This window comes from Tachyglossus aculeatus, chromosome 12 (genome assembly GCF_015852505.1).
Source record: "Tachyglossus aculeatus isolate mTacAcu1 chromosome 12, mTacAcu1.pri, whole genome shotgun sequence".
Taxonomy (NCBI): Eukaryota; Metazoa; Chordata; class Mammalia; order Monotremata; family Tachyglossidae; genus Tachyglossus; species Tachyglossus aculeatus.
Window position 1 is genome coordinate 37,623,547 of NC_052077.1, and position 144,179 is coordinate 37,767,725.

Sequence of the window (144,179 nt, forward strand, 5' to 3'; positions counted from 1 at the left end):
AATAAAATTACAAATATGTACACAAGTGCTGTGGGGCTGGGACAGGGATGAAAAAAGGGAGCAAGTAAGGCGGCGCAAAAGGGAGAGGGAGAAGAGGAAAGGAGGGCTCAGTCAGGGAAGGCCTCTGGGAGGAGAAGTGTCATCCATTTCTGTTTTACCTTTTTCTGGCCAAGAATTCCATCTGATGAGTTCTGACTGCTGTTCATTTCTGCTCTACATACCCTGGCCGTTTCATTCTTTTCTGGCCGTTGGATGATCATGGAATGTCGGCAGTCACACGCGGTGTAGGAACACTCAGACACACAGTCGCACCTCTGCCCCTTCTGCCGCAAACACTGGTACAGACTGTGAATTTATGAGCTGTCTGCCCACCCCATGTATCAGGCATAGAGCCAGAGGCAGTGAGCAGATGTGCGGTGGATTTGAGCAGTAAATGAAACTTTTGTTGGCTGCAAGAGCAACTCTGGCCCAAGGACATGTGGTTTGTCCCACTAGAATGTAAGCTTCCTGAGGGCAGGGATCATATCTACCAACTCTTTTGTATCTTACTTTTCCAAGGTGCTCCTCACAAAAATCAGTGCTCAAAAAATACCTTCAATTGACTGATCTATGGGTCTGGCTCTGCAAGTGGGTAATGTTGGACAATCCCACATGGGACTCCTTTCAATTTAAATTGCCTTTCCTGCTGTGCGTACCAGTGGGATCTTAAACTACTTCCCTCCTTCAAGGCCCTACTGAAATCTCACCTCCTCCAGGAGGCCTTCCCAGACTGTGCCCCGCTTTTCCTCTGCTCCTCCTCCCCTCCCCATCTCCCCGACTCCCTCCCTCTGCTCTACCCCCCTCCCTGCCCCACAGCACTTCTGTATATATGCACATTTTCATTATTCTACTTATTTAATTAATGATGCGTCTATATCTATAATTCTATGTATTTATATTGAGGCTATTGATGCCTGTCTACTAGCTTTGTTTCGTTTTGTTGTCTGTCTCCCCCTTCTAGATAAGAGCCCGTTGTTGGGTGGGGATTGTCACTATCTGTTGCCAAATTGTACTCTCCAAGCACTTAGTACAGTGCTTTGCACACAGTAAGCACTTGATAAATATGATTGAATGAATGAATGAATGAAAATGGGAAAGTCTGGATTGGGCCAACTTCCCTAGTCCCATTCATTTTGGGGTCCTCAAGGGTGGGAGTCAGGAGGCCTGGATTCTAATCCTGGCTTCACATCTTGCCAGATGTGTGACCTTGGGCAAGTCCCCTAACTTTGCTACACCACGATTTCCTCACCTATAAAAATGGGGATAAGAGACCTGTTCCCTCTCCCTCTTAGATTCTGAGCCCTATGGGAGACAGGGACTATATCCAATTAGCCTGTCTTGTATCTACCCTAGCACTTTGTACAGTACTTGGCACGTAGTAAGTGCTTAACAAATGCCATGATTATTACTATTATTATTGAATGATAATGATCTGGGAAACCATTATCTTTAATTACTCTGTCTAATCCTCAGAAAGACAAGATGTGATATTACTGTGCTTTAATCTTCAGCATAATCAATCAATCGTATTTATTGAGTGCTTACTATGTGCAGAGCACTGTACTAAGAGTTTCAGCATAAAGATACATTGTTATGGTTTAATTGAAGATTTGGGAGTTGAAGATTTGGGAGGCAGACAGGTCCTCCGGATAAAGTGTAGGCTCTAAGAGGTCAGGGATTGCATCTTTCACTTCCTCTGAACTCTCCCAAGGGCTTAGTACAATGCTCTGCACACCGCAGGTGCTCATTAAAAGCCATCTACTAAATGACTAAATGCATAACATGATTTATTTATTTATTTATATAAATGACTCTCATCCTCTCTATACTATAAGTGCCTTGTGGGTGGGGAATATGTCTACCCAAACTGTTGCACTGTGCTCCCCCAAGCATTGAGTACAGTGCTCTGCACAAAGTGCTCAATAAACACCATTGATTGATTGGCGAAAACACACGCATAAATACCTCAATATGGTCGCTTACACTACAAAATCTCCTTGGAACCCAGATGATGTTTTGGAAGAGATTTTAGTACTTGATGTGAAAAGTTCCCTATGCTTCATGCACACACACACATACACACACATACACACACAATACCCTTACAAAATGGTGCATGTTTTTGGTAGATCATTCTATAAATAATAATTCTTTTAAAAGACTGGACTCAAATGAGTGAAAATCCTCAATAGGATCATGCATTTTTTTCCCCAAGGCTATTTAAAATGATCTGGGAAAACATTATCTTTAATTACTCTGTCTAATCCTCAAAAAGACAAGATGTGATATTACCGCGCTTTAATCTTCAGCATAAAGATACATTTTTATGGTTTAGTTCATATGCACGGTGCCTCTAGCAATCCGGCTTGCATTTCCCAGCAGCTGCATTTAGCTTTTGGTTATCCAACTGCAAAAAACAACCTCAGAATAAGGAAAATTGAAAGAGAGGAGCTGTTCAGTGGTACTGTTCGACTCACCCACCATAAAAACAAGAAAAACACTTTTCGGGGTGAGGTCTTGCACTTCATTAGATGGTGAAAGATGTACCCAACATTAAAAACTCTTCAGTTACCTAAGAATTGTTTGTAGTGCAGCTATTGGTTGAAAGGCCTTCAGAGAGGTACCTGATGTGACTCATTCTTATTTGGAAAAAAAACCAAACAAGAAATCTTCCATTGGAATGGCAGTTCCAGCTCCTCATTTGACAGTGTGAGGCCCAAAAGGAAAATAATTTCACTAGCTTTGCTCTGAAAAAAATAGCTCCTCTTACCTATTAACTCAACCCTCCTAGGGTAAGAGTTTGTCCCTACTGACAATTTGGAAGCTGGATTCTTTTGCCCACTGGCTCACTTCTGCAGCTGGGAAACAATAATAGAAGCAATTCACTCGAGACAGAAACTTGATGATCAAGTCCAAAACTCCGTCCCTGACAGCAGCTTTTAGAACTGTGATGATTGTCCTTCTTCATCCATCTTGATAGTTAAAGATGCACCATCTAACTTTCCCATTGTCTCCTTTATTATCCATGAGTCTATCTAACTTCCGCAGCTTTTCCCTCCAATAGCCAATCATGGACCTTTCATCTAATATTTCAAATCTGAAACTTCTCAGTGGAAAAGTCACTCACCCAAATAACTTGTGTTTCCAGGAGGGTAGGGAGTGAGGAAACCCATTTGAAAATTATCAAGCGAAAATTCTCCCCTTAGGCTTTTGGGTCAAATTTTTGATTAGTTCCGCAGCAAAAATCAATGCTAATAAAGAAACATGCTACAACTATTTAATTTCAACTACTGGGTAAGGAAACCAGACTCTATTTTAAATGATCATCTAGGTTTTTTGTGGGGGTACAACATGACAAATTCAAATCAATCAGGGTCACTCCATTTCTCTCTTATTAAGATGAAATGTTAAACAGAGTTAGATGAGGAAAATTAAGCATCCGGTAAAAAGATTTTTAAAAATTGCTCTCAGTTTGAAATTTTATCAAAGGGTCTTTTGGGGGATGAATAAAAAATACATTAAATACATTAAAAACAGCAATGCATTCCCCCTATAATTCCCTGAAACTGTGGAGTTGGCTGCAATGGATGAACATCCTATTCAGAGCATCAGATCTCCTGGGCCATTTGTGAGATGTTTCAAAGGAGTTGGCCTGTTTATGAAGTCATTGCTTCTTTAAATGCTGATGAGGGTCATTACAAAACACACTGATCTTAATCTTTAAGAAAACGGGTGAAACCATCGATTTGACACTGCCAGCTAAGCTTAAAACAAAAATGGATACTTGAAAACTTGGTCTTTGTTTCCCTATGGGATTCACCTTAGACGATTTCACCTTTGATAGAAAATACAATGGATTTTTTTTTAAATCATAAGGAACTCCGAAGAGTACTGCCCATTTATATATACCATCATTTAAGAATATTTACTATAGAAACACATTGGCAGTAAAGCTCAAGTATAGAGTGGTATGATTTACTATGAAAAAATCGGTCACATTTAGTACGGAATCGAAAGTTCACAGTAGCCGATAACTGTTGTCTTCGTGAAAGATCGTCTTCACTAGTCCGGGTATGACTTCGCACAGCAAGTCAAAATATAACCTCATTTCCCCTTATGCCGTTGAACATTTCTACATTCTTCACTCCCCATCCCCACCTCAAACACATGAATGTGCTTCTGGAGCCTTAATCCTACTACTGATGAATACCCTCGTGTCTAAGGATCTTGTAGATGATCCAGTAAAAAATATTGAAAATCAAGAAGGCCATGGGGAAGCAGGCCCTGGACACGGTGTCAATCTTTTTGGCTCGGTCGATAAATACCTTCCTCATTTCATCGGGGCTCCTGGGGACAGCCTGGGCCGGATTGTTCGAGGTCCCAGCATCCTTTGCTTGCAGACATGGCCCCATGCCGTAGGCTGTGAAACTGAACCGGCTTTCTCTTACCTCGTCGTCCTGTCCCAAGAAACACAAACGAAGAACGACCTTCAGCGGGAGGATAAGTTCCAGGAAGAAGCCACTTGTGGACATGATATGGCTTCCCGAATGAAGCACACATGTTGCTTTTACCCACGCTTGGCACTTACGTAGGTGTGAATCTGCCATGGTTCATTCCATCATTTATCCTCTTATTTCATCCTGGCATGATGGCTCTGCTACCTAACTCATTTATCTTCTTCCTACAGCTGTGATTAATAGCAGTCGATAATTTTGAATGTCTACCTCCCCCATTAGACTGTGAGCTCCTCATGGGCAGGGATTTATCTTTGGTTCCTGTTGCCTTCTTCCAGTAAAGTGCTCTGTACTCTATAGGTGCTCAGTAAGGACAGTTACTATTTTATTTTTAGCAGTTACAGGACACAGATACTCATTATAAGGTTTAATTGCGGTCATCAATAATCAGAATCCTGAGACCCTCTAATTAATAATCAGAATCCTGAGACCCTCTAATGACCTGATAATTCACATGTCAAAAATCAAACACAAATAAAAATGTCAGCATGAGACAGAAATGCGAAAGAAGACTCTTGGATGAATGTTTATGTTACATTTGATCAAAGCTTTAATGATTTACATATTAAGAATGGGGTTTTGCCATTGTCTGTGGATGAAGGACACTATTTTAACAGATTTGAAATCAATCATTTCCTTTCAATCCTTCCTCCTAAATTCCTATTTGCCATTTGGGGTGAAGAAAGGAGTTAATAAAAATATTGCCAGTTTTATCTTTGTTGTTAAAAACACTCAAAACTATTTATTAAGCCTATTGGATTTGGCGAAGCCAAAATACATTTTCTGAGGAGTTTAATCCATGTTTAAAAGAAGTGACATATCAGAATGAAGGTTTTGGAGTAACAGTAAGGATATAACTGCCAACTTAATCAATCAGCTTGGCCTAGTGGATAAAGCATGGTCCTGAGAGTCAGAAAGTATCTGAGTTCTAATCCTGGCTTTGCCACATGTCTGCTGTGAGACCTTGGGTAAGTCACTTGAGTTCTCTGTGACTCAATGACCTCATCTCTAAAATGGGGATTAATACTGTGAGCTCTATGTGGGACAGGGACTGTGTCCAACCTGATTAACCTTTATCTACCGCAGTGCTAAGTACAGTGCCTGGCACATAGTACGTGCTTAACAAGTACCAAAAAACCAACAGTATTTATTGAGCACCTATTGTGGGCAGAGAGCTATACAAAACACCTGAGCCTCGTGTGTGCTTTTGAGAAGCTAAAATAGCTTATTTCTCTGAAAAATAGTCACTTTGGTATAGTTAGCAGTGCCAAACTGATAAACCTCAAAATACAAATGGAGAGATCGCAAGCTCCTTGAGGGAAGGAAATGTGTTTCTGGTTACTGCGGACTGTAAGCTCGTGAGGGCAGGGAATGTGCCTGTTTTTTGTTATATTTACTCTCCCGAGCACTTAGTACTTTGCACAAATTAAGTGCTCATTAAATACGGTTGACTGGCTGACTCCTGTTAGACACTGTCATTAGCCCTACAGCACTAATGTACTTATCTGTAATTTAATTTAATGTCTGTCTCCCCCTCTAGACTGTAACTTCTTTGTGGGCAGGGAATGTGACTGCCAACTTTGTTGTATTGTATTCTCCCAAGTCATTAATACAGCACTCTGTACACAGAAAGCACTAAATTAATGCCATCGATTGATTGATTGATATGTTTCATACAGTGCATTGGCTTCAGTAGCTGCTCAGTAAATACTACTGATTAGTTGAAAAGATGACAGAAAATTCTAATACAGCTTCTAAATTTTCTCCCCGGCCCCTCTTAAATTCTTATGTTAGTTTTTCATCTCTAATTCCTGGAATCACTCACTGGTCACAAAACACACTTGATTTTTGAAAGGACTAAGTATACCTAAACCAAAAGACAATACTGATAAACTTTGTGACAGATGGATCCAATGGGAGAGAATTGCAACAGTGAAGGGGCTAAGACTGTGGAAGTAGACATTAGACCATGCATTAATAACAGATTCTGAGTGGAAACTTCAGAAGGTTACACCAGGGATGTATATCTCCTTTCAAATCAGGAACATAAAAGAAAAGGAACACTGAATCAGTGCTAATGAGCTAAGTCAGTGAAGCAGAATAGCATAACAATAAAGTAGTAATAACGAAGGAATGAGTGGGAAACCTGACTGTGAAAAATGCTCAGGAAACGATCAGCCAATATGGAGAAGGATAGTCAAACACGAAGTCGCATAGTACAATTAATGAAACTATTTTCCTAAATTAGAACCCTCAAAACCCTGGAAAATAGCTCGACAGAAAAGAGGACGAATTGCAGGATGCTTGCCCAGAAGAGTAGAGCACATCTTCGATATGAAAAATGAATCAATTAGCCAAGAGAATCTCCTTTGGGTATTACTGCCCCTGACTTCTCAATAGCTGAATAACAATCATCTACGTCCAGATCTCCTGTACAGTCTGCCTATCTCATTTCCATAGAAACAGTTAATTTCCCTGTTTCTCTCTGCTTGGAATTACCATAATAATAATAATAATAATAATAATGGTATTTGTTAAGCACTTACTATGTGCAAAGCACTGTTCTAAGCGCTGGCGCACTATTCTAAGCACTGGGCACTGTTCTAAGCGCTGGATACAGCCTGTACTGTGAGTGCACAAATGAAGTCCTGGAAGAATTCTGCTTTTCTGCGAGTGGAGTAATTCCTAATTTCAAGGTTGACCCCTCCTTTTCCGGTGCTATGCAGTTGCGGATCTATATTTATTCAGCTTCCAAATGCAGTTAACACCCACAGAGGAAGCTTGATATCATGGTGGCCAGAAGGCCCATGATACACTGTCCTCTGTGACTCTTGCTCCCTTGACTGAGGAGAAGTTCCCAGTAGTCAGCCATGGTCAGCTTAAATCCCATTTGCCCCCATTTCCTAAGCCAGCTTTACAAGTCGCTGGAACTGGGAAAAAAAAAGGCAAGCTATAATGGGTTTCCCAAGCATCTATGACAATGTGTGATCTGTCCTTCGTTATTTTATATCTACTGGAAGAATCAAGCAGCGAGTCCTAGTGGATAGAACACAGGGCTGGAAGTTAAAAGGACCTGGGTTCTAATTCTGACTCTGCCTCTTGTCTGCTGTGTGACCTTGGTCAAGTTACTTCATGTTTCTGGGCCTCAGTTACCTCATCTGTAAAATGGAGATTAAGACTGTGAGGCCCATGTGGGACAGGGACTGTGTCCAACCTGATGACCTCAAATGTTCTCCAGCGCTCAGTACAGTGCCTGGCACATAGTAAGCGATTGACAAATACGACAATTTATAATTATTTAGGTAAGACACTGGAAGACCCAAGTTCTAGGAAGTGAACATTCCTTAATACAAAGGTCCTGAAGAGCATAGCCCCCACATTATAGGAGAACTAGTTGTATTTTCAAAAGCAAAATAAAATATAAGCTAGCAATAGAAGAGGTGTTTACAAGTACGCACATGCATGGATCACCATATGTCTGTCTATACAGTAGCAGATTTTCTAGGGGCCCAGTTTTAAAATTCTAGTCCTGGTGCAACTGGATCAATAACTATTACACTGCTCAGCAGACCGTGAAGAAATAACTTGCCTCTTTCTCTTCTAGTTATACCCCTTTGACTGTATAATGCCAGTAACCTGTAATTTGCATTTAAGAAATTGAAATGTCAACCCCGTGGCCATTTACCTATTACATACGTTTCCACAACACATTTCAAACATATCTACAAATAGCACCGAATTTAGGAAGCTATTAAATATCAATAGGACAACTGGATGTAGATATTATCCGTGCAAAGCTATTCGGTTGCATAAAGGTCATTCTGTTTGAAAAAGAAAAAGAGAGTGGTAGAATTTTCAATTGCAGTGCTGAAACCTTTAACTTAAATGGATGATGCCTCTGGAACCCCTGAGAAATTTCATGAAACTTCTGCACACGGAAAACTTTATTGCCATTCCTCTTGGCATTGTAATCTCCAGCATTCATTTAATAACTTAATATGGCATAATGAAGTAACAGTGTAACATGCTCAATTGCAGGCATTTTTTAACCATGGCAGATTCTGTCATGACTCAGAATAAATCCAGCCAACCTAATCTAATGTTATTACTGTCAGAGGATATGTATTTTTCATAAGGAAACACAGCCAAAGATAACTAAGATGAGTATGCTTCAATGACTGTTCCTGCCTAGGAAAAACCCTTAAAACTCAGAGGCAGAGAATAGTTCACCTCATTTAGCAATTCCACGAGATTGTAAGCTGCTTGAGGGCAGAGAATCATGACTTTGACCCCTGGTGAACTCTCCCGAGGCTTAGTCCTGTGTTCTGCACCGAACAGCTGCTTCGTAAACATTACCGATTGATTGACAAAACAATTACTATGACTTGGCTGGAAAAACCATCATCACCACTGCTTTATCATCCAGTAGTAACGTTGCAAAATGGATGTACGAAAACATCACGTCTTCCCTCTCCAGGATCTTGAAGGGTTATGGTACTATATGGTCTGGTTGAGCCCCTCCGAAGGAAGTCCAATCTACCCATCTCTCAAGTGGCTTCCGGGGTGTGCTCAGAGTCATTTTAGCATTTCTTTTTAACCTCGCCAGACACATAGAACAACATCATTCATGGGCGTGACAACTTCCATCCCGAATCATTTTGCAGACATAGGACGCTACGTGTGTACCCACACTCCACACACACACACACCCACACACCCACCCACCCACCCACCCACACAGAGCACTTGAGGATGAAGGTACACAAGGAGGTGTATAGCCAGCACACAGCACTCTACCACAGTGTGGGGTGGGGAAATCTGGGTCAGGGAAATGGGGCTGATAGCTGATCATAAGAAAAGGGATAGAAGCTGGGTATTGCTTTGACCAAAGAGAAGGTTGTTGGGATAAAACAGATTTGCACATTTGGCCCTGAGAGTTTGGTGAATCAAAGAGCTTTTCAAAGTCTTGCCATCGTAGTCGCGCTCCTCCTCTAGACTGTAAGCTCTTTGTGGGCAGGGAATGTGTCTGTTTATTGTTGTAGTGTACTCTCGCCAGCGCTGAACACATTAAGTGCTCAATAAATACAACTGACTGACTGATTGTCTGAGATATATATGGGACTTCAGTGCCCAATTCAAGAAAAAATACAACTGACTGGCTGATTGTCCTGAGATATATATGGGACTTCAGTGCCCCATTCAAGAAAAAAACCACTTCACAGTAGGAACATCCTAGCTCCCCTGATTTTATGCACGTCATCACTGGAAATAGGGTGGGATAAAGGATAAAAATTCAAGCAGGGTTAATATTTAGACCTGCATGTTGCAGGGGCTCCTGAGATTGTGGTTCTGAAGGTCAGTCATCTCCCTCTCCCCTTGCTCCAACCGATTTTTTCAATGCTATTTGTTAATCATTTAATCTGTGCCAAGCAACACATTAGGTACTGGGTAGATACAAGCTATTCAGGTTGGACAAAGTCCAATTCCCAGGTGGGGCTCACAGTCATAATCCCCATTTTATAGATGAGGTAACTGAGGCCCAGAGAAATGAACTGACTTGCCAAAGGTCACAAAGCAGACAAGTGGTGGAGCTGGGATGAGAACCCAGGTCCTCTGGCTCCCAGACTCAGCCTCTTTCCACTAGGCTATGATTTTTCTGTGAGATGCAAGTGTCCCATATGGGGATCGAACCCGCAACCGTGGTAATGTTAGTACCCTGCTCTAACCAACTGAGATATACAGCTAATGACACAGGCTGTTTCTCCAAACAACTGGTCAATGGGAATGGATTTTGCTAGGTTCAGGGTGGTCTAGTGGATAGAGCACAGGCTTGGGAATCAGAAGGACCTGGGAGTACAGTGCTCTGCACATAGTAAGCGCTCAATAAATACGATTGATGATGATCTGATCCGGGATCCGCCACTTGTCCGCTGGGTGACTTTGGGTGAGTCACGTCACTTCTCTGTGTCTGTTACATCATCTGTAAAATGCAGCTTAAGACTTTGAGCCCCATGTGGGACAGGGTCTGTACCAACCCAATTTGCTGGTATCCACCCTGGCTCTTAGTACAGTGCCTGGTCCATAGTAAGCACTTAACAAATGCCACAAGTATTATATTTATTATTATTCAGGACTAGGCTGGGATAATTGTAAATTTTTCTCAGGGGGTTCTCACTTATAGCCTTCCAAACATTCCTGGTTTCCTTGTCTTCAGAGCATAAGGCCAACCCATCTTTGTGGTTTCAATATGTGTTAGCAGTTAATCCTTTGGCCATTTCCCTGAGGGGAATTTTCAAGCCAAAGGCAATGAACACATTTTCTGGAAACCCAATTGATCACCAAATGGTAGGATCAGGTTTTGGGTAGAATATGTGAAACTATCATATTGTTGGTTACTTGTTTTCTAGAGGGTAAGAGGGGAGAGGAAGTTGGACAAAATGATTCTACAATGCTTTAGGTGTATGTGTACATCTGCCTATCTGGTGGAGAAAACCAAGCAGTCCTTATGACATATCATCAATCGTATTTATTAAGCATTTACTGTGTGCAGAGCACTGTACTGGGCAGGTGACCTCATTGTGAATACATTATCACCATCATCAGTAAACTTTCACAGAGTATCTGCATAGATGCCCTTAGAATATTATTTTAATGGTATTTGCTAAGTGCTAACTATGTGCCAGGCTAAGTGCTGGAGTAGATACAAGTTAATCAGACTGGACCCAATCCCTGTCTCAAATGGGGCTCACAATCTTAATCCCCATTTTACAGATGAGGTAACTGAGGCACAGAGAAGTGACTTTCCTAAGGACACACAACAGGCAAGCAGAGGATCTGGGATTGGAACCCAGGTCCTTCTGATTCCCAGGCCAGTGCTCTATCCGCTATGCTGTGCTGCTTTTCTTTTTTCTCCCTTTCAGAAGGACTCATTGACTTTATTATCACATTCAGTAGAACCCATTACATTTGTGACTGGGCCGTTTATTGATGAGATCACCAAAGTAATTACTGCACAGTATACATGGGAAATGATCACAGCTAGCCCACCAAAGAATAAATCAGCCAGACAACTGCCAAATCTGTGCATGCAAAGGCCAAGCAATTACCCAGTCAAACAGTTCAATTCAGAGAGTGTCTCCTCTCTGTGGAACTTGTGAAAAATTGACAAGAAGATGGAAATATGGAGGGAAATAGCCAGCAGGTTGGGAGAATGCCCGCATTGCTCGTGGAAAGTTAAAATTAGCATCTTGCTAGACTGTAAGCTTGTTGTGGGCAGGGGATGTGTCTGTTTATTGTTACATTGCACTCTCCCAAACATTTAGTACAGTGCTCTGCACATGGTAAGTGCTCAATAAATACGATTGATGGACTGATTGACATGCTACATAGGAAACTCCAAAAGGATTACAAAATCCCTTTGATTTTTCCACTAGTACTGAAATATATTCTGAGTTGGAGTTCTGCTGAAGGACCTTGTGAGCTGCTGTCATTTGCTGACAGGAAATCAATAATCTAGCACTTAGACCAGTGCTTCGCACATAGTAAGCATTTAACAAGTACCATAATTATTATTATCATTATTAAATTAAATAGGCAGTGGCACCCCAAACTAATTTCAACATTCTTTGATCCTGTTGATTTTCTTTGCCTTATTACTGACCTCCTTCTCAGTCAAACAATAAACGAGATCCCAGTTGTCAAGATTTGACAGTTTTCTTTCTGTCTAACTGGGGAGGCAAATTCACTCTTTGGGTTTGTTTTCTGCAGTGTAACCAGGGAAGCAACATGGTCTAGTAGAAAGAGCCCGGGCCTGGGGGGGTCATAGGATCTAGGTTCTAGTCCCAACTCTGACACTCTTGGGCAAATCACTTGACTTCTCTGTGATTTAGTTTTTTTCAGTTATAAAATGGTGATTAAATAATTTTTCTCCTTAGATTGAGTCTCATATGCGGCAAAGATTATGTCTGATGTAATTCTCTTGTGTCTACCCAGAGCTTAGTACCATACTTGACACTTAGTACTTAACAGATACCAAAATAATAATAATTATCATTATTATTATTATTATCACTCCACACTTGGACGTTCCCTGTTCTCAACGCATGAGCCGCAGAGCATCTTAGATGAAAGATTGTGCATGAGAAGGATTCAGAATGAATGTGGAATCCTAGAATACATTTTTTCCTAATGAAGCAAGATGTGTTTTGACATGAGTTTATTTTTTCTCGTCAGAACGGGTTGTACTGGGGCTAGCTCTCTGATGTGCACCAGCTTTAAGGAAAGGGAAATGTTCATCTCTGCTTTGAGACGATGCTTAATTCGGCCAAAATGTGTCATGGCTGCATTTGGATCATTAGAGAAAAGATGAGTTGCTGTTTCCCTCTGAAGGATGTTTATAAAATCAGCTCACCCTTTCAGAGGGGTCAGAAAAGCCTGACTTTTGAAGAGGAGGAGGTTGATGTAGAACATTTGGAGGAGGGTTTCTCCAGGCTAGACTATTTTTTGTGAAAATAGCGAATAATGCCAATGGCTTGTTTTGTCCTTAAAGGCGAGAGGGGGTGTGTTTCCCCACCAGACACTGTCTGTTTACAGAAATGATGCTGTCTGCTTTTCATGTATGACCACAAGCCAAGCCTCTATTTGAAGTTGAAATAAGTGGATTTACCGTGTCTGAGAAACGGTAAAACTTCTCCAAGGCAAAAGCTTCAGTCTGTGGGAAGGTAAAGTGAACCAACATGGATTGAGAACATCAGAGGCAGATCATGCACAATTCAGTCGAGTTGCACAATTTGTTTCCATCTCATACAGGCATCACAACATTCTCAGGTATCAACATAGTAATCAATTGGTTGATTGACGCTATATCTGGAGCAGTTACCGTGTACAGAGCGCTGTACTAAGTGCTTGGGGGAGTACAATATGATAGAGTTCGTAGACACCAGCTAGACTGTAAGCTCGTTGAGGGCAGGGAATGTGTCTGGCTATTGTTATATTGTACTTTCCCAAGCACTAAGTACCGTGCTCTGCACACAGCAAGTGCTCAGTGAATATGAACGAATGAATAGACACAATTCCTCTCCACGAGGAGCTTTACAGTCTAGAGGGAGAATGAGATTTTGTCAAGCTTATTGAAGGCAGGGCTCATATCTACTGCATATCATACTCTATTGCATGGCACTCTCTCCCAAGCACTTAGTACAGTACTTTTCACACCATAAGTACTCAGTAAACACCACTGATTGATTGGAATTGCAAAAGCTTTTTTTTTTAACTGCATCAAAATTGCTGGCATTCTACTTCCTTCAACCACGGATAATTATAACTCCACACAAGAATAACCCACAAAATTTATCCAATGTATTTCTTCCAAGAAGCACCAGTCTCACCCTGGAGATTATTGTCCAGTCCTCCTGGTGTTTCAGGTGTGTGGACCAGGGGCCAGCCTGTATCATAATCACACTCACACATGAGGAAGAGAGGTCAAAGGGCACTCACCTCAATTTACTCCAGTAAGTAGGTACTAAGTGAAAGAAGCAAATATCGTTTTTGTTTTTTTTTTGAGCGGGGCTGGCAAGCTATCATTTACGCAGTATGTTCAGGGGTGAGCAAAGGCCAGTGGGAGAGAGAGAAGAGGGAGGAGGGAAAAGATGTAAACTCACTGGAACTGGAAACCGGACACTCTCTTCAGAAGTCTGAAACCGGCTGGGATGGGAGGTGCAGGATTCCTGAAACAATCTCTTTCTCCTAGGCCACCGACTAGGCCACTAGGCCACCACCAATACCCCTTAGTTTATGTCAACTAGCTCACCTCCCTACGGATGGTCAAATGGAAGAGACTGAGCAGGATGGGTGGTTTTGGTGGTGAACCACACTAGAAGTGACCCTTATGCTGCAAGATGGGAAGTCAAACCAGCCAGAAAACTTCAAATAAGGAGCAGAGTGCTACAGTGTGCACTCTTTTGGGACTACCACTGGTGGAAAAATCCAGTGAATTTTACAGATTGCATAAGAGCTACAATGACTCTCCCCAGCTTCAAAGCCTTATCGAAGACACATCTCCTCCAACAGACCTTCTCTGACTAAGCTGTCCTTTCCTCTTTTCTCACTGCTTTCTGCGTCACCCTGATTTGCTCCCTTTATTCATCCCCTGCCCTCCAGTCCCAGAACACTTACATACATTTCGGTCATTTATTTATTTATTTATATTAATATATGTCTCCCCTTCTAGAAGGTAAGCTCACTGTGGGCAGAGAATATGTTCATTTATTGTGATATTGTACTCTCTCAAGTGCTTAGTGCTGTGCTCTGCACACAGTAAGTGCTCCATAAATATAATGAATGAATGGAAGATTTCAATCTTGGCCACCCCTACTGCATTAGATTATACTGCAGCTTTCCAATATCTCACAGAATGCTTATCACAGTGCTCTGCCCAGAGTTAGCGCTTAATAATTTGTTCTGACGATTTTGACACCTGTCTACATGTTTTGTTTTGTTGTCTGTCTCCCACTTCTAGACTGTGAGCCCGTTGTTGGGTAGGGACCATCTCTATATGTTGCCGACTTGTACTTCCCAAATGCTTAGTACAGTGCTCTGCACACGGTAAGCGCTCAATAAATATGATCGAATGAATGAATAATAATTATTGGCCCTACTAGATGTGACTGCATTGACCTTTCTATGTCTCCTGATACATTCCCTAGCCTTTTCTGGAGGGAATGTGTCCAAATAAACTACACCAGACTTCCTCCTAAGGCTCACTGTCTAGACAAAGAGATAATCTGAGCCAGATAAGGAAAGGAGAGGAGGGAGATGAAGAGCTCAAGAGAGTGGAGGGAGAAAGTTTGGATCTGAGAAATTAGAGGTATAGACAAAAGGAGGATGGAGGATTAACTGTTCTTTGAATGGTTTTAGAGTTCCATCTGATGCAAGGAAAAAGAGAAGAAAAGGAAAGGAGAACACCTTCCCTCTTCATATTCAGTCATTCATTTAATTGTATTTATTGAGCTCTTACTGTGTTCAGAGCACTGTACTAAGCCCTTGGAAAGTACAATTCAGCAATAGAGACATTCCCTGCCCACACCGGGCTTACAGTCTAGAAGGGGGAAGACAGAAATCAAAACAAGTAAACATGTATCAATATAAATGTATAGAATTGTAGATATATACTCAACAAAACAGACAATTATTCTCCCCACCTTCAAAGCCTCATTGAAGGCACATATCCTCCAAGTGGCCTTCCCTGGCTAAGCCCTCATTTCCTTTTCTCCCATTCCCTTCTGTGTCACCCTGATTTGCTCCATTTATTCACATCCCCCTCATCCGCACAGTACTCATGCACATAGCCATAATTTGTTTATCATTATTAATGTCCGTCACCCCCTCTAGACTGTAAGACAATATGGCTGTTATATTTTTACACTGTATTCTCCCAAGTGCTTAGCACAGTGCTCTGCACACAGCAAGTGGTCAATAAATATGATTAATTTATAGGAGGAAAAAGAGGAATGATACATCAGAAGAGAGAGAAGAAGGGAGGAAGGGGAAGAGAAAGTTGGCTGCGATGGTAAATTCTCTCCTTTTACAATTTTTTTTTCAGTACTGCAGCCATTTTGGAGACATGGAATACTAGTGTTCAGTGCTTAATACAGTGTTCTGCACGTAGTAAGCACTTAGTATATGCTACTAGTTGCTAATATTGCTTTCTCTTTAAAACAGTGAGCACAACCCTTCCTAGGCCTCTGCCCCTGAGGTAAATTAAGTCACTTGCAGAATCTGGGTAAAGGATCTAAGAAAAAAGGACTTGTAAGAAGCAAGGTCTAAGACTTTCCGTCACTCACTGTTTGATGCTTTGGTACATTTAGGACCACTGAAAATCATTTTGGAAAAGGGATTTCCAGGGATTCCTCTTCCTCTTCTCTATCCAATTTAGATGACGAGAAATGTCTGATTGGTAAACCTTACTTGGAGAAGAAAATGGAAACTTCTTCCTGATGCTGTGCACTACTGTACTCCCCTCCCAAGCACTTATCTCAGTGCTCTACACAGAGTAAGTGCTCAAGAAACACCCCTGACCGACAGATTAATGGATCAACTCAGTTTTCCCTCAGAGAGCCAAGGTCAATGAAAGAAACAGAATGAGAGAAAGAGAGAGGGAGAAATGAAGAGAACAAGACAGAAGGTGATAGAGCTAGGGAAGGAGGGAGGGAAGGATAGAAAGTGAAAGGGGGAGAGGTGAAGAAAGGAAGACCAGAAGACCAAAGGAGACAGGGATAAAGGAAGAAAGAGGGAAAGAAGGAGAAAAAGAGGAAGACAGAGAGCAGGAAAGAGGGAGAGCTAGGGAAGGTGAGAGAAGGGAGAGAGAGAGGGAGAAAGAGGAAGAGAGGAAGAGAGCAGGAGGGAGAGGAGGGAAGGAAAGAGGGAGGGGAGAGAGAAAGGGATAGAGTAGAGTTGGGGTGGCAGGAGACAAGTCTTTCTTGAGAAAGGGGGATCCAGCAGCAATTTCAGATTGCACCAGATGGGGAGAAAATAAAACCAACTTCGTTGTGTCCTCCCACATTAGCAGGGCTCACCAAAATTTTCTCCCTGCCCCTGGGGTGGTTTCATCTACTCACCCACCCTGAACCTCTCCATTCGCCTGGGAGAACCGTTCCTAGAGAAACACCTCCATACCAATAGGGACAGATTTCCCTTTTGATAAAGGCATCCTTGCCTCATGATGTGGGAGGAAAAGACTCAAGAATATTTACATTTCTTTCTTGCCAACACTGTAATGAATAAACAATCTTTAAAGTGAGTAGAGCTAAAAACCCATTAAAACCCCCACAACCTCTATCATCTGATGGATATGGGTCAAATCTCACTTCAAGAGTTTCCCCTGGACAGTGCAGAAGTGCTAAAATATGTAATGGCTTTTACTAATTTGTGTATAAAGGAATCCATCAGAGAGTAATCCGATAAAGCTTTCATCACTTTCAAATTGCTAAAACAGCTGCCTGTGACCCTTCTACCTAGAGATTATAGAGACAAAATGAAATATGCTATCTCATCTATCCCCTGACATGGCTTCATTCCCTTTTATGAAGTACGTTCTGGTTACGAGAACTAAAGCAAATTTGTTTTCCTGTTAAAATGAATATGTCACTCAGCTGTTAGTCTTTGGACAGCCTACCTTGCTCTTCTTTCGCTTCCTGCGGAATCTCAGGAGTTCCTTGTGCTGCCGTGAAACAAAATTCACAGCAGCGTACTCCAGAAGTGCTGAAAACACAAAGACGAGGCACACTGCCATCCAGATGTCAATCGCTTTGACATATGACACCTATGGACGGAAGAACAAGTGTCTGTGTCATCTGAGTTATTCCGAGTGGGGACAGGGGAAAAAGGAACCAGTTTGTTCCTTGCTGAATTCTGACTCACGAAAGGCAGTTTTGAACTCACGAGAAAGAACCAAGTGCAAACTTTAAAAATTGATCATCTTCATCATCATCATCATCGTTATCATCATTAGCTTTCATTCAGAGTCTACTGTGTTCAGAGCACTGTATTAGGCAGTTGGGAGAGTAGCAAAGAGTTGAAGACTTCATCGCCCAGTCCAGCCCGGAAGACAAGGAAAAACAGTGTTCTTTTGCGCACAATGTTTCTAGGATTGCAGATCCTGAAGCAGACTTTCAGCCACAAACACACTCATAGGTGAATTTCACTGTCACTGTTGTTTTCTTCCAATACAAAGGACAATAATATATAGTCCATTTATTTCCATTTTCAATGAGAGAATGGTTCATTCATTCATTCATTCATTCAATTGTATTTATCCCCCCACCTTACCTCCTTCCCCTCCCCACAGCACCTGTATATATGTACATATGTTTGACCTATTTATTACTCTGTTTTATTTGTACAAATTTACTCTATTTATTTTATTTTGTTAATATGTTTTGTTTTGTTGTCTGTCTCCCCCTTCTAGACTGTGCGCCTGCTGTTGGGTAGGGACCGTCTCTATATGTTGCCAACTTGTACTTCCCAAGCACTTAGTACAGTGCTCTGCACACAGTAAGTGCTCAATAAATATGATTGAATGAATGAATGAATGCAGAGCACTGTACTAAGCACTTGGGAAGTACAAGTCGGAAACATATAGAGATTGTCCCTACCCAACAATGGGCTCAGAGTCTCCATATTTTTTCTATATACTTGGGGGTTTCGTTCTGTTTTTCATGCTTAGGAAATTTCACCTCAAATTTCAGCTGGTTAGGAGAAAGAGGGGTTGGGCCTGCTTTCAGGCACTTCATTTAGGCCTAAGCAGAGGTCCCCACAAAAGTGAGAGCTTTCTAAATTACAGCATTTGAGTGAGAGTAAAGCAGTGTGGCTCAGTGGAAATAGCACGGGCTTTGAAGTCAGAGGTCATGGGCTCAAATCCCGGTTCTGCCAATTGTCAGCTGTGTGACTTTGGGTAAGTCACTTAACTTCTCTGGGCCTCAATTACCTCATCTGTAAAAATGGGGATGAAGACTGTGAGCTCCCTGTGGGACAACCTGATTGCCTTGTAGCCTCCCCAGCACTTAGAACACTGCTCTGCACATAGTAAGTGCTTAATAAATGTCATTATTATTGTTAGTATTATTATTATTATTATTATTAAATAACTCATTGACAGGGTGGGAGGTTAGACATATTCATTCATTCAATCAAATTTATTGAGCGCTTACTGTGTGCAGAGCACTGTACTCAGACACAGGAAGAGTATACCATGTAGAGAAGCAACGTGGCTCAGTGGAAAGAGCCTGGGCTTTGGAGTCAGAGGCCATGGGTTCAAATCCTGGCTCTGCCAATTGTCAGCTATGTGACTTTGGGCAAATCACTTCACTTCTCTGTGCCTCAGTTCCCTCATCTGTAAAATAGGGATTAAGACTGTGAGCCCCATGTGGGACAACCTGATCACCTTGTAACCTCCCCAGCACTTAGAACAGTGCTTTGCACCTAGTAAACGCCTAATAAATGCCATTAAAAAAATGCCAATTTTGGGTGCAGGAACCTATTTTTCTGGAGGTGTTTAACTGTAGGGCTCCCATTTTTGGTTGGGATATTGTAGGTGGATTTGTATTCAGGCAGAAATCTCTACGGGTCCCAGAATGACTGGGGGCCCCAGAATGTCCTGAGGGTCCCATAATGTGGGTCTCAAGGTTCCACCAATCATGCTGTTGCTCTTCACTGGGATTTAGTGTGGCCATGGGAGGTGCAATAACTATTGATGCCCTCAAGGAACTTACAATCTCATCAGGAAGACAAGCAGATGCAGACGGTCAAATACTCATTAGCTAAGATGAATAATATTTATTGGGTGCCTACTGTGTGAAACACTAGGCACTTGGAAAAGCCTCCCACTAAGCAGCAAGCGTCCTGTGGGAGGGATAGTCTCCACAACTTTATTGTACACTCCCACATGCTTCATACAGTGCTCTCCATAAACTCTTCAACTAATACCACTGATTGAACGATTAGTACCAGAGATTTAAAAGACACGATCCTTCCCCTCAAGGAGTTTACAATCTAGAATAATAGCAGAGATCAATCAATCGTTTGTATTTACTGAATGCTGTGTGCAGAGCACAGTACTGCAAAAGATAAAAGCAAAACCGCATAAAGGAATAATAAATAAATGGCTATGCTCATATATGCTGAGGTAGCTATTTATGAGAAGCAATGTGGCCTGGTGGAGAAAGCATGGGGCTGGGCCTCAGAGAATTTGGGTTCTAATCTTAGCTCTGCCACTTGTCCTGCTATTCATTCATTCATTCATTCAATCATATTTATTGAGCACTTACTGTGTGCAGAGCACTGAACTAAGTGCTTGATGAGTACAAGTTAGCAACATATAGAGACAGTCCCTACCCAACAGCGGGCTCACAGTCTAGAAGAGGAAGACAGGCAACAAAACATATTAAGAAAATAAAATGAATAGCATAGTAAATATTTAACTTCTCAACAAATACCATAAAAAAGTACCATAATTACCATAATAACCTGAAGGTGGGAGTTAATCAGGGAAGGCCTCTTGGAAGACAATGCTTCTCCGGATGATTTTAAAGACAGGATGGGGTTTGACCAGTTGAGTGAGGGTGGCATTTCATGTAGGGGGAAAGGTGAGTGATTTGTCAGGAAAGGTGGGAGTCAGAGCTAGAGTACAGTGCTCTGCACACAGTAAGTGCTCAAGAAATATGATTGAATGGATGAACGAGAGAGGAATGAACGCAAGCTAGCTGGGGTGGTAGAAGGATGCTGAAAACCCTGTGGGCTGGCTTCAGATGACAGCAGGGACATCGGTAGTGCAGAAGAGAGGAGGGCTTTTTCTCCTACCTTGGGGAGGGAGGCCCGCGAGCCCGAACTTTGCGTGGTCATGGTCAGCACCGTTGTTATTCCCAAGGCCACCCGGGCGGGAGCGGCATCCATATTGATCCAAAATGAGACCCAAGACAGAATGACAATCAGGAGGCTGGGAATATACATCTGGATCAGATAGTATCCCATCTGCCGTTCCAGGTGAAATCGAACTTCTATGCAGGTAAATTTTCCTGGGTTTGATTGGAAAAAGAAAGAAAAAAGATGGCCTTTAGTGAAAAGAGAATTTCTAAATCCAGCAAAGAGCTTTCTCTTGGACCATAAGGGAGATAATCAATCATTCAATCAATTGTATTTATTGAGCACTTACTGTGTGCAGGACACCGTACTAAGTGCTTGGAAGAGGACATTACAAGAGAGTTGGGGAGCCGATCCCTGTCCACAAGGAGCCTATGGTCTAGAGAAAGCACTTTTTTCCAAGAGTTATACTAATATAATGATGGTATTTGTTAAGTGCTAACTATTCATTCATTCATTCAATCGTATTTATTGAGCGCTTACTGTGTGCAGAGCACTGCACTAAGTGCTTGGGAAGTACAAATTGGCAACATATAGAGATGGTCCATACCCAACAGTGGGCTACTATGTGCAAAGCACTGTTCTAGCCCCTGGGGGAGAATACAAGGTGATCAGGTTGTCCCATGTGGGGCTCACGGTCTTAATCCCCCTTTTACAGATGAGGTAACTGAGGCACAGAGAAGTTAAGTGACTAGCCCAAAGTCACACAGCTGGGATTAAAACCCATGACCTCTGACTCCCAAGCCTGTGCTCTTTCCACTGAGCCACCACCCATGGAGCAGTGTGACCTGGTGGATAGAACATGGGCCTGAGAGTTGGAAAGACCTGGGTTTTAATCCCAGTTCTGCCACTCACCTGCTGTGTGACCTTCGGTAAGTCACTTCACTGGGCCTCAGTTCCCTCATCTGTAAAATGGGAAGAAAAACTGTGAGCCCCATGTGGGATCTGGATTGTTTCATACCGGAATACTCTGAATAGAGAAGAAGTGTAGCTCAGTGGAAAGAGCATGGGCTTGGGAGCCAGAGGACACAGGTTCTAATCCTAGCTCTGCCACCTGTCTGCTCTGTGACTTTGGGCAAGTCACTTAACTTCTCTGTGCCTCAGTTACCTCATCTGCCAAATGGGGATTAAAACAGTGAGCCCCACATGAGACAACGTGATTACCTTGTATCTATCCCAGGACTAGAAAAGTGCTTGGCACATAGTAAGCACTTAACAAATATCATAAATACTAATTCATTCATTCATTCATTCAATCGTATTTATTGAGTGCTTAGTGTGTGCAGAGCACTGTACTAGGCGCTTGGGAAGTACAAGTTGACAACATAACTTGTTCCACCCCAGTGCTTAATACAGTGCCTGGCATATAGTCAGCCTTTAACAAATATCATAAAAAAATGATCATCTGGTGCTTGTACATTTCTTATGTTACTTTGCTCTCCCAGCTTCAGTGGGAGGTAAGCAAAGGTAGATATCATCATGCTCACTTTATATGTGAGGAAACTGAGGCCCTGGAAGTTTTGCTGTCTTCTAAATTGCACTGCAGGTGAATGGCAGAGGTGGGAATAAACCCAGGTCTCCTGCTCACAGACCCATAATAATAATAATAATAATAATGGCATTTGTTAAGCGCTAACTATGTGCAGCACACTGTTCTAAGCGCTGGGGGGGGAATACAAGGTGACCAGGTTGTCCCACATGGGGCTCACAGTCTTAATCCCCATTTTACAGATGAGGTCACTGAGGCTCAGAGAAGTTAAGTGACTTGCCCAAGGTCATACAACAGACATGTGGCAGAGTCGGGACCCATGTCCTGGCCACTGTAGAAATGTATTTTTAAGAGAAACCTTTGATGTAACTCTGGCAGACAGGAGCTGGGTGGCTTGGGAGTCAGAGGTCATGGGTTCCAATTCCGACTCCAGCACTTGTCAGCTGTGTGACTTTGGGCAAGTCACTTCACTTCTCTGGGCCTCACTTACTTCCTCTGTATAATGGGGATTAAGACTGTGAGCCCCACGTTGGAAAACCTGATCACCTTATGTCTACCCCATTGAATAGAACAGTGCTTGGCACATAGTAAGTGCTTAACAAATACTATTATTATTATTATTATTATTATTATTATTATTATTATTATTATTATTATTTAAATCTCCAGTGGTAAATTGGAGAGCAACAACTTGTTTTCATTTATGAGTCTGGGGATCATCCAGATATTTTAATCTGTGGATTCTCCCTCCAATTCCTCTGATGAAATGCACTCAAGTCTCTGCTAATCAACACATCAAATGGCTGCACTAATAGCTAATGGACTGGACAGTGTTATTTCGGCAACAAACTTAAAAAGTTGCAGTTTCTCTGTGAACAGGGGGGCTGTAGACAGTGCCCATAAGGAAATGTTCTTCTGAGCTGTGGCTCATAACTTGGACTGGCCATTTCCTCATTTAGTGTTCAATACATCCAAAGGAGAATCCCATTCAAGCAATCAACCAAAGGACAAATTCCAGGTAAATGCTTAGAATGGGAAAAGTTAATCAGGAGAGGAAGTTGAGGTTCTAAGTGTTGCCCTGATACCTGCAGAGCATGGTTTAAACTTCTACAATAATAATGATGACCAGAGCTATTGCTAAGGGCTTACTACAGTGCTCAGTACATAGTAAGCGCTAAATAAATACCATTGGTTAGGTGTAATCTATTTGAAAAAACACTGTTCTTAGTAGGTTTTTGTGGTGTTTACTGTATTTCAAGCACTGTTCTAAGCACTAGGGTAGATACAAGATAATCAGGTTGGACACAATCCATGTCCCATGTGGGGCTCAGTCTTGGAGAAGCAGCGTGGCTCAGTGGAAAGAGCACGTGCTTTGGACTTAGAGGTCATGGGTTCAAATCCTGGCTCCGCCAACTGTCAGCCGTGTGACTTTGGGCAAGCCACTTAACTTCTTTGTGCCTCAGTTACCTCATCCGTAAACTGGGTATTAAAACTAGGAGCCCCCTGTGGGACAACCTGATCACCTTGTAACCTCCCCAGTGCTTAAAACAGTGCTTTGTACATAGTAAGTGCTGAACAAATACCATTATTATCATTATTATTATTAAATCCCCATTTGATAGATGAGGTAAGTGAGGCATAGAGAAGTTAATTGACGTGCCCAACGTGGCCCAGTAGACAAGTGGCAGAGTAGATTCAAGATAATGAGATCCATTATCCTGACCCATTTGAGGCGCACAAACTAAAAGGCAGATATCTTATCCTCCCATTTTTAAGACGAGGAAACTGAGGAAGGGAGAGGCTAAGAGACTTTATCAAGGTCACTCAGCAGTCCAGTGACAGAACACACTGACTAAAATACACGTCTCCTGGTTCTCGATCTCTCACAAGCTCTTTCCGGTAGGCCACACTGCCTACCTGCCCATGGCTAGGACTTAAACAGAGAGTGATGGTTTCTTCGTATTTGGGGAAGAAAAGAAGAGGCTCAATCCTGAGACTGCAGGACTCAGAATCTGTGAGGACGAACTGATTGTAGTAATGGAGGTTTAACAAGCCCCCTCAGTCAGTCATATTTATGAGCGCTTACTGGGTGCAGAGCACTGTATTAAGCACTTGGTAGAGTACAATATAACAATAAACAGACACGCTCCCTGTCCACAGTGAGCTTACAGTTTAGAGGGGGAGACAGACATTAATACAAATAAATAAATTTCAGATATGTCCATAATTGCTGTGGGTCTGGGAAGGGGGATGAACAAAAGGAGCAACTCATGGCACCGCAGAAAGGCGTGGGAGAAGAGGAAAGGAGGGTTGTCAGGAAAAATCTCTTGGAGGAGATGGCTTTGAAGTAGGGGGGGAGTAATTGTCTGTTGGATATGAGGAAGGAGGGCATTGCAGGACATGGGCGAGAGGTCAGCAGTGAGATAGACGAGATCGAGGTTTGGAAAGAGAAGTGAATGGGCTAGGTTACAGTAGGAGAGGGGCAGGGTGATTGAGTTCTTTAAAACAGATTGTGGGGAGGATCTGTTTGATAGGGAATGGAAGGGCAACCACTGGAGTGCCCCTCACACTCTCTCACCTCCTACTTGTCGGTTTCTGCTGGAGAATGGAGAGAGGGCACGGCACGTTGCCAACAGCACAAGGAGTGTTTCACGTGCAAGACCGATTTATGGCTGAAAGGACCACAGCCTGTTGCCAGGGCTATGCTTTAGTCCTGGGACCCAATAAATGGTTGCTTAATGGATGCTGCATCTCTGCTGCTCATGCTAATGCTGCTCATGAGAAGCAGCGTGGCTCAGTAGAAAGAGCACGGGCTTTGGAGTCAGAGGTCATGGGTTCGAATCCTGACGCCGCCACATGTCTGCTGTGTGACCTTGGGCAAGTCACTTAACTTCTCTGAGCCTCAGTTACCTCATCTGTAAAATGGGGATTAAGACTGTGAACCCCACATGGGGCAACCTGATCACTTTGTATCCCCCCCAGTGCTTAGAACAGTGCTTTGCACATAGTAAGCGGTTAACAAATGCCAACATTCTTATTTTTATTTTAGAGAAGCAGTGTGGCTCAGTGGAAAAGAGCACGGGCTTTGGAGTCAGAGGTTATGGGTTCAAATCCCGGCTCCGCCAAATGTCGGCTGTGTGACTTTGGGCAAGTCACTTCACTTCTCTGGGCCTCAGTTACCTCAACTGGAAAATGGGGATTAAGACTGTGAGCCCCCCCGTCGGACAACCTGATCACCTTGTAACCTCCCCAGCACTTAGAACAGTGCTTTGCACATAGTAAGTGCTTAATAAATGCCATCCATCATCATGCTAACCAATGAGACTTGTCATAGTTTGCTGGGCCTTTGATTTTGTGGAATACCCTAGGCAGTTCTTCTGTCATAAACCTTCTCCTCTCTGATGACTCAATCAATCAGTCGGCTGTCCCCTCCTTGTAGAGCGAGGAAAAAGAACCCAGGTCTCTTGATTTCCGGCACTGTGTTCTTTCCCCTAGACTCACAGCTGGTCCCTCTACAGCTCTAGCGATGCTTTTACCTTGTCACTCCACTCTAACATTAGAAATTGGGGTAATGAAAATTCTTGTTTCTATGGATACTAGGCAGAGTTAAAGTGTTAAAAGCATGGACGTGAGAAAGCAAGACTGAGAAAGAATTCCCTAAATAAAAGAAAAAGGCAAAAATAGAAACAAAAAAATCCAGTTCCCAAGGTTTCTGAAGGGACAGTGAGTTCAGGACCTATGGCAGAGTAGAAACAATAATGATTGTAGTATGGTATAAGCAGCATGGTATATGGATGGCGCAAGGGCTTGCGAGCCAGAAGGTCAGGAGTTCTAATCCTGGCTCTGCCACTTATCTGCTGTGTGACCTTGGGTAAGTCACTTTACTCCTCTGGGCCTCAGTTACCTCATCTGTAAAATGGGGTTTGAGACTGAGAGCTCCACATGGGACAGGGGCAGTTTCCAACCTGATTTGCTGGTATCCAGCCCAGCGCTTAGTACAGTGTCTTGCACATAGTAAGTGCTGAACAAATACCGCAATTATTATTATTATTATCTGCCAACCACTTGCTATGGACCAAAATCTGTACTAAACCCTGGGCTGATATAGAATAATTAGGGCAGACACAATTCCTGTACTACATGGGACTCAAAGTCTAGGTAGGAAGAAAAGCAGTCTCTAGACTAGAAACTGGCCTCTAGACTGTAAATTCATTATAAGCAGGGAACATGACTGCTGATTCTTTTATGGCACTCTCCCAAGTGCTTACTACAGTGCTCTGCACATGGTAAGGGCTCAATAAATCCCACTGACTGATCAATTGATAGATATGGAATCCCCATTTTACAAATGAGAAAACCTAGGCTCAGAGAAGTTAAGTGACCGGCCTAAGGTCAAAAAGAGCTTGATTCTTCCAGGGTCCAAGTTTACTCTGCTGGAATTGGTGAGGCAGTTTGGAAGGAGAAATAACTCCGGCAGATCCATAGAGGAATGGGTAGTGTATAGCCAGAACATATGCCCAATGGATGTCACACTAAATAAATGGTCCCAAGGAGATCTAAAAGCATTAATTTTTTTTAGTTGAGAAGCTGCATGACTTAGTGGATAGAACATGGTCCTGGAAAGTCAGAAGGCCCTGGGTTCTAATCCCTGCTCTGCCACTTGGCTGCTGTGTGACCTTGGGCGAGTCACTTAACTGCTCTGTGCTTCAGTTCCCTCATCTGTAAAATGGGGATTATTCATTCATTCATTCATTCATATTTATTGAGCACTTACTGTGTGCAGAGCACTGTACTAAGTGCTTAATTAAGATTAAGACTGTGAGCCCCATTTTGGGCAGGGATTGTGCCCAGCCTGATTAACTTGTATCTACCCCAGCATGTAGAACAGTGCTTAGCACATAAGTAAGCACTTAACAAGTACCAAACTTGGGCCCTAGGCTAATTGGATTTACTGTGGGCCCTTTCTTGGTGAAGTCTGATCCATCATCATCATCATCATCAATAATATCTTGCACATATTTACTATTCGACTTTTTTTGTTAATGATGTGTATCTAGCTTTATTTTTATTTATTCTGGTGACTTGACACCTGTCCACATGTTTTGTTTTGTTGTCTGTCTCCCCCTTCTAGACTGTGAGCCCATTGTTGGGGAGGGACCATCTCTATATGTTGCCAACTTGTACTTCCCAAGCGCTTAGTACAGTCCTCAGCACACAGTAATTGCTCAATAAATATGATTGAATGAATAAATGAATGAATATTTATTAAGCGCTTACTCTGTGCAGAACTCTGAACTAAGCAAATGGGAAAGTACACTATAACAGAATTTGTAGACATAGTCCCTGCCCACAGATAGCTTACAGTCTAGATTGGGAGACAGACATTGAAATAAATAGGTATATTCATTCAATCGTATTTATTGAGCACTTACTGAGTGCAGAGCACTGTACTAAGCACTTGGGAAGTACAAGTTGGCAACATATATTATAATCTCTGGTTTATAGATATAGTCAGAAGTGCTGTGGGGCCGAAAGTGGGGCAAATATCAAATGCCCAAATGTCACAGATCCAAGTGACCTCTATAGGATTCCATTTCTCTAGTGGAAAGAGCCTGGGCTTGGGAGTCGAGGTCAAGGGTTCTAATCCTGGCTCCACCACTTGTCTGCTGTGTGACTTTGGGGGAGACACTTAACTTCTCTGTGCCTCAGTTACCTCATCAGTAAAATGGGGATTAAGACTGTGAGCCCCATGTGGGACAACCTGATTACCTTGTATCTACCCCAGTGCTTAGAACTGTGCTTGGCACATAGTAAGTGCTTAACTCTTATTATTATTATCATTATTATTATTATTATTATTATTATTATTATTATTATTATTATTATCCTTCTCAACCCACCCGAAGAGTTACGGCAATCAAAGTAAAAGACAGGTAAGGAATAGAGTAGAAACTCTTTGAGGGTCGGATTGAGTCTACTTGCTCTAAATACTCTTAGTACTGGTTTAGCTCATCTCTAGACTGTAAGCTCATTGTGGGCAGGGAATGTGGCTGTTATACTGTTATATCGTACTCTCCCAAGCATTTAGTACAGTGTTCGGTACAAAGAAAGTACTCAGTAAATGTGACCGACTGACCTACTACTCTTCTAAGTCCTTAGCACAGTGCTCTGCATACGGTAATCTCTCAATACGTACCACTGACTGAATTCAAATTTGTTACCAAACAACTGTAAGGGAACCATCTTTAACACCACATTTATTAATTCCCCCTGGTGCTTCATACACTGACACAGTGGGGGCTCAATCTTCCTGTGATTTGATTACAAGACAAAATGAGTTAGTGGAAGAACACGGAAAGAGGAAGAAAGAATATCGACCATTGGATTCTTCCTCTAGCTTCAGGAACTCCGTTTAATATTGCAATAAAATAATATTGGTTTCAGAGAGAAGGGGTTGAGATCACAGAGACAATCTTGTCAGTAATATTTTGAAACTAGTTCACTAAGATAAAGTGATTTTGTCAGGAAAAAATATCATTTTTCACTTGGCGGGAAAAAACCCAAAATTTGCTGCAGAGCAGTGATGAAACAATGATTGCTTTTTTTTTTTGACCAAGGTAAATGGCCAGCTCTCTGCTTATTTTGGGTAGTATCCATGGAAAACCTTTGGCTTGGCCAGAGTTTCATTGGACAGGAAAGAATAATATTTACTAAGGCAATGGATAGTGAATTCCTTACTTTTTGAATTCCTTACTTCAGTAAGAGGAAGCTCTTTGATCTCTAGTAGATTTCAGCTCTACCAAGGGAGAGGTGAATTAATTGATTAAATAATTCTAATGCCCCTCTCCTCTTAGACTGTAAGCTCCTTGTGGGCAAGAGATGTGTCTACCTACTCTGTTGTATCACACTCTCTTTAGTGCTTAGTATGGTGCTCTGCACACAGTAAGTGCTCAATAAATGTCATTGATTGATTGATATTCAGTATTGGGACAATCGTTGATGTGGGGTAGGAGCAGATAATGAGGGAAGAAAATCTTACAACCATCAGATTGCAAGGGCGGACCATATGTCTTTTCTCCTTATTATACTTTGGCAAGTACACTGCTTAGTGCAGATAGGAGAAAGAAGAGAATGGAAAGATAAAAATACTTAAACTGCAGATTGCATAAATTGATCTAAACCTAAGTCCTTAGGGTGGCTGTGAGTCTCTAAGCGCTGAGGTGATAGATGGGAGGAAAAGCCCATGGGGAGGAAAAATTGGTTAGGAAAAGCTTCCTGGAAGAGATGGGAATTCAGGAGGACTTTGAAGGTGGGGAGAATTGTGGTCGGTGGGTTTCAAGGGGGAGGGAGTCCTGGGCCAGTGGGACAGAGGAAAGGAAAAGTACAATTGGAGAGTGAATTCAACATCTCTAGCTATAGGGGTCATGACTACCAACTCTGTTGTATTGTTATCAATCGGTGGTATTTATTGAACACTTACTGTGTGGAGAGCACTATACTAAGCTCTTGGGAGACTACAGGACAACAGATTTTCCAGACACAGTCCCTGCTAACAAGGAGCTTGCAGTTTATAGCAGGAGACGGGCATTAGAATAAATTACAGATAAGGGAAATAATAGAATGCAGCAGAAGCAGCCCCTACCTGTATTGTAATGCTTGGTGCAGTAACGCAAATCCTTTTCTTCTTTCAAAAGAAACTGCGGTAACGTAAGTCCATCTGCTACTTGGACTGGAGCTTCTTCTTGCCACTCAAAGATGAGATCGTTCATCGTGTAGCCAACTGGGCAAAAAACAATCACACAGACCTCGTCTATTAAAACGTCACTCATCGCCTTACACGAAATACAAAAAATAAAAAACTAGAAAAAAAAATGAGTAGGTAAGTCAATGGAGCATGCCTCTCAAACCTAGTCTGGAAGGTATTCAGATTTAACACTTATTAGACCAGGAAAAGTATTTTAATGTCCAATGTAACCTACTCACGTTCTTGAAAAATTGAGTCCTTAACTAACAGACCAAATTGTTTGATTGCCAGCACTGAGCCCCGTTCGTTATCTGCGGTTCTGAGGATCTGAAGCAATCTTGGCTACAATTAGAATATAGATTTTTCTCCTGCAAAAAGGTGGATCGGTCCATCTTCTTTATGACCGAAGTTCTACATATATCCAGCTCCTCTCCCTGCCCCCTTTCCCCTCCAACAAAAAAGGCAACAATTCAGCCAGTCATATTTATTGAGCACTTAACGTATGCAGAGCACTGTACTAAGTGCGTGGGAGAATACAATACAATAATACAATGGTTGCATTCCTTGCCCATAATGAGCTTACAATTTATAGCCTGACTGGCATAAGCTTAGTTTTTTGAAGAGACCACTGAGCTGCTGGGAAAAGCTGTTTGGGCAGGGAATGTGTGTTTATTGTTGCACTGTACCGTCCCAAGCTGTTAGTATAGTGCTCTGCACACAGTAAGTACTCAATAAATATGATTGACTGACTGAGGAGAGAAACCAATCAGCTGTGGGGCATTTTATTCTTCATTATTTGGTCCAAGTGTTCCATAATGATGGTGTTTAGTAAACACGGGCACTGTACTAAGCACTGGGATGACTCAGATCAGGCACAGTCTTTGTTCCACATGGAACTCACAGTCTAGGAAGAAATGAGAACTGCTATTTTCTTCTCATTTTGCAGATGAGGAAACTGGGGCAGAGTCAAGTTAAGTTTCTTCATTCATTCATGCAAATGGTGGATCTGGGACTAGCATTTGATTCCCGTAATCCCTTTCCCCTTAACCTAACCTCTAAATTATGTTACCTCCCTCTTTTTTGTTTGACATTAGTTCTGAGTTGCATTCACAGCAGAAGGTTGGAAGATGTTTATTGTGGTGCAAACCCAGTTAGGCCTATCAACAATGGCATATAATGACTGTCATATTAAGTGACTTAAATGTGTACTTTGAATCAACAGTTCTTTATTTTAATGGTATTTGTTAAGCACCTATTACGTGCCAGAAACTGTACCAGGCACTGGGTTAGACACAAGATAATCAGGTTGGACACAGTCCCTGACCCACAAAATTCTCACAGTTTTAATCCCCATTTTACAAATGAGGTAACTGAGGCATAAGGAATTAAGTGACTCGCCCAACTTCACAAAGCAGAGATTAGAGGATTAGAACCCAGGGCCTTTGACTCTCAGGCCCTTGTTTTTTCCACTAGGCCACACGGCTTCTCTTGTCTATTCAAACAAATTAATTGCTTTATATTTTATTAGAAAGAAGTGAAGTTTTCAAGCCAAAGTCCTGATTTTCAATAACGGCCCAGTGGCAGATGCCGTGGTGTCTTGGTGATAGGAAGGATTCCAAACAGGTTCATTAATTTGGTTCATTAACTCCATGTTCTGTCATCTGTGCTCCAGAATATAATTAGCCTTGAAATCAATCCTTTAGAGAAGCAGCATGGCATGGATAAAGCAAAGGCCTAAGAGTCAGAAGGACCTGGGTTCTAATCCTTGCTCTGCCACGTGTCTGCTGTGTTATCTGTGTTATAGAGAAGCAGCGTGGCTCAGTGGAAAGAGCCTGGGCTCTGGAATCAGAGGTCATGGGTTCAAATCCCAGCTCCGCCAATTGTCAGCTGTATGACTTTGGGCAAGTCCCTTCACTTCTCTGTGCCTCAGTTACCACATCTGGAAAATGGGGATTAAGACTGTGAGCCCCCTGTGGGACAACCTGATCACCTTGTAACCTCCCCAGCGCCTGGAACAGTGCTTTGCACATACTAAGCACTTAATAAATGCCTTTATTATTATTATTATCTATTGTTGATCTTGGGCAAGTCACTTAACCTCTCTGTGACTCAGTTCCCTCATCTGTAAATGGGGATTAACACTGTGAGCCCCCTGTGGGATATGGACTATGTCCAACCTGATTAGCTTGTCCAGTGCTTACGCAGTGCCTGGCACACAGTAAGCGCTTAGTAAGTACCATAATAATTGTTATCTGTAAAATGGGGATTAACATTGAGAACCCCATGTGGGACATGGACTGTGTCCAATCTGATTAGCTTGTAATTACCCCAGGACTTAGTAAGTAAGGGTTTAGTAAGGGCTTGGCACATAGAACTTAACAAATACAGTAAAAAAAAAAAAAAAGGGAGGCAGAGATATGGATTGTTCATGACTTTCAATGCCCGAGGGGTTTCCACATCAGATGACGTGGCTGGAGATGTTTTTCTCCTTGACTTTTCCTTGGGTCCTTCCGTGAACTGGGTTTCAGTGTTGCTATGGTTACAGCAGAGCAACTATTAGTGGTTTGGGTGATGTGCTTTCCCTACATTGGCACTTCACAATACACTCATTCCAGCCCAAGTGCTCAGCTCATGCACTTATAAAGTCATCTCCTTTCACTCTAGTTTTTTCATTTAATTTTTTATGGTATTTTTAAAGTGTTTACCGTGTGCTTGCAATACTCTAAACACCGGGGAAGATATAAGCTAAATAAGCTGCATACCGCTCATATTCCACGTGGGGCTTACAGTCTCAATCCCCATTTTACAGGTGAGGTAACTGAGGCTCAGAGAAGTTAAGCGATTTGCCCAAGGTCACACAGCAGACAAGTGGCAGAGCTGCGATTAGACCCCAGGTACTTCTGATTCCCATGCTCTAGCTTGCAGTCCATGTACAGAGGAGAGTTTCAGTGGGGTCGCATTCACTCAAATCAACAAATGGTATCAATGGAGCACTTTCTGTGTGTTGAACACTCTGCTAAGTGCTTGGGAGAGTACATTACAACAAAGTTGGTAGACAGGTGACCTGCCCTTAAGGAGTTTACAGTCTAAACAGCGAGACATTAAAATGAATAATAATAATAATAATAATAATAATAATGATAATAATAATTTTGGTATTTGTTAAGCACTTACTATATGCCAAGCACTGTTCTAAGTGCTGGGGGAGTTAAAAGGTAATTATGTTGTCCCACATGGGTCTTAATCCCCATTTTACAGATGAGGTAACTGAGGCACAGAGAAGTTAAGCGACTTGTCCAAAGTCACACAGAGGCTAAGTGGCAGAGCCAGGATTAGAACCCATGACCTCTGACTGCCAAGCCCACGCTCTCTCCACTGAGCCAATGTGAGAAACAGTAGTTAAAACATGGGCCTGGGAGTGAGAGGAACCTGGGTTCTAACCCCGACTCTGCTACTTATTCATTCATTCATTCATTCAATCGTATTTATTGAGCACTTACTGTGTGCAGAGCACTGTACTAAGCGCTTGGGAAGTACAGGTTGGCAACATATAGAGATGGTCCCTACCCAACTCCGGGCTCACAGTCTAGAAGGGGGAGACAGACAACGAAACAAAACATGTGGACAGGTGTCAAGTCATCAGAAGAAATAGAATTAAAGCTAGATGCACATCATTAACAAAATAAATAGAATAGCAAATATGTACAAGTAAAATGAATAGTGTAATAAATCTGTACAAACAGATATAAAGGCGCTGTGGGGAGGGGAAGGAGGTAGGGCGGAGGGATTGGGAGGAGGAGAGGTAAAAGGGCTGTGTGACCTTAGGCAAGGCATTAACTTCTCTGTGCCTCAGTTACTTTATCTGTACAATGTGAGACCCATGTGGGGCATGGACTGTGTCCCACCTGATTAACCTATACCTCCCCCAGTGCTTAGTACAGTGCCTGGCCCATAATAAGTGTTTAACAAATACCACAAAAAATCCATATATATATATATATATATATATATATATATATATATATATGGAATTTTTTGTGGTATTTATATATATATATAGATACATAATACATATTATATATATAAATATATATACATATATATACATAAGAGCTATATATACATGCATATATATACATATATACATATATACACACATATATATTTTTATATATATACATATATATATGTGTATATATATATATATATATATATGTAAGAGCTATGGGGCTGAGGGTGGGGTGAATATCAAGTGCTTTAAAGGTTGAGATCAAAATGCAGTGGCCAACAAACCATTTCAGATAATAATAATAATAATAATAATAATAATAATAATAATAATAATAATAATTGTGGTACTTGTTAAGCACTTACTATGTGCCAAGCACTGTCCTAAGTGCTGGGAGGATACAAGGTAAACAGGTAAACAGGTTGTCCCACAAGGGGCTCACAGTCTTAATCCCCATTTTACAGATGAGGGAACTGAGGGCCAGAGAAGTTAAGTGACTTGCCCAAAGTCACACAGCTGACAAGTGGCAGAGCCGGGATTAGAACTCATGACCTCTGACTCCCAAGCCCCTACTCTTTCCACTGAGCCAAGCTGCTTCTCTAATGACCTGGGTGAGGAATTCTGGCTGGAAAATTCTCTTCAGCACAAGTACTCTGCAAAGTGCTCAATAAATAGTATTCCTTGATTGAAAGAACTCCATTGCTTTTGGGAAGCATGCTGCTGAGACTCCAGTTTCACTGCTAAATGAAAAGCCATCGTCTCCCCCAAACAGTTTACTTATCTCTTCTAGATGTGGTTTTTAGCCCCCGAACAAGGAAACTACAGGAATGTAGCTAACATTAAATTAAGCACCCAGCACATTCAGAAGAAATTCAGCTGGGATAAGGAAGATTATCATTTGAAGCATGAAGACCCTTGTCAGAAGAAATAACCCTTAACTAAGATTCACTGAACTGACAAGAAACAACTGTTGTGTCAAAATGCATTAAACTAAATCAGATTCATTTGTTAATAATCCCTATTTTTAATTTTAATCATTTTATCAGATGGGCATTTTAATAGAGGAGATTAGGTTTGATGGATAGTTCTGGGGAGGGAGAACTCTTTTCACCCGCTTTTTTATTAAAACAGATGGATATTCAAAGGGTGCCAAACCAAAATGGAAGATGATGATCATAAACTGCTTTTACTGACACTCAAAAGCATTTTTAGGGTTCAGTTCATGAGCCAATATTTATTCCATCATCAGTGAAAAGCCCCTGACTTCCTAAATGTCCCAAAAGGCCACCCGTCTTACTTCCTAATTGACCTTAATCACGTCAAATCAATGCAATCTTAATCAGACTTCTAAAGTAGGAAAACGATTTCCGTGAGCTTGGAATCGCCTGCTAGACCCTGAAGCTTGGCACTGAACGAAGAAGGCAGTCAATAAAAATGGCATGAAATCTCTAAGTGGAGGAAGGAGGAAAAAGTCATGTGTAGCTTAATACAGAGAGAATAAGCCCTTTAGAACAAAAATACCACTAGGGAAGGAGGAAATTGTAATATATGTGGTTTTTGGTAAGTGCTTAGTATTAAGTACTTGCAGTGAGTACCGGGTAATCAGGTTGGATCGAATCCCCATCCCACAGAACGCTTACGATCTATGTGGGGAGGGAGAATCGGTATTTTGTCTCTATTTTACAAGTGAGGAAACTGAGGCACATTCATTCATTCATTCAATCGTATTTATTGAGTGCTTACTGTGTGCAGAGCACTGTACTAAGCACTTGGGAAGTACAAGTTGGCAACATATAGAGGTGGTCCTTACCCAACAACGGGCTCACAGAGAGGTCAAGTGACACATCCAAGGACACAGGTCAGTCAAGTGAGAAGCAGCATGGCCTAATGGAATGATCATAGGCCTGGGACTCAAGAGACCTGGGTTCTAATCCTGGCTCTGCCATTTGTCTGCTGTATGACCTCGGGCAAGTCACTTAGCATCTCAATTTTACTTCATCTGTAAAATGGGGAATAAGACTATGGGCCCCATGTGGTACATGGATCCAACCATGTGTCCAACCCTGATGACCTACCTCAGTGCTTAGTACAGTGCCCGACACTGATTAAGTGCTTAAAAACACCATTTAAAAAACCAAAAAACCAAAAACAAGTAGCAGAGCTGGGATTAGAATCCAGCTCTCCTGAGTCCCAGGCCTATGATCATTCCATTAGGCCAGGATGTTTTGCTACCTTGACCAATTAATCAATGATAATCATTGAGCACTTTCTGCGTGCAGATCAGTGCACTAAATACTTGGTACCTGGGCTGCCCCTGAGAATGGTCTCTAGACTGTGAGCTCGTTGTGGGAAGGGAATGTGTCTATTTTTCTACTGTACTCTCCCAAGCACTCAGTGCAGTGCTCTGCACATAGTAAGCACTCAATAAATACGAATAACTGACTGATTGACTGATTCTGTCATCACCATGATAACCAAAATTCCTTCTGCTCTCCCCTACGTGGTAAACGATAAGAGCCAGCAAGCATCTCTGCAACCACAATAACCAGAACCACCATCTATTATCCTTTTGTTATGGTATGTTTCAAGCACTTACTATGTCTCAGGCATTGTACTACGCTCCAGGGTAGATACGAGTTAATCAAGTTGGACACAGTCACTGTCCCAGATGGGGCTCACAGTCCCATTCTACAGATGAGGTAACTGAGGCTCAGAGAAGCTAAGTGACTTGCCCAAGGTCACACAACAGACAAGTGGTGGAGGTGGAATCAGAACTCAGGTCCTCCTTTCCCTTGTGCCGATGCTCTAGGCTAATAAGAATGATGCTTATTCTCCCCTTCTTTCTTTTCCCTTCGGGGGGAGAGAGAGGGGTGGGAGTTGGGGAGGGGGGATGCGGTGGTGGGTCACATTTGGTGGGGGACGGGCCACCCTGCCCCGGGTGCGACGCTTCCTTTTTGTTGTCCCAAACTGGGGAGGACTGTTCTAGACGCCTTCCCAGACTGAGCCCCCTTTTTCCTCTCCTCCTCCCCATCCCCTCCACCCTATCTCCTTCCCCTCCCCACAGCACCTGTATGTATGTTTGTACAGACTTATTACTGTATTTATTTTACTTGTACGTATTTACTATTCTATTTATTTTGGTAATGATGTGCATCTAGCTTTACTTCTATTTATTTTGATGACTTGACACCTGTCCAAACATGTTTTGTTTTGTTGTCTCTCTCCCTTCTAGACTGTGAGCCCATTGTTGGGTAGGGACCGTCTCTATATGTTGCCAACTTGCACTTCCCAAGAGCTTAGTACAGTGCTCTGCACACAGTAAGCGCTCAATAAATACGACTGAATGAATGAAATGCTTAAATATTTCAGTGGGATTTGAATGGTATAGAGCACAGGGCTGGGTGTCAGAAGGACCTGAGATCTAATCCTGGCTTTACCACTTATCTGCTGTGTGACTTTGGGCAGTTCACTTCACTTCTCTGTGCCTCGATTCCTTCAAATGTAAAATGGGAATTTAGACTCTAAGTCTCCTATGGGACATGGACTTTGTCCAACATGATTAGCTTGTCTCTACCCCACTACTTAGTACAGTGACTGTCATATAGTAAGTGCTTAACAAATTGACACACAAACACACACAAAAACACACACACACACTTTTGAAAAGAAGCAATGTGTCTAGTTTATAGAACATGGACCTGGGTGTCTAATAATAATAATAATAATAATAATAATAATAATAATAATAATAATAATAGCATTTATTAAGTGCTTACTATGTGCCAAGCACTGTTCTAAGTGCTGGGGAAGTATAAGGTGATCAGGTTGTCCCATGGGGGGCTCACCGTCTTCATCCCCATTTTACAGATGAGGTAACTGAGGCACAGAGAAGTGAAGTGACTTGCCCAAAGTCACACAGCTGACAAGTGGGGGAGCCGGGATTTGAACCAATGACCTCTGACTCCAAAGCCCGGGCTCTTTCCACTGAGCCATGCTGAATGACTTGGATTCCAATCCCTGCTCTGTCATTTGCCTGCCGGGTGACCTTGAGCAAGTCACTTCACTTCTCTGGGCTTCTATTCCCTCTTCTGCAAAATGGGGATTCAACACCTGTTCTCCCTCCCACTTAGACTGTTAGCCCCAGTTGGAACCTGATTAGCTTGCATATACCCCAGTGCCTAGCACAGTACTTAGCACACAGTAAACACTTAACAAATACTGCAAATATTATTAGATAACCGAGGTTTATCTAGTATCAAAATTATTATCGCTTGTGTTACACTTCCGGGATTCTCTCCAATTCTGGCACCCAACCAGCTGCTTGACTGAGAAAGGATTAGCTCATGCAGGTTCTCTTCTTTTCATTTCTCAGCACCATCCTCATACCTGTAACCAGAGCACTATTTCCCTTTTCGTTCTGCTTATCTACGATCACAAGAGATGGCAACTTGTCATTGATATTAAAAGTATTGCCTATGGTGCTTCCAAAATGTAACATCTGGGAAAATAGTGAGACAGATGAAAGGGATCAAATATCATAAACTGGGGACGGGACAAATAAAATGGAAGTGATAGATTGGGAATAAATGTGATTCTGCAGGAAGGTATCATCTTGCTGCTAGATAATAATAATAATAATAATGGCATTCATTAAGCACTTACTATGTGCAAAGCACTGTTCTAAGTGCTGGGTAGATTACAAGGTCATCAGGTTATCCCACAGGGGGCTCACAGTCTTAATCCCCATTTTACAGATGAGGTCACGGAGGCACAGAGAAGTGAAGTGACTTGCCCAAAGTCACACAACTGACAATTGGCAAAGTCAGAATTTGAACCCATGACCTCTGACTCCAAAGCCCGGGCTCTTTCCACTGAGCCACGCTGCTTCCCATATCTTCAGCTCATATCTTGAGATTCTTTTCACCTTGAGCTAGATGCTTAAGATGCACTAGAAAAAAGGGGAAATAATTGAGAATTTCAGAGAAAATAAGACTAAAAAAATGGCTTGCCCAGGGAAGCATCCTAGACTAAGCGGAAAGGCCAGGGGCCTGGGAATCAGGAGACCTGGGTTCTAAACCCAGCTTTGTCACTTGCATGCTGTGTGACCCTGAACAAGTCACTTAAATTTCTAAGCCTCAATTTCCTTACCTAAAAAAGTGGAACAACATACCTATTTTTTAATGAAATCTGTTCAGTGCTATATGGCAAGCACTGGACTAAATGCTGGGGCAAATAGAAGCTAATCAGGTTGGACACAGCCCATGTCCCACATGGAGCTCACAGTTTTAATCCTCATTTTACGGATGAGGTAACTGAGGCACAGAGAAGTGAAGTGACTCGTTCAAGGTACCAGAGCAGACGAGAGGCAGAACCGGCATTAGCTCTGATTTCTAGGCGCCTACTTATTCCACTAAACCACCCATGATTTTTCAGCAAGGCCAGGCTGCTTCTCCTCCCACTCAATTTGTGAGCCCCATGGGTGACAGAGTCTGTGTCCATCCTGATTACCTGTGTCCAACCTGATCCACCCCAGCGCTTAGCAGAGTATTTGACCTATAAGGCTTCAAAACCACAATGAATGTGTTGGGTTCCTCCTTTTCTCTCCTTCAGGCATTCTCTCAACTCTGCCAAGTATACGATATTTATGTGAGCATGGATTATTGATGTACCCATCTCTAATTTTAAAATGTTTGCAGTTAGAGACTAGCTATTTATTTCACACCATTCTACAAAGCCAAGAAACACCCATTTTACGGAAGAAAATTGGTAATTGTCGAAAAATGATAATGATATCAGGGAAAGATTCTTATTTAGCAGTGACAGGGGTAAGGTTGAGGACTTAGGATTTCTGACCCCATGTTCTATGATCAGGCTACACGATAAGCTGCAGGAAAAAATACCCAACGAGATAACAAGAAAGGCTTTTTCAATTACTCTTAGGTCTAGGGAGAGTGACTTAAATGAAGTCTGAAAAGTAAGCAGAAAAAGAAAAAAAATGATAAATTCACTGTTTTAAATAATGTATTTCTTTATACCCTGGATTTTATAACAGCAGGCTAACAGCAGGCTAACAGGCAAACCAGCGCTTAGAACAGTGCTTTGCACATAATAAGTGCTTAACAAATACCATCATTATTCAATCGTATTTACTGAGCACTTACTGTGTGCAGAACACTGTACTAAGCACTTGGGAAGTACAAGTTGGCAACATATATTATTATTATTAACACACCAAAGGATTTTACTTACCTTTCAAAGACGTAGGCTTTTCCCAGTACTTTGGACCCTGTGGATCCTTAATGAATTATAATCATGATCGCATTTGTTAATCACTTTCTACGTTCCAGGCACTATATGAAGCGCTGGGGTGGGTACAAGCAAATCGGGTTGGACACTGTCCCTGTCCCACACGGGGCTCAATCTCAATCCTCATTTTACAGATGAGGTAACCAAGGCCCAGAGAAGTAAAGTGACTTGCCCAAGGTCACACAGTAGACAAGAGGCAGAGCCAGGATTAAAACCCATGGCATTATGGCTCCCAGGCTCTTGCTCTATCCACTAATTAATTATATTACTACTACTATTATTATTACTACTATTAAAGGAACACTGGCACGCATGCACGCACACACACACACAACAAAGAGATATACAGGCCCACATAAAACATGCTCAGGCATCTCGGGTGTGTGTATAAAACTCTTTAAGAAGAATTTGATGGATCTCTGACTTATCAGAGATAATCACCAATTAGAGCTGACCTCTGGCCCAAACTGGACACCCCCCAATCAGGGGACCAATTCATCTAGGCCTAATAAATTGTCCAAATTCAATGGATTGGGTCTGCCATGATCTCTCTCCACCAATCAAACATTCAGATGCCAAAGTTTGTGAACTATGCCCAGAGGCAGTACGGTACTACATGACTCTGGGAATGGTAACCTAGAGTGAGGGTAAAATCCCTCCACCGATGTTTATTTTGGCTTTGCCCTGGTCATATTCGGATCATGAGCCAAAATGTCTGCACCTAAGTAATTGGTCAAAAAAAAAAAAAAAAGAAAATCAGCTTCTTCAGCACAGATGTAGTCACATTTGCTTTGAAGCCGTCAATTTCCCTTTGTGAACCGACTGATTACACAAGGCATCTGTTCACGTCTTGGTTTGCTGACTGGAACGAGACTATCCTCTAGGCTCTGAAGGAGGTGAAACATTGCACTGGTTTGAATGCCATAAGACTTACTGTTTTCCCAAAGGTAAAGCTAAGCATGGTTTAAGCATAAAGAATGAGAAACCTGCCTTTAACCTGTCACTTGGTGCTAAATATGCCACATCTCAAAGATATTACCCTAAGCAGACCTTATATTTTGGTGAACTGGGAAAAAAATATTTTAAATTGATTATGTCTGAATTGCCAATGAAATTCAAATTCATTATTTGACTTTCTGAAAGCCAGAAAATTACCCACTTCCGTAACACAAGTTCCAGATTTTTCTCTCGCTCATTCCCACTGCCTATTTCTAAACTACTTTCCCCAAACCCCCACAGAAGTACCAGAGAATAAAAGATAATAATCACAAGAAAGAACCCATTTTGAGATCCTGTCAGAGGGTCTCTAAAACATCTGGATGATTGTCATCAGTCCCGGCACGGTGAGTACATTCATCCTAACTTTCTATCAAGGCTGTGAATCTAACTCTGCCCCTGCTCCTTTTTATGGTAACTGTTAAGCGCTTACCATGTGCCAAGAACTCTACTGAGCGTTAGGGTAGATACAAGTTGATCAGGTTGGACAGGAGTTGGAATTAGAACCCAGGTCCTCTTACTCCCAGGCACGTGCTCTTTTCACTAGGCCACCCTCCTTGTCTTATTTGGTTATGACTCGCTTCACGACCAAGAGATAAGTGAAGTTGGACATTTGCCTCGAAAATACATCTCAGGGATGTGAACTAATCTCTGTTCAAGAATGTTATGGATGCTATAAATGAAAGCCAGCAGATTGATTTCTTTTATCCATTTAGAACTTTTAAATTTCTGCAGAATGCTCAACTAAGTGGTCATCAATTGGATAATAATGGCCCACTAATTGGAAGCATTTAGGTGACTGATAAAGGCCTGTTTCCCTGTGAGTATAGATGCCACAGGGAAAGAGATTCAAATACAGATAAAAAAACCAATATTTATATGTACGATTTCCCCACCATCAATTCATTTTTAAGGGTATTCATTAAGTGCTGACTGTGTGCCAGACACCGTATTAAGCACTGGGGTAGTCACAAGATACTCAGGTTGGACGCATCCCATGTCCCACATGGGGCTCATAATCTCAATCCCCACTTAACAGATGAGGTAACTGAGGAACAGAGAAGTGAAGTGACTTGTCCAAGGTCACCTGGCTGACATTTGGCAGAGTCTGGATTAGAACCCAGGTCCTTCTCACTCTCAAGTCCACTCTTTAGCCACTAAGCCATGCTGCTTCTCACTTATCACTCTTTCAATGCCGCCTTCATATTTTAATGCCAAGAATTCCGATAGTGCCATCTTCATTATGACTATGTTCTCATTTGGCAGATTGTGCTATACCTTGGCTCAAACTCGCTGTGGGCAAGGAATATGTCTGATTATTGTTATAGTGTTCTCTCCCAAGCACTTAGTACAGTGTTTTGTACATATATGACTGACTAAATGCGTGAATGAGAACCCTTCCTCCTCTCACTCTGTCTCTTTCTTCACATTTTTAGCCTTTGAAGTCTTCTACTTGTACAGAGAGAATAAATGTCTTCAATAATAATGATAATTGTGATGTTTGTTAAGCACTTACTATGTACCAAGCACTATTCTAAGAGCTGGGGTAGTTATAAGGTAATCAGGTTGGACACAGTCCATGTCCCTCATGGGGCTTACACTCTTGATCCCCATTTTACAGATGAGGTAATTTAGGTACAGAGAAGTTGTGACTTGCCCAAGGTCACACAGCAGACTTGTGACCGAGCCTGGATTAGAACCCACGACCTCTGAATCCCAGGCCCAGGCTCTTTCCACTAAGCCATGCTGCTTGTCTATTTTAACAGTTTGTTCTCCACTTGGCACTGGATGACTTTTTTGCATTTGGAGCATAAGACAAGACAAGGTTTAGCTGAAAGGAGAGCCAGTATCTTATCCCCACTTGACAAGTGAGGAAACTGAGGCGCTAAGCATTTGAGATATTTGTGTATTCAACTGAACAATTATTCTTCTGATTACTCTGGCAGTAAATATTTTTATGTCCGTCTCCCCCATTGGCAGGTAAGCAACTTGTGGGAAGGGAGTATGTCATGTCTAAATTTTGTACTTTCCAAAGCATTTAGTACGGACTTAACGCTTGGGAAATACAATAGTAGTTGTAATATTTATTGAATACCCTCAAGTGCATTGCATGGTACTAGTGGATGTTCTATCAATACTATGACTACTATTATGTACTATTTTTATTATTGAAAGTGAAAATGTATTAAAGGGACTCAAAATAAGTCCTTCCCATCTTTCATTTTGTTTGGTAAGCTTATTATATGTTTTCAGCAGCCCTCCAATTTTAAATGCTCATTACCTCTGCCCTTAGGAAGAGTGTGTTAGGTGATGAGATAAACTGTCCAAATAGCATATCTGTAGATTAAATCAATGCTGGCAAAAAGAAAAAAAAATCAAGCTATCATTGCAATCTTACATCATTATAAAGCAGTCAGGGAGAGTACACTCTTTTAACACTTACAGCTTTCCAGTTGCATAATACATGTTTGTACATCCATAGGGAAATTTTTGAGGTCCATTGGGCAGGAGAGTATTAGAGTCAATCTGAAAGAATGCAAAAATGTGTTTAAAAGGGGCCAGGTAGAAATCAAACTGAAAGTCCTTACCCTTAGTCTTAAAGCACTCAGTCACCTTGCCTGCTTCTACCTTACTTCACTGATTTCCTACAGCAATTCAGTACGTTCAGTTCCTTCACATAGCTTGATCTTTTCTATCTCACCTGCCCACATCTGGCCCCTGGCCTGGAACTCCCCTTCCTCTTCATATCCAGCACTTAGAATAATGCTTGGCACATAGTCAGTGCTTAACCACACGTTGTTGGATAGGGACCATCCCTATATGTTGCCGATTTGTACTTCCCAAGCACTTAGTACAGTGCTCTGCACACAGTAAGCACTCAATAAATATGATTGAATGAATGAATGAACAAGTACCTTTATTATTATTATCTGACAGACGAACACTCTCCCTACATTCAAAGCCTTACTAAAATCATATCTTCTCCAAGAGACCATCCCTGACTAATTCCTCACTTCCCCTATGCCCTCTCCTTTCTTTCTGTGTCATCCTTGCACTTGGATTTGTTCTTTTTATTCACCTCACTCTTAGCCCCACAGCACTTGTACACTTGTGTAATAATAATAATAAAAATGATGATGATGGCATTTATTAAGTGCTTACTATGTGCAAAGCACTGTTCTAAGCACTGGGGAGGTTACAAGGTAATCAGGTTGTCCCTCAAGGGGCTCACAGTCTTAATCCCCATTTTTCAGATGAGGGAACTGAAGCTCAGAGAAGTTAAGTGATTTGCCCAAAGTCACACAGCTGACAATTGGCAGAGCTGGGATTTGAACCCATGACCTCTGACTCCAAAGCTCGTGCTCTTTCCATTGAGCCACACTGTACAGTGCCTGGCACATAGTTAGGTGCTTAACAAATACCATTATCATTATTATTATTATATATCAGTAATTTATTTTAATGTCTGTCTCACCTTCTAGGCTGTAAACTTCTGGGCACAGAATGTCTACCAAGAGACCTTCCCCATTTAAGCCCTATTTTCCCCTAATTCCTCTCCTATCTGCATCACCTATTCATTTGGATATGTAACCTTTAGTCACTTCATATTCACCCCACCCTCAGCCCCAGAGTACTTCAGTTCATAGCCGTAATTAATTTATTTATATTAATGTCTGCCTCCCTCTCTGGACTGTACCTCCTCGTGGGCGGGGAATGTGTCTACCAACTCTGCTGTATTGTACTCTCCACACACTAAGCGCTCAATAAATGTTGTTGATTTATCGAGCTATGAGGCTTATTTTTCACAAAAGGGATCGTTTCCATGGCTTTCAAATTACTACTTCAAGACAGAAGTGGGAAAAATAAGAAAAAATATTGGACACTTCAGATCAAACAGGAAAAATGGTCAAAAGATGATCTTCATCTGAATGTTGGATTTGTGCCCTTTATTCAACCCCACCCTCAGCCCCACAGCAGTTACGTCCATGTTGGCAATTTAGTTTAATGTCAGTCTTCCCTTCTAGACTGTAAGTTCCTTGTGGACAGGGAACATGTCTACCAACTCTATGTTCTCTCCAACCTAATTAACTTGTATCTACCCCAGAGCTTAGAACATTGCTTGGCACATAGTAAGCACTTAACAAGTACCATAATAATAATTATTATTACTCTCCTAAGCACTTAGTGCAGTAATCATAATAATGATGGCATTGGTTAAGCACTTACTGTTCTAAGGGCTGGGATAGATACAAGGTAATCAGTTTGTCCCACGTGGGGCTCACAGTCTGCACACAGTACTGCTCAATAGACATGATTAATTAACTTATTGAATACAAATTGTTGATTGAATGATCAATCAGTTGTGGTCCTGAGCCTTTTGGACTAGGTAGATGCAGTAGAGGCAAATACCCCCTGAAACCATGAATTGAGGGGCTCTCAATAGGATCGGGGGGAGAGAGTTTTAGTTAACATGCTCTAGACCGTAAGCTTATTATAGACGAATTCTGTTATATCGTACTTCCCCCCCGCCAGGAGCTTCATAAAGTGCTCTGCACAAAGTAAACTCTCAATAAATACCAATGATCGATTGAATGATTAATTAGCATCTTTCTTCTTACAGTTCCTCCTCCCCTTCCACCCTTCCACCTACTGGTATTTTGAAATTGGTCCAGGGAGAATTTGGTGTGTTTGATCCAAAAAAAAAAAGGTCAGTTGGAGAAGGCAAAAAAATGTTAGGCAAGAAAAGAATTTGTACAGAATTATCAATGTAACTGAAAAGATTGCCAATTGGTCAACCTTGAAATTTCCTCTCTGTGTAGTGATTTAGAGAATTCACATCTGCAATTAAATTATTTATTTGTTTATTCATTTACTCACTTATATTAATGTCTGTCTCCCCCTCTAGATTGTAAGCTCACTGTGGGCGGTGTACACATTGGACTCTTCCAAGCACTTGGCACAGTACTCTGCACACAGTAAGCGCTCAGTAAATATGATCAATCGATTGATTGAATTCACAACCTGTGCTGTTTTGTATTTATTTTTCCAGGCTAGGGCTGAACTCCTCTTCCAATTTTTGATTCTCCTGATCAATCAATAAGTGACAGCAGGAGCCAGCTCACTGGAGGCAGCTGTCACACTCCCAACTAAAACACAGAAGCCAAGTCTTCACCTGGCAGGGAATCAGCACTCACCTGATGGAATAAAGAACATTTCCGTTTTTGAAAATTCTCAGTAACTTGTTGTCGGTGGTGACTTCGTGAAAGTTGGCTCCTTTTTCATTAGCAAAGAACAGATCTGGCTTCCAAATGGAATCCAACATGGATGGATCCAAGTCTAACGAGTCGTCCGGATACTCGCTGTAGGCGAGGCGTGGATCGTTCCACTTCTGACGGAGGAAGATGTTCACGCGGTAATCCTACATGAGAGGAGAAAGAGAAATGGCGTTTTTCCGGAGCCTGTCTTTGATGCTTGAGTTTCTTTATGTGCTTCAGGTGACAGTAAGATGCTTCAAAGATAGTAGGGTTTACAGCCTCCCTTGGTTTCCTGTGTAACATAATCTCTCTACATGAAATCATCATCATCTGTAGTGTAGGTGTGTTTTGACATACCCAAGTGGCCACTGATGACTTTCAGGATATTCATTCAATTGTATTTATTGAGCGCTTACTGTGTGCAGAGCATTGTACTAAGCACTTGGTAATAATAATCTTTATATTTGTTAAACACTTACTATGTGCAAAGCACTGTTCTAAGTGCTGGGGAGGATACAAGGTGATCAGGTTGTCCCACGGGGGGATTCACAGTCTTAATCCCCATTTTCCAGATGAGATAACTGAGGCACAGAGAAGTTAAGTGACTTGTCCAAAGTCACAGAGCTGACAAGTGGCAGAGACAGGATTTGAACCCACGACCCCTGAATTCCAAGCTCTTCCCAGTAAGCCATGCTGCTTCTCGATATCAGACACAAACGTGCACCATTCTGAATGATTGATCATCTGTGGTCCCAAGACTTTCTGGATTAGGTAGATCTATTTTGCAGAAGTTTGTCAGAGGCTGTGTGCTCTTAGAGTATTTTCCCAGGGACGATTATTCCCTCCCCATTTCCTCCTGAGAATTTGTGATTCCTTCCAGGTCCCTGTGAACACGGGCACCACTTCTGAGCCGTGGCACTCAGCAGCTGGAGCTGAGGTAGAGGCAGGCAGGACGCTTAAACTTCCACCCTTAGAGGCATCTCCTGTCATTTCCATACTGGACGGGAGATAGATCAGCAGGAAACTGGACTGTGCTGTACTAAAATGGATGATCAGCCACTCTACTGCAGCATGACCTAGAGGAAAGAACACAGGCTTCATAGTCAGAAGATCCGGGATCTAATCTTGACTCTTGTCTGCTGCATGACCTTGGAAAAGTCACTTCTTTGGGCCTCAGTTCCTTCACCTCTAAAATGGGGATTCATTCATTCATTCAATCATATTTATTGAGCGCTTACTGTGTGCAGAACACTGTACTAAGTGCTTGGGAAGTACAAGTTGGCAACATGTAGAGATGGTCCCTACCCAATATCGGGCTCACAGTTGAGAAGGGGGAGACTGACAACAAAACAAAACATGCTGACAGTGTCAAATTCTCAAGATCACTACCTCCAGAAGGGCTTCTGGATTGATTTTTTTTCTCTTTCTCTCTCTCACTCTCTCATTCATTCAATCATATTTATTGAGTGCTTACTGTGTGCAGAGCATTGTACTAAGCGCTTGGGAAATACAAGTCAACAACATATAGAGACGGTTCCTACCCAACAGCGGGCTCAGTCTAGAAGGGGGAGACAGATAATGAAACAAAACATGTAGACAGTGTCAAATTCTCAAGATCACTACCACCAGGAGGGCTTCCTGGATTGATTTTCTTTCTCTCTCTTTCTCTGTCTCTCATTCATTCTTTCAATCAATCATATTTATTGAGTGCTTACTGTGTGCAGAACACTGTACTAAGTGATTGGGAAGTACAAGTTGGTAACATATAGAGACGGTCCCTACCCAACAATGGGCTCATAGTCTAGATTGAACAGGATTCAATACCTGTTCTCCCTCCCACTTAGACTGTGAGCCCCATGTGGGACCTAACTATTTTATATCTGCCCCAGCAGTTAATAGAGTGCTGACATATGGTAAATGCTTAACAAATACTACTCATTATTAATATCACTATTGTTATTTTATCATCATCACATTGGGAGACTTCTGTAAGAGTGAGGCTTATTTGAAAATATTAGTAAATCAATCAATAATCATATTTACTGAGCACTTTTACTGTATGCAGAGCATTGCACAAAATGCTTGGGCAAGTACAATATTCCTGAGGTGAAAAGAACTATTTTCATTTTATTATTGCCAGATTTTTCTGGCACCTTTATATCACTGTCCAAGTCACAGGAGCTTTTCCTGGAATCAGCTCCATGGATGGTTGGCAAGATAAAAGAAATACATTAGTTTTGATCAAAGCCATTTTTCCTCTCTTCTTGTCTTGATTCACAGCAGGGATTTTAATGCCAAAGGTACTGAGAGTGCGCTCACAGAAGAACACACAAACTTGTTTCCAGCTAGGAAAATGACCAAACATATTTCTGGACAATGATCAATATATCCATTTTAGTTTATGTACATGGCATTTGTTAATCACTTATTATGTGCTGAGCACTGACCTAAATTCTGGGGCAGAAAATTGGACACAGTCTGTTGAAGAATAACTTCAGGCAAAACATCGACAATAATGACTGGGCAGACTGTGGTTGGCATATGGTGCAAACTGAAGAATTCTAAGCTGCAATTCTCTTATCAATATGACACTGGGCAGGGAATGTGTCTACCAATTCTGTTATATTGAACTCATTTAAACACTTAACAGTGCTCCACACCCAGTAAGCACTCCATAAATATGATTGATTGATTGATCGGATAAAAAGTTGAGGGAGAGATGGTTTAATGTTGCCCTTTATAAGCCAAGAAGAGGTTTTGGACATCATTTCTCAAGCAGGAGTGGGTAGAGAAATGGATCATTGGATAACCATGCTTCATTATCTTTATTCCTTCGCAAACCCTACTAGTTCCTTTGAGTCTGACCAAGGAGGATGAGCATTACAATTTTGCAAGATTGAAAGTTCCTTGAAGCAGCATAATCTAGTGGATAGAGCATAGGCCCAGGAGTCAGAAGGCCCTGGGTTCTAATCCTGACACTGCCAAGTGTGAGCTGTGTGGACTTGGACACGTCACTTAACTTCTCTGTGCCTCAGTTACCTTATCTGTCAAATGGGGATGTAGACTGTGAGCCCTACATGGGACAACCTGATTTCCTTGTATCTACCCCAGCGCTTAAAACAGTGCTTGACACATAGTAAGCGCTTAAGAAATACTAACAATATTATTATAATGTGTACTTTATTATACTCTTCCAAGAACTTAGTACAGTGCTCTACACTCAGTAAGCCTTCAATGAATACCAGTGACTGATGGATTGGAATAAGAATTCATGCAGCTGAAAACTTTACTCAAAAGTCTTTATCTCAAACGAAAACAGCCAAAAAGAAACCAGACACATTGTAATCTCTTAATGACTAGGAGCTGTGTAGACTTATGTCATTATTTGACCTGTTTCACTTCATGACAGGAGGTCATCACTATTATCTTTTGCACTTGAATAACTAAGCAAAGAATATGAGAATAAAGTCAGTAGAAGTCCTCCAAAAAGTTTTTCTCAAACATGCCTCAGAAGAATATTTTTTGCAGCCACCACTAACAAGTAAGCCAATAGACAGGAAGTCAAAATCCAGTAGATGCCAGCCAATGTTATTACATACATGTTATTGATTTGCAGACCAGATGGGTTTGCACTCCCAGATTCAGACTATCATATTGATACCCATTCTCATCCCTTTGGGACATAAGTTCATAGGTACATACAATTTGGGGTGCTGGAATTAATCAGGGTAGGCTTGCTGGAGGAGATGGGCTTTTTAGGGGGCGGTGAATAAAAGAATAGCTCTAATATCTTTGAGGGAGGTACACAGTTCCACTTTTCAACAAAAATCATATCAGTCAAAATTGACTGATAAATACAGAAGAGATGAATAGATGATTACTTATTCTCTTCTACGCATTAATCACATTTGCACTGGGAATTCAGCACCAGGGCAAAATAGATACCATATAAATGTGAATACCTTTCCATACCTTCCTAGTCTCCTAATAGGGAATGGCCTTAGGGACTAAGGAGAATCCTGCTCAGTAAATCAAAAGGTGAAGTTATTGTGTCCCTAATCTATTTTATTGCATCTTCCCCTACAAGCTTATAGCTGGTGAACATAGATCACACCTATCAGTTCAGTTGTATTGGACTGTACAGTGCTCTCCATATAGTAAGTGCTCAATAAAAACCATTGATTGGGGCTTTTCTTCAAAAGACCTCAAACCACTTGATGCTGGATAAGTAATTTATGCCATTTCAATACAAATCCAGGATAACTTTGCAAAAATCCTAAATGTCATTCAGTTGAATAGAGTTTGCTCCCTCAAATTTTCTCTACAATGAGGTGGCTTTCAGAATTTCATTATCCCACATTTTGGAATGATGATGGTTTGGGCCCTTTCATTAAGTAATAGTAGTAGTAGTATTTGCGGTGATATTATTTATTAAGGGCTAACCATGTTCAGAGCAATGTAGTAAGTGCTGGTCAAGAATAAGCAGGTGGGAATTAAACTATATCAAATAATAATAATAATGACATTTATTAAGCGCTTACTATGTGCAAAGCACTGTTTTAAGCACTGGGGAGGTTACAAGGTGATCAGGTTGTCCCATGGGTGGCTCACAGTCTTAATCCCCATTTTACAGATGAGGGAACCGAGGCCCAGAGAAGTGAGGTGACTTGCCAAAAGTCACACACCTGACATTTGGTGGAGCTGGGATTTGAACCCATGACCTCTGACTCCAAAGCCCGTGGTCTTTCCACTGAGCCACGCTGCTTCTCAAATATTAGAGAGATGGGAGAAAAATGTATGGATTCCACTTGGAAATATGGCAGTTGGGAGAATATTATCTCTCCTGCACTACCCTGTACTCAAAAAGGGTAGGATAGACAATATCACGCTATGCCTCTAAACTTAGGCAGGGAACATGTCTAGCATTTCTGTTGTTTTGTCCTCTCCCAAGCACTGCACACAGTAAGCACTCAATAAATTCCACTGATTGATTGGAAAGTCAGTCTGCCTATCAGCAATTCATTTAATACTTAATATTCGATTAATCAATGATATTTCATGAGCACTTACTGTGTATAGGGCACTGTACTAAGCACTTAGGAGAGTACAGTATAATGGTGTGGTAAGCATGCTTCCTAACCACAGTGATCTTACAGTCTAGAGGGGGAGACCAATACAAATACAAATAGATAAATTACGTATATGGATATAAATGCTATGGGGATGAGGGAGAGGTGGAAAAAGTGTGCAAATCCAAGTGCAAGGGTAACACAGAAGGGAGAGAAGAGCAAATGAGGACTTAGGGAAGACCTCTGGGAGAAGATGTGCTTTTAATAAAGTTGTGAAGATGGGGAGAGTGATTGTCTGTTGCCTTCCCCTCCCCACAGCACCTGTATATATGTTTGTACAGATTCATCACTCTCTTTTACTTGTCCATATTAACTATTCTATTTATTTTGTTAATGATGTGCATTTAGCTTTAATTCTATTTGTTCCAACGACTTGACACCTGTCTACATGTTTTGTTTTATTGTCTGTCTCCCCCTTCTAGACTGTGAGCCCGTTGATGGGTAGGGACAGTCTCTAGATGTTGCCGACTTGTACTTCCTAAGTGCTTAGTACAGTGCTCTGCACACAGTAAGCACTCAATAAATACGATTGAATGAATGAGTTCCAGGCCTGAGGCAGGATGTGGGTGAGAGGTCGTCAGTGAGATAGACAAGATCAAGGCATGGTGAGAAGTCTGGCATTAGAGGAGCAAAGTCCATGGGCTGGATTGTAGTAGGAGAGCAGCGTGGTGAGGTAGGAGGAGACAAGGTAATTGAGGGCTTTAAAGTCTATGGTGGGAAGCTTTTGTCTGAGGCAGGGGTGAATGAGAAACCACTGGAGGTTCTTGAGGAGTGGGGAAATATGGATTGAATTGAATACGGAATGGGATAGATTGACTATGGGATGGATATAATATGGGATGGATATAATATGGGATATAATCCATATAATGGATATAATCCATATGGGATGGATAGAATATGGGAAATATGCACTGACTAGAAGCAGCATGGCTCAGTGGAAAGAGCACGGGCTTTGGAGTCAGAGGTCACAGGTTCAAATCCCAGCTCCGCCACATGTCTGCTGTGTGACCTTGGGCAAGTCACTTAACTTCTCTGAGCCTCAGTTACCTCATCTGTAAAATGGGGATGAAGACTGTGAGGCCCCCGTGGGACAACCTGATCACCTTGTATCCCCCCAGTGCCTAGAACAGTGCTTTGCCCATAGTAAGTGCTTAAGAAATAGCATTATTATTATTATTATTACTATTATTATTATTATTAAATGGCTTTGTAGAAGAGTGATCCGGGCAGCAGAGCGAAATATGGACTGGAATGGGAGAGAGACAAGAGGCAGGGAGGTCAGAAAGCAGGCTGATACAGTAATCAAGGAGGAATAGAATAAGGGTTTGGATCAACTTGGTACAAGTTTGGATGGAGGGAAAAGTGTGGATTTTAGGGATGTTACGGAGGTTGCACTTGGTGACAGATTGAATATGTCGGCTGAATGAGAGAGATGAGTCAAGGATAATGTCGAGATTACGGGCTTGTGAGATAGGGAGGGTGGTGGTGCAATTAAATATAGATATATACCTACATACAGAAGTAGATATATAATGAGTTGGACATAAGCCAGCCAGCCATATGGTGGCTGTTGACTGCATTATAAAATTGTGAAAGAATTAACCTCTACAGAAGCCATAATGAGACATTACAAACTCTTTTTTTCATGAAAAAGATTACACTACAGTAACAGGTGATTTTGCTGCTATTTCTGTCTCAGAGCTAGTTATTTTCATTTTCTTCACGAAATTCACAGCTCAATTACAGTGCTTAGAGCAGTGCTTGGCACCTCATAAGCACTTAACAAATATCATCATTATTATGACAGTCTACTATTAATAACTCCAGACTCCTGCTTCCTCTGATCCTTGACTGTTGATTCCAATCCCCTCACGCACAGCCGATAGAAAGTGGGGAAACAGAATCATCTAAATTTAAATTAGAACTAGAAACCAACCCTTAACGATTTTCCATGATTCCAAAACTTAAAGTCAACCCATCATCCTCCTCGTTGTTCGCAAAAGTTCGACTATGTTGGCTTGGTGGGTAGAGCCTCAGCCTGGGAGTCAGAAGGACCTAGGTTCTAGTCCTAGCTCCACTACTGCTGTGTGAACTTGAGCAAGTCACTTCACTTCTCTGAGCCTCAGTTACCTCATCTGAAAAATGGGGATTTAGAGTGGGAGCCCCATATGGGACGGCGACTTTGTCCAACCTGGTTGACTCGTATCTACTTGTATCGGACCGCTTAGTATCGCACCTGGAGAGTTTCTAATACCAGTCTTTACTATAGGAGGGAGAGTCAAGCAGAGGCCTACCCATTTCATTCCAAGCTTGGCCAGTGGCTAGCGAGTGGAAGGCAATCTGCTACAAGTCAAGGCTCCCTGTGCTGGGAAGCGGTGGCTTCGGAAAGAGTCGAGGGCGGAGACTCAATTTTACTGAACAGAAGGAGGAAATGGTAAAACACTTCCAGATTTTTATCAATAGAACTCTCTGGATCCACTAACCGGAACGATGGCAGACGGAGATGGGACGTTCTGGGAGAGATGTGTCCATGGTGTCGCTATGGGATAGAGATGACTTGACAGCATAAGACAAGACTTGTATCTTACCCCAGTGTTTAGAACAGCGTTTGGCATGCAGCCTATCCCGGGGAAGTCAGTGGGAGCCCCAGGGAGAGTTCTCTTTTCTTTGTGAAGGGCAGGGCGCCCTGGAATGGATTCTCCCCAAGAGAGGCCAACAAGTTCCAAATCATTATCATTATTATTATTAAATTACCAGGGTCTGTTACAACCTTGTTCTCTGAAGTGGGAAGACTCTGACCAAACTGTCACTTCCACAAGAACAGATGCCCAGCTGGGTTATGGGTAGGTAGTCTAAATAGTTGTCGTTCAATGACGGTGCTTAGAACAGTGCTTTGCACATAGTAAGCGCCTAATAAATGCCATCATTACTCAGGATGTGTCACCGCCCTCCTCAAAAATCTCCAGTGGGTGCCCATCCACCTCCATATCAAACAAAGACTCCTAACTATTGGTTTTAAAGCAGTCCGTCATCTCGCCCTCTCCTACCTCATCTTGCTTCTCTCTTTCTACAACCCAGTCAACATTCTTTGCTCCTCTGGTGCTAAACTTATCACGGTGCCTCGACCTTGCCGGTGTCGCCACTGACCCCTGGCCCATGTCTTCATGGCTTCATGTCTTCATGTCTTCGTGGCTTCAAGCGCTTAGTACAGTGCTCTGCACACAGTAAGCGCTCAATAAATACGATTGATTTATTGGAATGCCCACCCCCCTCTAATCCAACAGACAATTACTCTCCCCCTCTTCAAAGCCTTACTGAAGTCACATCTCGTCCAAGAGGCCTTCTGAAACTAAGCTCCATATTTTCTCTTCTCCCACTCCCTTCTGCATCGCCCTGACTTGCTCCCTTTGCTCTTCCCCTTCCCAGCCCCTTAGCACTTATGTATATTCCTGTAATTTGATTTATTTATATGGCTGTCTATTTGTGTTGATGTCTGTCTCCCCTCATCTAGACCATGAGCTCGTTATAGGCAGTGTTGTCACTCTTTATTGCTGTATTGTACTTTCCTAAACGCTTAGTACAGTGCTCTGCACACAGAAAGTGCTCAATAAATACAATTGAATGAATGTATGAATGACTAATAATAATAATAATGATAATAATGGCATTTAGTAAGCACTTACTATGTGCCAAGCACTGTTCTAAGCACTGGGGGGATACAAGGTGACTATTGTTACGATAGCTCCATATGAGTGCAGAGTAATCATTCAAGGATATCCTTAGGGATATTTGATGCCTTCTTTCTGATATCATTTCTTTTTAAACGGAAGCAAGCCTGTCCATTCGACCTCATAAGAGACATTTTGGGCACTTAATCTTGCAGGTCTTTATCTCCTCATCAGAGACATTTCTTGACTGCCCGTGGAGTATACAGCACTTATCTTTAGTTATCTAAAACCCATCTCGTCTACCAAAGTTCAATATCGTTCGCTCGAACTGGCTGATTACACAACAGTCTAGCTGCCAACATCCAAAGTAATCTGTTCCTCAAATATTTTTCCTTCATTCGCGTTATGATAAAATTGGATTGTGTAATTGAAAAGCCCACAGAGGATGACCGGGCAAAAATAAATTGTAAAACAGATGAATGGAGGTTTCTAGGCAGGAAGAAGCTTTGGAGTCCAATAAAAGAATAAAATGATTTACAGCTAAGGGGCTCAACATTCCTATTTAATGTAACAAAAATGACGATTACACTCAGAGCCTTTTGTGTCTATCCCCAGCTGGAGAGAAATTCGAGTAATTGACTATCAGTGAATTAGACAAGTAGCCGGAATGTCATCTGTTTTGACACCAAATTGAATGGGGAAGAGTATAGTCAACAAAAGGTGAAGGATGATGATGTGGTATAATTCCACCGCTGCCTTTTGTGTCTCGGTTATAACGAAAAAGTAGCATGCCACAAAACCGGTAATAGAGTTGGCTCTTAGGAGGCTGAATTTTCAAGGTAGACATCTCACTTTCTGAAAATATGGAACTTGATGTGTTTTTTTAATCGGGCTTTGATTAGTATAATTAGTTACACTGCCCCGTGGCTGATTAGGGTTGTGCCACAATGCTAATCTTTCCATATTGCATTTGCTCACAGGTCCCTACTCACAAGACTACAATTTTGGAGCCTGCTAATTACTCTGAATAAAAAAAAGAAATCTTTAGCTTCCTATTTTCCAGACAGCTACACTAGTCATTTTCCTGACACAGAGCTATTCCCATCTGAATTTCGATGGTAGGAGAATATATAATGATCTATTCAAAAAACATATTTAAGCAACCGTAGCTTAGTTGCTGAAAATCAGATTTGACTTTTTTCTTCCTCTTACCCACCTTTCCCTCTCTTCCACACTTTTCCAGTGACTTATATACCTCTTGGGTATCATCTGTTTTCTATTTTGAGTTTTAAAAATGAGGGGTAGATGGCATTCATTTAAATTTTCCAAGGGGGGTTGAGCCTTTCAATAGATCTCATTTGATAAATTAAACAACTACCCAAGACCTTTGCTTCATTAGTAGACTTAAAACTGATTATTCGGGAAAATATATTAGCAGGATAAAAGAGGCCTAGCCACATAACCTCCCAATCACTAGAGAAATAAACTGGATTATTCAATATAATAATGATAATAATAATAATGATGGCATTTATTAAGCACTTACTATGTGCAAAACACTGTTCTAAGCACTGGGGAGGTTACAAGGTGATCAGGTTGTCCCATGGGGGGCTCACAGTCTTCATCCCCATTTTACAGATGAGAGAACTGAGGCCCAGAGAAGTGAAGTGACCTGCCCAAAGTGACAATTGGCGGAGCCGGGATTTGAACCCATGAACTCTGACTCCAAAGCCCGGGCTCTTTCCACTGAGCCACTCATATGAGCCCCCTTTCTCCTCTCCTCCTCCCCATCCCCCCTGCCCTACCTCCTTCCCCTCCCCACAGCACCTGTATATATGTTTGTACAGATTTATTAGTCTATTTATTTTACTTGTACATATTTACTATTCTATTTATTTTGTTAATGATGTGCATCTAGCTTTACTTCTATTTATTCTGATGACTTGACACCTGTCCACATGTTTTGTTTTACTGTCTGTCACCCCCTTCTAGACTGTGAGCCCATTGTCGGGTAGGGACCGTCTCTATATGTTGCCAATTTGTACTTCCCAAGCGCTCAGTACAGTGCTCTGCACACAGTAAGTGCTCAATAAATATGATTGAATGAATGAATGAATGAGTGATTGGGCAGAAAAGGAGTCCTGGGAGGAGTAGCAGCATAGCTTAGTGGATAGAAAACAGGCCTGAGTCAGAATGACCTGGGTTCTAATCCCAGCTCCACCACATGTCTGCTGTGTGACCTTGGGCAAGTCATTTCACTTTTCTGCGCCTCAGTTATCTCCTCTATAAAATGAGGATTAAAGCTGTAAGCCCCATGTGGGGCAGGGACTGTGCCCAACCTGATTAATTTATATCTACCCCAGTGCTTAGAATAGTGACTGGCATGCAGTAAGCGATTAACAAGTGCCATTATTATTATCATCGGCATTATCATTACTAACATCTTCCAAACTGCTTATCTTGTATCCACCCCAGTATTTTGTCATTGTTGGGCACAAAGTAGGCACTTAACAAGTATCATCAACTAATGAAGGAAAAGAAATATTTCATGTCTTAATCTTTCCAAAGTCTTTCCAAACATCCCTGACTATTCTTGTCATGTCTTTGTTATCATCAGTCACCCAGAGACAAGAGAAACATGTGGGGAAAGATGAACTGGAAATTTTTCCAATTTCAAGCATCAGCTTTTTAGGGATTATTTTAAATTTACGGTCTATTTAGTAATGTAATCACCAACTTCAGTGGTGCACGAAATGATGCCCGACGTGCCTGAAAGATTGAAAACACTTCCACATGTATCTGACTTTTAACGAAGGCAAGCACTAGGAAGAATATGGATTAATATTCATTTGGCTTAATATGCATTACACAGTATGTTGGTTAACTCAATGCCAGCAAGTGGCATTGGAAATATTTGGTTCTCTCTAGAAGATTTAGGTAATAATACCATGTAAATTGGAAATCCATGTGCAGGGAAATGATGGCAGTTACTTGATCTGTCTTCAAGTGCGTGGTATTACATGCTATTTAATAAAATTGTTCAGTTAATGATCATTGATAAATCTGGTCTTTCCTGCCCCTGACTCTTTACTCAGCAATGGCTTTCCTTATGACTGGAATTTCTTCCCACTTCAAACACACAGAACTTCATTTTTCCCCATTTTCAAAGCTTTTCTGCAATCCCCTCTCCTCCAGGAGGCTTTCCACAGTAAGAGCTCAAGGAGAATCAACCTGGTCTAATGGATAGAGCACGGGCCGGGGAATTAAAGGAACTGGGCTTCTCTGCCACTTGCTGGCTGTGTGACATTGGGCAAGTCACTTAACATCTCTGTGCCTCAGTCACCGCATCTGTAAAATGGGGATTTAAGATTGTGAGCTCCAAGTGGGACATGGACTGGGTCCAATAGTGTAGTGGATAGACCCAGCGCTTAGAACAGTGCTTTGCACATAGTAAGCGCTTTATAAATGCCAACATTATTATCATTATTATCACAGGCCTGGGAGTTAGAAGGTCATGGGTGTAGTGGATAGACCCAGCGCTTAGAACAGTGCTTTGCACATAGTAAGCGCTTTATAAATGCCAACATTATTATTATTATTATCACAGGCCTGGGAGTTAGATGGTCATGGGTTCTAATACCAGCTCTGCCACTTGTGTGCTATGTGAACTTGGGGAAGACACTTAACTTCTCTGTACCTCAGTGACCTCATCTGTAAAATGGGGATTGAGACCGTGAGCCCCACGTGGGGCAGGGACCGTGTATTGCTTGTATTCACCCAGCACTTAGTATAGTGCCTGGTACATAGAAAGCACTTAACAAATACCATAGTTATTATTATTATTTTGTATCTACCCCAGCGCTTAGTACAGTGCCTGGCACATAGTAAGTACTTAACAAATACCATAAGACATAAATATGAGTGACTGATTTAAGAACTTGCTCATCCATGTATCCATTCATTCATTGATTCAGTCATAATAATAATAATGATGGTATTTGTTAAGCGCTTTCTATGTGCAAAGCACTGTTCTAAGCACTGGGGGGATACAAGGTGATCAGGTTGTCCCACGTGGGGCTCACAGTCTTAATCCCCATTTTACAGATGAGGTAACTGAGGCGCAGAGAAGTTAAGTGACTTGCCCAAAGTCACACAGCTGACAATTGGTGGAGCTGGGATTTGAACCTGTGACCTCTGACTCCAAAGTAAGTCATAATTATTGAGCGCTTACTATGTGCAAAGCTCTGTACTGTTTGGGGCTTTTAGACTGTGAGCCCACTGTTGGGTAGGGATTGTCTCTATATGTTGCCAACTTGTACTTCCCAAGCGCTTAGTACAGTGCTCTGCACACAGTAAGTGCTCAATAAATACGATTGATTGATTACAATATAATAATTAATAGACACATTCCTTGCCCACAGTGAGCTTTTAGTCAATCTTCCCTACTAGACAGCAAGATCCTCAAGGCTCAGAATCACATATACCAATTCTTTTGTGCCTTTCCCACAATCTGGGTACAGTGCTCTGCCCCACTGTGAACGTTCAACTACTACCAACTGTTCACTATGCCACTTTTAAAAGGATCAAAAGAAAACCAAAATAAAATCACTGGCTTTTGCCCAGATCAGTGAGGAAGATCACTGCCATCGGGTGAGCAGTAGAGGAAGAGGAGAAAAGCAGTGAAGCCTAGTGGAAAGAGCACGGGCCTGGAAGTTAGAGGGCATGGGTTCTAATCCCAGCTCTGCCACATGTTCATTCATTCAATCGTATTTATTGAGCGCTTACTGTGTGCAGAGCCCCGTACTAAGCACTTGGAAAGTACAATTCAGCAACAAATAGAGACAATCCCTGCCCAACAACAGGCTCGCAGTCTAGAAGGGGGGAGACAGACATCAAAACAAGTAAACAGGTACCACCAATAGCATCGGTATAAATAAATAGAATTAGAGATTCATTCATTCAATCGTATTTATTGAGCGCTTACTGTGTGCAGAGCACTGTACTAAGCGCTTGGGAAGTACAAGTTGGCAACATATAGAGACGGTCCCTACCCAACAGTGGGCTCACAGTCTAGATATATACATATCAATAATGAAATAAATAGAATAATAAATATGTAAATATATACACAAGTGCTGCAGGGAGGGGGATAGAGCTGAAGGAGTGAGTTGGGGTGATGGGGAGGGGAGGAGGAGCAGAGGTCTGCTGTGTGACCTTGGGTGAGTCACTTCAATTCTCTGTGCTTCAGTTATCTCATCAGTAATATGGGGATTAAGACTGTGAGCCCCATGTGGGACAGGAACTGGGTCCGAACTGATTACCTCATATCTACCCCAGCGCTCAGAACAGTGGTTGGCACATAGTAAGGGCTTAACACATACCACGATCATTATTCAGAGATTTTGCTCCTTCCCTGCCTTCCTCAAGGACTTAAGGCTACAACTAGTGTGAATGCAGACCCAGAATACCTAAGTGGAAACTGTAGCTTCTAATTGCCTGCCGGAGCCATCAGAGAGGATCTGACTCTCCTGCCAGCATCTGTTCGATTTGTTTGGAGGCCTTCTGGGGGTTGCCCTTTTGTCTCTGTCGTTTCTGCTTCGAGGGTCCCCGTGGAGTGCTTGAAAACTGGATCTCATTTGTATGTACCCTGGCAGCCCTCATCACATCAAAGAAATCTGCCACCCCACTCCGAGCTAGCCGCTTGCCGCCCTTCGCCATTACTCCTCAGACTGCCAAAGATTTTAGCAGGCCAGCTGAACGGGGGCCATGTGCAATTGAGATGGATGGCAAAATACTTAACATTAATCGACATGCTAAATCCATGCACAAGGAACAGGTTTATGGCCGCTGGAACCCTGCTTTAAATCTTTAGGACTGCCAGATCACTCCTGAAAGCATGCTCCCATAGCCTGAACATCAGAAAAAGAAAAAAAGAAACAGAAACAGCAAAATACAACTCTAAATCTCATCTGCCATGGGGCAGTCAATCATTCGTTCACTCATATTTACTGAGCGCTTACTGTGTGCAAAGCACTGTATTAAGTTCTCATTTGCTGATCAGATGAGAAAACTCTGGGAACCTTAGAAGGGCCCACCTCCCCAGAGATTTGATGTCCCTGACGCAGGAAATAAAATGCTAACCTCTTGGTTTGTCTTTCCAATCCAGGTGATGGTGCTTGTGTTATGCCAGTTAATAATACTAATAATAACAATAATAATAATGGCACTTGTTAAGTGCTTACTATGTGCCAGGTACTGTACTAAGCACTGAAGTAAATAGAAGCTAATCAGATTGGACACGGTCCATGTCTCACATGGGGCTCACAGTCTTCATCCCCACAGGGGAACAGAGAAATGAAATGACTTGCCCAAGGTCACACAGCAGCAGGTGGCAGAATTGGGATTAATAATAATAATGATGATCCTTCTAGACTGTGAGCCCGCTGTTGGGTAGGGACTGTCCTCTATATGTTGCCAACTTGTACTTCCCAAGTGCTTAATACAGGGCTCTGCACACAGTAAGCACTCAATAAGTACGATTGAATGAATGAATGAATAATAATAATAATAATTTTGGTATTTGTTAAGCGCTTATTATGTGCCGAGGACTGCTCTAAGCACTGGGTTAGATACAAGTTAATCAGATTGGACATAGTCCGTGTCCCACAGGGGGCTCACCGTCTTCATCCCCATTTTACAGATAAGGTAACTGAAGCAAAGATAAGTGAAATGACTTACCCAAGGACACACCGCAGACAAGTGGCAGAGCTGGGGTTAGAAATCAGGTCCTTCTGATGCCCAGGTCCGTGTTCTATCCACTAGGCAAAACTGCTTCTTTTGGTTGATGCTGAAAGCTGGCTCCGAGCCCTAGTAGTTCTAGCAGTATTAGTAAAAATATTTACCCATTGGGTGAAGTGCAATATATTAAATGCTTGGGAAGTAAAACAGGCAAGTGACTCATTCCCTGCCTATGGGAAACTGACATTCTTTGTCAGTCATCCAGGGATAAGAGAAACAGGGGGGGAAAGGTGAATAGAAGAATGAATTATTTTTTCATTTACAAATATCAGTTTTGGGGGATTATTTCAAGTGATCTTAAATCTTAAATATTTTCCCCTCTAGTCTGTAGGATACTTGTGGGCAAAAATCACCTATATCTACTCCTTTGCAGTGTGTTCTGCCCAGCACTTAGTACAGTGCTCTGCACAAAGCAAAGTGCTCAATAAATACTGCTGATTGATTGAACCAATTATGTAATGGAGGAGGCAGTCATGTTTGTCTGTACGCCGGTGCTTACTACATGTCTTGTCATACCCCAGTTGTGATTATTTGCAGGGTGCCTTAGTGGATAGAGCACAGGCCTGGAGTCAGAAGGACCTGGGTTCTAATCCTGGCTCTGCCATTTGTCTGCTGTGTGACCTTGGGCAAATCACTTCACTTCTCTGTGCCTCAGTTCCCTCATCCGTAAAATAGGGATTAATACCGGAAACCCTACGTAGGACAGGGACTGTGTCCAACACAATTTGCTTGTATCTACCCCAGAGCTTAGCACAGTGCCTGGCACATGGTAAACACTTAACAGATGCCACAATTATTATTATTATTATTACCTTTTTAGAATGGCACGGCATAATGGATAGAGCAAGAACCTGGGAATCAGAAGGTCCTGGGCTCTGATCCCGGCTCTGCCACTTGTCTGCTGTGTGACCTTGGGCAAGTCATTTCACTTCTCTGGGCCTCAGTTCCCTCAACTGTAAAATGGGGATTGAGACTGTGAGCCCCAAGTGGTACAGGGACTGTGTCCAACCCGATCTGCTTGTATCCACCCCAGCGCTTAGTACAGTGCTCGGCACATAGTGGAACCCTTAACAAATACCATTATCATCATCATCATCATCATCATCATCATCATCAATGGGAGTCTATTCTTATTTGAATGGGGATTTTGGGAATACTGGTCAGGAGTGGTGCTGGGAATCTTTGCTGAAAAAGCCTAACTGTAAGTGGGTTGAGTTGGTATTTTTAAATTCTGTAAGTCGAATTGTGTGTGTGTGTGTGTCTGTGTGTGTGTGTGTCTGTGTGTCTGTGTGAGCACATACATGCACAGCTCTGTAGGAAGAATATCAAATGCCGAAGACAGATTAGTAAGCGACAAAGCCGAAACAGATGGATTGAAGGAAGCTGTATTAGTCTGCCCACTGCTGGTTTAGCTGAGTTTCGGAGAAATATCGGTTCCAAATTTCCCTGTGCAGAGGAGCTCATATGGCAGAGCACGGGAAAATAAATAATATGGATTCTAAGAGGAGCAGGGATGGAGGTTGGGACTGATGGGTGGGGATCCCCTCTGGCTACTAAAAATGCTGAGGTGCGATGGAAACTTTCGCTGCTTGGACAGTGTGTGATTTACCACCTCCCTGTGTCACAGCCAGGAGAATCCTGAAGTCAAGCAGAAAAGTGCCTACAGAAGGGCTCCTTTTTCCTCTCCTCCTCCCCATCCCCACCCACCCTACCTCCTTCCCCTCCCCACAGCACCTGTATATATGCTTGTACAGAATTATTACTCTATCGATTTTACTTGTACATATTTACCATTCTATTTATTTTGTTAATGATGTGCATCTAACTTTATTTCTATTTGTTCTTTCGTCTTGACACCTGTCCACATGTTTTGTTTGGTTGTCTGTCTCCCCATTCTAGACTGTGAGCCTGTTGTTGGGTAGGGACAGTCTCTATATGCTGCCGACTTGTACTTCCCAAGCGCTTAGTACGGTGCTCTGCACACAGTAAGCGCTCATTAAATACGATTGAATGAATGAATGAAAGGGGCATGGCCCAGTGGATAAAGCCTGGATCTGCAAGTCAGAAGGACCTGGGTTCTAATCCTAGCTCTGCCGCTTGGAGAAGCAGTGTGGCTCAGTGGAAAGAGCCTGGGCTTTGGAGTCAGAGGTCATGGGTTCAAATCCCAGCTCTGCCACTTGTCAACTGGGTGACTTTGGGCAAGTCATGTCACTTCTCTGGGCTTCAATTACCTCATCTATAAAATGGAGATGAAGACTGTGAGCCCCCCCGTGGGACAACCTGATCACCTTGTAACCTCCCCAGTGCTTAGAACAGTGCTTTGCACATAGTAAGTGCTTAATAAAATGCTATCATCAATAAAATGCTATCATTCTCCGCTGTGTGACCTGAGGCAAATCCCTTCATTTCTCTGGGCCTTATCTGTAAAATGGGGATAAAGACTCTGAGCCCCAGATAATAATAATGGTGGTATTTGTTAAGCGCTTACTATGTGCCAAGCACTCTTCTAAGCGCTGGGGGTATACAAGGTGATCAAGGTTGTCCCACTTGAGGCTCACAGTCTTCATTCCCATTTTACAGGTAGGACAGGGACTGGACTCAAACCCAATTTGCTTGTATCTACCCCAGTGCTTAGTGCAGTTTCTGGCACATATCAAGCACTTAACTAATGTCACAATTTTATTATTATTGTTACTATAATTGTTATTACGTTTCTCACCCATTTTCGACTCCTTTCTCATACCTTGCCGCTTGCCTAGGGGAACCTCCGCTCTCATAATAATAACGATGATGGTTTTTGTTAAGTGCTTACTGTGTGCCAAGAACTGTTCTAAGCGCTGGGGTAGATACAAGGTTACAGGTAATCAGGTAGTCCCAGAGTTAGATACAAGGTGATCAGGTTGTCCCACGTGGGGCTCTCAGCTTAATCCCCATTTTACAGATGAGGTAACTGAGGTGCAGAGAAGTTAAGTGACTTACCCAAAGTCACACAGCTAAGTGGCGGAGATGGGATAAGAACCCATGACCTCTGACTCCAAAGCCTGTGCTCTTTCCATTAAGCCACTGCTTCTCATAACTGGGAGACCACCGCTTTCCTTCTCTTAAATGCCTATTAAAAGCATATCTCTGCAACTAAGGCTTCCCTGACAAATCTCTCATCTCCCCATTCTATTTCTCTCTTTTTTTTAAAACGGTACTTGTTAGGCACTGACTATGTTCCAGACACTGTACTAAACCCCGGGTTAGGTACAAACTAGTCAGGTTGGACACAGTCCAGGTCCCACATGGGGATCACAGTCTTAATTCCCATTTTGTAGATGGCATAACTGAGGCACAGAGAAGATAAATGACTTCCCCAAGGTGATGCAGCTGACGAGGGGCAGAGCTGGGATTAGAAGCCATTTCCTTCAGACTCCGGGGCTGGGCTCTATCCACTGGGTCACGGTGCTTCTTATTTCCTTCAGTGGTCAGCTTGGCCACTATCCTGCTCTCTAGCCACACTAAGCAGCGTGGCTTAGCGGAAAGAGCACAGATTTGGGAGTCAGAGGTCGTGAGTGCTAATCCCGGCTCCGCCACTTGTCAGCTGTGTGACTCTGGGCAAGTCACTTAACTTCTCTGTGCTTCAGTTACCTCATCTGTAAAATAGGGATTAAGACTGTGAACCCCGCATGGGACAACCTGATAACCTTGTATCTAGCCCAGCGCTTAGAACAGTGCTTGGCACATAGTAAGCACTTAACAAATACCGTCATTATTTATTACTGGCCTGTAACCACAAATGCAGTTTACAAAGGTGAATCATTCATGACTGGGGACAAGATAAATCCCTGGAAAAATTAGTCCATTTATTAAACAGATAAAGGAGTTATGTATTGGGAGAATTAAATGCAATTCTAGGGCCCTTAGAAGCATTATTTCTTTCTAATGATTGGATCATTATTAAGTGAATTATACAGATAATATTGGTCTTTAGGAGAAAGCAGACCCAAGAGCGTATGCAGAAATGATTAAAATAACAAAAGAACAAAATGATCTTACATGAAGGCAGCTGCACTGGGAAGCGGCTAGAAAGCAAATTTTTAAAGCATCCGTTCAAGTTCAAAGTTAGTCAGTCAATTAACCAATCAATGGTATTTATTGAATTAGTCCATCAGACTTATTGAGCACCTACAATGCGCAGAGCACTGTACTAAATGCTCGGAAGAGTACAATACAATAGAGTTGATAAACATATTCCCTGCCCACAAGGAGCTTACAGTCTAGGGTGGGGAGACAGACATTAATATAAATGAATAATTTATAAATATGAACATAGGTAGTGTGGGGCTGAGGGTGCACTGGGGCTTTATATCTATGGGAAACCCCCCAAATGGGGTATGATAAATGGATTAAAGTTCAGTGTTGAGATACTAATAGGCTCAATTTGAATAAAGCAGTTCAGATCCCTTTGAAAAACGAAATGTACATTTCTCTAGTATCTGACTTTAAAAACCTAGGCTGATTTCATCCCTCAAATTTCATTTGCCTTCATCCATGGCATTTAATTGAAATATGTAATATTATTTTCAATGATTGCTTACTTCATCATTTTGATCATTTTGGAATATGCAACGGAAAGGGTGCCGACAATAGGATAACCCAATTAGCACCTAGATATAATAATGACAACAATGATAATAATGATGATTGTGGTATCAGAGAAGTGAAGTGACTTGCCCAAGGTTACAGAGCAGGTGAGTGGCGGCTTTTAGAAAACTTAAAAGCTAAAGTGCTTTGCCAATTAAAACCCTAATAATGAGTCTAAAGATAAGCCACTGAATTAGCCAAGCAAAGATTCAGGAGCTTCTAATCCTTTTAACTTTGAAACTCCTGAAAAAGTGTTGGCAAAGAATCCATATTGATTTTCTATCCGTACATGCATTCTCAAATGTGAAACCTAAATTGACTGCTTGTTCGGGTGATAGCCATTTAAATGTAATACTAATGGCATTCTCACTTCTGTTCAGAATTACCTTGTGGACAAACCACGGTCCTGGGAGCCAGAGATACTTGGTTCTAATCCTACTATGTGGCCTTGGGCAAGTCACTTCACTTCTCTGTGCCTCAGTTACCTCATCTGTAAAATGGGGATTATGACTGTGAGCCCCATGTGGGACAACCCGATCACCTGGTATCCTCCCCAGTGCTTAGAACAGTGCATCAAATATAGCAAGTGCTTAACAGATGTCATCATCATCATCATCATCATCATTCTCTGGGCCTCAGTTTCCTCAACCTCAAATGGGGATTCAATGCCTGTCATCTCTCCAACTTAGATAATAATAATAATAATAATGATGGCATTTATTAAGCGCTTACTATGTGCAAAGCACTGTTCTAAGCGCTGGGGAGGGTACAAAGTGATAAGGCTGTCCCACGGGGGGCTCACAGTCTTCATCCCCATTTTACAGAAGAGGAAACTGGGGCCCGGAGAAGTTAAGTGACATGCCCAAAGTCACATAGCTGACAAGTGGAAGAGCCGGGATTTGAACCCGTGACCTCTGACTCCAAAGCCCGGGCTCTTTCCACTGAGCCACGTTGCTTCTCCAATGATGATGAGCCCCAAGTGGTACCTGATTATCTTGTATCTATCCTGGTGCTTAATAATAATATTTCAAAAGTGCTTACCAAGTCCCAAGCACTAATCATAATTACTGATGGCTTAACTTTCTCTGAGGCACGTTGACAAGAATATCATGGAAATGATATTTGCCCCATAACTTAGGATGTTAAATGCCTTACCATGGTAGTCTCTGCAATGGATCCAAAGCTGTTTATAAATATGTTGCAGGTAACATTAACCGGAGGACCTGAAAAGAAAGCACAACACCACAGTACTTATCTGGAATGCTCTCCCTCCTTCAACATTCACTGTGGTGTAGAAACTTCAACTCTTCTCCCTCTGGGCTCTTTTCCAGCTCCTGAATCTAATTACTGTTTGATCTCCATCACTTTCTCTTGATATTTTCAAATTATTGACCTTTAACTGGTTTTGGTTTTCGATCGGTTTTATTGTTCCATGAGTCTTTCCACTCTCTTTCAGATTGTGAGTCCTTTGTGGCCAGATGCAATGTCCTGATCAATTTCACGTAATTAACCCCAGCTCCTTGATCATTGTAAATGGCAGTAATATTAAGGTAAGAACACATCACAGTAGATGTAAAGGAGCTTCCTCTCTTCAAACTTCCCTCTGAATTTTCACACTGGCACCTACCCATAATGTTTTTTATCTATATTAATGTCTGTCTCTCCCTATAGACTCTAAACTTGTAGTTGGAAGGCACATTTCTCCTATGTAATATACCCTCCCTTAGTACAGGGCTCTGTACACAGTAATCGTGGCTCAGTGGAAAGGGCCTGGGCTTGGGAATCAGAGGTCATGGGTTCTAATTCCGTCTCTGCCACTTGTCAGCTGTGTGACTTTGGGCAAGTCACTTAACTTCTCTGTGCCTCAGTTCCTTCATCTGTAAAATGGGGATTAAGACTGTGAGCCCCACGTGGGACAACCTGAATATCTTGTATCCTCCCTAGCGCTTAGAACAGTGCTTGGCACTTACTAAGTTCTTAACAAATGCCATCATTATCATCATAAATACCATTGATTGATTAACTACCATTATCATTATTATTACTTCACTCTGAGTAATATGTTCCTGTGAATGAGTCAATAGCTATACCAGGAATTATTCTCCAGTACCTCTCCCTGGTTCTGTAGCTTAAAAGAACTGATGGGTTGCATAATTTTCAGTGATGCAAAACTCCAGTTGCCAGTCAAATGACTGCAAAAATAAAGAGCTCTTTAGCTTCAATTGTCAATTTGAGTTTGACTTGGCTGATTTGTTAAAGCTTCAGTTACCTGAACAGCTAGCTATCTTTTAAATAGAGAAGCATTTCAAATATTTTACATACAGAGAGGACGATATAAAAGCTCCCACATCTCTGCAACAGAGAAGCAAGTCAAGAACAGCAGCCACTTAAACTCTGAGTTATGCAATTTTGCCGCCTCATCAGATTTAAACTGCAATGGTCAGGTCTCCAGGCCCATGCCCAATTCAACCTCAAATTGGCTTGCTTAGGGATCGATTCTTCAGACCTTATCCTCTACTCCCAAGACCTGCTCTAACTCAAAGAATTTAAAAGATGTGAATTAAACTGCTTCTCCAGAGTAGAGCTAAGAGAGGCTGGAACGTGAATTTTCGAATATTATGGAAGGCTGTGAGTCTTCCAGATTCTGAAAAGCCCCGCCTATACAGTGAGGAGACCCAGAAACAGCTACTTTAATCACAATGGGGAGCAGAGTGACCTAGCTGAAGGAGCCTAAGTATAAAAGTCCAAGGCCCTGGGTTCTAATTCCAACTCCGCTACTTTTCTGCTATGTGATCTTGGGCAAGTCACTTAACTTCTCTGTGCCTCAGTTTCCTCATCTGCAAAATGGGATTCAATACCTGTTCTCCCTCCTACTTACTTTCTGAGCCCCATGTGCGAACTGATTTTCCTGTATCTACCCCTGAGCGTAGTACAGTGCTTGGCATATAGTAATCGGTTAACAAATATCAATGTTATTATCATTATTATTATTATAACCACAGCATTCAACTGATTTTTTTTGTGTTTGTTGTTGTCCTTGGGTTCTTCTGTTTTATCTTTATGAATTGAATCTTTCCTCGGAATACCTATCACCATCTCACATTGTCCCCTTTTCTGATTGTGAGCCTTCCCCACATCCTCAAAGTTCTCCCTAGCACTTAGTACAGTGTTCATACAGTAGGTGCTCAATAAATACCAATGGATGAATGAATGAATGAATATAGAGGGAATCTCTTGGTTTCCTTCATCCACCTCATCTTTAGTGCTCAGCACTAAATGAAAGGGTTATCATAGTTATCATCAGATTTGGGGAACATATTAAGCTTTGGAAACCTACGTCCCTATAAGTTGAAAGTAAAACTGAATTACTTAAAAAGCCTAATGTCCTTAAATCAAAGTTCCAATCAGTTGCAAGAGAACATTCCAAGTTCTTTTGTTCCCATTTGAAATAGTTCATCCACCAAGTATTACTGAATCCCCACTGATTCAGTTGGTTTTCTCCAGGACATTCCAACTGGATATTTCAGCCTCCAGATTGACTCTTTTCACCTCACTTACCCAGTTGGACAGTCACGTGCTTAGTACAGTGCTCAAGCACTTAGTACAGTGCTCTGCACAGAGAAAGCGCTCAATAAATCCAATTGAATGAATGAACAAGGAGCAAACCAGCCAGATCATTTTTAATCCTCCACTTCATTATGCATCATAGACTCTTTAATACTGCCTCCTTGGGATTAATAGTTTTTAGTCTAGTCTCCATGGGAAAATTGTATTTTGAGAGAGGAATTTTTATTTTAAGAGGAATACCCCCGTTTTTTTTTTTACCAAATATGCTTGGAGGATTCCAATCTACAGTGTTGGGGGGAGGTGGGGAGAGACGAAAGCAGAGATTATTCTCTGCATGAAATCTAATATATTTGCAGTCTGTTAGGCCTCCCTCATTATCTCAAAACCCATCCCAAGAATCAGACATCAGTACTCTCCTATTCTTCCCTGGACTGTACTTCCCAAGCGCTTAGTACAAGGCTCTGCACACAGTAAGCGCTCAATAAATACGATTGATGATGATGATGATGATGACTGCAGTTTCAGCTAATGACCTTTGACGGCCTTGTGGATTTCATGACATTTCTAATTGTGCAGTCTTCAGATGGGTTGAGTGGATTTTTCTTCCAAGTTCTTTCCCCTATTCACAGTGTCCATCTACCTCCCTACATGCCCCAACCCTGACAAGGACCTTGGATCAGAGGAAGGAAAATGGGATCCAGGGGTACGAGCTAGAGGAGCAGGAGGAAGAATGGGAAGATCCTAGGACAGAGTGGAAAGCATTTAACAAAGGACAAAGTGCCACAGAGAAGTTTTATAAAACACCAGTGGAGCTTCACTTTAACAACTTGGCCTAAACTAGGCCTATTTTGTTTCTATTTTTCCATTAGTATTTTTTGGTACTTGTTTAGTGCTTACTATGTTCCAAGCATTGTATTAAGCACAAGGGCAGTTACAGGGTAATCAGTTTGGACAGAGTCCCTTTCCCAAATGGGGCTCACAGCTTAAGTAGTTGAGGAAAGTGAGGCACAGAAAAGTGAGGCGACTTGCCCAAGGTCACACAGCAGACAGGTTGTGGAGATGGGATTAGAACCCAGTCCCTCTGGCTCCCAGGCCAATGCTCTTTCCACTAGGCCACACTGCTCATTTTGGTCAGTATTGGGCATGGCATGTCAGAGTAACAAAATCAAGTTTTTTAACATTTATTTCTTTCAAAGGAGGGAAGTGAAACCTGGAAAAGTGTGAATCAGGATCCACGATTTACAGGAATCACTCTGGAAAAAGCAACCCGTCTACTCTCCTCGCACAAATTGATTTTTCTCAATCCATAAGAACCTAAAGCCCTAATTAAATTAAGAACAAGTTTCAACTTCGACTACCGATCACTTTTCAGTGGGAATGATTTTCCTCTCACCCTGTACCCACTTAATAGCAGCTGGGTTTAAATCACGACTTCTTCACTTGGGAAGGAGAAGGTCATGTAGACGGTTTAGTATATGGTGTCTTTTTCTCTTTCTTCACCTCCTAAAATTATCTTTTCTTGTAAAATATACAACTTCCTCTTGATATTTAGGTTTAGAAACAACTCCGTTTTCCTGAAAGGTAAATGATGATGATGATAGTAATAATGGCATATATTAAGTTTTTTCTAGGTGCCAGTTCCAGGGCATTCATTCATTCATTCAATTGCATTTATTGAGCGCTTGCTGTGTGCAGAGCACTGTACTAAGCGCTAAGTGCTTGGGTAGGTATAATGCAATAGAGCTGGAAGACACCAGCCCTGCCCTCAACTAGCTTGTTGCCTGCCTCCCGCTTCTAGACTGTGAGCCCGTTGGTGGGTAGGGATTGTCTTTATCTGTGGCCGAATTGTACTTTCCAAGCGCTTAGTACAGTGCTCTGCACACAGTAAGCGCTCAATAAATACGATTGAATGAGTGAATGAATGCTAAGCACTGGGGTACATATAAGGTCATGAGATTGAATGCAGTCTTTACACACAAGACTCACAGTCTAAGAGGAAGAGCAGGTTTTTTTTCTCTCCATTTGACAGGTGAAGAAACTAAGGCCCAAAGAAATTAAGTTGCCCAGGGCCACACAGCATGTAAGTGGCAGGGTCAGGATTAGAACCCGGGTCTCCTGACTCTCAATCACGTGATCTTTTCACTAGTTCCCACTGCCTCCCCAAGTATATTCTACAATAACAATGAGGGAAGAAAAGTCCTCCAAAATGAAATAATTAACCTAAAGACCCACCCTCCCCTTCGCTCCAGCAGATTGAGAATTCAGATAATTTCTCAACTATTTTTGCATAGGGCAGATGCATTAATAGTGTCTCCTCATGATTGGAAGTTGCTTGTCTAACCTGTGTGACGCAAGTATATTAAAACAAAACGGGATCATATCTAGTAATAGTGTACATGAAGTGTTTGCCATGTGCAAAACACTAAGATCTGGGCACAGAATTCCAATTCAGATATTATTACTCATGTGAGTGGATCTTCATCATGTGAAGTTCTACCTCTCACATGGGTGAGTTTTTGAGCAATTAAAGGAAGACTATATTGGCAAATTTGCCTTAAATGTGATTGTTAGTTATACTCAATGGACAGTTATAAAAACAACGAATTTAGAAAAATGCAAACCTTTAGTTGGGTTTGGAATTCAGGTACAGTAAAAGCTTCGTTTCTGGCTTCCCACCAATTGAAAATCTCAAGTCAACAGGTCTTTTGTCCTCCAGTATTCCCCAGGATAGAGATGAATAAATCCACCCCTTGCCCCAGTCCCCTCTACCCCTCCCCTGTAGGGAGGGGTGGGAAAAGTCAAGATAAGCATAATTTTCCTGGAACCTTCTGATTTTGTTCTCTCAAGTCCTATTAGGACTGTCTCTGGCAATGCAGGGTAGTAGATGAGCATGGAGATACCTGCTATTCCAATTAAAATACAATTCCCCTTCACTGTAATCTTTAATATAGCAGTTTCTGCTTGGAACTCCCTAGTGCTCCAGAAAGAAAGACCCGACTCTTATTTATTTAATTATGGAATTTCCCCTCGTATGCCAGATAGCAAACCTTTTTCTGTACTTCGAAGTTTTCAGTAGCAATAAATAGCGCAACACTCTGGCCACGTAGACAGTGCTAACTCAAACCAATTTCGATGGACCCCAGAATCCATTTTTCCCTGGGCTTATGAAAAAAACCAACAGCATTTCCAAAACATTCATTTGCAGGATTAGGTTGAAATGAACCGGACAGTAAGCAGAGAGGTTACCTTTGAAATTGGGTCTGATTCTTGCATCATAACCAGAGGTCCTACCCATTAGCTTATCCAGAAAATCAGACGGCGACATGGGTGTGTTACGTGATCTTGCACTGCTTGTTTCCTTTGTGGCCACCAAACTACAAACAAACACAGAGACAGATTTCACCGGGGCCCACTCTCTAACCAGGTTAAGCAACAATTGCAAAAAGGAGGTACTGGACAGAGATTTGAAAGAGGACAAATACAGAACTGGCTTCAATGGCAACAAATGCAATTGAACAGTCCATCATCGAATGGTATTTATTGAGCGTCTACTGTGCACAGAGTACTATGCTAAGTGCTCAGGAGAGCATAATAATAATAATGATGATGGTATTTGTTAAGTGCTTACTATGTACCAGGCATTGAACTAAGCTCTGGGGTGGATACAAGCAAACCATGTTAGACGCAGTCCCTGTCCCGCACAGGGCTCACAGTCACAATCCCCCTCTTACAGATGAGGTAACTGAGGCACAGAGAAGTGAAATGACTTGCCCATGGTCACACAGCAGACAAATGGTGGAGGTGGGATTAGAACCCATGACCTTCTGATTCCCAGGCCCGGAGTCTATTCACTACACCATGATGCTTCTACAATAAAGTAGTGAACCGATCATAGATGTATTTGAAACATGTGCTAAGTTTTCTTGGAGAGGCTGAGGGTGAAAAGAGGGCAGGATTTGAAGGGAGTGCAGGGCTGGAAAGGGACAGAATAGAATCAGTTGTTTTGAGCCCGGGACTTGGTAAAGATGTGGGATAAGGAAGACCAGTAATAAATAATAACAATTATCTAACACAAGGGTAGATACAGGTTAATCAGGTTGGAGACAGTCCCTGTCAGTCATTCAATCATATTTATGGAGCACTTACTGCATTCAGAGCACTGTACTAAGCGCTTGGGAAGTACACTGTAACAATAAACAATGACATTCCCTGCTCACAATGAGGTTACAGTCTAGAAGTGGGGAGACAGACATCAATACAAATAAATAAAATTCTAGATATGTACTTAAGTGCTGTGGCACTGGGTGGGAGGAAGAGCAAAGGGAGCATGTCAGGGTGATGCAGAAGGGAGTGGGAGAGGAGGAAAAGTGAAGCTTAGTGTGGGAAGGCCTCTTGGAGGAGGTGTGCCTTCAACAAGGCGTAGAAGTAGGGGAAAATACATGTAGAATGTAGAATCATCTACACGGATGATTCCCAAATTTACCTCTCCAGCCCTTTCCTGCTATCTCTTTTTTTTTTTCATTTTTAATCATGGTATTTGTTGAGTGCTTATTTTGAGATAGGCACTATACTGAGTGCTGGGGTAGAAATGATCTAATACAGTCCAGTTTCTCTAGACTGTGCGCCCATTGTGGGCAGGGATTGTCTCTCTTTATTGCTGTATTGTACTTTCCCAAGTGCTTACTACAGTGCTCTGCACACAGTAAGCTCTCAAATAAATATGATCGAATGAATGAATCCCACATGGGGCTCACAGTTTTAATCACCATTTGACAGATGAGGTAAGTGAGGCACAGATAAATAATAATAATAATAATGATGGCATTTGTTAAGTGCTTACTATGTGCCAAGCACTGTTCTAAGCACTGGAGGGGGGGGATACAAGGTTATCAGGTTGTCTCACGTGGGGGCTCACAGTCTTAATCCCCATATTACAGATGAGGTAACTGAGGCTCAGAGAAGTTAAGTGACTTGCCCAAGGTCACACAGCAGACATGTGGTGGAGCCGGGATTCGAACCCATGACCTCTGACTCCAAAGCCCGGGCTCTTTCCACTGAGCCATGCTGCTTCTCTTGAAATAACTTGCCCAAGGTCACACAGCAGACAAGTGTCAGGAGCTGGGATTAGAACCCACGTGCATTTTCTCCTGCCCTCAAGACATCTATCCTTCGATATCCCTCTGATATCTGAACTGTAACATCCAAAACAGAACTTCTCATCTTTTCAACCAAACCCTGCCCCACCTGACACTCCCCTCACCTGCCGCCTGCCTTTCCCATCACTGCAGTGCCACGCCACCATCCTCTACGTCTCACAAGCCCATAATCTTTGTATCATCCTTGACTCAATTCTCACATTCAACCCACATATTCAGCATGGCTCAGTGGCAAGAGCCCGGGCTTTAGAGTCAGAGGTCATTGCTTCAAATCCCGGCTCCGCCAATTGTCAGCTGTGTGACTATGGGCAAGTCACTTCACTTCTCTGTGCTTCAGTTCCCTCATCTGGAAAATGGGGATTAAGACTGTGAGCCCCACATACGACAACCTGATCACCTTGTTATCCCCCCCAGTGCTTAGAACAGTGTTTTGCACATAGTAAGAGCTTAACAAATACCATCATTATCATCATATTCTGTCACCAAATCCTGTCTGTTCCCTCCTCACAACAACACTAAAATCTGCTCTTTCTTACCGCATCGCTACCACATTGATCGAAACACTTATCCTACCACTGCATCCGCCTCCGTGCTGACCTCTCTGCCTCCTCTCTCTCCCCACTTCAGTCCATATCTCACTCGAGTGCCTATATCATTTTTCTACAAAACCATTCCTCTCATGATTCCCCACTCCTCAAGAACCTCCAGTGGTTTCCCATCCTCTTCTACATCCAAGAGGAACTCTTTATAATGGGTTTGATAGCATTCAATCACCTTACACCCTCCTATCTTATTCATTCATTCAATCATGCTTATTTTGAGCTCTTACTGTGTGCAAAGCACTGACTGCACTTACCTCTTGGTAGAGTACAATATAACAGTAAAAAGACACATTACCTTCCAAAGAGCAGCATGGTCGAGTGGATAGAGCACAGAGTTGGGAGTCAAAAAGTCATGGGTTCTAATCCCGGCTCCACCACTTGTCTGCTGTGGGACTTTGGGCAAGTCACTTCATTTCTCTGGGATTCAGTTACCTTCCATTCATTCATTCAATCATATTTATTGAGCGTTTAATGTGTGCAGAGCACTGTACTAAGCACTTGGTAAGTACAAGTTACCTCATGGGGACTGAGACTCTGAGCCCCATGTGGCTCAGGGGCTGTTTTCAACCCAATCTGCTTGTACAATAGTAATCATAATGATGGCATTTGTTAAGTGCTTCTATGTGCAAAGCACTGTTCTAAGCACTGGGGTAGATACAAGGTAATCGGGTTGCCCCACATGGGGCTCACAGTCTTAATCCCCATTTTACAGATGAGGTAACTGAGGAACAGAGAAGTTAAGTGACTTGCCCAAAGTCACACAGCTGACAAGTGGCGGAGACGGGATTAGAACCCATGACCTCTGACTCCCAAGCCCGGGTTCTTTCCACTATGCAACACTGCTTCTCTATAGTATCCACTCAGCGCTTTGTACAGTGCCCAGTACATAGTAAGGACTTAATAAATGCTATTATTATTGTTATCATTGTTATTATTGCCATTATTATTATTTTTATTGTCTCATTGATTTCCTACTTCAACCTAGCTGGTTGGCTTTGTTCCCCTCAATCCAAACTACTCACTACACCTCAATTTCTTCCATCATGCTGTTGACCTGGGACTCCTCCCAAGCCCTTCCTTCAAACACAACAGACCATCACTCTCCCCACCTTCAAATCCTTGTTAAAAATCACATCCCCTTCAAGAGGCCTCCCCAGACGAAGCTCTCTTTTCCTCTACCCCTTTCCCTTCTGCGTCACCCTTGCACTTCATTCAGTCATTCATTCGCATTTATTGAGCGTTTACTATATGCAGAGCACTGTACTAAGTGCTTAGAAAGTACAATTTGGCAACAGATAGAGACAGTCCCTGCCAAACAATGAGCTCACAGTCTAGAAGGGGCAGACAGACAGCAAAACAAAACAAGTAGATAGGTGTCAATACCATCAAAATAGATAAATAGAATTATAGATATACACACTTGAGTTTAAACTCTTTGTTCACCCCACCCTCAACCCAACAACACACTTATGTACATATCCATAATTTCTTTTAAAATCTGTTTCCCCCTCTATACTGTCAACACTGTGTGGGGAGGGAACATGTCTAACTATACTTCTGCACGAAAAAGAAGCTTCTTATAATTGACTTTAAAACACTCAATCACCTTTCCTGCTCCTACCTCACCTTGCTACTCTCCTACTACAACCCACCTGGCAAACTACAGTCCCCTAATGCCAACCTATTCACTACATAGAGAAGCAGCATGGCTCAGTTGAAACTGCACAGGCTTGGGAGTCAGAGGTCATGGGTTCTACTCCCGGCTCCACCATTTATCAGCTGTGTGACTTTGGGCAAGTCACTTAACTTATCTGTATCTCAGTTACCTCATCTGTAAAAATGGGGATTAAGACTGTGAGCTCCACCTGGGACAATCTGATCACCTTGTATCTCCCCCAGCGCTTAGAATAGTGCTTGACTCCTAGTAAGCACTTAAGAAATGCCATCATTATCATTATTATATCTCAATCTTGTCTATTTTGTCACTTAAGACCATTAAAATGGTGCACCTTATAGAGCTGGGGAAAAATTCCAGGCAGCTCTTTGGGCCATGTGAGTTCCACTTGATCTCACAGAAATTGTGGTATCAAAAATCAGACAGCCCTCAGAAAAAAAAGAAACACATCGTCTTTTCTGAAGGAAATTACAAAATGATTAGACTCATCTTTACTTAAATCCTGTTCAAAATGCTTTCCATTACCTACTAATGGTGGGGGGGTTCACTGAACCTTGGGGCCAGAATGCATTCTATTGGTAGATCCTACAAACATTGCATCTTGTCAGTGTGTAGGCCTGAGAGAAATGAGGTGGATCCTTTTTAAAAACTCAGGGGTCCTTTCCCCTCTTCTTTTCTTCCATTCTCCCTTCCTCCTCCTCCCCTCTCCCTCCGATCGGACTGATTCTTGGCCCAGTGCAGACTCAGCTAACTGAAAGAGTTTATCAACTGGCAATGAGGTATGAGACTTCATATAATTCAGATTGTGACAGTTTTGGAATAATAAGGCAATAACCCTGCTCAAGTGCTCAGAACACATTGACCCAAGGTAATCAAACACTTAAGAAGCCTGGTGTTACTTTGCAAAGGGTTTTGGGTAAGAAATGTCTTTTCCCACCTTGCCATGAGGGCCTCATTTAAAGCGGGTTAAAGGCCTATAAAGACTAGTAATTTGGGTTTTCTGAACTGAAAAATTTTCCAGTTTTCTCAAAGGTCTAATTATCTTGCCTCCCACATGCAAAATGAGTTTTTTTTTTGACATTGAAGTAAGCACTGTAATGACCATTACCTGTTCTTAGAAGCTGTCCAGGGTTCCGTTCGCTGTGAGTGAGCCAAGGGACTCTGTCATTCACTCGATCTTTATCTGCATGTTTCCACTGCGAGGCAAGACAAACTAAGAACTCCCAAGAGACAAATGCTTGTAAGATGCTGCTTATCACCATGGCTAAATGGAAATAACACGGGCCTGAAAGTCGGGATACGAGGGTCTAATCCGGGCTCCATTGCTTGCCTGCTGCGAGATATCGGGCAAGTTACTTATAGGTGCCTCAGTTTACTCATCGGCAAAATGGGAATTAAATAGCTGTTCTCTTTCCCCTTTGGACTGGGTGCCCCATGTGGGGAAGGGAGAATATCCAATATGCTTATACTGTATCTACCCTAGCACTTTTTTATGATATTTGTTAAATGTTTACTACGTGCCAAGCACTATACTAAGCTCTGCGATATATACAAGCTAATCAGGTTTGACACAGTCCTGCCCAACAAGGTACTCACAGTATTAATCTCCATTTTACAGATGAGGTAACTAAGGCACAGAGCAGTGAAGCGATTCACCCAAGGTCACACAGAGGACATGTGGCAGAGCGAGGATAAGTCCTTCTGACTTAGTACAGTGCAGTGCTTTGCTTATGGTAAGTACTTAACAAATACCACCACTATTACAGGTGATCAAAGTTTAAAACCTATCTGTAAAATAAGCGCATCCCTCAAGGCTGTAAGCTCATTGTGGACAGAGAATGCATCTGTTATATTGTTATAGTGTACTCTCCCAAGCACTTAGTACAGTGCTCTGCACACAGTAAGCGCTCAATAAATACGACTGACTGACTGACTGCATGTGTATGTAGAGAGATGTTCTGTTGCAAAGATAAGCACTAAATAGCAATCTTCAATTCTGGTATTTGTAAGTCAACTCAAAGGTTGTCCGTCAATAGAGAAGTTCATTCAGTCAATCATATTTATTAAGCGCTTACATGTGCAGAGCACTGTGCTAAGCACTTGGGAGAGTACAATACAACAATGAACAGGCACACAAAGATCTTTCCGTTTGGGGTTCCATTCTGCTTCTTGTAGGCAATACTCTGCTGGCATGAACATACTGTAAGATTAGACCTGACAATCCACTTTCCCCACCTTCAAAACCTTATTAAAATCACATCTTCTCTAAGAGGCCTTCCCCAACTAATCCCTCATTTCTCCCAACTCCTCTCTTTCGGCAACACTTTAGCACTTGGATTGGTATGCTTTAGGTTTTTAATATTCACCCCACCCTCAGCCCCACAGCATTTATGTGTATATCCCTAATTTATTTACGTGAATGTATGACCCCCGCCTTTCTTGTTGTTGGAGTGGGAGGTGTCTACAAACTCGGTTATATTGTATTCTCCCAAGCTCTTAGTACAGTGCTCTGCATTCAGTAAGCCCATCAATTGTATTTACTGAGTGCTTACTGTGTGCAGAGCACTTATTAAGCCCTTGGTAGAGTACCATATGACACTATAAAAGACAGATTTCCTGCCCACAACGAAACAAATAAGATTGCTTGATTGATTGAATGGAGGTGGAGAGTTAGAGAAGGAGCCTAAAGGAGCTCTTGGAATGCCATGAAAAATTACTCCATTCTGCCCTCACGCTGAAATCAATCGATCAATCATATTTATTGAACACTTACTATACACAGATCACTGTACCAAGCACTTGGGAGAGTACAATACAACAGAATTAGCCGATGCATTCCCTGCCCATAACGGGCTTCCAGTCTACTGTCTGAAACGCTCACTACCATCCGACAGGCCCTCAAGAATTAATTCCACAATTTTCTTTTTACCCCACCCTGTTATGAAACACAGTTGTAACTCTTCCACTCGCACCGCTGATAGACAGATCTTTCACTGGGGGGTGAGTCCCCCAAGTAAACATTCAGTTATTCCTCTTTCATAAAATTGAAGCAATCCAAAATGCACATGAAAGAGACATTTGAAGAGAAACTATAACCACCAAGAACTCCATTAAGAATTAGTGGTGAATTTCCATACTTGCTACAGGCCCAGTGGATCGCAGGAAGTCTCAGTCGCCCTGAATTAATTCTTAAAATAAATCTGAACACCAGTAGTTTCTTCCATTCAGGAAGAGAGAGAGATAACACACATAGGCATCACTCTCAACTGTTATTTATACGCTCTCTTTCATTTCGTTTTGGAAGAACGGGGAGGAAATTTCCATGGCTGTAGATTTGGCAACTAGCATTCGGAGCCATTTAATTAGACTTCTTTAAGACAGATAAATCATTGGAAGCAGTTCTTAATCCTGCGACTATTAGGTACATTGTGGCCTGTTAATCCTTTTCACTGAAAACCAGCTGAGGTCTAACTGATAAGAAGGAAAAATGCACTATTATTCAATTATTATACAAAGGAGTCCACAGTTTTTGAGCCATTGCAATTAAATCATTTGAAATAATTTCAAAATACTGTGCTGCACATTACTGCCTTAAGAATTCCTGATACCAATAAATGGATCCACAGGAAAGCGTATATATCAAATTATTTACACCATTAAAGCTTCTAGAAGGGAGGGAAAGAGTCAAACAACTCTATAGGACTTCCCCAAATACTTAGTTCTGTTGATAGACCATTGTAGAAGTCTAAAGTTCAGAAAGATGCATTGATCTGGCAGTGTTTTTAAAGGTTTGAACCCATTTATTTTTGTGTGTGTGTTTATTCCCCCCTGGCATTTTTTCTCCACATTTCCTGACTGGCCAGTTATTTTTTATCTCTCTGATGGCGTCAAAAAGATTCCTAAATCTTTTGTTCTTGGACAAGCGCTGCCTGCAGTCGGACTCTTGTTTGGAGGAAGTTGCTCTCACATGGTTTAGTCATACCGAGGAAATGAGACAAGTATGTATCTTATCACCTTATCTGTTCATCCTTTATACCAGTGCATAATGAGAGAAGCTCGATTGGATGAAGATGAACGGGTAGTAAAGATTTGAAGAAGGAGTAAAAACAACCTTAATCATGCTGATGATACTATCCTACTAGCAGAAAATGTGGAAGATTTAAAGGGCTTACTATTAAAAGTAAAGGAACGAGCAAAAACATGGACATTAAACATTTAAACAGGACATTCTGGAGAAAACGTAAAGTCTATGAATAGGAAATGACTCGATGGCACTTCATAATAATAATGAGAAATAAAGATTACTAGGACTAAAGGAATTTTGTTGAGTAATAATAATAATTATGGTATTTGTTAAGTGCTTACTATGTGCCAAGCACTGTTCTAAGCGCTGGAGGAGATACAAGGTAATCAGGTTGTCCCACATGGGGCTCACAGGCTTAGAGAAGTAGTGTGGCTCAGTGAAAAGAGCCTGGGCTTGGGAGTCAGAGGTCATGGGCTCTAATCCAAAATCCACCATTTATCAGCTGTGTGACTTTGGGCAAGTAACTTAACTTCTCTGTGCCTCAGTTACCTAATCTGTAAAATGGGGATTAAGACAGTGAGCCCCACATGGGACAACCTGATCACCTTGTATCCATCCCAGCGCATAGAACAGTGCTTTGCATGTAGTAAGCACTTAACAAATACCATTATTATTATTATTAATCCCCATTTTACAGATGAGGTAACTGAGGCACAGAGAAGTTAAGTGACTTGTCCAAGGTCACACAGCAGACAAGAGGTGGAACTTGGATTAGAACCCATGTCCTCTGACTCCCAAGCCTGTGCTCTTAAGACTGAAGACAAAGAAGGTGGTGACCAGTGCTCCTATTCTGAAATTGCCATCAGCTATCAGTTGACTGAGTACAGTGTTCTGCATATAGTGAGTGTTCAATAAATACCAATGACTGACTGATTGGGAACTCACTGTGTACAGAGCATTGTACTAACCTCTTGGGAAGACAAGATCTCCACCCTCCAGGCACTTACACTCTGCAGGGGAGATAGACCAGAAAATTACTTCCAGAGAAGATTAAGCAATGGATTCTAAAACTGTGTCAGTAAGTCCTCTCCTAAAGCAGGGTTGAATGATGGAGATTTCCGGGAGAAGAGCCCCTCTTTCAGTTCATGGCATACCATCAAAAATGCCTTTCTGATCAACCTGAGAAGCAGCATGGCCCGGTGGATAGAAGGACATGGGTTCTTATCCCAGCTCCAACACGTGTCTGCTGTGTGACCTTGGGCAACTCACTTCACTTCTCTGGGCCTCAGTTCCCACATCTGTAAAATGATGATTAAGACTGTGAACCCCATGAGGGACAGGGACTGTGTCCCACCTGACTAACTTCTATCCACCCCAGTGCTTAGTATGGTGCCTGGCATGTAGTAAGCACTTAGATGCTACTATTAAAAAAATGATTGAACTTGGGCAAGTCACAACTTCCCTGAGCCTCAGTTTCCTCAACTGTATAATGGAGGATTAAATAAAACTTGTTTTCCCTTCTATTTACTCTGTGCATCCTGTGTGGGACACGGGCCATGCCTGACCTGATAAACTTATATCTACCCAGTATTTAGAACAATGGTTGACATATAGTAAGCATTTAACAAATACCACAATTATGATTATCTGCCACAATATTTAGGTAGTTTCAACCCAGGATGGCTTTGTATGGGGTGATGAAGACTCTTTTAGTCAATCACTGGTATTTATTGAGTACTTCCTGAGTGCAAAACACTTTACTAAGCACTCGGGAGAGTACAATATAGTGGTGAGACAGGATCCCTACTCTCAAGAAGCTTGCAGTGGAGAGCCCCTATTAGCTATATACTGCTAACCCTATTGTTAATAATAATAATAATAATAATAATAATAATAATAATAGTGGTATTTGTTAAGCACTTACTATGTTCCAAGCACTGTTCTAAGTGCTGGGGTAGATACAAGGTAATCAGGTTGTCCCACATGAGGCTCACAGTCTTAATCCCCATTTTACAGATGAGGGAACTGAGGCATAGAGAAGTGAAGTGATTTGACCAAGATCACACAGCAGATAAGTGGCAGAGCTGGGATTAGAACCGATGACCTCTGACTCCCAAGCCCGGGCTCTTTCCACTAAACCACGCTGCTTCCCCGTGAACAATTGAATATTGTTCCCATTCAATTGTTGCCATTTCTATTGCCTTTACCCTGCTATTTAGAGGAATGTGTGGGTTGGGATTTTGGAGGAAATCAGGGAGATCAGATAGGAGGGGGTGATCTGATTGAATGTTTTCAAGCCTATGGTAACGTGTTTCTGTTTGATGAGGAGGTGGATGGACAACCACAACTGTGGACTGGACGTGTACAAAATCAAACCAGGCAGCAGAGTGAAGTATGGACTGCAGTGGGGAGAGATAGGAGGCAGGGAGGTCAGCAAGGAGGCTGATAAAGTAACCGAGGTGGGATAGGATAAGTGATTGTCGCTCTGAGTTCTCGGCAGTCCTCTGAGAGGGCTCTCCAGTATAATTCATTCAATCGTATTCATTCATTCATTCAGTCATTCAATCGTATTTATTGAGCACTTACTGTGTGCAGAGCACTATACTAAGCACTTGAGAAGTACAACTTGGCAACATATAGAGACGGTCCCTACCCAAAAGTGGGCTCACGTTCTAGAAGGGGGAGACAGGGAGGTCAGCAAGGAGGCTGATAAAGTAACCAAGGTGGGATAGGATAAGTGATTCTCGCTCTGAGTTCTCGGCAGTCCTCTGAGAGGGCTCTCCAGTAAAATTCATTCAATCGTATTCATTCATTCATTCATATTTATTGAGTGCTTACTGTGTACAGAGCACTGTACTAAGCGCTTGGGAAGTACAAATTGGCAATATAGAGACGGTCTCTACCAAACAACAGGCTCACAGCATAATCAATCAATCACATTTATTGAGTGCTTACTTTCTGCAGAGCACTGTACTAAGTGCTTGGGAAGTACAAATTGGCAATATAGAGATGGTCTCTACCAAACAACAGGTTCACAGCATAATCAATCAATCACATTTATTGAGCACCTACTGTGTGCAGAGCACTGTATTTAGAGAAGCAGCGTGGCTTAGTGGAAAGAGCCTGGGTTTGGGAGTCAGAGGTCACGGGTTCTACTCCCGGCTCCAGCACTTGTCAGTTGTGTGACTTTGGGCAAATCACTTCCCTGCTCTGGGCCTCAGTTACCTCATCTGTAAAATGGGGATTAAGACTGTGAGCCTCACTTGGGACAACTGGATGACCTTGTATCTACCCCAGAGTTTAGAACAGTGCTTGGTGCATAGTAAGCACTTAATAAATAGCATTATTATTATTATTATTATTATCATTATTATTAAGTGCTTGGGAGAGTACCATATTACAGAATTGGTAGAAATACTCCCTGCCCACCAAGAGTTCATAATTCCCGAGGTACTCCTTTTGCTTCTTCCAAGCCCCTGATGCCTGGTAGGATGAGGAAGGAGCAATTTCGCCCAACCCTGAAACTAAGTCAGATAGCATTCCAGTTGGGAAAATTGAAGGGACACAGCCGTGTTTATCGAGTCTATATTTTGCTAAAGGAACCTGTGGTAGGGAAGTGGTCTTCATACTGGGAGAGGGAGAAATCTCACCCAACCCTGAAACTAAGTCAAATAGCATTTTGGAGCTAAAAAAATCTGGCCTCCTGCAAGTGGTAGGCTACAACAATTCAGTTATCTAGCATTTAGAATCCAGATTAACTACCTAGATATTTACTGAACACTCTCTCTCTCTCTCTCTCTCTCTCTCTCTCTCTCTCTCTCTCTCTCACACACACACACACACACACACATCCATAAAACAAAGCTTTTTTTTTTCCCCATGAGATTTTCAATTAGTTTGTCTATCTGTAAATGGGTTATCTTACGGAATGTGTGTAAGGATTCACCGAGTTGGAGAAAATGACATGGAAAAAAACCTTGCACAGAGACTTGGTGAGTTGACTAGCTTTCATCAGACGCTTAATAACATATAATCGAGTAACAGACCCTGTGGACCAATAAACACATACGAGAAAGCAAAGTCTAATTCCATGTTTCACTAAGTTGGGCTTAGTACTTGTCAGTCTTTGATCTGAGAACAGCAACTTTAATTTAAAACCAATTGCACATCTAAAGGCTACCACTACGTACTGTAAGCTCGTTGTGAGCAGGGAACGTTTCTACCAACTCTGTTGTAGTGGACTCTCCCAAGCGTTTAATACAGTGCTCTGCAGACAGTAAGCACTCAGTAAATACCATTGCTTCATTTATTGATCTTTGAAGGAGTCATCAAGACAGAAACAGACACCAAACAACCTCTTTATCCACTGGGAAATAATTGCTTATCACCAGTTGCCTAAATTTCAGAAATAGAAGAAGAATAACATCCTTAAATAGCCCTAACTCATTGATTCACTTTTCCATTTCTCTGGAATGTGGGGGTGCTGTGAGATGACAGGATCTAGCTCTGTTTTCTACTGAGCATAACACTCCACACATTGAGAATCATCAACATATCAGTAACTCATTGGTGAGATTAGGGAGAGAAAAGCAAGACTTTTACATGAGGTAAGAGAGAAGTAGCATAGCCTAGTGGATACAGCTTGAGCCTGGGAATCAGAAGGACCTGGGTTCCCTGCTCTGCTAATTGTCAGCTGGGTGATCTTGGGCAAGTCACTTAGCTTCTCTGTGCCTTAGTTACCTCATATGTAAAATGGGAATTAAGAGTGTGAACCCCATGTGGGACAGGGACTATGTCCGACCTGATTATCAAATCAGATTATCAGTGGCTCAGTGAGCCACTGAGCAGTGTGGTTCAGTGGAAAGAAAGTGGAAAGTGGAAGTGTGGCTTTGGAGTCAGAGATCATGGGTTCGAATCCCGGCTCTGCCAATTGTCAGCTGTGTGACTTTGGGCAAGTCACTTAACTTCTCTGTGCCTCAGTTCCCTCATCTGTAAAATGGGGATTAAGATTGCAAGCCCCCTTCGGGACAATTTGATCACTGTGTAACCTCCCCAGCGCTTAGAACAGTGCTTTGCATATAGTAAGCGCTTAATAAATGTCATTATTATTATTATTATTATTATTATTATTATTATTATTATTATTATCTGGTATCTACCCCAGTGCTTAGTACACTGCCCGGCACACAGTAAGTACTTGACAAATACCACAGTTATTATTATTAGGTAATCCAGTAGGGCCCATTGGATGGAGGAGCCTAACTGAGAAAATTGATAGATGAACTGAACCTAGGGGAGCTGACCCCTCTGAGAGTCAATCAGTCAATCAATCAATCAATTGTATTTATTGAGCGCTTACTGTGTGCAGAGCACTGTACTAAGCACTTGGGAAGTACAAGTCGACAACACATAGAGATAGTCCCTACCCAAGAGCAGGCTCACAGTCTAGAAGTCACACCTGGAGAGTTCCCAGTATTCTACCTGTCTCGACCACAGGAGTGAGAGTCAGGCAGAGACCTGTCCATTCCATTCCTAGTTTAGGCAATGGCTAGCGAGTGGAAGGCAATCTGCTACAAGTCGGTACTCACCTGTGCTGGACAGCAGCAACATGGGAGAGAATCAAGGGCGAAGACTCAAGTTTACTGCATGGAAGGAGGCAATGGTAAACCAATTCTGTATTTTTACCAAGAAAAGTCTATGGATCCACTACCAGGATGATTGCAGATGGAGGTGGGACCTTCTGGGAGAGATGTGTCCATGGCATCGCTATGGGTCGAAGATGACTCGACAGCATAAGACAAGGGAGCTGACGTCTATCTGGGGCTGACATTCCCTTTTCCATCAGGCCTACAGGCATAGAGTGAAGAGACCTCATTGAACAATTGTAACCACCGGGCATGTTCAAAAATCAATTTCAGTAAGTAAGAATAAGAGTGAAGAGACCTCATTGAGCAATTGTAACCCCTGGGCATGTTCAAAAATCAATTTCAGTAACCGGGCACCTAAAGTCCATTTTGAGGGCTGGGATTCCTTCAAGTGGGAATTCGACAGGTATTGCTATCTGTACACTTTTCTCTTCCCTTGAGCTTAAAGGACACTTCACCTCTCTCTTTCAAGATGGAGGCAATGAGCAACCTCCTTTACTAAGAAATGAAGTATCTTGGGTCCCTCCGGAAGAAAGTTGAGGCAATTATTGAGTGGTAAGTGTGCAGAACATTGTCTAATAGAGTTATTAGGTATGACTCCTGCCCTGGAGGAACTTACTATTCAAGTGGAAAGGGAAACAAAAAATTAGATAAAATCTATAAAGGAAGAAGGGAAAATATATATCCATATACATAATATAAATAAATATGTAAATTATATATATATGAGTATATATAATACATATATGATAGATTATATGAAATATATAGATTATATGAAATATGCTATAAAGGTAAGTATAAAAATCCTTAAATGGAATAGAAATGTTCATAGAATAGAAATATTTATATTGCTCAGTGGAAATTCTCATGGGTATTCAATGGTATTTATTATAGTCAAACACACACACACAGACACACACACACAGACACATACAGACACACAGACACACAGACACACACACACACACACACACACACACACACACACACACACACACACACACACACCCCGGGCCTAATTAAAGAGATCTGACTCATTTATTCATATTTGCATTTCTATATACATATACACACAGTAAGCACTCAACGAGTACCATTGATTTGTTAATTGCTAATCACCTCAGAAGATGCATGTATCTAGCCCTTCATAGGGCGTGGGAGAGGAATGGGAGAAAGGAGAGGAAGTGAAATGGATTCAGCCATTTGTAGGGCTGGAAGTAGGAAGAGATTTTTACAAGGCTTGCAGCCCATTTTTTGATGCTTGGTAAAACTAGAAAGGGGCGGTGAAATATCCATTCCTCTCTTCCAAGGTGACTAGTACTGTTAAGTGGAGTTTAATTTTGGGGTCAAGTCTGTGTTCCATGTTAAAGGAAAGGTTGGGAATCCCCTCCCCCCAACCCCCCTCCCTGCCCCAAAAGCTGCCTCTTTTCTTTTATTCTTGCTTTCCCTCCTGAAACACTAGAATCCAAACAGCAAACATGCCAACAGGCATAGTCAAGTATGCACATCTAAAAATACAGAAACGAGAACACATCAAAAGGAAGAAGCTCAAATTAGTTTGCCTTCTACTAAGTATAAAACGAGTGCTTGAAAGCTAAAATAAGAACAAACTACTTTATACCACGAAAATACACTCAAAGGGCCCCTTAAAAGAGGGAGAAAGACATATGATAATGGGCAAAATAGAAATCATATCTAAATACTACCTATCTCTGCCAGGAGAGTGAAGTGGACAGTAGAGCCATTTAGTAAGTTTGAACTAGCTAACCATACGAATGTTGAGCAAAATGTACTTTTACCTGCAGAGAGCACATCTTGATATGACCCTACCTCAGCTTCATCAGCTTGTCCCTAGCAAGAATACATTTTTTTGTGGTATTTGTTAAGTGCCTATTGTATGTCAAGCACTGTTACAAGTGCTGGGGTAGATATAAGTTTGTTTTTTTTTTTAAATGGCATTTATTAAGTGCTTACTATGTGCAAAGCACTGTTCTAAGTGCTGGGGGGGATACAAGGTGATCAGGTTGTCCCACGTAGGGCTCACAGTCTTAATCCCCATTTTACAGATGAGGTCACTGAGGCACAGAGAAGTTAACTGACTTGCCCAAGGTCACACAGCTGACATGTGGTGGAGCCGGGATTAGAACCCATGACCTCTGACTCCAAAGCCTGGGCTCTTTCCATTGAGCCACGCTCAGGTCAGATATAGTCCCTGCCCTACATGAGGCTCTCAGTCTAAGAAGGAGGAGAAACAGGTATTGAATTCCCATTCTGTAGTCGAGAAAACTGAGGCAAGGAGAGGGGAAGTGAGTTGCCCAAGGTCACACACTAGAGAAGTGGTGGAACCGGGATTAGGACCCAGGGCCTTCTGATTCCCAGGACCCTGCTCTATCCATTAGGCAAAGCTGCTTCTCTAGGGTTGGTAAAGTTGGTAGGCTTGTTCCCTGCCCACAAGGAGCTTACAGTCTAGAGGCTATAATTAGTCATGGGCCTGGTGGAGCTGGGCTTCCAGAAGGTCTTCCTCTGAACAACGTGGCTACTGTATCTACTATATGTGTCGCTAAGGGAAAGTGAGGAGCCCTTAGCTACAGTAGAGTTAAGGATTTGCTGAAAATTGTGGTATTTGCTAAGCACTTACTAGGTACAAAGGACTGAACTAAGAGCTGGGGTAGATAAAACAGACAGATCAGACAAAGAGCCAGTCTCACATCAGGCTTGCAGTCTTATGAGGAGGGAGAGCAGACATTTAATGAGAAGCGGCATGGTGTAGTAAATAGAGCATTTGCCTGGGAGACAGAAGGTCATGGGTTCTAATCCCAGATCCTCCACTTGTCTGCTGTGTGACCTCTGGCAAATCCCTTCACTTCTCTGAGCCTCAGTTTCCTCATCTGTAAAATGAGGATTGAGACTGGGAGCCCCACATGGGACAAAGGAATGTGTCCAACCTGATTTGCTTATATCCACCCCAGCACTTAGTACAGTGCTTGGTACATAATAAGCATTTCCTAAATACCATAATAATAATAATAATTATTATTAATCCCCATTTTTAAAATGTGGAAAATCAATCGTATTTATTGAACAATCACTGTGTGCAGAGCACTGAGCTAAATGCTTGGGAGAGTACAATGTAATAGAATAGATAGAGGGCAGGATGTCTGGCCCTCGAGGAGCTTCCAATCTAGTTAGGGAGGCAGACATTAAAGAAATTACAGTCAGGTGAAACACTGGATTGAAAAGAATGTACAAGAGTGCTGTGAGATTGGGCTATCAAAGTGTTTAGGGGGTTAAGAACCTCAAGTTCCGAGAGCATTTATTAAAAAGGTTTACTGAAAGCTTGAGCAGAATGAAATTTAAATAGGTGAAGTAATGATCGAGGTACTTGTTAAGCATAAGCAATTCAAGTGGAGCAGAGCTAATCCTTTCCGTAATGGGGCTCATAGTTGAAGCAGGAGAGAAGAAGAGGGGTTTAAGCCTCAATTTACCCATGAGCAAACCGAGGCCCTGAGAAGCCAAGCGGCTTGGCCAGAGTCACACGATGGGGAAGTGGTGGAGATATTAGAATCCTTGTCTCCTGATTGCCAGTCCTATGCTCTTGTCACTGAGTCACACCGCTTGTCCCACTATTCTTTTAGGGAAGGGAAAGGGAACTTTAGTTTTTACTTCAGCCCTCCTGAGGCACCCTCAATCAGGACTGTGAACCATCAGATTTCACTTCCGTTACCAAAATGACTTTCAAAGCACTTGGAGAAGCAGGGGGTTGGGGCGATGGGCTGAGAGAACTCCTTTATTCCAGCTGACCAGTCCAGATGTCTGGCATGATTACAACCTCAAAGTAACCAAGAGGCCACACTCTGCCCATTCTCCCTTAGCAGACTGGACTCAGCCATAGCTTTCCACTCTTCCTGTTGCTGGGCTGGGGGTTGTAGTTGTGGAAATTCACCATCAGGAATTAAACACGTGTGACAGAACTTGAATTTCTCAACATTTAAACCGAATGCACAGCTTATCTCTTCCCTTGCTGGATAAATCAGACCAGAAAGGCAATAGCCTAGTCAAAGTTAACTTGATTGGCAGCGGTAGGGGGTGGTCGGGGGCCCGCTTGGTTTGCTCTCAGATAACTGTGCCCGTGCTCAGTGAACATCTTGTTGAATTGGAATTTTATAAGCCAAAATCAATCAGGATCTAAAAGGGTGAGGTCCTACATGTTTCCTAGAGCACCAGTCTGCCTATCCTCTGGTTTTTGTTGGATGCTGAAGATACAACATCCGGAGCATTTGACTGAACTCTCTTTTCTTGTCTTCGGAAAATGTTGAATTTTGAGGATACCGGTTAGCGAGTTAGATTATCTCCTTTCTAGGGCAAGAATGTCATTTAGCTGGAGTCTTTCATGGAACTGCTGCATATATGGTGATCAAATGCCATCGAGTCATTTATTATTATTATTATTATTATTAATAATAATGATAATAATTGCATTTACTGAGTGCTTATTAGGGGCAAAGCACTGTACTAAGTGCTTGGGAGAATACAATATAACATCAAACACATTCTCTGCCCACAACGAGCTCACAGTCTGGAGGGGGAGACAGACATTAATGTAAATAAATAGATAAATAAATACATAAATTACAGTTACATACAGATATGTACATATGTGCCATGGGGAAGGGAGAGAGGATGAATGAAGGAGCAAGTATGAGTGGCACAGAAGGGTGTGGGAGAAGAGGAGAGGAGGGCTCAGTCAGGGAAGGCTTCCTGGAGGAGATGTGCCCTCACTAAGGCTTTGAAATAGGGGAGAAAAATTATCTGTCTGATTCATAGTGACTTTGTGGATTTTCATCCGTAGAGTTTTCTTGGTAAAAAATATGGAAGTGGTTTATTCATTCATTCAGTTGTATTGATTGAGTGCTTACTGAGTGCAGAGCACTGTACTAAGCATTTGGGAAGTACAATTCAGCAACAGAGACAATCCCTGCCCACAATGGGCTCACAGTCAAGTGGTCTACCATTGCCATCTTCCATGCAGTAAAAACTTAAGCCTCTGCCATTGTTTTTGATCAACACTTGATCAACAATACAGAGAAGCAGTGTGGCTCAGTGGAAAGAGCATGGGCTTTGGAGTCAGAGGTCATGGGTTCAAATCCCAGCTCTGCCAATTGTCAGCTGTGTGACTTTGGGCAAGTCACTTAACTTCTCTGTGCCTCAGTTACCTCATCTGTAAAATGGGGATTAAGACTGTGAGCCCCCTGTGGGACAACCTGATTGCCTTGTAACCTCCCCAGTGCTTAGAACAGTGCTTTGCACATAGTAAGCGCTTAATAAATGCCATTATTATTATTTTATTTATTATTTTGATCACTTGATCATCTGCCTTTGACTCTTTCCCAAGCCGCTGCTGCCCAGCACAGGTGAATCGACTTTGTCAGATGCTTCTGCTTAGACCTTTCCATTATGGGCAACCCTGATGAGAGAATAATGATAATAATGATGGCATTTGTTAAGTGCTTACTATGTACCAAGCACTGTTCTAAGCGCTGGGCTAGTTACAAGGTAATCAGGTTGTCTCATGTGGGGCTCACAATTTTAATCCCCATTTTACATATGAGGTAACTGAGGCCGAGCGAAGTTAAGTGGCTTGCCCAAGGTCACACAGCTGATAAATGGCAGAGCCGGGATTAGAACCGACGACCTCTGATGCCCAAGCCTATGTTCTTTCCACTAAGCCACACTGCTTCTCAGTGAGAATATCTCTCAATGGCATAGCTCTAAGCTTCATTGGTGTATGCAAGCTCTCCTTCCACAGTAAGGCATTGATTCATAGGAGAGCTACATAAATAAATACGTGTGTGTGTATATATGTATGTACATATATATATGTACATATATATACGTGTGTAGATATATATTCATTCATTCAATTGTATTTATTGAGAGCTATGTGCAGAACAATGTACTAAGTGCTTGAGAAAACATAATACAGAGAGACAATTCCTGCCCACAGTGAGTTCACAGTCTATATATATGCATATACATATGTGTGTGTGTGTGTGTATACTATTAAATAATTTATATATTTTTAATAGTTCTCTTTATCACCCCCATTATACTGTAAACCCTTTTAGGGCAAGGATTGTGTTACTCCATAATTCTATACTTCCCAAGTACCTAGTACAGAATACCACACCAAGTGATGCTCAATAAATGCTACAATAACTACTACTCTTATTTCTGCTACAACTATTACTACTACTATTAACTTCAACTGCAACCACTACTGCTGCTGCTGCTGCTTTCATCACTCATGGGTGATCCCCAGCATGAAAATATTAACTTACTACAACTTGGAGCCCTTCTCAGGGTCACACCTGGAGAGTTCCCAGTATTCTATCATCATCATCAATCGTATTTATTGAGTGCTTACTATGTGCAGAGCACTGTACTCTACCAGTCTCGACTGCAGGAGGAAGAGTCAGGCAGAGGCATATCCATTCCATTCCCAGCTTGGGCAGTGTCTAGCAAATGGAAGGCAATCTGCTGCAAGTCAAAACTTACCTGTGCTGAGCAGCAGCAGCATGGGAGAGAATCACGGGCTAAGACTCAGGTTTACTGTGTAGAAGGAGGCCATGGTAAACCACTTGTATATTTTTACCTAGAAAACTCTATGGATGCACTACCAGAACGATTGCAGATGGAGGTGGATCGTTCTCAGAGAGATATGTCCATGGCATTGCTATGGATCGAAGACAATTCGACGGCCTAAGACAAGACAACTTGGAGGCATTAGCACTGTCTTGGCTACCTAGAAAGTTACACTTTCATTAAAATAGGAAGCTTACTAAAATGTCTTCCTTTTTCATCTTTATAATGAGACTGACTTGTCAGGAAAAAGCTGACAGTATCCTAAGGAATTTCATTACTTGGTGTCTCCTGAGTGAGACTGGCAGTCAGGAAAGCCAAGGTTCACACTTTGCCCATGGCTATAAGATCCCCAGAGCCATCCTGAAAAGTAAAGCCCCATCTTACACCCCTTGGAAGCCCAAGGGGGAAATCAGACCACAGGTGTAAATGGAAGGAAATACATGCCTGGGGGTTGACAACTGGCTCCATAAACTGTTCCTCCAAAGAGAGCAGAAGCTCTGGAGAGTTGGTTGAAGAGTGCGAAAAGATTTACTGAGGATAGTGTTCCAAGGACACCTCTGAGAAATTCGAGGTCGGTGAATGTTTCCTGGGACACTGATGATATGAAAGGAGTGATTTTTTATCTACGGAGCAGTGGATGAGAAAGTCAGACATCTGTAAAGGAACTGAACAGTCACAGGGCCCTGTTCCCTGCCTCCAGATGAATCCATCTGTCATTTTGGGGCAGGTGAAGATTTATTCTTTTTTTATGGTATTTGTTAAGCACTTAGTATGTGTCAGGCACCGCACTTAGCTCTGGGGAAGAGACAAGCAAATCAGGTTATACACAGTCCCTGTTCCACATGGTGCTCACAGTCTTACTCCTCATTTTACAGATGAGGTAATTGAGGCACAGAGAAGTGAAGTGACTTGCCCAAGGTCACGTAGCAGACATGTGGTGGACTCAGGATGAGAATAGTTCTATCCACTATTTCACTCTGCTTCTATTCTAAAGATCTCCAGGCTTGGCTAGACTCTACAGTCTTCCTTGGAAGCAGTTCCAGTATTCAGGAAATCATGGTGTCATAATGAAAATAATTGTGGTATTTGCTAAGTAATTAGAAATTACTTAACAGTAAAACAAGTAATCACTGTTCTGAGTGCTGGGGTAGATACCAGCAAATCGGGTTGGAAACAGTCCCTGTCCCACATAGGGCTCACACTCTTAATCCCCATTTTACTGATGAGGGAACTGAGGCACAGAGAAGTGAAGTGATTTGCCCAAGTCACACTGCAGACCAGTGGTGGAGCCGGGATTAGAACCCAGGTCCTTAAGACTCCCTAGCCTATGCTGTATTCACTAGGCCATGTAATGGAAGCCTATTGAGAGGAATTCAGAGTGACTGCCCAAGCTTGGGGTGCCCTCTCTGTCATGACTATGATTCAAGATTGGGTTAGTGTATTTAGTTGCTTGTTGCATCTGAATCCTGGGATTAAACCCAGCCAATCAATCAATCAATCAGTCAATCAATCAGTTGTATTGATTGAGTGCTAACTGCAGGCAGAGTACTGTACTTGGCATTTGGGAGAGTATAGTACAATTGGTAGGACTTTATAATCTAGTTGGGGAAACAGTCACTAAGATAAATTACAAGTATACAAGCAAAGTATAAGGCTATGTATATAAGTGCTAAGGGAAGGGGAAGAACAACAAAGTACATAGGTGATGCAGAAAGAAGATGACAAATTAGTCAGGGAAGCCTTTCTGGAGGAAATATGATTTTAATAGGATTTTTAATGACAGGCTGAGAGGCAGACTGTTGGTTAACAAGGGGGAGAGAGTTCCAGGTAAGAGGGTGGATACGAGATTGCCACTGACGAGAAGAGAGATGAAATCGAGGTACGGTAAGTAGATTTGTGTTAAAGTGTGCAGGTTGGATTGCAGTAAGAAAAGACTGAGATTAGGTCGGGGGGTGGAGGGGAGGCCGATTGAGTACCTTAAAGTCCATGCTTGATTCAGAGATAGATGCAACCGTTGTAGATTTTGGGACGGTGGAAAGATGTGCACAGAATGATTTTTAGACTAATTATCCTGCAGGGCTGGGACTAGAACCCAGCCTTCAAAGGAGAAAAGGTAGCCTTCAAAATTGCTCTCTTACATTAATGAGAAAACAACAGCGAAAGAAAGAACTGCAGCAGCCTGAAGTCAGATGTGGGTAGATAAATACCTTTTTAAGAGAATAATTATTTGGACTGCCTACTGTTCTGCATTGTTTATCATTGGGTTTTCTAATGTTCTTGAGCAGAAAATAGTCACAGGGATTATACCAATTTCTTATCATGGATTTAAACCCCCGAAGTGAAACATTGATTTGAAATTCCTCTTATAAATTCATTAGCAGTTTTCCTGCATATCCAACTTCTTGTCTGATAGAGCAACAATATTCTCAGATGTAACAAAATAATCTGGTGATGAAAAACACCAAGTTATCAATCTGAAATGTCCTATAACGTAGTGTTTTTTTTGTTATTAGTACATAGACCAAAGAAACAGAATACAAACAAGACAGGTTGTGTTCTTCCAGAGATGGCTTAACTGCTTTCTTAGTGAGAGGAGTCTTCCATTTTGCAGTTTTGCATCCTCTAAAATTTCCTTCTCACATTTTCGTGGGCTTGGAATAAGAAGAACTTGCTTGAGAAATTAGTTTGTTCCACATGGCTTAGAGAAGCAGTCTATTCTAAGTGGAAAGAATATGGGTTTGGAAGTCAGAAGACAAGGATTTTAATCATGGTTCCGTTACTTGCCTTCTGTGCAACCTCAGCCAAATCACTTAACTTCTCTGTGCTTCAGTTTCCTCATCTATAAAAATTGGGGTAAGATGGCAGTTCTTTCTTCCCTGTGAGCTGAACATAGGACAGGAATTTTGTCCTATCTGCTGTTTATAACATCTTATGGGAAGCAGCGTGGCTCAGTGGAAAGAGCACGGGCTTGGGAGTCAGAGGTCATGGGTTCTAATCCTGACTCCACCACTTGTCGGCTGTGTGAGTTTGGGCAAGTCACTTAACTTCTCTGTGCCTAAATTACCTCATCTGTAAAATGGGGATTAAGATTGTGAGCCCCACGTGGGACAACTTGATCACCTTGTATCCCCCCAGCACTTAGAACAGTGCTTTGCACATAGTAAGTGCTTAAGAAATACCACCATTATCATTATTATTACCACATTACTTAATACATTATTTGACACCTAGTAAGTGCTTAACAAATACAACATTTATTGTCTTCAATAAATGAATTGCATTTATGAAGACCTTACTGTGTATAAAGAACTGTACTACAGCTTGGGAGAGTACAATAGAACATTCATTCGTTCATTCAATCGTATTTATTAGGAGCTTACTGTGTGCAAAGCACTGCACTAAGTGCTTGGGAGAGTATGATTTAACTGAACGATAAACAATAGACTTGATAGACCCGTTCCCTGCCCACAATGAGCTTTGAATTACCCTCATACCTCTCCCAGTTTTGACATGACTTCTGATATGCACTGAGAAAAACCAAGTCTTAATCTTGGGGCTCTTTAGCAGGTGACAGATCTGTGCTAATTGTTGAGCCTGGTTCCCTTCCTGGGTGTCAGGAGACCCAGTGGGTAGGCAACTGGGTTTTAGGCCCTGAGCAATTCCATCCTCAAGCCAGGGATTTACCAGGAAGGGCACAGACAAGACAACAAACAAAACCCTGGCTTTGCCACTTTTAAAGCTCTGCTTCTCCTGCAGAGTGAACCACCATATCTTCATATCTGACAATGACTCTCCCCACCCTTCGAAGTCTTATTGAAGGCCCAACTCCTCCAAGAGACCTTCCCTAACTAGGCCCTCCTTTCCTCTTCCCTCTCTCCCTTCTGCATCACCCTGACTTGCTCCCTTTATTCATCTCCCTGTCCCAGCTCCAAAGCACTTATAATAATAATAGCATTTATTAAGTGCTTATTATGTGCACAGCACCTTTCTAAGCGCTGGGGAGGTTACAAGGTGATCCGGTTGTCCCACGGGGTGCTCACAGTCTTCATCTCCATTTTTATAGATGAGGTAACTGAGGCACAGAGAAGTGACTTGCCCAAAGTCAAACAACTGACAAGTGGTGGAGCCGGGATTTGAACCCATGACCTCTGACTCCAAAGCCCAGGCTCTTTCCACTGAGCCACGCTACTTCTCTTATGCTGCTTATGTAGAAGCAGCGTGGTCTAGTGGATAGAGCATAGTGCTGGGAGTCTGCAGGTCATGGATTCTAATCCCAGCTCTGCCACTTGTCTGCTGTGCCTGTGTCTGTGCTTTGCTTCTAGACTGTGAGCCCTCTGTTGGGTAGGGACAGTCTCTATATGTTGCTGACTTGTACTTCCCAAGCGCTTAGTACAGTGCTCTGCACACAGTAAGCGCTCAATAAATACGATTGATTGATTGATTGCTGTGTGAGCTTGGGCAAGTCACTTCACTTCTCTGTGCATCAGTTACCTCATCTGTAAAATGGGGATTGAGAGTGTGAACCCCACATGGGACAGGGACTGTATCCAACAGTCTACTTATATCCACTCCGGCGCTTAGTTCCATGTCTGGCACATAGTAAGTGCTTAACAAATACCATCTTTATTGTATCAGTAATTATTTAATTATATTAATCCGTCTCCCCCTCTAGACTTTAAGCTCATTGTAGGCAGGGAATATGTCTGTTTATTGTTGTATTGTATTCCAGCAAGAGCTTACTACAGTGCGCTGCACACAGTAAGTACTCAATAAATATGATTGACTGATTGATCTTAATAATAATAATGATTATTATTATGGTATTTGTTAAGCATTTACTATGTGCCCAGCACTGTTCTAAGTGCTGGGGGAGATACAAGGTAATCAGGTTGTCCCACGTGGGGCTCACAGTCTTAATCCCCGTTTTGCAGATGAGGTAACTGAGGCACAGAGAAGTTAAGTGGCTTGCCCAAGTTCACACAGCAGACAAATGGTGGAGCTGGGATTAGAACCCACATCCTCTGACTCCCAAACCTGTGCTCTTTGCACTAAGCAATGCTAGCAGGGAGTCGGAGCGCAAATGAGAACTTCCTCCGCAACTCCCCCCTCCACACCCCCCAAAAAACCCGAAACACCCGATAAAAGGGGGAAAAACTAGTGCCCTGGGGCTGTGGAACAAAGAAAACAAATATCCAAGATCTGCACTGAGACACCTTATTGGGGCCAAGGCCAAAGCACCTAAGAATTGAACCAGGATGGCATGCTGCGGGATCCAGACTCCTTGAAACTCCTGTGATGTGGGACTATCTTCAGGAAACTTGGGGAAGCCATTCAGATTGAGTCTGGAAAGTTTTTTTTTCCATCGTAATTTGGTGCCGTGACTCGGATGACAATGCTTGACAATGGTCCGGAGCAGTCCATCTCTCAGTGACCCTCGAGCGCAACCACAGAACCTCAGCAGGTCCCAAAAGCCAGAGCCATGGGAGAGCGTGGATCCTACCCAGCCTCAAAAGATGAGGGAACTGAGGCCCAGAGAAGTGAAGTGACTTGTTCAAGATCACACAGCAGCCCAGCCCGCACACTCCGCTCTTCTGGCGCTAACCTTCTCACCGTGTCTCGATCTCGTGTGTCCCACCGTCGACCCCTGGCCCACGTCCTACCTCTGTCCCAGAATGCTCTCCCTCCTCAAATCCGCCAAAAGATCACTCATCCCCCCTTCAAAGCCCTACTGAAGGCTCACCTCCTCCAAGAGGCCTTCCCAGACTAAGCCCCCCTTTTCTTCAGCTCCCCCTCCCATCCGCATCACCTCAACTCACTCCCTTGGCTCTTCCCCCTCTCCCTACCACACATCACTTATGCAATTATGTTTATAATAATAATAATAATAATAATAATAATAATGACATTTATTAAGCACTTACTATGCGCAAAGCACTGTTCTAAGTGCTGGGGAGGTTACAAGTTGATCAGGCTGTCCCACGGGAGGCTCATAGTCTTAATCCCCATTTTACAGATGAGGTAACTGAGGCCCAGAGAAGTGAAGTGACTTGCCCAAAGTTGCACAGCTGACAATTGGTAGATCTGGGATTTGAATCCCTGACCTCTGACTCCATTGCCCATACTCTTTCCACTGAGCCACGTTATATATATGTATAATTCTATTTATTTATATTGATGCCTATATACTTGTTTTGTAACTATAATTATATTTATTTATATTGATGTCTGTTTACTTGTCTTATGTCTGTCTTCCCCCTTCTAGACTGTAAGCCCTGTGTGTGCAGGGATTGTCTCTCTTAAATGCTGAATTGTAATTTCCAAGCGCTTGGTACAGTGCTCTGTACACAGTGAGTGCTCAATAAATACAATTGAATGAATAAATGAATGCTGCTTCTCTAGCCCTGATCTTGTGCGGTTGTCAGAACACAGAGTTGGTGGTGATACCGATAAAGACAACCAAGATGGTCAGAGGAATGGACAGCCATTGTGTCTGCTAACTCTCTTATACTCACCCAAGTGCCATGAAGACCGTTGACTAATCTATTGATTCCATATGAGGATAGACTGAAAATGCTGGACTCTCCAGCCTGGGAACATGCTGACTGAGGGGAATTGCCTTGTCTCATGCTGTTGAGTCGTTTGCAACCCATGGTAACTCCATGGACACATTTCTGTCAGAATCAATCAATCAATCAATCAATCAATCGTATTTATTGAGCGCTTACTATGTGCAGAGCACTGTACTAAGCGCTTGGGAAGTACAAATTGGCATCACATAGAGACAGTCCCTACCCAACAGTGGGCTCACAGTCTAAAAGGGGGAGACAGAGAACAGAACCAAACATACCAACAAAATAAAATAAGTAGGATAGAAATGTACAAGTAAAATAAATAAATAAATAGATAAATAGAGTAATAAATATGTACAACCATATATACATATATACAGGTGCTGTGGGGAAGGGAAGGAGGTAAGACGGGAGGATGGAGAGGGGGACGAGGGGGAGAGGAAAGAAGGGGCTCAGTCTGGGAAGGCCTCCTGGAGGAGGTGAGCTCTCAGCAGGGCCTTGAAGGGAGGAAGAGAGCTAGCTTGGCGGATGGGCAGAGGGAGGGCATTCCAGGCCCGGGGGATGACGTGGGCCGGGGGTCGATGGCGGGACAGGCGAGAGCGAGGTACAGTGAGGAGATTAGTGGTGGAGGAGCGGAGGGTGCGGGCTGGGCAGTAGAAGGAGAGAAGGGAGGTGAGGTAGGAGGGGGCGAGGTGATGGACAGCCTTGAAGCCCAGGGTGAGGAGTTTCTGCTTGATGCGCAGATTGATCGGTAGCCATTGGAGGTTTTTGAGGAGGGGAGTAATATGTCCAGAGCGTTTCTGGACAAAGATAATCCGGGCAGCAGCATGAAGTATGGATTGAAGTGGAGAGAGACACGAGGATGGGAGATCAGAGAGAAGGCTAGTGCAGTAGTCCAGGCGGGATAGGATGAGAGCTTGAATTCCATATGCCATCGTTGTGGTAGTGGATCCATAGAGTTTTCTTGGTCAAAATATGGAAGTGACTTCCCATTGTCTACCTCCACGATGACTCTAAACCACCCCCTCTTGGAAACCTGTCTTCTTTGGCTGTACTATATAAATAGCTTTTCAAGAGAGTCATGAGATATCTAGATTGTAAGCTCATTGTAGGCAGGGAACATGTCTGCCAACTGTCTTGTATCATACTCTTCTAAGCGCTTAGGACAGTGTTCTGCACACATTAAGTACTCTATAAATACAACCGATTGATTGATTCATCTGCCCATCTCCCTACTAGGATTGAAACTCTCCAGAGCACAGGAATCTTGTATTTTCCTGCTTTTGTAACTCTCCACAGAGTCTGGCCCAGTGTTGTGAGTTGAAAAAGCTCACTGTGGGCAGGGAATATGTGTTCGTTGTTGTATTGTATTCTTCCAAGCGCTTAGTACAGTGCCCCACATACTCTAAGCATGCAATAAATATGATTGAATGAATATATAGGATTAGCTCAGAGACAATACATTTCCAAAGATGCTGATCAATGCCGGTTTAGGTTCTGGAATTCTGTGACTCACTGAAGCTGTACTCATGATTTCAGAAATAGCTAACACAGTGACTTGGGATTAAGGACATGTCCTGCCTAGTCCATGAGCAGGAAATGTTCTCAGATCCACTTTCACTCACTGGAGGGGCTAAAGAGGAGGGGATATTGTCAGCTGACATTTGGCACCACCAGCTGTGAGAGTCTTTGAGGAGAAAAAGATGATATTTTCCCTGGGGAGAGTTCTTTGATCCTGTGATTCACTTTTCTAGAACCCTGAGTATTGAGCTCAGGATTTAACCAGGTATATTTATTTCCTCTACTCTAATTTTTTTTTATGGTACTTGTTAAGTGCCTACTAGGTGCCGAGCCCTGTTCTAAGCACTGGGCTAGATACAAGATAATCCGGTGGGGAACAGTCCCTGTCCCACACAGAGCTCACGGTCTAAATCAGAGAGAGTAGAATTTAATTCCCATTTTACAGATGAGGTAACTGACGCACAGAGAAGTTGTGACTTGCCCAAGGTCTTATAGCAGGTGAGTGGTGGAGGCAGGATTAGAACCCAGGTTCTCTGACTCCTCTTTCTACTGGTCCACGATGCTTCTCCTAATCGTTAGTGATACGATTAGGACTGAGTAGACTACCAGAGGGTGTGAAACAATCAATCTATCAATAGTATTTATTGAATGCTTACTGTGTGAGGAGAACTATACTAACTGCTCGGGAGGGTATAATACAACAGAGATGATGGACAGGATCATCATCATTATCATCATCAATCGTATTTATTGAGTGCTTACTGTGTGCAGAGCACTGTACTAAGCGCTTGGGAAGTACAAGTTGGTAGGATCCCTTCCAACACGGAGTATGTGGCATGATTTGAAAAATCTTGAGTGTTACTGATAGATACTAAATCTAAGGAGACAGTTTGCGGAAAGAAAAAAGAATTCTACCTACAATAGATACTCAAGAGTCACTGCATGGCCTTATGGACAGAACACAGGCCTGCGAATCAGAAGGTCATGGGTTCTAATCCTGACTCCGCTGTTTTGGGCAAGTCACTTCACTTCTCTGGGCCTCAGTTCCCGCGCCTGTAAAATGGGGATTAAGACTGTGAGCCCCATGTGGGAAAGGGACTCTGTCCAACCCAATTTGTTTGTATCTATCCCAGAATTTCATTCATTCATTTCATTCATTCAATCGTATTTATTGAGCGCTTATTGTGTGCAGAGCACTGTACTAAGCGCTTGGGAAATACAAGTTGGCAACATATAGGGATGGTCCCTACCCAACAGCGGGCTCACAGTCTAGAAGGGGGAGACAGAGAACAAAACAAAACATATTAACAAAATAAAATAAATAGAATAAATATGTACAAATAAAATAAATAGAGTAATAAATACGTACAAACATATATACATTATACAAACAGATATACATATATGCAGGTAGTACAGTGTACATGGTAGATTTAGCACATAGTAAACGCTTAGCAAACACCATTATCATTATTATTATTATTGTATGAGAAGGTCATAGGAAGAACAATAATCAGTCACTCCTAGACTGTAAGCTTGTTGTGGACCGGGAATGTGTCTGTTTCATTATTGTATTGTACTCTCCCAAGTGCTTAGTACAGTGTTCTGTACACAGTAAGTGCTCAATAAATATGATTAAGTGAATGAATGAATGAATGAATGAAATCAGGGCTTTGGTCTTAAGTTGCTTTGACACGAGAAGATGCAATGATCAGGAAGTGCTGAGCTGTAAAGTAAACTTCTTCAGCTCATTGCCCAGCAAAATAGCACTGACCCTTTCAGCATATCCAAAAATAAAGTTGTTTTCAAGGAAGAGGGGCTTACCAAGCACAGCCACTTTGCCAAAAATGCATTTCTTATTCTTTGAATTAAAGCGAGATCCCATTTTCTCCCTGATTACAGTCAAATTTGATGCTTCATGCCTTCAGCTTTGCGATATCATGCACATTCAAAACTTAGAAAACAGCTACCGAGATGTATTCATATAGCAAAGCAGAACTGGTATTATTTATCGGATAGATAGTGCTGAAGGGTACATTGTGAAAATAATTAAATGTTTGAAGTATTTCTATTTATGGCATTTGCTCTGTATACTCTCCATGATCCTCCCTTCAAAGAAAGCCATTTCAAAAACAGCTCCTTCTCTAGACTGTAAGCTTCTTAAGGGCAAATGATGTGTCGACAACTCTGTTGAACTCGCCCAAGCACTTAGTATAGTGTTCCACACAAAGTGCTCAACAAATACAATTGATTGATTAAACTGAACTCTGGTGTTTGGTGTTTTTGTCCTATTAATATGCTAACTAGGATTTGAAGACTGAATAGAAAATGAGATCTGTCAAGACAGCAATCTGGGAATCAATTAATCAATCGGATTTATTGAGCGCTTACTATGTGCAGAGCACTGTACTAAGCACTTAATTATCTGGGAATTACATTGAGTATCTCTGAAAAGACTCCAACACTGTTGCATTCACTTTCTCATAAAATATATGTTCAGATATCTTCATGTTCCCTCTGCGCATCTTAGTTGGACAGACTTCAAGAGATGAACAGCTTTGAAAACTGGCCCTTTATCATCTGTCCTGCTTACTCCTGATTTATGATCTTATCCCATTTTTCACCTCAGTCATAAAGGATTAGATGATAAACTGCCAGAATACCAATCATGTGAAGTAATTTGATGGATATTTTCCAAACTTCCCATTACTAATTGGTGTGGGTTTTATATATATACATAATTCTCAGTTCTATTTACTACACTGGAACCACAGCAAGAGAAACACAAGAGGAATAAATGTACAGTCACCCCCTCAATAAAGCTCTTGATTTAGTTCTCTTTTTGATAGTGCTATTTTATTTTATCTTAGCAAATTTTTCTGCAGGGATTTCTTACAACACTCCCTAAATCATCATCATCAATCGTATTTATTGAGCGCTTACTGTGTGCAGAACACTGTACTAAGCGCTTGGGAAGTACAAGTTGGCAACATATAAATTTCCCTAAATTTGCGGCAACACTGCAAAGTTTAACTTGGCTTAAAACTCCTCCTTCCTGAGCCTCAATTTGAAAATCATTGCTCTACTCTGTTCATATTGCTTTAGTCGATTTGGGGGATCTTGGAAATACATTAATGGAATTGACATTTTTTTCCCTCCGTGGGATGCTCTACTTCTTTAACAATGCTAGTTTCATGAAACCAATTAAGAATTCTCACCAACAAATAGAAGGACATGGCAATTAACAGTCTGGACCAGCAGGATTACGCTTGAGAATTTAGTCTTCTCAAAGGATGTACAGTGCTCCATTCTTGGTCTTTTTGCCTAGATGTCAGGCGGCACAGATGTCAAATACCCTGACATTCTGTTTGGGTCAGGGATATCTGCCCTTTCAGAGGGATGCCGACATGTGCTGACCACTTAAAATCAATCAATCAATCGTATTTATTGAGCGCTTACTGTGTGCAGAGCACTGTACTAAGCGCTTGGGAAGTACAAGTTGGCAACATATGGAGACAGTCCCTACCTAACAGTGGGCTCACAGTCTAGAAGGGGGAGACAGAGAACAAAACCAAACATATTAACAAAATAAAATAAATAGGAGGTGATTGACAGTTACCAGTTTAATCCGGACTTGAACCTGTGACCTTGAAAGGGCAAGTTGCCAAGGCCCTGAGGCAGCCCAGCCCCAGCTAACATTTACTTGCCTTAGAATACTTTTTGTAAGGAAATGATAAGTGTAATCATGGTATTTAAAAAAAATAATGACTCAGTGCCCAGTATTGTACCAATGGCTCAGTAATAACTCAGTGCCAAGTGCAGAGAAGCAGTGAAGCCTAATGGATAGAGCATGGAGCGGAAAGTCAGAAGGATCTGGGTTCTAATTCTGGCTCTGTGACCTGCGGGCTGTGTGACCTTGGGTAAGTCACTTCACTTCTCTGGGCCTCAGTTACCTCATCTGTAAAATGGTGATTAAGACTGTGAGCCCTCTGTGGGACAGGAACAGTGGCCAATCTGATTATCTTGTACCTGTCCAGCACTTGGCCCAGTACTTGGCCCATGGTAAGCACTGATCAAATACTATTATTATTAGTATGATTGAACTAAATGCTGGGAAAGATACAAAATAATCAGGTTGGACACAGTCCCCATCCTACATTGGGTTTAAAATCTAAGTAGAGTAGAGAACTGGGATTGAATCCTCGTTTTACATATGAAGAAGTGGAGATACATGGAAGTTAAGAGAAGTAGCGTGGCTCAGTGGAAAGAGCACGGGCTTGGGAGGCAGAGGTCATGGGTTCAAATCCCGGCTCTGCTAATTCATCCATTCACTCATTCATTCATTCTATCGTATTTATTGAGCACTTACTGCACTGTACTAAGCGCCTGGGAAGTACAAGTTGGCAACATATAGAGATGGTCCCTACCCAACAATGGGCTCACCATCTAGAAGGGGGAGACATTGTCTGCTGTGTGACTTTGGGCAAGTCACTTCATCATCAATCATCAATCGTATTTATTGAGCGCTTACTATGTGCAGAGCACTGTACTAAGCGCTTGGGAATACAAATTGGCAACATATAGAGACAGTCCCTACCCAACAGTGGGCTCACAGTCTAAAAGGGGGAGACTTCACTTCTCTGTGCCTCAGTCTCCTCATCTGTAAAAGCTGTAAGCTTTTGTTTGATGCAGCGGTAGATTCATTCATTCATTCAGTCGTATTTATTGAGCGCTTACTGTGTGCAGAGCACTGTACTAAGCGCTTGGGAAGTACAAGTTGGCAACATATAGAGATGGTCCCTACCCAACGGCAGGCTCACAGTCTAGAAGGGGGAGACAGACAACAAAACAAAACATATTAACAAAATAAAATAAATAGAATAAATATGTACAAGAAAAATAACTAGAGTAGTAAATATGTACAAACATATATACATATATACAGGTGCTGTGGGGAGGGGAAGGAGGTAAGGCGGGGGGATGGGGAGTCAGCTGTGTGACTTTGGGCAAGTCACTTCACTTCTCTGGGCCTCAGTTACCACATCTGTAAAATGGGGATTAATCAATCAATCAATCAATCAATCGTATTTATTGAGCGCTTACTATGTGCAGAGCACTGTACTAAGCGCTTGGGAAGTACAAATTGGCAACACATAGAGACAGTCCCTACCCAACAGTGGGCTCACAGTCTAAAAGGGGGAGACAGAGAACAGAACCAAACATACCAACAAAATAAAATAAATAGGATAGAAATGTACAAGATAAATAAATAAATAAATAGAGTAATAAATACGTACAACCATATATACATATATACATGTGCTGTGGGGAAGGGAAGGAGGTAAGACAGGGGGATGGAGAGGGGGACGAGGGGGAGAGGAAGGAAGGGGCTCAGTCTGGGAAGACCTCCTGGAGGAGGTGAGCTCTCAGCAGGGCCTTGAAGGGAGGAAGAGAGCTAGCTTGGCGGATGGGCAGAGGGAGGGCATTCCAGGCCCGGGGGATGACGTGGGCCGGGGGTCGACGGCGGGACAGGCGAGAACGAGGTATGGTGAGGAGATAAGCGGTGGAGGAGCGGAGGATGCGGGCTGGGCAGTAGAAGGAGAGAAGGGAGGTGAGGTAGGAGGGGGCGAGGTGATGGACAGCCTTGAAGCCCAGGGTGAGGAGTTTCTGCCTGATGCGCATATTGATTGGTAGCCACTGGAGATTTTTGAGGAGGGAAGTAATATGCCCAGAGCGTTTCTGGACAAAGATAATCCGGGCAGCAGCATGAAGTATGGATTGAAGTGGAGAGAGACACAAGGATGGGAGATCAGAGAGAAGGCTGGTGCAGTAGTCCAGACGGGATAGGATGAGAGCTTGAATGAGCAGGGTAGCGGTTTGGATGGAGAGGAAAGGGCGGATCTTGGCAATGTTGCGGAGCTGAGACCGGCAGGTTTTGGTGACGACTTGGATGTGAGGGGTGAATGAGAGAGCGGAGTCGAGGATGACACCAAGGTTGCGGGCTTGTGAGATGGGAAGGATGGTAGTGCCGTCAACAGAGATGGGAAAGTCAGGGAGAGGACAAGGTTTGGGAGGGAAGACAAGGAGCTCAGTCTTTGACTAAGTCTTCGATTAAGACTGTTAGCCCCCCGTGGGACAACTTGATCACCTTGTAACCTCCCCAGTGCTTAGAACAGTGCTTTGCACATAGTAAGCACTTAAAAAATACCATCATTATTAATTATTATTATCATTGTTAAGTGACTTGCCCAAGGCCACAGAGCAGGCATGTATAGGTAGGATTAGAATCCAGGTCCTCAGACTCCCAGGGCTGTGCTCTTTCCTTTAGGCTGTGCTGCTTTGATTAATTAATTTTACAGATGAGGAGACTGAGGCACAGAAAAGTGAAGTGACTTGCCCAAGGTCACACAGCAGACAATGTCTCCCCCTTCTAGACTGTGAGCCCGTTATTGGGTAGGGACTGTCTTTAGATGTTGCCAACTTGTACTTCCCAAGCTCTTAGTACAGTGCTCTGCACAGAGTAATTGCTCAATAAATACGATTGAGTAAATGAATTAATACCTTATGAAGACTAAGGATAGAGAAGCAGCATGGTCTAGTGGATGGATCCCGGTCCTGTGAGTCAGAAGGACCTGGATTCTAATCCCAGCTCTATCACTCATCTGATGCACGAACTTGGGCAAGTCACTTCACCTCTCTGTGCCTCAGTTACCTCATCTGTAAAGTGGGAATTAAGACTGTGATAGTGGGACCCAGACTGTATCCAACCTGATTGTCTTGTAGAGCCCACTTTTGGGTAGGGACCATCTCTATATGTTGCCAACTTGTACTTCCCAAGCGCTTAGTAAAGTGCTCTGCACACAGTAATTGCTCAATAAATATGATTGAATGAATGAATAAATCTACCTCAGGTCTTAGTACAGTGCAGGCACACAGTAAACGCTTAACAAATTCCATATAGAAAATAACATCCTTAAGATCTTTAAGATTGAAGGATTCATTTGTTCATTCAGTTGTATTTATTGAGGACCTACTGTGTGCAAAGCATCATGCTAAGCGCTTGGGAGAGTATAACAACAAACAGACACATTCCCTGCCCACAGTGAACTCACAGTCTAGAGGGAGAGACAAATATTAATGTACCTAAATAAATAAAAAGATAAATAATTACATATATATATATATATACACATATATATATATATAGATATGCATCTATCTATCTACCTATCTATCTATCTATCTATCTATCTATCTATCTATGTGTGTGTGTGTGCTGTGGGGATGGGTGGGAGGAGGAATGAAGGGAGCAAGTCAGGACACAGAACGGAGTGAGAGAAGAGGAGAGGAGGGCTTAGTCAGGGAAGGCCTCCTAGAGGAGATGGACCTTCAACAAGGCTTTGAAGTGGGATAACAGTTGTTTTATCATTCAAGTGAAAATGCCCATTTAGAAGAACTAAGTGTAAAACCCCTTTCCCTTCTGCATTTCCCTCACCTCTTTCTGATGGGATCCAGGTTGTTTGTTAAGAAGTACCCCAAGGATTTTCCACAAACAGACAGTCTGATGAAAACCTAGGAAGAAGATGTACTTAGAAGCCCAGTTTATTCTGAGTTTCAGGGTTTCAGGTGTGTTGCTCACCATCTTGAGTGCCAGGTCTGGGATGGATTATGCTAGCTGGTCGATATCGGACCTCTATCGCATCTATCTCACCGCTGCCTCTGGCCTGGAATGACCTCCCTCTTCACATCCGATGGAAGATCACTCTCCCCACCTTCACAGCGTATTAATCATACAATTCTTCCAAGAGGCCTTTCCCGACTATGCCGTCTTTTCCTCTTAATAATAATAATGATGGTACTTGTTAAGCGCTTACTAGGTGCAAAGCACTGTTCTAAGCACTGGGGGGATACAAGGTGATCGGGTTATCCCACATGGGGCTCACAGTCTTAATCCCCATTTTCCAGATGAGGGAACTGAGGCACAGAGAAGTTAAGTAACTTGCCCCAAGTCACACAGCTGACAACTGGCAGAGTCGGGATTTGAACCCGTGACCTCTCACTCCAAGGCCCGTGCTCTTTCCACTGAGCCACGCTGCTTCTCTTCTCCCATTCCCTTCTGTGTCACCCTTACACTTGAATTTGCACCCTTTATTCACCCCTCCCTCAGCCCCACAGAAATAATGCACATATCCATAATTTATTTATATGAATGTCTGTCTCCCCCTCTAAACTGTAAGCTCACTGGGAGTAGTTTTATTGAACTCTCCCCAAAAATAAGTACACTGCTCTACTCAGTAATTATGACTGACTGATTGATTAGCCAATAAAGATAACTTGCTAGGCTGGAAGGGCCATTGATGTGACCCAAGAGTGGCTCTTCTTAAGTCCACTCTTTCAAGCACTTCGAATTCATTCAATCGTATTTATTGACTGCTTTCTGTGTGCAGAGCACTGTACTAAGTGCTTGGAAAGTCGGCAACAGATAGAGACAATCCCTACCCAACAACAAGATCACAGCCTAGAAGTGGGAGACAGACAACAGAACAAAACAGACATTCTTATGGCCGGTGTTTTTTACATCTGAGAACTAAGCAGGATCACATGCAAAGTTCAAACTAGCTCCACAGAATGTATTTTCAGATTGATCAATGTCTCCTCATCTCTATATTTCAGTTCTCTCATTCCCCATCTTCGAATCGGTCTCCTTTCACTCTATGTCTCTATTATTCATTCATTCAATAGTATTTATTGAGCGCTCACTGTGTGCATAGCACTGTACTAAGTGCTTGGAAAGTACAATTCAACAACAGATGGAGACAATTCCTACCCAACAACGGGCTCACAGTCTAGGAAGGGGAGACAACTAATGTGGGAAACATAATGAATTTCACCAGGGCAGCAAGAATGAGGGGACCCTCCCCAGTTGGTCAATTGGAGAAGCAGCATGGCTCAGTGGAAAGAGCCCGGGCTTTGGAGTCAGAGATCGTGGGTTCAAATCCCAGCTCTGCCACTTGTCAGCTGTGTGACCTTGGGCAAGTCACTTCACTTCTCTGGGCCTCAGTTCCCTCATCTGTAAAATGAGGATGAAGACTGTGAGCCACACGTGGGACAACCTGATTGCCTTGTATCTGCCCCAGTGCTTAGAACAGTGCTTGGCACATAGTAAGCACTTAACAAATACCAACATTATTATTATTATTATTATTATTGTTGCTGTTGTTATTATTATTATTATTAATGCATCTGTCCTGCAAACTCTCTCCCCATCAGCACACTCACTGCCCCATCCAACAGGAGGGTTAGGAGGTGGGTAGACAGATGGCACAAAGAGTCAATCTGGCAACCCCATTCACCCCTTCCCTTCATCCGTCTCAAAGACTCTAGCTGGGCAGGTTGGGAACATCCAAGGGCCAAGGAACTCAGTTGGGTATGAAGGAAACAAATGGGTTTCCCAACAGTAGAAGTTGGGAATCTTTAGGTGGGGCTCTTACATTTGAAAGACAGAAATTGAATCACTTCTCAATTAGCTTGTATGCCAAGTTGAACAAAAAGAGTTCTGAAATTTTGATTTTGCCAAAGGGATATTTTTCTACATGGAAGATGATCTAATCCCACATGTATTATTAAGGGAATTCCCAACCATCCCTAGTTTAAGGTCCTTATGAACGGCAGTATTCCCAAATGCTTAGTCCAGTGCTCTGACTACCGTGGACACTCGGTTAACCTTGTTGATGATAATGAAGAAAAGCCCTTGGTTCAAATCCACTGTGGTCTTCAGGTAATAGGGACCTCAGGGCATTATCTGTGCACTTTTTACTGTCAATTTGATTCCCCACTCCCTTCCCTGCAGCATGATTACAGCTATTTCTAGACAGAGCTGGAAGACATGGAAATTGAAGGTCTAATAGAGTCATTTTCATTGACCCCGATAGTTGCAGAGGAATCCTGTGGCATTTGGTCACTGAAGAGATGCCATTCTACACATTAGATTAGGCTCTCTTGACACCATGTTCGTAAAAGCTGGTTTGAATTGTGAAGAAATTATGGTAGAGAGACTAGAATCCTCCTATACTGCGGTGCATAGCAGCATGGCTGAATGGAAAGAGACTAGACTGTGAGCTCGCTGTTGGGTAGGGACCGTCTCTATATGTTGCCAAATTGTACTTCCCAAGTGCTTAGTACAGTGCTCTGCACACATTAAGTGCTCAATAAATACGATTGAATGAACGAATGAAAGAGCACGGGCTTGGGAGTCAGAGGTCATGGGTCCAAATCCCGGCTCTGCCACTTGTCAGCTGTGTGACTTTGGGCAAGTCATTTAACTTCTCTGGGCCTCAGTTCCCTCATCTGTAAAATGGGGATGAAGACTGTGAGCCCCGCCTGGGACAATCTGATCACCTTGTTTCTTCCCCAGCGCTTAGAACAGTGCTTTGCACATAGGAAGCGCTTAACGGATGCCATTATTATTATTATAGATTAGAATGGGCCTTTCCTTAAACTCTAATGGCATTACCCTACAGAACTTGTTGCTACCTTATGTGATGGTGTCCTTCCCAGAATTCATTCAATCGTATTTATTGAGCGTTTATTGTGTGCAGAGCACTATACTAAGCGCTTGATTGCTTAATCCAAATAAATAAATAAGCAAATAAAATAGAGAAGAATGTGTTGAAGCTGTGAAATCCTGGACTGTCGAAATTAGGCATTGCCAAACTTTTCTCCCAACATGTTCTACCGTGGGAACATTTCCTGGGGTCTTATTTCTAGTCTCAAGTGATGCCTCTAACTTTCCATGGGAAAGAGTATTGGAAAACCCACTTCTAAATCAATCAATCAATCCTATTTATTGAACACTATGTGCAGAAACAAAACAACTTTCAGATAGTCCAGTTCACCATTCCACAGCATCAAAATAATTTGTTCTTTCCTGAATATTCCCCACCATGTATTTCCACTATCATAGCATTTCATTCATTTATTCAATCGTATTTATTGAGCACTTACTGTGTGCAAAGCACTGTACTAAGCGTTTGGGAAGTACAAGTTGGCAACATATAGAGACAGTCCCTACCCAACAGTGGGCTCACAGTCTAAAAGGGGGAGATAGAGAACAAAACAAAACATATTAACAAAATAAAATAAATAGAAGAAATATGTACAAATAAAATAAATAAATAAATAGACAGCAAAACTACCAGCAGGGGTAGTTTTCAATTCCTTTCAGGGACTGGGTCTGAAGAAGAGCAGAATTTTCCCAACGGGAAGGCGACTCTCTCATTTGAGGAGGGATGAGTTAATTCCAGGATTAAGGAAAGAAAGCGTAAGTAGATTCTGTAAATTCATCAAAAGCAACTCAGTCGAGGACACTTAGGAAGACTGAATAAGAGTAGGAATTCATTCGATCTGTAATTTAGGAGTATTTCACGGCTGTGACCAAAACTAAGATTTGAGACGTTACCCAGAATTTTTAAGAATCTCTGTGCTTCGAAGTAATTGATGCTGAACTTTGATGCTGAATTGATGCTGAACCCTGAATTAGTGTGGCTTTTTGCTTTTAATGAACCTAAGCACAACAGAACCTATATCTTCAAGAGAAACTGAACCACACTAGTATTGCATATAAGGGAAATTGGAAAATGATGGCAATTTATATATCCTCCCTTAACTCAATGTACTTATCAAATACAAAAAGGCACCAATTATTTTCCCTATTTTCTCTGGAATGTCTCTTTCAGAACTAAATGAGCAATCTGTCATTTGGTAACATAGGTTCAGTAGAATTTGGCAAAGCAATGTTTTCCTTATATAGCACAGCATATACATTCAGCTTAAATACTAAATTATTGCACTTTTAGCAGTAAACAGCTATTCGACTGTAGAAGACTCAATATAGCGCCAATGAATCGTGCTTCAAAAATCACTCAAGTCTACAAGGGTTTACTTATAAGCCTTTCACTCCAGAAATTGAATACTTGCTAACAGTAGGAACACAATCACTTTTACACCTATTCAGTCCACCTCTTCCTTTCATGGAACGGAACGAGTAAAATCCATATTCTCAAAATGTGTTTCTTAAATCAATTTTAAAACTAATCCTAAAATCAGCAGTTGTCCCGAATCACTAATATCATATGCTTTTTGGTGATAAAATATGTATTATATTTACAACAAAATGCTGGCTATCTTCACTGTTGCATTTGACCTTTCTTTGAAGAAAAGTAGGAATAGGGCTACTTTGAGCAGTTTTAAAGCATGATGTTTATAGATCTATGTACATTATAGGTAGATATAGATCTATACATACATCTATATCTACATATATCTATATATCTATCTATGTAGATATCAATATATCTACATATAGATATCTACCTCTATATATCTATAGATATGTAGATATCTATCTATATATAGAGATGTCTATATATACCTCATAAATATACAGTCCTAAGTACAGTCCAACAATAAACAGTGATATTCCCTCCCCTCAGGGCTTTCCATTCTTATGTATATGTGATCAACCTATGTACATCAAATCTTTAAAACCCAACAAGTTGCCTTAGATTTTTGCTTTGTAAATATCACCCTTTCACCCCCACCACTGTGAGGAAAGAGGCACAGGATTTTGAAAGGAGTTCTCATCCAAGTCGTATTACCACAGATATGATCTTGTCATTTCAGAAGACTGTTCCCTGGACATGAAGAAATATTTCTCTCCCAGAAATGGCTTGAACTGACAGCCAAAAACGTCCTGCAGTTGAAAGTTTTCTAATTTTGGAGGCTGGTTTCCCATCCCTCTAGTCTACCTCTGGACTCTCAGCCCGTTGTTGGGTAGGAACTGTCTCTAAATGTTGCCCACTTGTACTTCCCAAGTGCTTAGTACAGTGCTCTGCACACAGTAAGATCTCAATAAATGTGATTTCTAGACTGTGAGCCCACTGTTGGGTAGAGACTGTCTCTATATGTTGCCAACTTGTACTTCCCAAGCGCTTAGTACAGTGCTCTGCACACAGTAAGTGCTCAATAAATACGATTGATTGATTGATTGAATGAATGAATGATTGAATACCTAAGCAGCTACAGTTTTTTCTAACTAGTCAAGAATGCTCACACAATCTGCCGACACCGTTTCAGTGATAATGTGACACGGGAGACCTGAATATGGGTGTTTTTCCTCAGAAAGGAATTTCCTTAATGACATAATTACCTACAGCTAAAAATTAAAACCCCCTAGATTCCAGAACTATTTTCAAACTTTGTGCAAGTTCGGCCCCCCACCCCAACCCCTAGACCCAATAAGGCTGCGGAGTTCCTCAGAAAGTCCAAGAAGGCATCTACTAAGTGCTAGTATAGTGCTCTGGCCCCAGTAAGCGCTCGATAAATACCATCGAGTGATGCCGTTTTTTAAGAGATTATCAGAATCCAAATCTGAGTGGATGTATCCAGGGCAAATTCCAGCTGCCCATGAAGGAGACACTGGGGTGACTTGTGATAGGAAGTAGATCGGAGTTATCCAAAGCCACCCCCTTGTCTTCAGTATCCCAGGGGGCATGGGATGCCCGCTCACACCAGGAACAGAGCTGAGGGGGAGTGATTGACAGGAAGCTATGGGGAGGGGGGTGGGTCGAAGCTGGGGGTTTCTCATTCATTCATTCATTCATTCAATCATATTTACTGGACACTTACTGTGTGCAGAACACTGTACTAAGGGCTGGGGAAAGTGTCATCCAACAATAAACAGTGACGTTCCCTCCCCTCGGGGTTTTCCATGAAGCAGCGTGGCTCAGTGGAAAGAGCACGGGCTTGGGACTCAGAGGTCATGGGTTTTAATCCTGACTCCGGCACTGGTCAGCTGTGTGCCTTTGGGCAAGTTACTTAAACTTCTCTGTGTCTCCACCTCATCAGTAAAACGGGGATTAAGAATGTGAACCCCACATGGGACAACCTGATTACCTTGTATCCTCCCCAGTGCTTAGAACATTGTTCTGCACATAGGAAGAGTTTAACAAATGCCATTATTATTATTATTATTATTCATTTAACCCTATTTATTGAGCACTTACAGTGTGCAGAGCACTGTACTAAGTGCTGGGGAAAGTACCATCCAATGATAAACAGTGACATTCCCTCCCCTTGGGGCTTCTCATTAATTCCTTTATCCATTCATATTGATTAAGACCTTACTGTGTGCAGAGCACTGTACTGAGCGCTGGGGTAAGTACCATCAACAATAAACAGTGAAATTCCCTCCCCTCAGGGTTTCTCATTAATTCCTTTATCCAATCGTATTGATTGAGCCCTTACTATGTGCAGAGCTCTGTACTAAGTGCTGGGGAAAGTACAGTCCAACAATAAAGAGTGACATGCCCTCCCCTTGGGGTTTTTCATTCATTCATTCAATCATATTTATTGAGCGCTTACTGTGCACAGAGCACTGGGCTAAGTGCTGGGGACAGTACAGTCCAACAATACACAGTGACCTTCTCTCCCCTCGGGGTTTCTCATTCATGCCTTTATCCAATCATACTGATTGAGCCCTTACTGTGAGCAGAGCACTGTACTAAGCGTTGGGGAAAATACAGTCCAACAATAAAGAGTGACATACCCTCCCCTCGGGGTTTTTCATTCATTCATTCAATCCAATTTATTGAGCACTTACTGTGTGCAGAGCGCTGGCCTAAGCGCTGGGGAAAGTGCCATCCAAGAAAAAAGAGTGACATTCCCTCCCCTCGAGGTTTCTCATGCCTTCCTTTATCCAATCTTTTTTATTGAACTCTTACTATGTGCAGAGCTCTGAGCTAAGCACTGGGGACAGTGCCATCCAAGAAAAAAAAGTCACATTCCCTTCCCTCAGGGTTTCTCATGCATTCTAACCATCTCTATATGTTGCCGACTTGTACTTCCCAAGTGCTTAGTACAGTGCTCTGCACACAGTAAGCACTCAATAAATATGAGTGAATGAATGAATGAATGAATTGAGCACTTACTCTGTGCAGAGCACTGGACCAAGTGCCGAGGAAAGTGCCACCCAAGGAAAAAAAGTGACATTCCCTCCCCTCGGATTTTCTCATGCCTTCCTTTATCCAGTCGTATTGATTGAGCCCTTACTATGTGCAGAGCGCTGGGCTAAGCACTGGGGAAAGTGCCATCCAAGAAAAAAGAGTGACATTAGGGGTTTCTCATGCCTTCCTTTATCCAATCATATTGTTTGAGCGCTTACTACGTGCAGAAGACTGGACTAAGCGCTCGGGAAAGTGCCATCCAAGAAAAAAGAGTGACATTCCCTCCCCTCGGATTTTCTCATGCCTTCCTTTATCCAGTCGTATTGATTGAGCGCATACTGTGTGCAGAGCGCTGGGCTAAGCGAGGGGGAAAGTGCCACCGAAGAAAAACGAGTGACATTTCCTACCCTCGGGGTTTCTCATGCATTCCTTTATCCCATCGTATTTATTGACCACTTACCATGTGCAGAGTGCTGAACTAAGCTCTGGGGAAAGTGCCAACCAAGAAAAAAGAGTGGCATTCCCTCCCCTCGGGGTTTCTCATGCCTTCCTTTATCCAATCATATTGATTGAGCACTTACTATGTGAATAGCCCTGGGCTAAGCGATGGGGAAAGTGCCACCCAAGAAAAAAGAGTGGCATTCGGGGTTTCTCATGCCTTCCTTTATCCAATTGTATTATTTGAGCGCTTACTATGTGCAGAGGACTGGACTAAGCGCTGGGGAAAGTGCCATCCAAGAAAAAAGAGTGGCATTCCCTCCCCTCGGAGTTTCTCATTCCTTCCTTTATCCAATCGTCTTTATTGAGCACTTACTATGTGCAGAACGTTGGGCTAAGCGCTGGGGAAAGTGCCAACCAAGAAAAAAGAGTGGCATTTGGGGTTTCTAATGCCTTCCTTTATTCAATCGTATTGATTGAGCACTTACTATGTGCAGAGCGCTGGGCTAAGCACTGGAGAAAGTGTCAACCAAGAAAAAAGAGTGGCATTCCCTCCCCTCGGGGTTTCTCATGCCTTCCTTTATCCAATCGTCTTTATTCAGCACTTACTACGTGTAGAGCGCTGGGCTAAGCGCTGGGGAAAGTGCCAACCAAGAAAAAAGTGACATTCCCTCCCCTCGAGGTTCCTCATGCATTTCTATATCCCATCGTATTTATTGACCGCTTACCATGTGCAGAATGCTGAACTAAGCTCTGGGGAAAGTGCCAACCAAGAAAAAAGAGTGGCATTCCCTCCTCTCGGGGTTTCTCATGCCTTCCTTTATCCAATCTTATTGATTGAGCACTTACTATGTGCAGAGGACTGGACTAAGCGCTGGGGAAAGTGCCATCCAGGAAAAAAGAGTGACATTCCCTCCACTCAGATTTTTTCATGCCTTCCTTTATCCAATCGCATTTATTGACCTCTTACCATGTGCAGAGCGCCGAACTAAGCTCTGGGGAGAGTGCCCACCAAGAAAAAAGAGTGGCATTCCCTCCCCTCGGGGTTTCTCATGCCTTCCCTTTATCCAATCGTCTTTATTGAGCACTTACTACGTGCAGAGCGCTGGGCTAAGCGCTGAGGAAAGTGCCAACCAAGAAAAAAGAGTGACATTCGGGGTTTCTCATGCCTTCCTTTACCCAGTCGTATTGATTAAGCGCTTACTATGTGGAGAGCGCTGGGCTAAGCGCTGGGGAAAGTGCCAACCAAGAAAAAAAGTGGCATTCCCTCCCCTCGGGGTTTCTCATGCCTTCCCTTTATCCAATCGTCTTTATTGAGCACTTACTATGTGCAGAGCGCTGGGCTAAGCGCTGAGGAAAGTGCCAACCAAGAAAAAAGAGTGACATTCGGGGTTTCTCATGCCTTCCTTTACCCAGTCGTATTGATTAAGCGCTTACTATGTGGAGAGCGCTGGGCTAAGCGCTGGGGAAAGTGCCAACCAAGAAAAAAAAGTGGCACTCCCTCCCCTCGGGGTTTCTCATGCCTTCCTTTACCCAGTCGTATTGATTGGGCACTTACTATGTGCAGAGCGCTGGGGAAAGTGCCAATCAAGAAAAAAGAGTGACATTCGGGGTTTCTCACGCCTTCCTTTACCCAGTCGTATTGATTAAGCGCTTACTACGTGCAGAGCGCCGGGCTAAGCGCTGGGGAAAGTGCCAACCAAGAAAAAAGAGTGACATTCGGGGTTTCTCATGCCTTCCTTTGCCCAGTCGTATTGATGGAGCTCTTACTATGTGCAGAGCGCTGGGGACAGTAGGTTGGAAGAAGGGTCCGGGCCACTGTGTCCCCCGGGTGACTCACCTGAGCAGCAGGGCGGCTTCCCAGAAGGAGAATCCGGAGGGGAATCTGGGCGGGCCCATGGTCCTCCGGAGCCCGGTGGGCAGCGGGCAGGCGGGCAGAGGATGCCCCCGGGCCTCAGCACGGCGGCCAGCGGCCGGTGCCCGCCGCCTCGCCCTGTCCGGCCTGCCCGGCTGCCGCCCCCGGCCCCGCTCCGGCCTCCCCTCCCTCCCGGGCCCCCGCCATCGCCCCCGGGACCGGGGCAAGCCTGGCAACGGGGCAGAGGGCCACCGGGATGCGACTGCACAGGCTGGCAACCCGGGAGGCAGCGAGGGCCAGTTGCTGAGCAGCTGTCAAAAGGGGAGGGGGGAGCTGGGCAGGCTGGCAAGGGCGAGGGGGCACCGGCTGGGCTGGCTGCAAAGAGGGAAGGGAGGAAGGGGCAGTTGCTGAGCAGTTCTCAAAAGGGGGCAGGGAGCAGGAGCTGAGCAGGCTGGCAAGGAGGGAGAGGGCAGGGAGCTGGAGCTGAGCAGCCTAGAAAGGAGGGAGAGGGCAGGGAGCTGGAGCTGAGCAGGCTGGCAAGGGGGGAGAGGGCAGGGAGCTGGAGCTGAGAAGGCTGGCAAGAGGGGAGAGGGCAGGGAGCTGGAGCTGAGCAGGCTGGCAAGGGGGGAGAGGGCAGGGAGCAGGAGCTGAGAAGGCTGGCAAGGGGGGAGAGGGCAGGGAGCAGGAGCTGAGCAGGCTGGCAAGGAGGGAGAGGGAAGGGAGCAGGAGCTGAGCAGGCTGGCAAGGGGGGAGAGGGCAGGGAGCAGGAGCTGAGCAGTCTGGCAAGGAGGGAGAGGGCAGGGAGCAGGAGCTGAGCAGTCTGGCAAGGGGGGAGAGGGCAGGGAGCAGGAGCTGAGCAGGCTGGCAAGGGGGGAGAGGCAGGGAGCTGTAGCTGATAAGGCTGGCAAGGGGGGAGAGAGAAGGGAGCTGGAGGTGAGCAGGCTGGCAAGGGGGGAGAGGGCAGGGAGTTGGAGCTGAGCAGGGTGGCAAGGAGGGAGAGGGCGGGGAGCAGGAGCTAAGCAGGCTGGCAAGGGGGGAGAGGGCAGGGAGCAGGAGCTGAGCAGGCTGGCAAGGCGGGAGAGGGCAGGGAGCAGGAGCTGAGCAGGCTGGCAAGGCGGGAGAGGGCAGGGAGCAGGGTGTGCTCCCCGTCCGCTGGCAGGGCTGCCGCAGAGTTTTTCCGGCGAGGCTCCCCCACTTGGGGAGTGGGCTGCAGCGGGAAGCCGCGGCAGGAGGGCAGGGGGCGGTGGGCAGAGGGCTCTCACCCCCCGCGAGCCGCTCGGGCCCCTGGTCCAGCCGGCAGCGAGGACCCCAATGTTCCGGGAGAAAGCGTGCCATCCGAGGGGCGACCCTCCCTATAGGGGCGGGGGCGGTGCCAGCTAACGCTGCCCACGCCCCCTCCCCTGCCCGCCAATGCCAGGCGCGAGGCTGGCCTGATGGACAGCCGCCCCAGCCAGGACCAGACCCGGAGGGAGCGGGGAAACCCCTCGCCTCCTGCTCCTCTTCTCCTGGACTCTCCCCAGCGCTTACCGCAGTGCCCTGCACAGAGTAATAACGAATAATCATCACGAGGGCATTTGCCAAGAGCTTACCAGGTGCCAAGCATTGTTCTAAGCCCTGGGGTAGACCCAAGGTTGGCAGGTGGTCCCACGTGGCGCCCGCAATCTCCATCCCCATTTTCCAGGTGAGGGAACTGAGGCACAGAGAAGTGAAGTGACTTGCCCAAAGTCACGCAGCTGATAAGTGATACGCTGCTGATGCCAGTCTACTGGTGTCGTTTTGTTGTCTGTCTTCCCCTTCTAGACCGTGAGCCCATTGTTGAGTGGGGATCATCTCTATCTGTTGCCAAACTGTACTTTCCAAGCGCTTAGCACAGTGCTCTACACACAGTAAGCACTCAATAAATACGATTGAATGAATGCATGAAAGTGGTGGAGCTGGGATTAGAACACACTTCTGACTCCCAAGCCCAGGGTCCTTCTGCTGAGCCACGCTGCTTCTCTAAGTAAGAGTAAATGTGCAATCAATGCCATTGATTGATGGATGGATGGATGGATGAATGGATGGTTGGATGGATGGGTTTATCCAGAGAGCTCAGTCGGTAGAGCATCAGACTTTTAATCAGAGGATCCAGGGTTCATGTCTCTGTTCAGGCAGAAGTTTGCCTTTTAGAGAAGCAGCATGGTGTAGTGGATACAATAGTAATAATAATAATGATGGCGTTTATTAAGTGCTTCCTATGTGCAATGCGCTGTTCTAAGCACTGGGGAGGTTACAAGTGAGCAGGTTGTCCCACGGGGGGCTCACAGTCTTAATCACCATTTTACAGATGAGGGAACTGAGAGAAGTTAAATGACTTGCCCAAAGTCACACAGCTGACACTTGGTGGAGGTGGGATTTGAACCCATGACCTCTGACTCCAAAGCCTGTGTTCTTTCCACTAAGCGACGCTGCCCTCAATGATGGGATCTCATCCTGGCTCCACCACTCCTCTAGTGTGTGACCTTGGATTCATTCATTCAATCATATTTATTGAGCGCTTACTGTGTGCAGAGCACTGTACTAAGCACTTGGGAAGTACAAGTTGGCAACATATAGAGACGATCCCTACCCTACCCAACAGCAGGCTCACAGTCTAGAAGGGGGAGACAGACAACAAAACAAAACATATTAACAAAATAAAATAAAAAGAATAAATATGTATAAATAAAATAAATAAATAAATAAATAAATAGAGTAATAAATACTTACAAACATGTATACATATATACAGGTGCTGTGGGGAGGGGAAGGAGGTAAGGCGGGGGGGGTGGGGAGGGGGATCAGTCTGGGAAGGCCTCCTGGAGGAGGTGGCCTCCTGGAGGAGGGAATCATCTGTCAGGTTGATTCCCATAACTATTATGACTATTTTAACTGTCAGGAGAGAAATAATGATAATAACAATAATAATGGTATTTGTTAAGTGCCTACTATGTGCCAAGCCCTGTTCTAAATTCTGGGGTAGATACAAGGTAATCAGGTAGTCCCACGTGGGGCTCACAGTCTTAATCCCCATTTTCCAGATGAGGTAACTGAGGTACAGAGAAGTTAAGTGACTCACTCAAAGTCACACAGTTTATCAGTGACAGAGCCGGGATTAGAACCCACGACCTCTAACTCCCAAGCCCGGGCTCTTTCCACTAAGCCACGCTGCTTCTCCAGAATCTATGCTGTCCCTTCCATCCCTCCTTTCCCAGGATCAGAATCTGTTGATCACCGGCTGCTTCCAGAGAAGAAGTAGCTTGAGAAGCAGTGTGGCTCAGTGGGAAAGAGCCTGGGCTTTGGAGTCAAAGGTCATGGGTTCAAATCCCAGCTTTACCAACTGTCAGCTGTGTGACTTTGGGCCAATCACTTCACTTCTCTGTGCCTCAGTTACCTCATCTGTAAAATGGGGATTAAAACTGTGAGCCCCCCATGGGATAACCTGATCACCTTGTAACCTCCCCAGCACTTAGAACGGGGCTTTGCACATAGTAAGTGCTTAACAAATACCATTATTATGATTATTATGATTATTATTCCAGAGTCAAGGCCCTCCTTTGGCCTTAAGGGACTTAGGAGCACAGAGGTGTGGTACTCTGTGATTGGTGAAGTCCTTGGGTACACGCAGGGATTGGTGGATGGCCCAGGCCCAGGCTCGTTGTGGGCAGAGAAAGTGTGTACCCACTCTATTATATTGTACTCTCCCAAGTGCTGAGTACAGTTTAACAGGTTTCAAGGAAGCATATGACAAAGAAAACGTCAAAAGAAGGGCAACTTCCATCTGAACACTTTCTGAATCATTAGAAAACTTTCATTGCTCCACATCCTGTGACGCTGAACATGGACCTAGGAGAGGGTATTGAGGTAAACTACGTGACCCAGTCTCTTGACTCTATGGACTTTCGTAGTAGTAAGGCTATTCAATTAGCACGTAGCTCAGTGGAAAGAGCCCAGGCTTTGGAGTCAGAGGTCATGGGTTCAAACCCCGGCTCGGCCAATTGTCAGCTGTTTGACTTTGGACAAGTCACTTAACTTCTCTGTGCCTCAGTTACCTCATCTGTAAAATTGGGATTTAGACTGTGAGCCCCACGTGGGACAACCTGATCACCTTGTAACCGCCCCAGTGCTTAGAACAGTGCTTTGCACATAGTAAGCACTTAATAAATGTCATTATTATTATTATTGTTACTAAATTCACCACACCATTTTAAGTGCTTATTGTTAAGCTGGCTGCTTGGTGTTGTAATGAAAGTTGGAATTCTTTTCTCATTTTTAAAGTACTATTTTAAGAGGAATCATGACAAAACATGTTCTGTTCTTCCATTTCTTCCAGTTTTGTTATAAATGACTGTGGTAATTAGGTCTGAATTAATTCTCCTGGTAGGCCATTAATTGTACACTAATACATCTCATGTCAGGAAGTTTTCTTCCCTGGAATCCTTGTCTAAAATTTCTTTAATTGGACTTCTATTTCCTTGTTAAAGATTCCTCATGCCCTTTGGAATCATCTCTCTCTACTCTCATGGTTTACCCTTTTAAACATCTGTAGACATCCATCATGTCTTATCTCTCATTCATTCATTCAATTCGTTCAATTATTTACTGAACGCTTACTGTGCGTAGGCCACTGTACTAGGCGCTTGGGAGAGTACAATACAACAATAAACTGACACATTCCCTGCCCATCTCCATCAGACAATTCACGTCAGCTTTTCTGGAAATCAATTCTCTGATCCAGAATCATTTTCATTAGGTTTTCTTGAAGTCTCTCCAGCTCTCTTCCATGATGAGAACATTACATGTTTCTGCATAGTCTTGTTCACATCTCCTACCAGGTTTTCAGTCAATGAAACAGCTCCCTATTTATGCAGTGGGTTTTAAAATCATATTTTGTCATCCTAAAGGTAAAAAAACCTAAATGAATCAATTGACCATTTCCCTTCCCATTGACCTAAACCATACACAGTTCAGTCCTCTAAGTACAGTGGTTAATGCTTCTTTAAAATAATGTGTCTACCAACTCGGTTATATTGTTATATTGTACTCTCCTAAGTGCTTAGTACAGTGCTCTGTACACTGCAAACCCTCAATAAATATGATTAATTGAAAGATGGATTGAGGACTCTTTGTAACTAAATGAGTCTAAAGTTAATCAGTTCCTTTGTGTTTATCCCTTCTTTCTGTTGAAGTGCATGACAAGTCCTCAATATACCTGTTTCTTTTCTTTCCCCAAATATGAATGCAGTACTTGTTTGTAACTGCATGGGACAAACATATTTCAATCAATCAATGGTATTTATTGAGTGCATACTATGTGCAGAGCACTGTCCTAAGTGCTTGGGAGAGTACGATTTAACAGAATGAGCAGACATATTCCCTGCCTATAATTAGTTTACAATCTGGAGATGGGCTTAGGGTCTACAGTCTCTATGTGTGAGTGAAGCTCAGATTTATTTATTATTATGTATTTATTATTATTATTCACAATTATTCATTTTATTATTGTTACTATTATCAATATGGTCTCTGTTAAGTACTTACTATGAGCCAGGCACTGTACTAAGCGCTGGGGTGGGTACAAGCAAATCGGGCTGGACACAGTCCGTGCCCCACACGGGCCTCACTGTCTTCATCCCCATTTTACAGATGAGGGAACTGAGGCACAGAGAAGTGAAGAGACTGACCCAAGGTCACACAAGCAGGTAAGTGGCAGAGCTAGGATTAGAAGCCAGGATGTTCCGACACCCAGGCCCGTGCTCTAACCACTGACCCTCACTGCCCAGAAGAGAAATATTCTATCTCAATCTCTCCATACACGTTTAGACATGGCTTATGAACTTCAATGCTTCTGACCTGTTTTTATTTTGGGGCTACTTTTGAATCTCTAGTGGGAGCCCTGCTCCCCATCCTGAGAGAGTACTCATCCCGATTTCTGGCAATATTTTCCTTTCCCACGTGACCCCAACACAAAGCATTTTTCTGGATTGTTACATTTCACTAATCACTGTACACTATGTCAGTCAGTCAATTTTCCGCCTTCAGCCCAGGTGAAAATGTTTTTCCAAGTGAGCTCGGCTTGGATGATTCTGTAACAAGGTTGGCTGACATGACCTTAGATGTCACAATGCTCATTTTGACACTCGGATAATGGAACAATGGTTTATTTGTGTGTGGTGTCTTCTGTGCAGAGCAGATATTTCAGGGACAATTTTAGTGTGGATATGAGGAGTCAATGGAGATAGTGAAATCCAAGGTGTTTATAAAGTTCCCATTGTCTGATTCTCCTCATTTTCTGTGTCTGGATCTTTACAGTGCTCAGCACACAGTAAGCTCTCATTGATACCACTGATCAATTATTTAGTCGGTATTCAATTTACCTCATTAATCCTATTAAGACTGTTTATTTCAAGTCTTCTTTTCATTTCAGTTTCCACTGGAGATTGCACTCCGACTGAAATTTATCATATGAGATGTTGGTTGTCACATCAAAAGCACAATTTAGAAATTTGATTTTTTTGCCCCTTTCATATCCACTCCAGTGGAAGGCCGATGATTTAACGTGGCTTATCGAAATTGAGGTTGATTCAGGTAATTAGAGAAAAATTCTGAAAAAAATGAACAAAACTAGCCAACACATGTCTGAGAGAGAAAATTAAAACAAAATTAGGTTTTGCTAACATCTAAGTTAGCCCTAGTCCCGATTAGCTGGGTTATCTTGATCCTAATTAATTCAGGTGGCTGGCTTTTCCTTGTACAAACCTTCTTAATGGTTAGTACTTTCAGAACCAAGTTTTTTTTTTTCTCAATTTTGAAATGTGGAATTAAAATATCAGTAGTTTCCTTTTCATTCAATCAATCAACCAATCATATTTATTGAGCACTTACTACGTACAGGATACTGTACTAAGCACTTGAGGGACTACAACACAACAATAAAACAGGCACACTCCCTTCTCACAACATCCCAAATCAGGTGTATATGACCGAATACATTTGGAACAAAGAAGGCTAATAACCAATAGTATTGATTGGACCCATACTGGGTGCAGGGCAGACAGACCTGGGTTCTAATCCTGACTCCACCACTTCTCTGTTTTGGGATCTTGGGCAAGTCACTTGAATTCTCTGTGATTCAGTTACCTCATCTGTAAAATGGGGATTAAAACTGTGAGCCCCATGTGGGAAGTGGATGGAGAGGATGATATAACAGAGATGGGTAGACACATTCCCTGTCCACAATGATGAAAGATTATTTGACTGGCCAGCTAGATTCAACCAATGATCACAATCATTGAAACAGCATGGCTCAGTGGAAAGAGCCCGGGCTTTGGAGTCAGAGGTCCTGGGTTCAAATCCCAACTCCGCCACTTGTCAGCTGTGTGACTTCGGGCAAATCACTTCACTTCTCTGTGCCTCAGTTCCCTCATCAGTAAAATGGGGATTAAGGCTGTGAGCCCCCCATGGGACAACCTCATCACCTTGTAACCTCTCCAGCGCTTAGAACAGTGCTTTGCACATAGTAAGTGCTTAATAAATGCCATTATTATTATTATTATTATTATTATTATTATTATTATTATTAATCCCTCATACTCTTAGCCTCTTCCCCAGCATCTGGAGAAAGCTTTAGAAAACTTTCCTTTTTAGTCTGTTCTTTTAGTCAACAGCTTCTGATGACTTTCCTTCCTTTGAGCCTCAGGCAACCCTGTCGGACTCTCACCTTACCCTTCAGGTAGGTAAAGGAAGCTCTTAACTCTTTCTTGAACATAAATATTCTTTCCCCCAGCTGATTGGCTTTATAACTGGGCTCCCAGTTATGTCCCAGTGCGTTCCAGTTGAGAGGTGTCCCAGCCCTATGCTATAACTGGCCACTCTTCTTTAATAATAATAATAATAATAATGATAATAATACTGGTATTTGTTAAGCACTTACTATGTGCCAAGCACTGGTCTCTCAGACTGCATGGGGAAATAAACCCAGTCAGGGAGAGCAGAACAATCCGTTGTATTTATTTCACACTCACCATGCATGGAGCTCTGTAGTAAGCATTAGGGAGAGTAAGGAATACGTATTTTAAGAACGCAGTGAAACACAGTCCCAAAACACAATGTGGGCTCAAACTAGTCATAGTTGCTTTCATAACCGATCATGTTTATTGATCTCTGACTTTGTGCAGGATACTGTACTATAAGCACTTGGGAGTGCAATATAAGAGAGTTGGTAGAAGGAGCTATCCTTCTCAGGATGGCACCTGGAAAGTTTCCAGTCCTCTACCAGCCTCGGCTACGGGAGGCTGTGTTCCCTCAAGTGCTTGGTTGAGTGCTCTGCACCGGATAAGTGCCTGATAATTACCACTGTTGCATCGATCAATAGAGAGAAAATTTTTCCTTTAACCAAATGGCTCATAGTTTGTCAAGGTAATTTATTTATTTATTCATATTAATGTCTGTCTCCCCCTTTAGACTGTAAGCTCATTGTGGACAGGGAATGTGTCTGTTATATCTTACTCGCCTAAGTGCTTAGTACAGTGCTTTGCATATAGTAAGAGCTCAATAAATACAATTGAATGAATGAAGTCTACATCTGGAAGGAGCTCTTTTTACCGCAGCTGTGGAATGGGGTTGGAGAGAAAGGCTAGAAAGGGCCACCTTACACAAGAGTTGCAGTTCTTGTGTCAGGAAGCTGCAGCATGGCTCACTGGGAAGAGCCTGGGCTTGGGAGTCAGAGGTCGTGGGTTCTAATCCCGTCTCTGTCACTTGTCAGCCGTGTGACTTTGGGCAAGTCACTTACCTTCTCTGTGCCTCAGTTACTTCATCTGTAAAATGGGAATTAAGACTGTGAGCCCCACATAGGACAACTTGATTACCTTGCATCTCCAGCATTTAGAACAGGGCTTGACACGTAGTAAGTGCTTAACAAATACCATTATTATTATCATTATTATGACCTCAACAAGGGCTTGGATCATTTATGTTGAATGCCAAGTGTGTCACTGAAGCATCTGGACTGGCAGAGCAAGCAATAAAGAAAGATTGTCTCCCCCTTCTAGACTGTGAGCCCGCTGTTGGGCAGGGACCATCTCTATATGTTGCCAACTTGTACTTCCCAAGCGCTTAGTACAGTGCTCTGCACACAGTAAGTGCTCAATAAATACAACTGAATGAATGAAAGACAAATTTACATTGCGAAAAGAGTGTATTTCCCTTCTCTGAAAGCATCTGGTTTGTCACAAGAGATATAAGTGTTATATTAGGTATACCGTAGTCACTCCTAGCATGATGAGTTTTCTTGGAAACTTTTGTTGGATAAACAAGCCACTGAAGTGCCCATAAACAATTCCAGTTTTACTATCAACCACACTTGTGTGGGGAAAAAAATATAAAAAAAATAGTGAAAAAATCAGATTTTGGTGAGATGGTCAGTTTCCTTCTGTTTTATATTCCTTTTGGTTACTTTTGGCTGTAGAGGTGAGAGCTAGGAAAATGTTTTCAAGCATAAGTTAAAAGTTTGTAATTCAGTGATTCTTTCATAAGAAAGCTATCTTTCATATATAGGAGAATTTCACATTGACTCACTTCTAAGAACAATTCCCCTGAATATTTTAGAGCTAAAATCTTCGGTATCATTTCATATGATAGGGAACATAAATGCATGTTTAACCAAGAGAACAAAGTCTGAGTCCTGATTTCTTATCAACAGTTTTTCTTTCAATGTTCCCCAGGATATTTTTTTTAAAGGATCCAGTTTCTTATGATAACCACATACTGAGATGTACAATTTTTGTCACCATAGTACATGGTTTTATATTCTATTAAGCATGGCTAACCAGTTAAAAAAATTTCTAAATGAATAGCTTTCTTAAAAATTCTCTAATGACCCCTGGTCTGTCCTTAATATTTTGCATTGGTACCAACATCATTTTAAATAGGCGTATTGTCTCAGCCCAACATCACATATGGACATATAATAATAATAATAATAATAATAATGGCATTTGTTAAGTACTTACTATGTGCAAAGCACTGTTCTAAGCGCTAAGAGGGATACAAGGTGATCAGGTTGTCCCATGTGGGGCTCACAGCCTTAATCCCCATTTTACAGATGAGGTGACTGAGGCCCAGAGAAGTGAAGTGACTTGCCCAAAGTCACACAGCTGACAAGTGGCAGAGCCAGGATTAGAACACATGACCTCTGACTCCCAAGCCCGCGCTCTTTCCACTGAGCCATGCTGCTTCTCTGTAATTAATTTTAATGCCTTTCTTCCTTCCTAGACTATAAGCTCTCTGTTGGCAGGGAATGTGTCTGCCAACTCTGTTGTACTCTTCCAAGCATTTATTGCAGTGCTCTGCACACAGTAAGGGTTCAGTAAATGCCGCTGATTGAATAATTAATTTATGGCTGGTGAGATGAGAGGGTAACTCTGCATTTTATGAGTTTCATAGGAGAGGCCAGGTTTTTTTTTTTTTTTTTCTGGTACTTGTTAAGTACTTACTTTGTGCCAAGCACTGTTCTAGAACTGGGGTACATATGAGGTAGTCAGGTTGGACACAATCCATGTCCCAAATAGGGCTCACAGTCCTAAACCCCATTTTACAGATGAGGTAACTGAGGTACAGAGACGTGAAGTGTCTTGCCCAGGATCACACAGGGGACAAGTGACAGAGCCAGGACTAGAACCCAGGTCCTTCTGACTCCTAGGATTTAATTCTACTGTCCAACCCGTGGTAAGAATACCCAATTCTCTCCCCTAACATGTTGCCCCAAATTGCTATTTATTCAAAGTAGGCTGGGCTCTCTGGCTTCCTTTTCAATGCTTTGATTGCCGAAGAGACAGGGGCTGGATCTTACTGTGGATATGTCAAGCTTTTCCTAAGAGCACTAACTAACCAGAATACAAAATAACAAAAGCACAAACCCAAATCGTACCAAATATCATCAAACGTGCACAAAATGGTATAAGTGGAATGTCAAGAGAAGACAATATATGGAGGGTGAAGTCTCACCTGTTATTACAAGAAACCACTGCATTGGTTGAACCTTAATTTATTATAACTCTGCGTTTCATTTTAAAGGGTGAGCTTTTAAGACAAAGAAACCAATTTGCATAACATCAAAGCACCCCTGCCACTCCAGGGAAAATAGAATACACTATTCGCTTCATCCGCATAACAAGACAAATAGCGATGAGATCTGCAAATGCAACTTACATGTCAGGATCTACCCACACACGAGATAAAGACTTGCAGGTTTGAGTGAAAAGCAGTTTAATCTCCATCCACTGTGGCTCTCGGTTAAGGAGACACATCAGGACTTTCAGGAAGAAGTGATCGCTGACGGCAGCACCTTCACTGTTAAACTTATTTCCAACCGTCAATCTTCTTTTCTGAACCTCAGCCAGATTTGAATTCACTTAGTGAGGATGAAAGGACACGGCGAGTGATTGGTTTACCTACTTTATCCCGTTCAGGTCGAAGGAGGCCTATGCAATATCCTGGAATGGAGTGATGATTCTTCCCTAGTGGATCTTACGATTCACCCAGGAAGCATCAGAGCTGAAGGTGAAGGGATGGAGGTCATACCAAAATGAAGTGCAACCTCGGATTGAGTGGAAGGTCTTAGCTATTGTTACCTGACAGAAAATATAGCTGCTCGTTGCAGAACTTTTCAAATTGATTTCTTATAAATTGGCTGATCCTAATAGAAGTTTAGCGTGGACAGGCACGGGTTTTTGTGGAGAGCTCCGGGCCACTGAACCATCCAATTGTCCCTCACAATTGCCCCACATAATTTCCCCAGATTTGAGGTTGTCCTAGTTAGGTTGGTTAGCTGATGGAAGCATGAACTGATTCCCTGCTACCCTCGCTCCCTTAAAATGCATGGACCAATCTATCAGAGTTGGAGCATGTTCAAGTCCATGCTCAATGTAAGTCCCCAAAGAATCCTGGGGCTTCAAGTAGGGATGTTCCAGAGTTCCTGATAATAATTATAATTGGGGTGTTTGCACAGTACCGTACTAAGCCCTGGGTGGTGGTAGTTTAGTAATAATAATAATAATAATAATGATGGCATTTATTAAGCTCTTACTATGTGCAAATAATAATAATAATAATGGCATTTATTAAGCGCTTACTATGTGCAAAGCACTATTCAAAGTGCTGGGGGGTTTACAAGGTGATCAGGTTGTCCCACGGAGAGCTCACAGTCTTAATCCCCATTTTACAGATGAGGTAACTGAGGCGTAGAGAAATGAAGTGACTTGTCCGAAGTCACACAGCTGACAAGCGGTGGAGCCGGGATTTGAACCCACGACCTCTGACTCCAAAGCCCATTCTCTTTCTACTAAGCCACGCTGCTTCTCTAGTAGTAATGATAATAATGATGATGGTACTTGTTATGTGCTTACTTCATAATACGCAACATGGCTTAGTGGATAGAATCTGGGCCCGTGAGTCAGGTCATTCATTCATTCTATTGTATTTATTGAGTGCTTACTGTGTGCAGAGCACTGTACTAAACGAGTTGTAATCTCGGCTCCGCCACTTGTCTGCTGTATGATCTTGCGCAAGTCACTTCACTTCTCTGGGCCTCAGTTACCTCATCCATAAAATGGGGATTGAAACTGTGAGCCCATTTGGGCCAGAGACTGTGTCCAACCCGATTTGCTTTTATCCACTCCAGTGCTTAGTACAGTGCCTGCCACACAGTAAGCGCTTAGCAAATGCCGTAGTTATCATTATTATTATTATTATTATTATTATTATTATTATTATTATTATTATTATATGCCAAGCACTGTTCTAAGTGTCAGGGTAGATACAAGCTAATCAGGTTCATTCATTCATTCATTCATTCATTCAATCGTATTTATTGAGCCCTTACTGTGTGCACAGCACTGTACTAAGCGCTTGGGAAGTACAAGTTGGAAACATATAGAGACGGTCCCTACCCAACAGCGGGCTCACAGTCTAGAAGGGGGAGACAGACAACAAAACAAAACATATTAACAGAATAAAATAAATAGAAAATGCAAATATGTACAAGTAAAATAAACAGAGTAATAAATCTGTACAAACATATCTACAGGTGCGGTGGGGAGGGGAAGGAGGTAGGGCGGGGGGGATGGGGAGAGGGAGAGGAAGGAGGGGACTCAGTCTGGGACATAGTTCCCTGTCCTACATGGTCCTCGCACACTTATCCCCATTTTTCGGATGAGATAACTGAGGCACAGAGAAGTGAAGTGACTTGCCCACGGTCACAGAGCAGGCAAGCTGGCGGACCCGGGACCAGAACTCAGGTCCATCTGACTCCCAGCCCCATTTTTATCCATGCTAGGCCATGCTATAATAGTAATATAATAGTAATATGGGGAAGCAGCGTGGCTCAGCGGAAAGAGCACAGGCTTTGACTCAGAGGTCATGGGTTCAAATTCCGGCTCCACCAGTTGTCTGCACATACAGTACAGTACTCTGCACATAGTAAGCGCTCAATAAATATGATTGATTGATTGTCAGCTGTGTGACTTTGGGCAAGTCACTTCACTTCTCTGTGCCTCAGTTACCTCACCTGGAAAATGGGGATTAAGACTGTGAGCCCCCCGTGGGACAACCTGATAACCTTGTAACCTCCCCAGCACTTAGAACAGTGCTTTGCACATAGTAAGTGCTTAATGAATGCCATTATTATTATTATTATTATTATTATTAATAGTAGTAGTAGTACATGCACAAAATAGAGTTTTTTGTATTCCCTTCCAAACCCCGTCCGTCTCCTGACTTTCCCATCACTTTGGACAGTACAACCATCCTCCCTGTCTCACATGCCTGTAACCTTGGCATTACCCTTAACTCATTCATTATATCTGGATTTTATTAGATCTGTAATTTATATTAACGTCTCTCTCCCCTGCTGTATCTGTAATTTATTTACTTATTTAGATTAATGTCAAGCTCCCCCTCTATACTTAAGCTTGATGTGGGCAAGGAATGCACCTGTTTATTGTTTTACTGTACTCTCTCAAGCTGAATACAGTGCTCTGCACACAGTAAGTGCTCAATAAATTTGATTGACTGCCTACCTGACTGATTCGACGCACATATTCAATCTGTCACCAGATTATGTCAGTCCAACCTTCACTATATTGCTAAATACCATCCTTTCCTTTCCACCCAGACTGCTACCGTGTTGAACCAAGCCCTTATCATCCCCAACCTTGATCTCTTCATCAACCACCTTGCTGCCTTCCCTGCCTCCTGTCTCTCCCCTTTCCAGTTCATACTTCACTCTATTACCCCGATCATTTTTCTACAGAACTGTTCAGTTCATGTTTCCCCACTCCTCAAGAACCTCCAGCAGTTGCCCATCCACCTCCGCATCAAACAGAGACTCCTTATCATCGGCTTTAAAGCGAACAACCACCTTGCCCCCTCCTACCTTAAGTCCCTGATCTCCTAATACCATCCAGCCTGCATACTATTCTCATCTAATGCCAACCTACTCACTGTACCTCAATCTTGTCTATCTCACCGCCGACCTCTCGCCCTATTAACCTCACACCCATATCCTGTCTGTGATCTGGAATTCCCTCCCTCTTTGTATCCAAGAGACAATCGCTCTCCCCACATTCAAAGCCTTATTAAAAGCAAATCTCCTCCAAGAGGCCTTCCCCAACTAAGCCCTCATTTCCTCTTCTCTGTCTCCCTTCTGCATCACCCTTTCACTTGGATTTGCAGCCTTTTTTCACTCCACAGCACTTGTACATATTCATAATTGGTTTATTTGTATTAATGACCGTCTCCCCCTGTACACTGTAAGCTCACTTTGGACAGAGATTGTGTCAATAATAATGATGGTTAAGCGCTTACTATGTGCCAAGCACTGTTCTAAATGCTGGGGCAAATACAAGGTAATCAGGTTGTCCCACGTGGGGCTCACAGTCTTCAGCTTGAGAAGCAGTGTAGCTCAGTGGAAAGAGCACAGGCTTTAGAGTCAGAGATCATGGGTTCAAATCCCAGCTCCACCACTTGTCAGCTGTGTGACTTTGGGGAAGTCACTTAACTTCTCTGGGCCTAGGTTCCCTCATCTGTAAAGTGGGGATGAAGGCTGTGAGCCCCCCGTGGGACAACCTGATCACCTTGTATCCTCCCCAGCGCTTAGAACAGTACTTTGCACATAGTAAGCGCTTAATAAATCCCATCATTATTATTATTATTATCCCCATTTTACAGATGAGGTAACTGAGGCACAGAGAAGTGAAGGGTCTTTCCCAAAGTCACACAGCTGATTGGTGGTGGAGCCGAGATTAGAACCCAAGACCTCTGACTCCCAAGCCTGGGCTCTTTCCACTAAGTCACGCTGCTTCTCTATAAACTTTGCTATGCTGCACTCTCCCGAGCCCTTTGTCTAGTGCTCTTCAATGGAAAGCTCTCAAAAAAATACAATTGATTGATTGAATATTTGTAATAGTATTCATTGAGTATTTATTTAATAGTATTTAGTAAGTGCACGCTGTGTTCAGAGCACTGTACTAAGTACTGGGAGAGAATGAACAAGTGAGAAATTAGACAGGAATCCTGCCCCTCAGGAAGCTGACAATCTAAGTGTGCAAGTGGGGAGAAGAGACTGGAGAAAGACCCAACAGGAATGAACAGATCAGCCCACAGTCAGACACAGTCCCAATCTACCTGGCTACCTTAGACAGTCCCTATCAAGTGGGAGAGAGAATAATAATAATAATAATAACACTAATAACAGCATTTGTTAAGCGCTTACTATGTGCCAAGCACTACTCTAAGCACTGGGGAAGATACAGGGTAATCAGGTTGTCCCACATAGGGCTCACAGTCTTAATCCCCAGTTTACAGATGAGGAAGCTGAGGCACAGAGAAGTCAAGTGACTTGCCAAAGTCAAACAGCTGATCAGTGGCGGGGAACAGGTATTTAAAAGTGGCAAGCCCTACTGGAAAGAACACGGGCCTGGAAGCCAGAGGACATATGTTCTAATCCCAGCTTTGCCACAGATCTGCTGTGTGACCTGGGGCTAGTCACTTCACTTTTCTGTGCCTTGGTTACATCATCTGTAACATGGGGATTAAGACTGTGAGCCCCATATGAGCCAGGGACTGTGTCTGACCTGTTTACCTTGTATCTACCCCAGTGCTTAGACAAGTGCTTGGCACAAAGTAAATGCTTAACGAATACTATAATTATTATTATTAGTCTCCGTTTAACAGATGAGAAAGTCAAGTTGTGAAGAAAATGCATGGACTTTGGAAACAAATGGAAAACATATGCAAAAATGGTAACGATAAAAGTAAGCCAAAACAAATGAAAGAATGAAGGTGAGCCCAAAGGACAGTGAGAGTTGAGGATGATATAAACTTTTCAGGATTTTGGGGCAGAGAACATGGTGGAGCTAGCAATATTCATTCAGTCATATTTACTGAGTGCTTACTGTGTGCAGAACACTGCACTAAGCACTTTGAATGTACAATTCAGCAATAGAGGTGAAAATGTTTGGAGAGTCAATTAGTTCAAATTTAGACAGGTTGAACTCTCCTCCTTCCAAACAGGCTATCCCTTCCCAGTTCCTGAATGTACCAACCTTCATTCATCCTACATTAATATTCATGTAGAATTGTAAATATCCTCTCTAGACTGTAAGCTTGCTGTGGAGAGAGAACATGTCTACCAGCTCATTTATAATGTACTGTCTTTTTTATGGTATTTATTAAGTGCTGACTATGTGCCATTCACTCAGTCTTATTTATTGAGCACTTACTGTATGCAGAGCCCTGTACTAAGTGTTTGGAAGAGTACAATATAACAATAAACGGACCCATTCCCTGCCCACAATGAGCTTACAGTCTAAAGGGGAAGAGAGATATTAATATTCATTCAATCGTATTCATTGAGCACTTATTGTGTGCAGAGCACTGTACTAAGTGCTTGGAAGACTATAATATGCCAGGCACTGTACTAACTGCTGCGGTAGCTACAAGCAACTGGGTTGGACACAGTCCCTGTCCCACTTGGGGATCACAGAGCTAATCCCCATTTCACAGATGAGGTAAATGATGCACAAAAAAGTTAAGTGACTTGCCCAAGATCACACAGCAGACAAGTGGCAGAGCCAGGATTAGAACCCAGGTCCTTCTAACTCCCAGACTCGTTCCCTCTCTACTAGACCATCATGCTTCTTTCCCAAGTGTTTAGTTCAGTGTGCTGCACATAATAACCACTCAATAAATACGATCGATTGATTGAATATCTCAACTAACCTGTCAGCTCAGATCCTGTGTCTCTGTTCCTTTTGCAGGTTAGACTCTCTTTCTTTTCTCCAACTCTCATCCCAGAACAAAGTAACTCAGGCCCCTGAACAATTGGTTGATTTTTCCAACTGCCAAGACCATTCACGTCCTCTGCTGCATGGTAAACTAATCTTGGAAAATCTGGATGCTGAAAAAAACTACTGGCCACAGTGTTAATGAAAAATAAAAATGGTAATTGTCAAGAAGATCTGGTATTCTATCGGGACACTCAAGCACGAAAGAAATTCAATTTGGTTGCAGCTTCAGAGGGTTTTCTTATCTGCCAGGTGAGATTTAGGGGAGAGCGATAAGAGCAAGGCCTCTATTTTCAATCCCGATTTTCTAGGTTGCTCTCAGTGAATGAATACTTGTTCTGGCTGAGGATGGATTCCACGAGATTTATGGATGCTGCGGATTTCATTTTCCCGTGAGATTCTCTCCAGGGATGGAATTTACAATATCTGGGAACTAAGGCTTAAATTATATTCAGCCACAAAGCAGAATTTCCAGTGAATCTTTTTATTCAGACTTTAAGAAGATTATCAGCCCTATAAGAAGAAATATAGTGGAGCAATTTTGTATTTTTCTTTCCTTTCTTTTGGAGTTATGCCTATACTAAGGAAAGAGATGCTGCATTTCTCCGAATATTTCCTGAAAGTCTCCAGATAGAAAGCAGTACTTACCCATGATTTTACTAATTGGAGGAGTAAATGTGATAGAGGGAATAAAAATGATCAATTGATGGAATTTACTGAGCAAGAATGACTGAACCAGGCTGTTGAAAGAGTACTGCAAAAGCAAGACCTGTTTTCCTGCCCTCAGAGAGCTTGGAACCTATGAGACCAGTTTTCCCCTTTAAGTGGGTCCAGTGCTTAGTTCAGTGTCTGGCACAGAGTAAGTGCTTAACTAAAACCATAATTATTATTATTGATAGCAGATGGTGGCTCACCTACAGCTTTCTCCCTCTACCCATAAGCAAGGAAGAGAGAACAGCTTTTTTTTGACCCCTTCCAGATTCTCTTCTTAGAAAGAAACATCCAGATGGCAGAGAATCCCAAGCCATGTTGTGGGGATGAAAAGGCACAGAATTTGCTTGTACCCGGGCTCTGAAAGGGGAAAGAGCACAGGCCTGGGACTCAGAGGTCCTGGGTTCTAATCCCGGCTCTGTCATCTGTCTGCTGGGTGACCTTGGGAAGTCGTTTGACTGCTCTGTGCCTCAGTTTCCTCACCCATAAAATGTCAGTCAATTGTATTTGTTGATTGCTTTCTGTGTGCCCAGCACTGTACTAAGCTCTTCGGAGAGTACAATAGAGCAATAAACAGACACATTCCCTGCCCACAATGAGCTAACAGTCTAGAGTGCTTGCGGAGTACAGATACAAGTACACAGGTGATGTAGAAGGGAGAATGAGTAAGCCTGTACGGTTTAGACTGTAAGCGCCTCCTCTTGACTCTAAGCTCCTTGTGGGCAAGGAACATGTCTACCAGCCTTATAATAATAATAAAAATGAGGGCATTATTAGGTGGTTACTATGTGCAAAACACTGTTCTAAGCGCTGGGGAGGTGACAAGGTGATCAGGTTGTCCCACAGGGGGCTCACAGTCTTAATCCCCATTTTACAAATGAGGTAACTGAGGCCCAGAGAAGTTAAGTGACTTGCCCAAAGTCACACAGCTGACAGTTGGCGGAGCCAGGGTTTGAACCCATGACCTCTGACTCCAAAGCCTGTGCTCTTTCCACTGTGCCATTCTGCTTCTCTTAGCAGATTGTATTCTCTAAAGTGTTTAGTACAGTATTCTGCACATGATAGGGGCTCAATGAATATCATTGATTAATAGATTGATAAAGAGAAACAAGAACTTAATTCAGACTAGAACCCAGTTCTCAGACCTGAGTGCTTTCCAGTGAAAAAAACAAAAGAGCTGTGTGCACACTAATCCTGTGCACAACAAAGTACAACTTTGGGTCTGATTTGTCATTATTAGTATTATTATTCTATTCCTTTTCAGGTTGCTCCCAAAGGAGTCAGATTTACTGACAAGGTCGGGGTTAGAATTAATTCTTACATGTTTTAGTATGAATTCCAAACTGAGACCTAATGGAATCACACCACGTTTGTCCTTTGAAAGCAAGAAGTCATGCATGATCCTACTTTTCTCTAACAGTCAATAAACAGACACAGTGAGCCCAAACTCCTAAATGACCGTGGAAGAGAAAAATTGAACTGTTCCACTTGGTAAGAGGGTAAAAAAAAAAGACAATTAGACCACAGGATGGATCTGCACATGTAATTGCTTTAAACAAATGGAAAGTTAAATGAGTTTTTTAAAAATGAAACTAGAATTTCACGTAGCCTATCACAGTGTCCCTTGGAGCAGATGATGATCGTTCTCTCGGAAATATTCTGCCTACAGGTGGAAGCTTACACAGAGTCTGTGCAAAAATGCACTGAATACAAAAACTGCCTTGTGACTTATGTTTCCCAGAGGCCACAGTAAGATAACTCCTGTCCAAGTTTCCAGGCAAGTATAGAAATTTGCAGCAGAATCATTCTTTTAGTAGAATTGAGCCTAAATCCACTAGGAAACTGAGTCAATAAATCAGTGAATTAATGGTATTTATTTGAGCACTTAGTGCAGAGCACTGTATTAAGCACTTAGGAGAGTACAGTATAACAGAGTTGGTAGACACATTCCCTGCCCACAACAAGCTTACAGTCTAGAGCCACTTTCTCTACTAGTTCTGGGCCAAGGACATTTTTTATGTTTTACAGAATTTTTTTTTTATTTTTACTGTGTTTGATAAATGCTTATTATGTGCCAGCTACTGTACTAAGTGCTGAGGTAGATATAAGATCCCCCCCCTCCTCTTTGGGATTCTGCACACTGATGTGATCTAGACAACCTGGTCTCCCACAGGCCACCCTCAGGAAAACCTCAAGTTGGAGAAAATCAGAACCCAAAGGGCTCAGGTGCAACCACTTATTTCACTATACCCAATCAATCAATCAGTAGTATTTATCGGCCCCCTGGAGCCTTGTATTCCCGAGTGAGAAAGAGTGGATGATTTCAGACACCCAATTCCAGTCTCCGCTGGCCAAAGACCTAACCTCTACCAGACCAGAGAATACTCATCAGCATTTATTGAGCACCTCCCGTCTGCAAAGAGAGTAGAAAAAGAAGACACAGTCCCTGCTCTTGAAGCACTTGCACTCTAATAGGTGAGTCAGGAATGCTGGGAGTCAGGAGAACTGGATTCTAGTCCCAGCCCTGTCACTAGACTGCTGTGCATTCTTGGGGTGGTCATTTAATCTCTTAGAGAAGCAGTATGTCAAATGGATAGAGCACAGGCCTGGGATTCAGGAGGACCTGGATTCTAATCCTGACTCTGCCACTTGTCTGCTGTGTGACCCTGGTCAAATCACTTCACTTCCCTGGGCCTCATTTAGCTCATCTGGAAATTGAGGATTAAGACTGGGACTATGTCCAGCCTGATTACCTCGTATCAACCTAGCACTTAGAACTGTGCTAGGGCACAGAGTAAGCGCTTAACAAATACCACAATTATTATTCAATGTCTCCGAGCCTCAGTTGTCTCATTTGTAAACTGGGGAGAGGAGAGCTTCTCTGTCCACCTCATAGACTGTGAATCCTGTGAAGGACAAAGACTTGTGTTGGAACTGATCATCCGCCCCTTAGCGCTTAGCAGAATGCTTAGGCACAGAGGAAGTGCTTAATCAATACCACAATTATTAAGCATCTGTCTGTCAGGAAACAACAGGCCAAGAGTCATAGTCTTATGACAAACACCCAGTTATTGATCCTGAATCTAGTGGAGGTGGGAGAAGGGACAAACCCTTAGGCTAGGAAAAGTGGAGGGGAATTTTGACCCCTAACTCAACTGTAAGTACTTAGTACAGTGCTCTGCCTGCAGTAGGTGCTCAACAAATATGACTGATTGCTTGGTTGATGTGGGAATCCTTGCATTTGTTGAGCACCTAGTGTAGGCAGAGTACTGTACTAAGGACTTACAGCTGAGTTAGGAGACACAGTCTCCAGCCAGCTTTGGGGTTAGAGTGGACAGCTCCAGAAGCTACTTTTGTAGAACAAAGACGGGGAGGTAAGTTCCATTGGCTTCCATTATGTGGGAAAAAGAGCTAACACCAACCCCTCACACATGCAAACTGTACATACATGAAGATACTATGGACAATCATGCAGACACAGATGAATATATACTTGGAAAAACACGTTCATATACGTGTGGACACAAATGCACAGTCACAACTGCAGAAATACACACATAGATACACATAAGCTCACTCATGCAAACACACATGTACACATGCATGCACAAGCAGATACAAGCCTACATGCAATCACATGTGTATGCACGCACACACATACACACACACAAACACATACATCATTGGAATGTTACAGGACACTCCAGGATAGGTAGCAGTGTAACTTTATGGATAGAACACGGGTTTGGGAGTCAGAAGTCCCTGGATTCTCATTCCAGCTCTGGTGCTTGTCTGCTGTGTGACCTTGGGAGAGTCACTTCACTTCTCTCAGTCACCTCATCTGTAAAATGGGGACTGTAAGCTCATTGCAGGCAGGGAATGTGTATGTTTATTGTTATATTGAACTCTCCCAAGCATTTAGAACAGTGCCCTGAACAAAGTAAGCACTCAATACATATAGTTGAAATATGATTAGTACAATCACTCATCCGATCCCGACTGGATTACTGCATCAGCTTCCTTTCTGACCTCCCAAACTCCTGCCTCTCCCCACGTCAGTCCATAGTTCACTCTGCTGCTGGATTATCTTTAAACAGAAATGCTCAAGGCATGTCACCCCCCTCCCCCAAAATCTCCAGTGGATGCCTATCCACAAACAAAAACTACTCACTCTCGGCTTCAAAGCTCTCCATCCCATTGCCCCTTCTTACCTCACCTCCCTTCCCTCCTTCTACAACCCAGCTGGCACACTCCACCTCTCCGGTGCCATTAACCTTCTCACTCGGCCTCCATCTCTCCTGCCCCGCATCGAACCCTGGCTCAAGTCCTGCCTCTGGCCTGAAATGCCTTCCCTCCTCAAATCCACCAAACAATCACTCTTCCCCCCTTCAAAGCTTTACTGAAGACTCACCTTCTCCAAGAGGCCTTTCCAGACTAAATCCCCCTTTTCCTTTGCTCCCCCTCCCTTTCACAACACCCATACTCTCTCTCTTTGCTCTTTCCTCCTTCTCCCCACAGCACTTATTTATATATGTATATATGGATAATTCTATTTATTCATATTGATGCCTGTTAACTTGTTTTGATGTCTGTCACCCCTCTTCTAGACTGTAAGCCCAGTGTGAGCAGATATTGTCTCTCTTTATTGCTGAATTGTACTTTCCAAGCACTTAGTACAGTGCTCTGCACACAGTAAGTGCTCAATAAACACGACTGAATGAATGGATGAATGACTGAATAAATATGATTGAATGGGATTAAGACTGTGAGCTCCATGGGACATGGACTTTGTCCAGCTTGATTAGAGTGCCAAGAACAGTGCTTGACACATAGTAAGCACTTAACAAATACCATTATTATTACTATCATTATTATTATTATTAACCTCACCTGGGTTTTTCTCCCTGTGTCGCCAACAAGGTGCTGAAATCAATTTCTGAAATTGTTATTATTGCAATTGTTCGAGCCCTGAATTGTACTAGCCTCAGGCCCAAATCGTGGCAGGCGGTCAGAAAAGTCTTTATTCATTTCACTTTCAAATTTTTGCTGCACCATGCCAAGCAAAGGCCTCGTATCCCACTTAAATAATAACAATAATAATGACTGTGGTATTTGTTGAGCACTTACTATGTGCCAGGCACTGTACTAAGCGCTGGGGTGGACACAAGTAAATCATGTTGGATACAGTCCCTGTCCCACATGAAGCTCACAGTTTCAATCCCCATTTTACAGATGAGGGAACTGAGGTCCAGAGAAGTGAAGCAACTTGCCAAAGGTCACACAGCTGACAAGTGGTAGAGGTGGGATTAGAACCCATCACCTTCTGAATCCTGTGCTCTAACCCCTACATCAAGAGACCATCCCCCCATGGTGGTTCTGTACCTTCACAGTCTCTGCTGAACAGCCCCAGGGAGCCGGGTTATTATTCATTTTTATTCCCATTGATATGTTACGTGCCATCGACTGAGCAGTGACTGTTGACTTGGTTCTCGATGGGATAAATAAGTGGCAGAAACACGTTTGGAAGCGGTTCCCCTTGGGTGCCTTGCCCACCCCCGGTGCCTGGCCAACATGATCCAGTTTAAAAAGTTATAAGTGATCAAAATTGCCTTTTTTTCCCCCCTTATGTGCTCTTAGTGGCTGTTTACTGCTCAAAGCAATTTAACCATCCCGGCAGGGATTAATTTATCCATCGGTAAGCAGCTTCGCTCTTTCTCCTCTGCGAATTTGGGAGTTCCTGTGGAGGTAGGAGAATAGTATGTTCAATACCAAAAAGTTTGAGTTGGAAACATATTAACTTGGGCTTCTCTAAAGGAAGGAACTCTGTCCACGTTGAAACATTTGATCTGAATTATTATGTTTCAGAGGACTTGGTTAGTATTCATTCATTCAACTGTATTTACTGAGTGCTAATTGTGTGCAGAGCACTGTACTAAGCACTTGGGAGAGTACAATAGAACAATAAGCAGACACATTCCCTGCCCACAGTGAGCTCACGGTCTAGAGCAGGAAAAGGAGAAGCATTCCCTTAAACGCTTTGATACCAACAATTTTCTTATTTTCACTGGGATATTTCTTCCTTCCGCCCCCCCCCCCCAGCCTTTTTTTAACTCCTCATGAAATTTGGATTTTCTGATAATTGCTGCATAAATATTGTTGAATAGCCACTAAAATCTACAAAGATGCCTATGTGATCTCTATTTTCTCTTATTTTCACGTACTTCCTTGTCCACAGGTATTAGTTAGGCAGCATCATTCCATAAAATAATAATTTTTTTATGGCATTTATTAAGCACTTACTATGTGCAAAGCACTGTTCTAAGCGCTGGGGAGGTTACAAGGTAATCAGGTTGTCCCACAGGGGGCTCACAAGTCTTAATCCCCATTTTACAGATGAGGTAACTGAGGCACAGAGAAGTT

The 144,179-nt window shown here is 42.7% G+C and overlaps 1 protein-coding gene across 2 annotated transcripts; it reads right to left on the reverse strand.

The window, feature by feature from the left end:
• Positions 1-2,206: 2,206 nt before the first annotated feature.
• Positions 2,207-119,744, reverse strand: GLRA3 (glycine receptor alpha 3). 2 transcript variants are annotated; one of them, XM_038755276.1, is made up of 10 exons: positions 119,674-119,744; positions 73,803-73,930; positions 68,145-68,212; positions 46,706-46,929; positions 43,954-44,036; positions 30,098-30,235; positions 20,907-21,121; positions 17,725-17,871; positions 13,219-13,263; positions 2,207-4,496 (listed from the first exon to the last, which is right to left on the reverse strand). In XM_038755276.1, exons 1-10 carry the CDS (start codon positions 119,730-119,732, stop codon positions 4,236-4,238), a joined length of 1,368 nt encoding a protein of 455 aa, XP_038611204.1. In that variant the 5' UTR covers positions 119,733-119,744; the 3' UTR covers positions 2,207-4,235. The 2 variants fall into 2 exon arrangements, with proteins under 2 accessions (XP_038611204.1, XP_038611205.1); XM_038755277.1 differs by lacking the exon at positions 13,219-13,263.
• Between the last annotated feature and the right edge of the window lie 24,435 nt (positions 119,745-144,179).

Excerpts from the sequence above, each read along its gene's own strand:
- GLRA3 (XM_038755276.1), bottom strand. The coding sequence starts at position 119,732 with ATGGGCCCGCCCAGATTCCCCTCCGGATTCTCCTTCTGGGAAGCCGCC. Across the intron at positions 21,122-30,097 it reads CACCAAGCATTACAATACAG|GAAAATTTACCTGCATAGAA; the intron begins GTAGGGGCTGCT and ends AATCAAACCCAG. Across the intron at positions 17,872-20,906 it reads CGCGGGCCTCCCTCCCCAAG|GTGTCATATGTCAAAGCGAT; the intron begins GTAGGAGAAAAA and ends TTCCGTCCATAG.